Genomic DNA, 107,413 nt, shown 5'->3' on the forward strand with positions numbered 1-107,413 from the left:
TTAATACCAAAGCATTTGTATTTGTAATTGTTTTCTGGGAGAAATTGAGCATTATCTGACAGAATTGCAGGGGTGCCAATACTTTTGGCCAGCACTGTATATATATGTATATATATATATATATATATATATATATATATATATATATATATATATATATATATATATATATATATATAGATATAGATATGTTTTTTTTTAAGAGCAAGAGAGAGAGGGGAACAGAGAGACACAGAAAGAAAGAAAAGATAACTTCACAAAGACTGAGCCATACCAAAGACTCAAGCTGGCTGCTTACTCTTCTATTCACACTTGCAGCTGCACAGTGCTGTGCAGGTGAACCCCAACCTGAAACATTTGCACCTTCCAACTTAAGCTGTTTGATTAAAAAAAAAAAAAAAAAAAAAAATTCCCTCCAAAATAAGTGCCTGTATTTTAATTCTCTTACCTCTGTAGCATAAAACATATATCATTTTTTCAGGTTATTATTATTTTTCTTCATAAAATTATTTTTCTAGTAATAACAATTATTATTATTTAACGTCTTTTAATGTATTCTTTTTAGCATTTATGTAATTATTGTTTTTACCATTAAATTATTAGTATTGTCATTATTATTAATGTTCTTGAAAACAGAGCTTTAAAACAAAATGGTGGCTATCTTGAAAAATGTCGGCAATCTTCAATTTTTGTATGTCTAGCATAGTTTTTGTGTCCCTTAAAGAGTAGTTGTGCCAAATTTTACATTTGCATCACTGTTTGAGTTTGAGTTGGAATAATGAGCATTCAACTGAAATGGCAGCCATCTTGAATAAAATGGCCCCCATCATGAAAAATGGTCACCAATTTGTATTTTGGGGTGTCTAAATTGATTTTTCATGAGTGTTAGAGAGTGTATGTGCAAAAACTCATGCTCGCATCACCAATAGAAATATATTAAAATAACAAGTGTTCAACAAAATGGCGGCCATCTATAAAAATGGCCGCCATCTTGAATTTTGGCATGTCTAACATTTTGTTTCAAAAGAGTGTTCCTTAGAGAGTATCTGTACCAAATTTCATGCTTGCATCACCATTTGAACTTTTGAAATAAGAATCGTCTGATAGAAATGGCGTCCATCTGAAAAAATGGCCGCCATCTTGAATTTTGGCGTGTCTAACATTTTAGTTCAAAAGAGTGTCCCTTAGAGAGTATCTGTACCAAATTTCATGCTTGCATCATCATGTGAACGATTTTTTCACTTATCTGCTCCACTAAAGGAAAGACCAAACGATTGGTAACACCAATATGAAGCCAATCAGTTATTATTTTAAAAGACCAACAAAACTGGATCATATGGACTCTGAATTGAGGCAAGAGAAAGAAATGAAGCAACGGGGAGAAATTGCCAGTGAGGGAGAGTTCGTGTTAGGCTGTATTCAGACCAGAAAAGTCCTTTGGTCCACTTGTTTGGTCCGGACCAAAAGTGGACTTTATTTTTTTTTGTTTGGTGTGGTTTGTATTCAGATTGTACTTTTTGCAAGTGGACTACATTCTGTAAACCCATTCACGTGTGTGATGATCGGTGCTCTCATTGGACAGCACTGACAAAGGGCGGCACACAGAATACAGACCTGGAAATGGAGGTAAACATGTGTGTTTGTGCTCTTATTAGAGCTGCAAAATCATTTTCAGTTTCAAGAGCAGCTCCTTCAAAGCAGCTTAACAACACCGTTTACAATTTAGGAACAGCGCAGACGAATGCGTGCAGCAAGGAGACGCTATGCTCTGTGTGTCCTGACCCACAACATGCTAGCAACAGTGTGGCTAAACAGAAGACAGAGGATCAGGTATGAACCAAAGACGGTTAGGTTACGGTGGCTTTATAGGCCCAAAAGGCGCATGTATCCTGTAGTTAGTTTGGATGGACCTTGGTTTGTATTCAGACCTGCACCAGAGAACCACGAACCGCACCAGAGTTCGTTTGAAAGCGACCGAGACCACCTCAAAAAGTGGGTCCCAGTCCGGTTGTTTGGTCCGCACCAGGGTTCGTTTGTGTCTATTCACATCTGCATGAAAAGTCTGCACCAGCGTGGGAAACGAACCCTGGTCCATTTAAAGTGGACCAAACAGTCCAGGTCTGAATATGCCCTTAAATTCAGATGTTGTGTCTCAAGACGCCGAAGAGGCAACGCTGCTGCCGTTCTCAATCGCAAGAGATACACATTTAATGCTGACTGTCCGAAAGCTTTCCCATGGCTCCTTTACGAGAGCACATTAATGTATTGTAAGTATTGCATGGCCCATAAAAAAAACAGCTGGGAAGTCTGTTTTTTTCATCCTAATCTTAAACGAGATACTGTAGTGAAACACAGTAAATCAAACAGTCATGTCGCATTCCAAGAAGCATAATTAAGCATCCTTTGTACCTTCTGTAAAAACTTCATTAATGTTGTATTGATGGATTACCAGTCTACGTCATTATGAAGAGGCGCACGCATCACGACAGCATAAGCAGCATTTAGCTCCATTCATTCAGACGAGTTAGTGTTATTTAAACACTAAATTCAAACTGTTAGAAGCATCAAAATGTGTGTTTTTTTCTGTGACAGCTGTCAGAAACAATACTACACAATAGAGGCAACTTCTGTCAAGGTACGACTGTTACAGCGCAACCAGTGTTTTGGTGCTACTAGCGACCATGCTAACTAGTGACTTTTAGCCAACGGCAGCCGTGATTAATGGCCGAGAGTCACCAGTTACCAGGGTCACACTTTACACTGATACACCAGTGACGTCTGCGTGTGTGTAATTAAATGTTTATTCTTTATCCGACCTCAGTTAACCAGGTTTGACTGCAAGGAAGCAATAATATCTGCTGATACTCAAACTACAGATTTGACTTGTTTATTTAATGAAAAAGTTGGTTTGAGGCTGAAGTTATATCCAAACATGGATTCAATATGGACAGTAAATAATGAGTGAACCTATAAATTATGATTAACAGAAACAGAATTTATGACTAAAGTTAAATTAGGGAATATTATGAAACCATGTTTACATCCTGGTCTGTCACAGGCTGATAAGTATCCACGGGTAATGCAGTCATGAGCATCAAGTGAGAGTTGTGTTTCCTCTCTGGGTACACTCTAGGTTTCTCCTCTAAAAACGTCTGTCCACCTCATATCTGTCCACTTGCTGGTCTCTTCTGTCCACTCACTGCTATGTCACAAACCTGGGAGCATTTTGCCATTCGTCAAAGTGATGGTATTAAGTTAAAAATGTGTTTTTTGGTGGTTAACTCCTCCATGTCAGTTGACAAACCATTATACTCTGCAGTGCTTCTGCATCAAGGTTGCGAGCGCATCCGCCGTTGTTGATATACAAATAATCCCTCTATTTCATAACACAGTTTAAATAAGATTAAGTCTGTTAGAGAAAAGTATTGGGTTAGGATTAACCATTAATAACAGGCAATTGTTATGTTATTATGTTGTTTATCTTCTTGTTTTTATACCATTCCTCAGTTGCACATGAATTCACTTTATTTCACTAAACCTATGTTTATATCACTTTCGAATGTATGTTTTTTATTTAAATAGATTTAATTATTCTGCTTACAAAGGCCCACTCCTTGACCACATATCTTTGTATTAAAGAAAAGCATACTACTTGGTAACTTTTCTTCGTGCTACTAAAAATATTTGTGTGCTACTAGATTTTTCAACTTGGTAGCACCCGTGCTACTTGGGAAAATGCTAAGCGTCAAGCCCTGGCTCTAAAGCCGCATTTCCACCAAGCAGACCGGTTCGGTTCATCTCGGTACGGCGCACATTTTGCGGCGTTTCCACTGACTCATCCCGGGACGGATCCCTAAAATCCGAGACAAGCCGTCCAGTTTTTTGGGACCCTTTCGTATGGGTGCCAGACTGAACCGATCCGCTCTCGGAAGGTGAAGCTACAACATTGCAGACCGTTGTTTGGTCAAAAGAATCATCACTTACCCCGACAGCGGCTGCATTTCTCCTGGTGGCACACAGACTCTCTGAAACGAAGCTTGATTGTTCTTTGTATCAAAGAGCTACATGCTAATCACAGAGAGAACGAAATGCTGCATGTCTTCCATCTGTGCTTTTTGTTTACTGTGTCCCGTTTTTCTTCTTTGTTGGATTTAATAGCGGGGTAAGCTGCCACAGCGTCACGCTATTGTTTAACAGCTGCGGCTTCCAGCATCCGGCTTACACGCCACCCACCACGAGGGGGCACAGTTTGCTATGGAAACGCAAACGGGATCACACTTAACTGTACCAAACCATGCCAAACCGTACAAAACCGACCCGGACTGCTTGGTGGACATGGTCCAAGTCCTGGGGAAGGACCCAGGTTGAGCCTCCATCAGCTGAGGCTTTAAGAGGCAAACTGCTGATTCACTCCAAATCGTTTCCCCCAGGACCCTGAGACGGTTTCAGATTCAACGATGAAAATTATGACTATAAATGTTCGCCAATTTCTGTTTTTTTTTTTCCCATGATGAAGTTGAGATAACGAAGGCATCAAAAATTTGCATTTACAAAACTCAGACAAAAATCTGTCTGTTTTTGCATCAACAGAATTTCCTTTTTCAGTCAGTGCTTGAGTCGTTGAACAACAGGACTCAAGCAAGATTCAGGGCTGAGACTCAAGCACTACACTACAGCTGCAGAGTGAAAACTGTTATTCTCATTTAGAAATGAGAAAACCAACAGCAGAGGCTCTCTGAGTCACTGACGCTCTGTGGAGTAAAGATGTTTCTGAGCTCTGTGTTGAGACAGCATGCTCCCCCTGTGAGATGATAGTGAAACATTGACATGAAGGAAATGAAGTTGTTGCACTTTCAAACAGCAGAACCTTTTTATCCTCTGAGGCATAAAGAGAGGTGACAGCAGGGCAGCAAGCGTCGCTGTGATCTGCTGTTTTCCCTCTGAGCAGCAGCCTCACAGACACAGAGCTCACTGCTGTTCCTCTCTCTGACCTCAGGTTGGAGAAACAGAAGGAGTCCTTTCCAACAGTTTAAGTTTATCTTGATCCAGAACTCCTCAGGAACAAAGCTCAGCATTCAGGTGAGTGGAGCAGAGAGCAGCAGGTGTCTGTGTGTGAATGAGGCACGCCTGGAGAAGACATTCCAGCGAACAGCAAAGCTCATAAATCACATCACAGAGGGCTGTGTTGAACATGTGAGGATCTCCATGTTATTCCCGTGTATCCTCTGTGAGCCTGCAGCCAGCTGAGGAGGCGCCTACAGAATTATTCAGCTGCACTCACAGGCCCTCTTTTATCAATCTTGCATGGGAACATCCGCAGATCTGGGTGTAAAAATCAGTTTACAGCAACGTTCATGTGTGATTTATGAAGCTTGCATATCAGGGCCAATAATGACATACCTGATCAGCTGTTGATAAATGTGAGGCTGAAAACAACCACAATTTAAATAACATGCCCCTAAATATTCAAGGTTCAAGGTCAAGGTCGGACTTTACGACATGGAAGGACGGTAACTTCCTTTAACTGGAGATCAACAACACCATAGCAAAACACCAAAAAAGTGGCGTTATAGCAAGTCAGAAAAAACTCATCTGCAAGGAATCACTGCATCACTGCAGTGATTCAGGAGCCTGGATGTGACAAACTAAGATACAGTAGAGTTTAAACATTTAATTTACACAGCCTTTGTTTATACCTTGATTAATTAATTAATCTGTGATATTTGAATTTTAGAAGCCACAATATTATTAATTGTTTCCGTTCAGGTCCAAAAACCTGTGAAGTTGTCTTTTAAAGATGTGTTTGAGCTCTGAAAGAAGCTGCAGACTCCAGCCTGAACCTGTCACAGACTGAGGAGGGAGTGGAGCTCACACAGTGAATGGTTATGTATCTAAACAAATAAAAGTCAAAAAATACAGGGACCTTTAAATATTTTTATGATAAAGCCCATATTGTGATGAGATCATTTTTTATATAGCGAATATAACAAACACACTACACAAAGCGTACACCAAGAGAAATGCACAAAGAAAACGCAGAAAAAAATCTCAGGGTGATATGACATCAGTGTCCAATGAGCCAGTCCTTACACTGCCATGGTCACAGAGTTTCAGAGATTGCAGAGGTGTGCTTACTGAATACCGTCATGTTTTGAAAAGTGGACAAAAATGTATTTCTAAATAAGTTTACACATGTAGCGCTTTCTGTATCCTGTCCACTAGGTAGGGCCCTAGGTTCGTAAACTTTAATTCCTATTATTAAGTTAGTTAACCCTTATTTTTTACCATTTACCATTTACTAGGTTGGAGTAATCTGCTTCAACTTGAAGTTCAGCAACATCCAGTAACTGGTTATCACAACAAACTGCAGTGATAGTACATAGTTGGGGTGATTATTATTAAATAATATTGCTTGTTGTTATTTGTTTTCTGTGTTTTTAAAATATTTTCTTTCCCTCACAATACATGGTACCATCACTGTGGAAACCCCTCCTGCTTCTCAAATACCTACACCAGCTCCTGCAGCTGCACCTAGACCTCTGTCCATAGCCCTGTACTCTAGTTTCATATTAGCATAGCATTTCAAACATTCATTAGTGATAGTTTATAATACATGCTACAGATGAATTTAAGCTTGGCAGAAGAAACGTGAAATATTTAACATTCTTGGTGTCCAATCTAATTAGACAATCTAAATATTAAAATAAAAACTACGGAAGCGTATTGCATTCACTTTAAGAAAAAAAAACAACTCAGGTTTTCCAGAGTAATTTATTCTTTGGTTTGTTTTTTTGTGGTAATTAATTTTGTTTTTCTGATTAATATTATTTATTGTTGTTTTTTGTTATAATTATTTCTGTTTTTATGAGTAACTTTTTTGTGGTAATTAATTTTGTTTTTCTGATTAATATTTTTTTATTGGTTTGTTTTTTGTTATAATTTTTTTTCTGTTTTTATGAGTAATTTTTTTCCTGAAGTATCGAGTTACTTCGAAATCCCGCGAGAACCTCCAGCCTGCTGTTTTTCGTGGTAATTTTTTCCTCCTGTTTTTAGGAGTAATTTTTTTCCCTGAAGTATCGAGCTTCTTCGAAATCCCTTGAGAACCTCCAACCTGCAGACGACTACCGTGGATGTGTGGTGGCTCCTGTGTCCCGCACAGATCAGAGATGCTGTTTGGCACATATATGCCTTATCCTTAACTTTCTACCGGCTTTCCAGTGTAGAAGCAATGCATTTTTTAATGCCACGTCTTCATCTATTCCTTAAGTATTACATTGAACAATAGGCTTATAGAAAAATATAAGGATAGAGTCGAAAACATAACAAGGGTATCATACCCTGTTTGTGGCTACTACCTTACCTTTATTGATCCGGTACAGACTGGTAGAAAGTTAAGGATAAGGCATATAGCCTATGTGCAGGACACAGGAGCCACCACACATCCACGGGAGTGGTCTGCAGGTTGGAGGTTCTCACAGGATTTCGAAGAAGCTCGATACTTAAAAAAAAAAAAAAACTCCTAAAAACAGGAGGAAAAAATTACCACGAAAAACAGCAGGCTGGAGGTTCTCGCGGGATTTTAAAGTAGCTCGATACTTCAGGTAAAAATTAATCCTAAAAACAGGAGGAAAAAAATTACTCCTAAAAACAGAAAAAATTATAACAAAAAACAAACCAATAAAAAAATATTAATCAGAAAAACAAAATTAATTACCACAAAAAAAATACTCATAAAAGCAGAAATAATTATAACAAAAAACAAACCAATAAAAAAATATTAATCAGAAAAGCAAAATTAATTACCACAAAAAACAAACCGAAAAATAAATTACTCCGAAAAACCTGAGTTATTTTTTTTTCTTCAAGTGAATGCAATACGCTTCCGGAAAAAACATCAGTTTTTCTTTCTAAAAATATTTTGTGCTAATATGATCTAATAATTCTGAGTACGCCCATTTTGGGGTCATACGCACTTTTGATAAATGCGGACCTGGATTAATTCCAATTAAGACAACAGTACTCATTAAACCCACACAATCCCTTTAATAAGACACATACGTCATACGTAATGCAGCTGATTGCTCTTAGATTTTACGTGAATTGCTGTCTGAGGGTTTTGGACTGTTAATATCAAGGGAAACTAAAGCCCAGTTTCATGCCAAGCGGTTCAGTTCAGTTCATCTCATGAACTGAACTTGGACAGGTCCTCAAATTACTGGCCCGTACTTTCCCACTTTTTGATACCCTTCTGTTGGAGTGCCAGACAAACTGATCTGATCCCAGGGGGTGGAGCTAGAAACTCTGCAGACTGTTGATTGGTTAAAAGAATCGTCACTTCAGGCGGCTGACTAATTGCATTTTGCAACTAAGAGCCACAGGCTGATTACTGGATGTCTTCCATTGTTGCTCTTTGTTTACTGTCTCATGTTTTTTCTTCTTCTTCTTTGGATTAATTAACAGGGTAAAGAGTGTGCGCTGCAATGGCGTCATGTTATTAGCTGTAGCTGACACAGCTATCAGCATCTAGCTTACACACAACCTATCAAGGGTACGGTTGGCTGTGGAAACACAAACATACCAGACTGCTTGGTGGAAATGGGGCTTTAATCAGCGGGACCACTAGTCAGACGGCTTGTTAGTCAGAAGGCCCATCAGTCAGAAGGCCTGATGGTCAGAGGGACCATTAGTCATGGACAGTTAGTCAGAAGACCTGTTGGTCAGGAGTCCCACATGTCACAAGGCCTGTTAGGCAGGAGGCATATTAGTCAGACAGCCCATCAGTCAGAAGGCTGGTTAGTCAGAGGGACCACTAGTCTGATCGCCTGTTAGTCAGAAGGCCTGTTAGTCACAGCCCATACTGATCCATACTGGACTGGATGGTGGAAATGAGGCTAAAGACTGCACACTAATGTGTGCTGGATGTCCTCTGATATTTATGAACATGGTAATGAAATGGTTTCTATTTTCAGCATGATGCTGAGCAGCACTCAGAGTCCATGCCACTGTGCTGAGGACAGAGCTGGAATAACAACCTGCTGCTCTGGCAGAGGTTTAGCAGCTTAAAGGAAACAGTGAAGTCAGAGGCTGACACACTGCCACCACAGAGACACAGGATCAGTGCAGGAGTCAGCTGTGCCAGCCTGGTTGGCAGCTCTTCAGGCCACAATAGCCAGGACTCTGAGACCAAACCAGTGGAGCCAGGACCATGTCACACAGCCGCCTGCTTCCCACGTCTCATTACTCATTCCACTCAGCAATGTGATCTCCTTTCCTTTCAGTATTTTATGACAGGAACAAACGACTCGTTAGCACGCTTGTACTTAATGGCTGCTTCACAAAAATAAATCAAAGGAGAGTTTTCTGATGAAGTCAGATTGGATGGAGAATGACAGTCTGTTTAACAGTGATGAGTAAATTGTGACACAACAGGATGGTGACCCAAAATGCAGGACTCAGGAGTCAGTCGGATAGTTCAAAACAGTTCTATCAGGTTGGTACAGAGGCAAGCAAAACACAGGTAGGTATCCAAAACGTAGGGAAGAGACGGGGTCAGAAAGGCCGTAGACGATCATAAAACCCGAGGGCTACGAGGTCATTCCAGATGGGCTGTGGTCAAACTTTAAAAAACAAAAACACCTGGTAGAAATGTTTCTCACATCTGTATGCCGTGTCAATCTAGAGACATCAATGAGCTGCCTTTTGTTCAAGTCCTCTTTTTTCTGAAAAATTTCTTTTTCGTTAGTTATAAGACGTTTAAAACAGGGTTTGACCTCAAGTTTAACAATGATTGACAGCTGCCGCTCTTGTGTAGTTTTTTGGGGAATAGTAAAATACGTCAGGAGGGAGAGCCAAGAGGAGATTGGACTCTCAAAAAAAGGGGGATTAAGTAAATTTGTTATCCACTCAGGTTCTCTTAAGGCTGTGTCATGCTTTCCACACAAACCATGGACTGTATAAAACATGGACGTAGTCTCGCCCACGTCACCCGTCTGTTTCTGAAACGGAAAATGAAGCACATCGGCTATAGGGGCTATATTGGTAGTGGCAAGGGCTTGACGTTTTTTGAACCAGGCTGTGAAAATCTTGCACATTTGAATTTTCAAGACACAGAAGAAGAAGTAATTTCTTTTTTAACCTTACAAATTAGTTTTTTGAAAAAAAAAAAAAATTCTTATTGGAAATCTTCCCGGGCTACCGAAAAATTGAAGAATCACCCATGTGTGAAAGTGGCATCATTCGTCCGTCATTCGGGGCTTCAATGGCTTCAAAACTGGACAGTGGTAAAAGGCAGAGCCAGGCTGTCCATTCTGTATACAGTCTATGGTCTAACCATGACACATTAGAGGGCTGGGCCTCAAACACCAAGGTCTGCCCATGGTGCTGACCCTGACAGGCCCCAATAGGGTTGGCCAATCAGAGTGAAGAGGGTATGTGAAGAAGAAAGTCTTAAGCCCTGTTCCCATCAAGTGGTCTGGTATGGATCAGTTTGGTACGGGTTGGATCAGTAAAGCCTGATCCTGTTAGTGTTTTCACAGCCAACCCTGCCCCCTCTTGGGGGTGGGGTGTGGGTGTGGCCATGGGCGTGTAAGCCGGACACCGATAGCTGAGCCAGTTACGTAACATTGTGACCCAATAGCAGCCTGACACGGTGTACTCTACTAATAAATCCAATGAAGAAGAAAAGCATGTCACAGTAAACAAAGAGCAACGATGGAAGACATCCAGCAATTCTTTGTGATTTCCATGTGGCTCTTTGTTACAAAGAACAATCAAGCTTTGTTTCAGAGAAGGTTGTTAGCTGCCAGGAGAAATACAGCAGCCACTGTCACACAGGAAGTGATGGTTCTTTCAACCAATCAACGGTCTGCAGTGTTTTCTAACTCCACCTTCTGGGATTGGATCGGTTCAGTCTGGCACCCCAACAGAAGGGTACCAAAAAGTGGGACGGTTCATCTCAGTTATTAGGGGACCTATCTTAGGGATTAGTTGGAGGAAATACCACAAAATGAGCGCCAAGATGACCTAATTGAACCACATGGTGGAAACTGGGCTTTAAAATGACAGCAGCTAAACTAAAGTTTTTCAGACAGAAGCTAAAATAAGGGTTTTTTAAAACACCAGAGAGGAAAATAAATGGAATTTTTTTTTTTTTGTAAATCGTGAAAAGATCCGACAAAGTTATTATAAAAAAGGAAACAGCTCACCACCCCTCTTTGGTTTAAGGCTTAAGCTTTAAGCTGATGCCATGAAAGACTAAGCCTTTCTAAGGCCGTATTCAGACCAGAAAAGTCCTTTGGTCCACTTGTTTGATGGACTTTATTTTTTTCGTTTGGTGCGGTTCGTATTCAGATTGTACTTTTTGCAAGTGGACTATATTCTGTAAACACATCCACGTGTGTGACGATCAGTGCTCTCATTGGACAGCACTGACAAAGGGCGGCACACAGAGTACAGACCCTGAAATGGAGGTAAACGTGTGTTTGTGCTCTTATTAGAGCTGCAAAATCATTTTCAGTTTCAAGAGCAGCTCCTTCAAAGCAGGCTGAACAACACAGTTTACAATTTTGGAACAGTGAAGACAAATGCACGCAGCAAGGAGATGCTATGCTCTGTGTGTCCTGACCCACAACATGCTAGCAACAGCGTGGCTAAACAGAAGACAGAGGATCAGGTATGAACCACAGATGGTTAGGTTACGGTGGCTTTATAGGCCCAAAAGGCGCATCTATCCTGTAGTTAGTTTGGATGGACCTTGGTTTGTATTCAGACCTGCACTGGAGAACCATGAACTGCACCAGAGTTCGTTTGGAAGCGGACCAAGACCACCTCAAAAAGTGGGTCTGGGTTCGGTTGTTTGGTCTGCACCAGGATTCGTTTGTGTCTATTCACACCTGCATGAAAAGTCCGCACCAGAGCGGGAAACGAACCCTGGTCCGTTTAAAGTGGCCCAAACAGTCCAGGTCTGAATAGGCCCTTAGATAGTAATTGACCCAAACCAGTGACCACATGAGTGTGAGGACACACATGAACACGATGTAATTCAGCGGGCTGTAGGTCAGCTCCTGCTGTCTGCCCTGCAGGCCGGCGTGTGGTAAATGTGAAGCAGGCGGGGGGCTAATGTGTCAGCTCCCGTCCTGTCTCTCACCTGTAAAGACCTGACAAGGAGCTGCAGATGACGAGCAGCAGTCCACTCCACATGAATCCTCACAGCAGCTTCATATCAAAGAGCACACTGTGTGCTCACCTGAATGTTGGAGGAGGGAACCTGCTCTACACAGGGCTGCAGCCACACACTTCATGTGTGAGTGTGTGTGTGTCTCTGTGTGAGCAGCATGAAGGGGTAAAGATTAGACATCCATGTGAGTAATCTGTTTTTTATTCTGAATAAAAACCACAGCCCTCGTCTTTCCAGCCCAAATATTCTTTTTATAGCTTTAATGCTAAATCCTGGTGATGTCCTACATACTGTTGCTGAAACAGGCTCATGGGTGGAGGCTGACTAAATTTGGGACAGAAAACAGCTGACGTCTCTGACTGGCTCTTAACACCCATCATGTTTGTCTGGCTCCCAGTCCGCCACTGCACCATGGTTAGTTCATGTCCTCTAGTCTGATGGGTAATGGGTAAGGAGGGGGTGTTCTGTACTGTACTGTACACACACACATTTGGGAGTCTTCACTGTTTTTAATCCTCTTTGAGTTTTACTCCAAAGCACCGTCACAGTCATCAGAGACTGAGACGGTGCACGCTGGCAGAATGTGGTTCTGGTTTGAGGAGTGGTGTCTCAGTTTGATTAACCCCCAAACATGAACAAATGTCTTCTTCACCAGTTATCAAATCTGACATAAAAGGGAAATCAGAATTTGTAAACTGATTATTTTGCACAGCAATGAGGTGCCTTTATGATATTGTACAGGTTTAAAGAAAATATGAAATGTGCAGATTGCAAATTTTCAAACCTCCACTTATTCACACATTGTAGAAAACGCTGAATCTATCTGATTGGCCTATTGCTCGGCTCTCCCATTTGGCTTTCTTCTGCTCTTCTGTCCTTTTTTCAGTCTGACAGTTAGGCTCCAGTGTCCACCATCACTACAAAATTAATCACAGAAATTGTTTTCAGCAGAGAAAAAAACACAGATCTCTGTGTTTTATCTCTTCACACTACTAAACATTGTCAGCCGGCGTGGTGTTGTCATAGAGAACTAGACGTTCCGTAAATCAATCTGGTCCTGGTCAACCTGATCAGGAAGCTGAGAAGTAGCAATTTCAAATAACCTGTAACCAGTAATACTGACCCTGATAATCTCATTTCAAAGTGTGGATCACGATCAGGCAGATATCTAGAAGGGAGACTTTTTCAAGATCACTTTCAAACTCCTCACAGCCCCTTTGACATTAATAGAATAGAATAGAATAGAAAATACTTTATTTATCCCCGAGGGGAAATTCAGGAGTCACAGCAGCAATCAAGAAAACAAAAGTAAGAAAGTGTATAAAAAGTGCAAAAAGGTCCATAAGTAAATAGATGACGACATCCCGTTCACCACTCTCCAGCCCAGCCAGTCTCCACCTCCACAGGGTCCAGGACTGAGCCTCCCCAGCAGTCTGTTCAGTCTCTGTCTCCTGGATCCTGTCTGCTCACAGCAGGTGAAGCTCCTCCAATGTGGCGCCGGTGTCCGATGTCAGCTCTGTCAGCCACGTCCGTGAACAGCACGACGCCGCTCTACCCTCCGGCAGCCCCTCTGCTGCTGGGCTAGCACGGCTAGCTCGTCCATCCCACCGGAGATAGAGCCCACGTTCCCAACAACGATGGATGGAAGGACAGGTCCACGTCGTCACCTCCCAGCTCACACCTGAGAACCAGCACATCGTCCTCACCTCCTCCTCATCTTGAGGGAAATCAACAAGCCTTACACTAGTTAGCATTGACATGCTACAGGCTGCTAACAGCTAATTTCACATGTAAACAATGCAGCCATGGTTACATGTAGGATCTCCAGACAAACACAGGAGAAAAGTAGTAAAAATATCACTGAAGCCACAAAAAGTTTGGTGTCCATGACCAACAATGAACCATACAAAGTGATGATCCACTCCAAATACAAAGATGACGAAAAAAAGACGAAAAAATTACAAGAAACTGACAAAGAAGAGAGAGCTGCTGCAACAGGCAGCTACTTGGGTAGCGCCTAGCAACATCAATAGACATGGATCAGACTGTCACTCCTGTCAATGAAGAGGAAGAAAATCTGTATTCTATCCATATGATGGTTCTCAGGTTTATAAATATGAGCCTGTTAGGAAAGATGGAGACCGGCAACAGGTCAGGAGTAGGAGGGATAACAGCTGTAGGGGAGCAGTGGAGTTGTGGTGTGAGGAGAACCTGAGGAGAACCGAGCAGGTGTCCCAGTGAGTGAGCGCTGTTAGCTAGTGATATGTAGCCTAATGCTGTGTGAAATCAGATACACTGACTTAAAAAATAAGTCGTAAGTGTAAGAGCTGATCGTAAATCAACATGCTTTGAGCTGTCATTATAAAGCCCATAGAGAGAAAGACAGAGAGGTCTATCAGTGGTCTATCCACTGATCTAGAGTCAGAAAACCAAAACTTAGCTAACCAACCAAGGCTGAGCTCAGCTCACATTTCCATGCGGTTGAATCTCAGGCTGAATCTCTGACAATCCTTGTTTACGTCTGTCACCAGGAGCCGTGCCAAGAGCTGCTGCTGCTGCTGAAGCTGGAGTTGTCTGACGAGACAGCAGCTGCGTCAGTCTCACCCAGCTGTGGTATCCCATCCTGAACTCACCCATTGACTGTATAAAATAGACTATCATATCACCAATCACGAAACCTTACTGTCAAAAAATGGGCGCCTGCGTTTTCTGTGACCGATACGGCAATAAAGTCCCGTCTTGTCAGCTGCACAAAACGAATCCAAGAATGAAAGCCAACTCACCGAGTCCGAAAAGTGGACTGGATGTCCTGTTAAGCCAGTATTACTGCATCCATCCATCCAAACACATCTGAATTATCTTAAAGGATGGTCAAACTAAATAACACTTTGGAAAAACACAGTAAACATGGGCTGAAACGCCTGATCTCACTCATGACGACCTGTTATTCACATTGGTTTAAAGCAGAGTGAGGGGACATGAGTCCTCATTGTTGAGTTATATGATGAGCTATATGATGCCATGTTAAAAAAAAGGGTGTTTTAAACACCAAAAACCAAAAACAGCCACTTCTTCTTAATTTGTGCCTTTTTTTGTTGAATAACGTAAAATCAGGGATTGACTAATTCTTCTGCTGTTATCAGATCATGTTTAGTGTAAGTTTACAAAAGGATTTAACCTGCAATATGCCCGTCGCTCCACAAACCAACTTCTCTTTTGCTGGTCAGCCCTCTCCAGTGACCTTGGTGATTAAGGCCCACCCCTCCGTCATGTCACAAACCAGTTAGCAGGTCTTTGTGTGATGACATCATAAATTTAACCATTCTCCTGAAGATCTGGTGAAGACCTGCTGTTATTTTTAAAACAGAGTGTTTTGATGAGTTTGTGGACAGGTTCAGGGATTTCTCCAACATATGACTATGGAGAGGTTTGAAAATCTGCACACGCTCAGTCTGACCATCCAGCATGGTTACGGACTTACCTCTGATTAAATGAAGCGTGCTAACCAACAGACAAATCCTATGAAGGACTCTCTTTTCCTTTTTCCTCTTCTGTGGATGGACCTTTAACAGAGTCTGACTCAAATCCAAGATGACACACGCTTTCATGTTTACAACTGTGGACAACAAAAAACACTTAGTGACTCAGGAATCTATTATGATACACAGAAATTTAATGCAGTCTTCATGTTTTTCCTTTAGGTAAAAGAAAAATCTTGTACCTTTTTTTTCCTACCAAACTTTTTTCTCTAAAGTCGGACTTAACAAACGTGTCTGAGCAGCTCACCTCTGTTCTCTCTGCTTATTATCAAGTTTTAAAGACCTGTTAGTACCTCAAATCTAATGATGACCTGAAATGTAATGACAACCTTTTTCATTTATTTTAATTACATTTCAAGTCATTATTACGTATTGGACTCTAACAAGCCCTGCCTACATTATTAATCATTTTGGTAAATAAATGAAGTTCATACCACTGTGGTAAACTCTAAACAAGCGATCGTATCTGCAGAATATTATCCTGATTTAAGTCAGGGACTCTTGCTCCATAGCCTGTAGATTTTTCTTGATATAATCCAAATCTCTGGTCATCATATATCAGATGTAAGCATCACTGAAACATGTATGTGAGTTGGTATTCACGCACAGAGCTGCGTGTATCAGTCTGAATGTGGGTGTAGGTGTTATGGTTTAGTTTTGAGTTTGTGTTGCCTTTGTCTGGAGTTTGGATTTTCTTGTGTATCTTGTTTCTTGGTTATTCTTTGTGTTTTCTGTGTTTCCTGTTTTTGTCTATAGTTCATATTCCCTGTAGTTCTGATTTGGTTCTTGTCATATGTGGGTCTTATGATTATTCTTAGTGTTTCTGTGTCTCAGATTAATCTAGTCACTGTCTGTAGTATCCCTGTGCCTTTGGTTTGCTTCTCCTGACTGACCAGCAGCCGCCACTGGTTTGATGGTGTGCTACTGGCACTCACAGCTTTGTAGCTTTAGAACAGAATGGACGGTCATGGCTCCATATCTGATGACCAACTTTTGTGTTGATGCTTGAATTTTTTCATTTTCCTTGTACCTTTTGGATTTTTTGTGTTTTTTAGAACTGTCATTTCAACCACCAGCTCCACCAGCAGAAAGCTTTAACATCAGCCTGCAACAGACAACAACCGTACATCAAAATTGAACTTGCTGTCCAACTCTTTTCTATAATTTTGGAGCTGATGCTGCTTACTTGTAACCTTGCAGAGCTGATGGACCTGCCTGATTCAGTTTCTGAAATTCTGCAGATCCATCTTGCCTGGCTCCATGAACCAACGATTTCACTCAGCTAAATTCTAACTGGCCCAATCAGGGAAGAGAGACGGGAGCTGTGGGAGCAGACAGCAGACTTTCATACTTGTTAATGTTCCTTTGATTCTTAAGTGAACTTTACAAAAACGGCGGCAGTCATCTAACACCATTATCACAGCTGTTTCTCGTGTACTTTTTCATCTACTGTTACTCATCAGCAGCGCACATAAGCTACATCATACTGTGGCTTGATGCGGATTGGTCTGTAGTGAGTGTGTCTATCAGAACAGTCGTCCAATCACCTGCTGCTGATTTTTTCTGAAGGTCCTGCCTCTAAAAACAAATCTGAAGAGCTGCTACCCAGATGGACTGTTGAAATATTTCCATGGTGGATATATGAAACTGTCTGTCTGGCGTGTCAGGTTAGCTCACTTGTGTCCTGTTCCAAATCCCTCCTCTGCCTCTCGTTCATCACCCCTGTCCACTGGAGCTGCGCAAATTTTCCTCAATCCGATTGACTTCCTGACCGAGCTCTCACGGAGCATGATTGGCTGTCAATAATGCCAGTTCTGAGACAAACATCACTGGTATCTCATGCCCCCACCAACTACGGCATTCTGAAAACGTGGAAGCCATCAAGGTTCCTAAACAAATGTCTCACAGACCGAGGCCGACCAATTTCAGCTACATATTTGCAAAACAGTCAGATTATTGTACCTGTCGCCTTTTCAGGGAGGTTATTTATTGTACGTCATATAGTACAAATATGGCCATTATAGTTCATCTGGAAACCCTGTCCTGGACAGAGAAGCCTCCTTTTTTCCCATAATGTGTGTTATTTTACTTAAAATTGTTTCCTGCTGCCACATTTACCAACACCTGACCAGGTGTACTCCGTAATTGGCCCTGATACGTTTCATGAGTCACACATGAATGTTGCTGTGAGCTGGTTTCTATACCCAAATCTGCACCATTTCCCACGCAAGCTTGATAAATGAGGGCCTCTGTCCTGGCCATTACTGCTCCATTCATGCATCACGCTCTCAGCTCTGGTGATGACTGCCTCAAGCCGCCAGCCATTAAAAGAATATTTACACACTCGCTGCTTGTGCCCATCAGCTAATAATGATGTTCTCGCAGCAGGAGACAGCGAGTCATAAATAAAGGCCACTGCAGAAAGCTCAGCAGCTCTTCAGCTTCCATCCACAGAGCGGGGAAAGTGGATCAGAGGTAGGTCAACGCCTCGAGCCTTCGCTGTTCTCTTTCTTCTTTAACATCCTGATATCTGCTCTCCTTCTCCTCTCTTATCTGTTTTCCTTTCAGCTTTCCTGAGCTCTGTGTTCTCAGCACTAAATCCTGAATCTGGATGTGACAGCTCCTCCGGCTGTATGTGAGAATGTGACAGAGGATGAGCTGACAAGTTTTGATTAATGGCTTCAACGCAGCATCTCCTCATCTGACAGTACAGCTCACAGCTTTCAGTTCAGACAGGCTACAGCCACAGGAGGCAACATTAGCTCAACACAGTTTGGTTATAAGGACAGTTTTCATTTATTGCTGGAGGATCAAAATGTTTTAATGTTAATGTTTTGCAGAAAGTGATTCATGGGATCCTGTTTGTTTTTCTTCCTCATAGCGTCACATTTTTGTTTCAGCACATGTTCAGTTTTAAACGTTGGCTGTATCTAAATGTTCACAGACAGCATCAGGGAAGCGAGGTCTTCATGTTACCAGGGTAACCCCCAGAGCAGAGTGTTTTGGTGCGCTGTGAGACAGAGTACAGTTTATGGAGAGCCCAAAAACATGATGAAAATTGGAGGCTCTGCAGTACAAAAAACAATCCCATGATGCATCTTTGGAGAACATTACAGCAGCTTCAAATAGACCTGCACTGCTACTTTTTGCCTGAGCTGCATAGTTTCCCTTCATGTTATCCTGCACTGATGGTAACAGCTGTGGTCCAGTCGTTTCAGCGAGCAATGGATAAAAGCTGACACTGGATGGAGGAACACACTGTCCTCCTTCAAACAGACTGCAAACACACACGAAAAGTGACTGCTGTGTGTTTGTGCCATCGGCTGTATGACAACAAAAGACGGCAAACTTGACAGGCAAAGACAGACATACTGATCCCAGGAGATGGAGCTAGAAACACAGTCTGTTGATTGGTCAAGAGAATCGTCCCTTCCTGTGTGACAGTGGTAATAAAATACACGTAACCCTGCCATGTCTAAATCTCCAGATGACTTCAGAAAGGTAACTTCCTTTTTGTTTGGGAAATGGTGTCAGCAGATGCGTGAAACTGCTGTCAAAACATGACTGCGTCACATTTTTCTTCTTGGCTGGATCTATTAGCAGGGTGCACTGTGTGCGCTGCTGTTCCATAATGCTATTACAGAGCTGACACAGCTATTAGCATCCGGCTTACACGCCGCCTACCAAGAAGGGCACAGTTGGCTGTGGAAACACAAACAGGATCAGGCTTTACTGATCCAACCCGTACCAAACTGTACTGATCCATACTGGACTGTTTGGGGGAACAGGGCTTTGGTCACAAGGACTACCTTTCAGACAGCCCATTGGTCAGAAGGCCCACTAGTAAGAAGGCCCATTGGTCAAAATGCTTGTTGATCAGAAGGCCCATTTGTTAAAAAAGTTGTAAGTAAGAGGCCTGTTAGTCAGAAGGCCCACTAGTCATAAGGCCCATTAGCCAAAATGCTTGTTAATCAGAAGGCTTGTTTGTCAGGAAGGTTGTTAGTCAGAAGGCTTGTTTGTCAGGAAGGTTGTTAGTCAGAAGGCTTGTTTGTCAGGAAAGTTGTTAGTCAGAAGGCTTGTTAGTTTGAGGCCAGCTAATCAGAAATCCCGTTAGTCAGAAAGGTAATTAGTTAAAATGACTTTAATCAGAAGGCCCATTGGTCATTAAAGGATAATTTCGGTTTATACAGCTTTTACATGTTTATAGTAGTGCTGTCAGGCGATTAAAAAAATAATCTAATTAATTACAGGATTTGTAATTAATTAATCTAATTAATCGCATTTTAATCTCATATCTGCTTAAGGTCCCAAAATAAAGAATTTGAATTCCAGGACATTAAAATTACATTAAAAGACATTAAAAAACATTTAAAAATAAGTTGGGAATGTATACAACAGGGACCGTCGGAAATTTGAAAATCTGACGAGAACACCTCTTTTTCCAAGTAAGACACATGGTTTGTAAATGCCAGACATTTAAAAATAAGTGCGTCTTTGAACGCCCTGCGGGTTTGGGATCCAGATTAATCTGCGTTAATTTTTATAACGTGTTAATTTGCATTGTAATTAATTAATCCAATTAACACGTTAAAATGACAGCCCTAGTTTTTAGAATGAAGTAGAACAAAATACTCACCCAGAAGGCTTTCCTGATCCAAGCAGTGCTTCGGGAGATATTTAGATCCAAAATCGTGCAGCGGACGTCTGTATAATGGGATCCATCGGGGCATAGACAGCGCCGCTCCTAAAACTGCATTAAATGTTCAAAAACTCATGTTTTTCACCAATATTCCATCATGGTCCGCTCCGGGTTAGTCCTCTGCTGCATTCTGTGTCACTCCAGACAGCGCTGTGTGGCTGTACTGACCTCTGAACTGACAATAACTATGTTTATGTTTGCCCCCCGCGCATGCTGCGCATACTCTCTGGAGAGCTGACTCCACTTCCTCCTTTCTTTGAGCTCTTCATCTGTTAACTCTGGCTCAAAACTGTTATGACACCCATCATATTCAAAGTCCTCCTCCACAACATCTTCATCTGATAGATATTTGTCCATTTAACACAAAACTGGAAGAAGAAAGTCGTCATGTAGCCTGCCGTCTTCCCCTGAAACAATGAGCCGCACTGCGCATGCGCGGAGGGGCAAGCGTAAACAATGTCTTCGTCAATTCAGAGGTCATTACAGCCACACAGCGCTGTCTGGAGTGATACAGACTGCAGCAGAGGACTAACCCGGAGCGGACCATGATGGAATATTGGTGAAAAACACAAGTTTTTGGATGATTAATGCAGTTTTAGGAGCGGCGCTGTCTATGCCTCATTGGATCCATTATACGGACGTCCGCTGCACAATTTTGGATCTAAATATCTCCTGAAGCACTGCTTGGATCAGGAAAGCCTTCTGGGTGAGTATTTTGTTCTACTCCATTTTATAAACATGTAAAAGCTGAATAAACCAAACTTATCCTTTAAGCTAGTAAGACAGAGGGCCTGTTAATCATAGGGCCCATCAGTCAAAATGCTCGCTAGTCAGTAGGCCCATTGGTCAGAGGGTCTGTTAGTCAGAAGGCCCATTGGTTAAAATGCTCGTTATTCAGAAGGCCCACTACTCAGAAAAGTCATTAGTCAGAAGGGGAACAGGTCTTCTGATTTTCTAACTAACTGGCCTTCTGAGCAACAGGATGTCACAAACATGCAGAGTCTACATGTAGTATGTCTTCGGTTCCCAAGGCACTGGGTTCCGTTTCCCCACGTGTTGACTTGCATGTCGTAGAGACTCTCAGGTTGTTTAGAGTCCTCGTAGGGTTCTGTGTGATTTTAAACAGGTACTGGATTCACCCACTTGTAGAGTGGTATAGGATCTACCTCTCTGCTACAAACCCACTGATGGACCATTTGTGTAGTTTGTGCCATTTGCACCACCTAATTCCCTCGGAACGTGTGTCTTTGCAGTTAATTTTCATATAATTTACAAGCCTGAGTGATTTTTCTCAGGTTTGGTTGCAAAGGGATAAAGAGATGAACTACAGCTTCTGTCCTCAAATGTAAACAAACGTAACAGTTCTCAGGGGAAACCAGGGATGACTTGGATTGCTTCAAAAATAGTCAGGCTGTATTTTATTCAAAACAATCCATGAGCACTTTTGTTACAGGATCAATCAAGAAGTGAATTAATGTTATTTTATATAGTGCCCAACCAGAAAGACACTTTCCTAACAGGACAGGTGTAGACCAGCTAACGTTGTATCATGAACAGAGAGCCGACATGAGGACAAAATCTGAGTCAAACAAACTTTTCTTTTCTTCTAAATACTCTAAATATCATCTCTGAGCGTCTACAACCACAGCCCACAAACCACAGTCATTTCTTCATACTTGTCTTCATCAGCTCATCAAGTTTAACTGAACTGGAGCTTTTGCACACACCACATGTAGAGGAGGACTGGCTTACAGAGGAGGGATGATTCTTCAAGACTGAAAACAATGATATTCAAATTTTTATGAAGCAGGAAAAATATCCTCAGCAGCTCTTCCTCCCGTTCCCAGAGGGCCGGCCGGTGGCTCACATGTTCCCAGCCTGGAAACTGCAGCACAGACCTGTGGCTGTTCCGCCTCCTACCATTGTTCATCCTCTCTGCTCTGTGCCAGATAATGACCTTCAGCATACGGCTCCATGATGATAGCTATTATAGATGAGTCATAGGTGAGTGGCTGTTTATGTTTGCCATCTCTTTTCTCTCCTCTGCTCCCTCCATCCTCTCTGTGATGTCTGCGCTCACACATAAACATCTGCAAATGATCACAGTCTTACAGCGTTTGTGGGAGACGTTTGAATAAACAATATTTACTCAATTAACACATTTTTCGCTGTTAATTCCTCACTCTGCTCTCCATGGTGCAGACTTCATACCATACACTGAGGAAGTGTTTTGCTCTTATCAAAGATGAACTGGAGTCTTCTATTTACTAAAAACATAAGGAATGTGAATTGCTTTATAAGCCACACAGTGTGGCACTGCTTGTTATGAAGAAAACATTGATCCTGTATGTGTGGATGTAAAATTATCAATAAAGCTACAACACCGCGTTCTGTGGGAAAAATATAAACCTGGTTTCTTTAAAGAGGGGGTGTTGTACATTTTTCAGGCCTTATTTTGTCCCTCTGGTACCCCCACTTGTTTTACATGTTTTACAGATCAGAAACTTCTCTATTTTTCTCTCTGGTGTTTTAGAAAACTCTTATTTCAGCTTCTGTCTGAAATGCTTTGTTTGGCTGCTGTCTCTTTAAGACTCCCCACTCCACAAACCGCCTTCTCTCTGATTGGCCAGCCCTCTGGAGGCCTGTGGAGAGTGGAGTCATGGGCAGACCTTGGTGTTTGAGGGCCTGCCCTTCTAATATGTCATAACCCAGTTAAGAGATCCATGTGATGACCTCATTACTTACCAAGTGTTGTGGAGATCTTGTGCTATTTTCTACGTCCTGTGTTAGACATGGTCTCCATTTTGGTCTTACAATTGTATCTGGTTCCTTTTTTTTAATTCCTTAAATGTCTGGGTTTCTCTCAGCTTGTTCTGGAGACCATTAATATTTATGATAAAGCACTCGGCCACTGGCATTATTACGATGTATCTACCTGTCAAGATGTTGAGCATGCACTCCTCATGCACCAAGACACTAGAGACCCAGACCGCTCCTTCTCTCTGATAAAAACAGAAAACAAACTCTGACTGTGCTGTACTATGAGAAAAAATCTCTCAGAACATTCCAAAGTGTAAATCCAGCTCTATTCTTCTACAAAACCCCACTGAAGAATACCTCTGTGTTTCTTTTTAATTAAAGAAGCTGTGAAAAGTTTTTAAATGATCTTGAAAAAGTCTCCCTTCTATTTATATATGCCTGATATTAATCTACACTTCAAAATAAGATTATCAGCGCCAATAAAGGTTATTTATAAATGCTGCTTCTCAGCTTCCTGATCAGGTCGAGCAGGACTGGATTGATTAACGGCATGTCCAAGTCTCCATGACAACACCACACTAGCTGACAAAGTTTAGTAGAGAGAGGAGAGCTCTGTGTTTTTCTCTGCTGAAAATAATTTCTGTGATTAACTTTGTAGTGATGGTGGACACTGGAGCCTAACTGTCAGACAGAAACAGGACAGAAGAGCAGAAGAAAGATAAACAGGAGAGAGATCCAGGTGTGAATACACCAAGGGCGTAGGTTTGGTCTCAACATTGGTAGGGACAATATAACAGCATAACCTGCATGTACACTTTTTGCTGGGGACTGGACATTAATAAGACCAAACAGATTGGGTGAACGGGGGTCAGGGCTACATTTCTCACAAATATGAACCTAATGGATAGACAGGCTAAATGATCGATGCAAAATAAATGTGTATTGGTTCACCTGATACACCATTCGAAACCTTTATTTTCAAAAACTACTATAGAAACATTTTGAAAACTTCCAGAATAAATGTCAGGATTTTATTAGCAAATTTAAATTGCAATATTTGAACATAACTTAAAATCATAGTAACATACACAATACAAACTTGTTACTGAATGCAAAAAATAAACATTTGTCTTAAGACCACTCAACATTGTCTGTCTTATAAATAAATTAAATATAACTGAAAAAACGTCTTAGTCATAGAATAACAAAAATAAATAAAAATGGAGCCTTCCTTCAGGTAAAACACTACTGCTTTTGTCCACAAGCACAGCCAAACTCATACAGCACCGCTCCTAAAACTGCATTAATCATCCAAAAACTCGTGTTTTTCACCAATATTCCATCATAGTCCGCTCTGGGTTAGATTTCAATGATCTGCTGAAGTCCGTGTCCCTCCAGACAGCGCTGTGACCTCTGAACTGACGAAGACTTTTGTCCCTCAAAGAAAGGAGTCAGCTCTCTAGAAAGCACTGCGCATGCGCAGTATGCTAAATCTGATGCAGGTCGGACTTTCAGTATCAAATTTAGTGGTGTGTTCCCCACCTCCACAACATTGACGTCTTTTTACATTACTTACAGTGGCTGCTGCTGGCCGAAAAAAGCTTCTAATATCCCTCCTCTTCGAAGGAGGCGGCATGTTGTCGAGTCAACACGTATTTCTGTCGGGGCTGAGTGAGTGAGTGTGCGTGTGCGTGTGTGTGTCATTAGCCAATCTAACGTGCGTTTGAGGAAAAAAAAATTGGACCGGCACATTCAGTGAGTGAAAAGGGGTAAATTTAAGTCTGAACATTATGAAAACAATTTACTTAATAACGGAAAGGTCAATTCTGTCCTTACAACATATGGGAAGACAATCTAAATTCCCCATATAACTGAAGTCGTTATATAATGCAAAAAGGTTGCTTAAAAGTTAGTGGGGACAATTTGTGCCTCCTGAAAAGTTGGGCCAATGGTTTTATGTTTCCCTTGCCCGGACGTGGGTCACCGGGGCCCCCTCCTGGAGCCAGGCCTGGGGGTGGGGCTCGATGGCGAGCGCCTGGTGGCCGGGCCTGTTCCCATGGGGCCCGGCCGGGCACAGCCCGAAGAGGCAACGTGGGACCCCCTTCCCGTGGACTCACCACCCGCAGGAGGGGCCATAGGGGTCGGGTGCAGTGTGAGTTGGGCGGCAGCCGAAGGCAGGGACCTTGGCGGTCTGATCCTCGGCTGCAGAAGCTAGCTCTAGGGACGTGGAACGTCACCTCTCTGGCGGGGAAGGAGCCTGAGCTGGTGCGGGAGGTTGAGAAGTTCCGGCTAGACATAGTCGGCCTCACCTCAACGCACAGCAAGGGCTCTGGATCCAGCCTTCTCGAGAGGGGTTGGACTCTCTTCTACTCTGGAGTTGCCGATGGTGAGAGGCGGCGGGCTGGGGTGGCGATACTCGTTGCCCCCAGGCTCGGTGCCTGTACGTTGGAGTTCACCCCGGTGGACGAGAGGGTAGCCTCCCTCCGCCTTCGGGTGGGGGGACGGATCCTGACTGTTGTTTGTGGCTATGGTCCAAATAGCAGTTCAGAGTATCCACCCTTTCTGGAGTCCTTGGAGGGAGTGCTTGAGAGTGCTCCGTCTGGGGATTCCCTTGTCCTACTGGGGGACTTCAACGCTCACGTTGGCAATGACAGTGAGACCTGGAGGGGCGTGATTGGAAGGAACAGCCCCCCCGATCTGAACCCGAGTGGTGTTTTGTTGTTGGATTTCTGTGCTCGTCACAGGTTGTCCATAACGAACACCATGTTCAAGCATAAGGGTGTCCATATGTGCACCTGGCACCAGGACACCCTAGGTCGCAGTTCGATGATCGACTTTGTAGTCGTGTCATCGGACTTGCGGCCGCATGTCTTGGACACTCGGGTAAAGAGAGGGGCGGAGCTGTCAACCGATCACCACCTGGTGGTGAGTTGGCTCCGATGGTGGGGGAAGATGCCGGTCAGACCTGGTAGACCCAAACGTATCGTGAGGGTCTGCTGGGAACGTCTGGCGGAATCTCCCGTCAGAGAGAGCTTTAACTCCCACCTCCGGGAGAGCTTCAACTGTGTTCCGGGGGATGTAGGGGACATTGAGTCTGAATGGACTTTGTTCCGTGCCTCCATTGTTGAGGCGGCTGATCGGAGCTGTGGCCGTAAGGTGGTTGGTGCCTGTCGGGGCGGCAACACCCGAACCCGCTGGTGGACACCAGTGGTGAGGGATGCCGTCCAGCTGAAGAAGGAGTCCTATCGCGCCTTTTTGGCGTGTGGGACTCCTGAGGCAGCAGACAGGTATCGACAGGCCAAGCGGAATGCAGCTTCGGCGGTCACCGAGGCAAAAACCCGGACATGGGAGTAGTTCGGTGAGGCCATGGAGAACGACTTCCGGACAGCTTCGAAGAGGTTCTGGACCACCATCCGGCATCTCAGGAGGGGGAAGCAGTGCACTGTAAACACTGTGCTCAGTGGAGACGGTGCGCTGCTGACCTCGACTCGGGATGTTGTGGATCGGTGGAAGGAATACTTCGAAGACCTCCTCAATCCCACCGGCACGTCTTCCTTGGAGGAAGCAGGGTCTGGGAATGATGGGGTGGGCTCGTCCATCTCTGGGGTTGAAGTCGCCGAGGTGGTTAAAAAGCTCCTCGGTGGCAGGGCCCCGGGGGTGGATGAGATCCGCCCAGAGTTCCTTAAGGCCCTGGATGTTGTGGGTCTGTCGTGGCTGACATGACTTTGCAACATCGCGTAGACATCGGGGGTAGTGCCTCTGGATTGGCAGACCGGGGTGGTGGTCCCCCTTTTTAAGAAGGGGGACCGGAGGGTGTGTTCCAACTACAGGGGGATCACACTCCTCAGCCTCCCTGGTAAGGTCTATTCGGGGGTACTGGAGAGGAGGGTCCGTAAGATCGTAGAACCTCGGATTCAGGAGGAGCAATGTGGTTTTCGTCCTGGCCGTGGAACTGTGGACCAGCTCTATACCCTCAGCAGGGTTCTTGAGGGTGCATGGGAGTTTGCCCAACCTGTCCACATGTGTTTTGTGGACTTGGAGAAGGCATTCGACCGTGTCCCTCGGGGAGTCCTGTGGGGGGTTCTCCGGGAGTATGGGGTGTCGGGCTGCTTGTTACGAGCCGTCCGTTCCCTGTACGACCGGTGCCAGAGCTTGGTCCGCATTGCTGGCAGTAAGTCGGACTCATTTCCAGTGAGGGTTGGACTCCGCCAGGGCTGCCCTTTGTCACCGATTCTGTTCATAACTTTTATGGACAGAATTTCTAGGCGCAGCCAGGGTGTCGAGGGGGTCCGGTTTGGTGACCTCAGGATTGGATCACTGCTTTTTGCACATGATGTGGTCCTGTTGGCTTCATCAAGCCGTGACCTTCAACTCTCTCTGGAGCGGTTCGCAGCCCAGTGTGAAGCGGCTGGGATGAGAATCAGCACCTCCAAATCTGAGTCCATGGTCCTCAGCCGGAAAAGGGTGGAGTGCCCTCTCCGGGTCGGGGATGAGATCCTGCCCCAAGTGGAGGAGTTTAAGTATCTCGGGGTCTTGTTCACGAGTGAGGGAAGGATGGAGCGAGAGATCGGCAGGCGGATCGGTGCGGCGTCCGCAGTAATGCGGACTCTGCACAGGTCTGTCGTGGCGAAGAGGGAGCTGAGCCGGAAGGCGAAGCTCTCTGTTTACCGGTCGATCTTCGTTCCCACCCTCACCTATGGTCATGAGCTTTGGGTAGTGACCGAAAGAACAAGATCGCGGGTACAAGCGGCCGAAATGAGCTTCCTCCGTAGGGTGGCCGGGCTCTCCCTTAGAGATAGGGTGAGAAGCTCGGCTATCCGGGAGGAGCTCGGAGTAGAGCCGCTACTCCTCCGCGTTGAGAGGAGCCAGATGAGGTGGCTCGGGCATCTGATGAGGATGCCTCCCGGACGCCTCCCTGGTGAGGTGTTCAGGCCACGTCCCACCGGGAGTAGACCCCGGGGCAGACCCAGGACACGCTGGAGAGACTACATCTCTCGGCTGGCCTGGGAACGTCTTGGGATCCCCCCGGAAGAGCTGGCTGAAGTGGCTAAGGAGAGGGAAGTCTGGGCTTCCCTGCTTAGGCTGCTGCCCCCGCGACCCGATCCCGGATAAGCGGAAGAAGATGGATGGATGGATGGATGGAAAAGTTGGTAGTGTTATGTCCCTACCGTCCCTATGCAAACCTACGACCTTGGAATACACCCTAAGACTGTGAGGTACTTTTTATGTTTTTTACAAGAGAAATATATTTTTGTACAATGGGCTATCTCTCCTTATCTTTTAAAGTGTGACATTAGTAATAGAAAAATTTTCATTTCAAAGAGAAAACGGATGCTTTAAATAAATGTTTATACAACTTGTCATCTTTGAGTATCTTTGGGTATTTTTGCAGGGTATCTAAGAGGTCAGGTAGGGTGTCTCTTTTTGGGTTTCCATAATATGGTCACCCTAAATTCAGGTATTTCTGTAACATAAGAATATACAGAGGTTTGAAAACCTGCCAGTATTGTTACTTTCTGTCCATGTTTTCCAAATACGCACCAGAGCCACAGAATAAAGACTAAAAAAAGCACAGCACTCCCTCTTTAATCCCATCCTACAATATCCCTCTTTAATCCCACTTGTTTAAATTTATTGTAAATCTTTGAAGACAGATATATGATTGGTAGCATCTCTTTAGCCATCCTGGCAGCAGCTGTACATGGCAGCACGAGCAGCCTACCAGGTCCATTTCCTTGAAGCTTTCAGCACAAACTGCTCCTTGAGCTGCTGAGAGCTGCGGGCTGGCAGTGCAGCGAGCAGGCTTCTTAATGTACGTTTGAAATCATTAAATCTCTTATAATCCAGATTGGGTTTAATGAGCTGGTCTTAAAACTACGATATGAAGCAGAGACATTAGTGCAATAAGTGGAGTTGAACTCTCAGCTCCTGGAGGTTTGACACATGAGAAAAGAAAACTCTTTAAAGTCAGAGAGATCAAGTGAGGATAAAGACAGGATCACACGATTAAAGCGTTTCTCGATACAGACATTTATTCAGTGATGAAAGAGAGAGCCACAGAAAATGTCATTAATCCAAGAACTGCCAATACGGCCGGAATTATAATTCAGAGCAGCTTGGAGTAATACCATGTGAGCAGGAAGTGAGAGGCTGCTCAGCGACAGCTTCAGCGATGTCACCAATACTTCGTCGTCCTCTAATGACATTTAATTCCTGCATTCATCCCTTTTCTTTCATCGTCTGCTTCTGCCTGCTGTGCATCTCAACAATGTGTAAGGACAGACACTGTGAATAATAGACAAACACACACACTCACACACATATGGTCCACTTTTATCAAAAGGCTTCCAGGATCCGGTCCAGAAGCTATTTGCTGACAGCCATTTTTAATCCCTCGATTAAAAAGGAGAAGAAGCTTATCTCCTAAAAACAGACATCCCACTGAATCGATCCTTCCATCAGCTGTAAAATATTAAAATAGAAAACACAGACCCTGCCTCTCTGCCTCTCTGCAATCCAGTGTTTGGAGGAATCAGTGTTCAGCTGTTGTGAAAGAGCGGGGAACAGTTGGTTTGTTGCTCTTTTTCTTTCCTCCTGTGAGCCACGAGCTTTAAGGTGCAGAGATGGAAAACATAGAAGTGTTCAGAGTGATGAGCTTTTTAACAGGCTGAGCCACAGAGGCCTTGAACTTTGTGCAGATGATCAAACTATGAGTGTGATTCACACATTTTGAACAGTGAACTGGCCTCAACACACAAGTGATTCTATAATTAGGGAAACATTTCAGGTTTACAAAAAGGGGGAAAAAGTGCTTTGTTAGCTTCATATTCTATTTGTTTACAAAGTATAAACCTGGAATGTACTAAATTCATTAATTAGCAAGTTTAATATTTATACTTAAGTGATAAAAAATTGATTGGTATTCTTTCGACTGTGTTATGGACAAAAGTTGTGACAATTTTTCAAAATAAATCCATATTATACTGAATTTAGAGTTATTCAACATTTCTATGTCAGACTATGCTCCCTAAATGTCCCTCATCATTTTATCACAGATTAGACAAAGTTTAAAAGAATTATGGTTCAAAAATCCCTGTAACACAGCTGACAGGACAAGAAGAGAGATGTTAACACTGTCGACATTTCCTCCATGTTTTGTCCCTTGTGCTAACTGCAGACCTTGAACATGGCACCACCTGACCTCCATCAGCTCATATTTCTGCTCCTTTTCTTCACAGTTTGGTCTTTATAACATCTATAGTAAGAACAGCAGAAAATGTTGCTAACACAGTTGATGATCAGTTAATGCGCCCCATGTACAGACAATCATTCTGATGAAATATTGATGAGGAGGAGCTGAAACATGACACACTTTCTTCAAGGTTCACACCAAAAAGGATGGGACCTCAGCTGATTTAAGTCATGTGACTTTGGAGTAAACCATTGCTGATTTTTAGTTTTTTTTTCAATGGGTAACACAGTTGACACAGAGTTTTCAGACACACACTAAGTGAATTATTTTATCTAAATTAATTATTGAACAATTTTCAAAACACTTTTGTCATGTTTTCATGATTATTTTGAACAAATAATACTGAAAATAATAAACACAAACATGCATTCTTGTGTTAATTTTGAGGAGCAAACTTGACAATTGAAAAATCGGACACCACAAAAACTATAAATTCCAACCTGATTTTTCATTTTTTGCTAAATAACTGATGGAGAGTGAAATATCAGCCAAATAACCCACTGTAAAATTGGGCATTGTTTTAAATTAGTAAAACTGATAAGTATTCTACATGGACGTAAAATGTACCCCTAATTTTAGAATCACTCACACATCATGCAATGTCATCTTTTACAGAAAACGTGAGGGCAGTCTAGGTGTTCCAGATTTTGAATGGACTTATGTTGTTTCTGGACTTTAAAAGACGTAATGTCCCCCTGGCACACGGGTCAGACCCAAGCTGGACAGTCGTTCTCCTGGATTTGGTGTGTTGTCAGACTGGCCTGACCTGAACAATCTGCTGCTGGGCCGAGGTCTCCTTGGAGTGGGTAAGGTAACAGTCAGAAGATTTGTGTGTTCACATACAAACTCATGTATATATGTAAAATTGATGCATACTAGTCGATAGTTGTGCATAAATAAAATATTTGTAAACTTGTTTGACTGTTGTGTATTTTCTCTTTAAGAACACAATTTACTGAGCTATATGAATCTGACAACGGACACCTAACTGTCAACACAACACTGTCATGAGCTAACAGGCATTATGCATCAAGTTGAAAATATCGAGTCTTCACACTACCCATGCGTAGTACATAAACACAAAAAAAGGATTGAAAATTGGTACCGTTGAGTACCGGTACCGATTGTCAGGTACCAGACATCAGCACCACATTCATTCAAATGTGAAGGGTACCCACCCCTAATAAAATATCACTGTTTTAATTCAAATAAAAGACAACCTTGGATGTAGGCTGCCCCCTTTTTCCGAGGCAAGGAGTTCAGCCCCAATGCTTTCACAGACACTCAAACATGAGTGCACACACAGAGACAAGCACAGTCCGTGCAGCGGACAGAGTCAGGAAAAAAAATGTTGCTACCACCTCAAGAACCATGGGGAAAACAAACATTTTAAAGTTTCCATTTTGCACGTTACCTGCCGCCGTAGGGAGGTGATGGAGACAGAGAGTGGACAGAGAAGGTGGTGCAGCTGTTTAATGCCTGTTCCTTGTATATAAAACGAGCCCAAATGAGATTTCCCAAGAAAAGACGTATCTCTTATTCAAAACATTACAATAATACCCAGCTTTCTTTAGTCACCCACTTACATTGGGTTGCCAGCTCTGACTAGCGATGGGTACTGGATAAGGTACTTTTATGGGTACTAACCGAATTCTGTCTGTAGTACCAAATACTGATTCACATAAATACAAAATGCACCATGTTTTAGTACCTAAACGCATCCTTGTGACCGTGAGGGAGTGGAATAGGTTGCAATATTCCATGCTGGACAAGACCACAGCATTGCAAGTTTATATATGGAAGAATAAATATGTTCAATGTAAAAACGTGAGATTTTATCATAAAACAAGTTAATATTTACTACCAAATGAACACACAAAAGTACCGAAAACTGGTACCGTTGAGTACTGATACCGATTACTAGGTACCAAGCATTGGTACCACATTGTTTCAAATGTGAAAGGTACCCATCCCTAGTGTACACACAAATCTTTTGACAGTGACCTTACCCCATATCCTTAGAGTGGGTGGGGCCTGACCCTGAGGCTGTTGCTGCCTCAGAGGATGTGATTTCTGACCTCAGCATCTGTGTGAGAGCATCAGCTTCCACTCACTAATGTCTGAGCTCAGCTCTTGGAGGAACATCACAGGTGGCGGACACACTGGACTGAGCTGAGACGCCAAGGGTAGTTAGCACGCCCCCTGCTGCAGAGCACCCTGTCTCACTGAGTGTTTAAAAATGTTGCCATAGATGAAAGTGTAATCAGCTTCACCTCATGTCCACAGGGGGTGCCAAACACAACACTTACACAAAGTCTTTCACAGGAGAGTTATCTTGAAGCCAATTTAAGGATTCTTTATTTCATTTTATATTTATAATTTCTTTCCTTTTACAGAGACATTGGTCTGTGCTACTGATATACGAGCAAACTATCATCCACCAGTGGAGACACATGCTGTATGTCAGACAGTTATTCATTCAAAGATACATAAATAATGTTTCTGAGCACCATCATATCAGGCTAAATGTCAACAAACATAAAATGACCCGTCGTCTGGATGTTCTGAGGCTTTTCTGGTATTTTCCTCCTTTTGAATTTCAAAAGTTTCACTTCAGCTTGGAAATATGTTATCAGTACGCTTTGGTTTAGAAATGACAGGTTTTCACTGAGGGTATTACTACTCTAAGCCCCTCTGAAGGGGGCTTCTTTGACATCTAAGCTACATGCTCTTAGCTTGGCTTAGCTTAAATAATCTGTACCATTTCCTGAATGTCATCGTGATAATCAGTCTATGAATCCAAAGAACGTCTCAAAGTGGTCCTTCAGTCACAGGTCCCTCTCCTGCTGTAGTTTCCTGTCTCTGATGTGCTGGAGGAGAATCTTCCCTCTGTGCACCACCGTCTGGATGAGAGGCCTGAGACCGCTGGCTCCTCCTTGGCTGTCCCAGAACTCACGGTCGGTGTGGAGGGAGTGAAGAAGAAGAGTCTCCAGGCAGCCTGAACGCAGCACTGACAACGCTGGCTCTGGAAACCTGGTGACAGATACAATACTGTTGATGTTTGATGATGTACAGACCATTCAACAAGATGTTTTCAGTGTTAAGAAAGACTACTAGTGAGGAAATTAAAAGCCCTGTTTCCACCAAGCGGTTCAGGATCAAACAGGATCAGGCTTTACTAATGGAAAAGGGATGGAACGGTTTATGAAAAAAATCCAAACCGTTCTGTTTTCCACACTTTCCACACAAGGCAAGTGTACTCTGTTTGGTTCGTGTTTTTCTTTTTTTTTGCATTTTACTACTCAGTTTGAAGCGAGTATGTAGCTCCAATAATACGCATGTGCAACTCAAGGCGAAGGATAGCAGGACACTTTGTGGGGAAGCATGTGTGTTGTTAACATGACGAGCAGAGAAAACAGAGTTAGTGGGTTAGCTATAGTTGTTGAGTTGTTCTGCAGTCACGGAGCACTTTAGATTCGGTGTGAGCTCTGATGACTGTGGTAAGAAAGTGGAGGATAAAACCTCGACTGAGTTTTGCCAACTTAGAGACTTCGTTGCCACATGTAATGACTTTTCAGACCTCTTTGGGAATTTTTTAAAAAAATGACAGCTCTGGCGACTTTTCAGTTAATCCAGTTTGGAGAATCTGGGGTTAAAGCATGTTTTGATCTCTTCAATGCAGGGCCGGCCCTTGGCATAGGCAACCTAGGCAGCCGCCTAGGGCGCCATCTGCTGGTGGGGGCGCGAATAAACATCAGTTCAGTGTTCATTTGCTGGCGTGAAATAAAAGACGAGGAGGGATGTCTGACCGATGCCGACTTGGCCCTTTTATTGCTGGACTTGTAATTACTTGTTGAATGTTTACCATCCGTTTACAGTATTCTTGAGAACTTACCAGTATGAAGTTTTGTTTAGACCTATTTCAAGTGTGTGATATTGCAAGCTCGTGGTTGTCTTTACTTTTATTCACTTCATCGCTTCAACAGGACGAGTGCAGGGGGGACTTCACAGTAATAAAACCAGTTGAACTTAGCGATTTTAAACATCGTCATTTAGTCAAAAATAAATACATTACCTCGTCGCTATCTATCCTGCAAACAGCCACTGAAGACAGAAGAATACTTTTGAGTGAAGTCCTGGCTTCTGTGATTCACCTACAAAACAAATGCACGCGACCGGCAGATCTGTACCTTTACGGCAGTATGCACGTGCTAGCGCTCATGGGTAGTTGAGTTCTCTTGAGTTTTAAATTCTAACGTTAGAGAAAGTGTTTTTTTGTAGTTTTAGATTGTCTTGGTTGTATTGTTTTGTTGATTATTTTAATGACAAGAAGTGGGATGTCACCATGTTGTAATAGAGACAGAGGTTTTTGGAATTGCACTTTTTCCCCCCAGGGACTCTTGCACTAAACTTGGAAGTGTTATTTATATTTATTTATTTTTATTATGGTTCTAAATGTTCTAATGATGGATGTCGGAGGGCAGGGGGTGGCGCGTTTTTGTCTTTCGCCTAGGGCATCTGCTGAGCTAGGGCCGGCTCTACTTCAATGGTCAGCGTGTGTGAGTCTCTCCCCTAAAAAAACAGACAGACAGTCCTCCTCACCCACAGCAGATGGAATCACGCGTGTGTGTCTTATTATGGTCACTTCTGCTGTTCCCCAGCCCAGATAAAGGAGGAGGGTTGATATTTAGACATTAAAAAAACAAGTATGGACAGAAGAAACTTAATTAGTAGTTGTAAGCATATTTATGATGATGTATTCTTCCTGCTTTCTGTCTCTCCCACGTTATTTCTCTCTCCTACAGAGTCCATGACAACATGCAAATGGATTATTCTGCAAATTAAACAGCAGCATCATTTCGTGACTTTTAGTGATTTCTGGGACAGCCAATAGAGACTTTCCTGACTGAGGAGTTGACCTGTTGAAACTAGCAATGTTTCACTGAGCTTTAATGATGTTTGAAATGGGAAACAGCCTCATTCTTTCAGGTTTTACATGACTACACGTGACAGAATTCATTAAGAATAATCTGTTAACAGTGGATTATTAGGGTATATTGTAATCTGGGGTATTAAAAACAACAACAATGTGTACTGAACTCAACCAGAAACTGTGACCAGGTTTTTGTGAACCATTCCATCCCTAAATCCAGCCCGTACCAAACTGTACTGATCCAAACCGGACCACTTGGTGGAAACGAAGCTACCTTGGAGAGAGGAAGAGGAGATGATGAAAGTGTAGTTAACGTGATAAAAATGAGACTTTGAATGTCTGAACAGTGGATGTCTGAAAAGCCTCATGAAACCTGTCATCCTGTTGGCAGAGAACACGCACAGGTGTTCATCAAACAGCTTCATGACTCAGACGTGCTGTTTTCACAGATTTTATCCGTTACTCTTCTTAGCGTGTCTGTTTCAGTTCAGGTAAACAGTGTTTGAAGAATTTTCCTTTAAATAATCTTTTTTTTCTCTCTGAAAGGAAGTAATTGAGATGAATCACTCACCATCTCTGAGCGATAAACAGGTTTTTCTTTTATTTGTTTATTAACATCATGGAGAGATGTTAAAAATACATCTAAACACTATTTTTATTCAGTTTCCAGTCGGCTCTTCAGATAAATAAAGTCTTAGTAATCCTAAGTGACAGGAATAGGTAGTTCCATCAGACCTGCTTCATTCAGCATATTGAGTGGCAGGCTAATTGAATGCACTCTAATCTAATCAGACAGACAGAGTAACAAAGCCTTAACAAGCTTTCAGTGGACGTTTCTCTGCTGCTGATGTGAAAGCTGTTCACCAGGGAAATATGTTGTTAGATGTGTTTTATTCAGACTGAAATATTTCCTGGCAACACTGTTTGTGCCTGCTGTGAGCCCAAAATCTTCCTGACTCTGTCAGCTGTAATTTATGGAGCCTGAGAGCCAGAGCGGAGAGGAAAACTACAATTTACATCTTCCTTCAGCAGCAGCAGCAGAACGCTGTACTCACTCATCAACGCCCTCAACCAGCCTGAAGTTCAGGTTATCACTGGACTGCTCCGGACGGCCGGCGTTGTCTATGAACACCAGAGAGGACGGATCGGCCTTCCTTACCTAGACAAACACACACACAGACACAGGTTACGTAAAGAGGGGGTATTCTGCTTTTTTCATATTCTAAACGTGAATATCAAGTTTTAAAGCTGGATGTTCAGACTGAGCGTGTGCACATTTTCAAACCTGAATCTGTCAACTGATCAAAACACTTCCTCTGAAATAACACCAGATCTTCATAAGACTTCCCAAAATGATGAGGTCATTACATGGGCCAAAAGACCTCCAGAGGGCCAGCCAATCAGAGGGAAGGGGGTTTGGGGAGCAGGGAGCCTTAAAGGCTTTGCTCACTCTGCACGTAAAAGTGACCTGAATCTGATTTTTTTTGCTCAAATGTGACTCATATCTGATTTGTTTCTGACAGTCTGAACAGTACAGGTCACACTGAATCTGATGTTTGTGAACCAGATTCAGGCCACTTTCGCATGTGGCACTGAATCAGATATGTATCGGATTTTTTGACTGCAACTTCGGTCTGAACAACCAGGTTGCATTTAATGCAACTTTGACGTAATTTTGGAGCAACATAAGACACAGTTCTGTGCCCTCCCCACCCCACCCCGCCAAAAAATGGTGGCGGGAGTCACACCCATTGAACACAAATATGGAATTAAGTGGTGATAGATATTAAAGCTTTAGACAACGTCCACAGGTAAGTGAGTTTCTGGGTAACCGGATATATTTTATACCTTTAGGCCTGTCATCCACATGAAAACACAATTTTAACTCAGCTGGCGTGGGTTTTATGTTTGAAAAAAAAAACTGCCAATGGATTTGGCCTTTAGCGAATGAAAGTATTTTTAAAAACAAATGAGGGAAAAGGATATTTGTGTGTACAAGGCCTAAGACCTAATTAGCAGCCTAAGTATCATGACTGAGAAGCGACACTCACAGCCATGTAGGGGAGGAGCGAAGAAAAAGATGCTATAAGGAGGATCTGTTTTAAATGCTCTCCCTCTCCACCCAGAGTCTCACACACACTGACGTAAATTATTTTTAGCGAGGTGTGTGTTTGTTTTGGAAATAAATGGAGGTCTGATCAAAACAGATTCTCTTTGCACAAGACGACTTTTTACTGTATACAATGCGCCGAGGTAAGGTATTTATCAGTCCAGTTACGTAGCAATACGGTTTGAAAAGTGACATCAGGCAAATGCTGTAGAAGCTGGCTGTATGTAGCTGGCTGTATGTAGTGCTATCGGCAGCCCGGTGCCCCAATGTATCTGTGGGCCAACATGACAACAAGTAAACACTGTCAGTTTGTTTGTTGTTTAGTAGCTCTTGATGTTTTGCACAGCTGACAGAATAACTGCTGACTGTGGGTTGGAATGAACATTAGCACAAACAGATTAGCTCGTGTTAGCCTTTAGCTCATGCTCTATCTCTCTCCTGTTTATCTTTCTTCTGCTCTTCTGTCCTTTTTCTGTCTGACAGTTAGGCTCCAGTGTCCACCATCACTACAAAATTAATCACAGAAATCATTTTCAGCAGAGAAAAACACGGATCTCTCTTCTCACTTTTAAACTTTGTCAGCTGGTGTGGTGTTGTCATAGAGACCTAGATGTGCTGTAAATCAATCCGGTCCTGCATGACCCACTTAGGAAGCTAGGACGCAGCATTTTGAAATAACCTGTAACCTGTAATATTGGCACTGATAGTCCCATTTTAAAATGTGTATAGCTGTAAATCGTCTTGTCAGTCCTTTCTGTGTCTGGATGGGGTAAGGCTCCGCGTGTTGAGTCAAATTAAGCCACAGGCTCCACTCCTGGCGGTGCTACAGGGGTACCAGAGGGACAGAATTAAGCCTGAAAAAGCAAAATCCCCTCTTTAGAGAGTATGACATGACAGGATGTGATGTCAAACAGAGCATCAGTGCTACTGTGAATTTATCGTAGGCACCTGGTCAAAGGGTAAACAACAGTAATGTGGTTTTTATGATAAAACAAAAGAAAAGAACTCAGGTTTGGTCTCAGCAGGTGCTGTCTGAAACTTTAACTGATCTGCAGAGTGAAAAATAAACAGCTCTTCACACAAACGCCTGCTCTATTTTTACACACTGTGGAGAACAATACAAATCACATGTAGCATAAGGAGCAAACAGCTGCCAGCTGAGAGCTCATTTTCTATGATAAACACACAGATCAAGCCTGCTGGGAGTCTAATCTAGGTTTCTTAAACGTCATTTAAATATAGACTCTTTCTCCTGAGCTGCAAAAAAAGTCGTAAACATGCCAGGAGAGGTGTGTTTATGTTTTTCATCTACTCAGAGAAGATGACGAAGGCTTTGGCAAGGTTTCCAACAGGCAGATTAAATTTACTTACAGCCACTCAAATATGAAAACTTCAGATTTTCCTGTTTTATAAAAGTATTAAACCGCCAACTTGTCTCACCTCTGTCTGCCCTTTGTATCTGAAACCTGCAGCGCCTGAAGTTTTAATTAAATATCATGAGTATCCCATGAAATGTTCAAGTTGTGTTATTTCAGTATCATAATGAAATAAGCTGAATTGATGAATACTTAAAAAAAAATTAGACACTCAGAGAAAAACTGGAGGTACCAGGACAGAAAAGCCGTCACTGAGTGAGTTAACGTTGAGTTTTTGAGTTTGTACATGCAAACATCATAAAATGGATTTAAATAGTTCATCTTTGAACCCATGGAAAAACTTGGTTATTCACATAAATCCAGTCTTGTCTATTGAAACTTGCATGCGATGCAAGAGAACAAGAAAAAATTCTGCGAAAGATTTGCGTACAGATTATTATTATTATATTTTTACTTGTTACAAGCAATTCAGAGCTCATTTTGTCTTTAAATAATTTTAAAAAAAGGCATGTTTCTGGACTAGTCAGGTGAATGTGACTCATATTAAGTCTAAAAAGACATTTCTACTGAAAATAAGACAAAAACACTTAATAAGATTTCATTTTGCTCCAGTGTTCTGCTTTGTTTTATCTTATCTTGTGCTTCAGGTTGCCTACCACTTGAACAGCTGGACACGGACTACGCATGAAAACTAGCCTTTTGGCTAACTATGCATTGTCCCTGTACATAAATAAAAACAAAACATACAAAAACAAACAAGTAGGAAAACAACAACAAAAAAAACAGGATTAGCCCTGATCCTGAGTCTGAAAACCCTTTTTTGTGCAACTTGAAGAACTTGGCAAAGGAAAGGGCAAACTGAGGCATGCAAACACCTCACCAAGGTTTTTCAGAGCTGCCATCTACCCACACAGGCCAACTGAAGCAACAACTTCCAGTCTGAAAATATGATGCCTGAGGAACTGTTAAAACTGTTTATGATGGAGTGTCTGCTTAAGGCCGGCTGCAGAAACACCAGAAAACTACAAACACACCAAATCATAGTGACAATGAAAGTTCTGACATCAAATAAGACTTTTCTCAGTGTGAAAACACACTGTAACACCTCTGTTTCTTCATCAAGCCATCAGTCAGAGCCTGGATTGAACGTACCAAGATGTGAACCAGCTGCAGGTCTTTGGTGTTGGCACACTTGTCATGCAGCAGGTTCTCCACACAGAGCTCAGAGGGATCAGGTGTGAAACCACAGCAGTACCTGTCCAGCCGGTCATTCACCTGTAACAACAGAAACACACAAACCTCATCATTGCTGTAAAACATAATCAATACAACCAGGTCTACAGCTGGGCTCATCTGGGTCCATGAGGGACTGGGGTGGAGCACTCATCAGGAAAGAGCAGGCTGCAGAAAGGGACGCCTGAGAACTGGAGCAGGGTGATTCTGGCTGAAATCAAAACCACGATTAACCAAGTCTTCTACCTGGATTCTGGTTAGTGCAGACTTATCCCACTCAGCTCAGTTTATTCTGTAAATATATGTATAGTTTTAAAACAAACAACTGATATGACCATGCACAGATGAACAATTAAAGGTTAGTTATTGAAACAAGGGAATTGAAAACACAAATCTGCTAAAAAGGACATATTTTGTGGAAAAGAAAAACAAATTTTCCTAATAAAGGAGAAAAACTTGTATTTCTTGCAAACAAAATAAAAAAAATTAATCCTGTGGTGCTAATGTAGAAAGTAACTTTTACCTTGTGAAAAAGGTACTTCACTACTTTCGGTCAACATCATTTATATTGTAGCAACAAGTAAAACTGAATTGTATGAAATTGTGACATCTGAACGTCAGTCTGTAACTATGTAACAATGTCACCACTACATTGCTACATGTCGTACCTCTGCACCCGCCCATTTATCAAGAATGGCATCAAATGAAATAGACAGTGCCACACACTGAGATCTCTGCTACCTGGGCCAATGGATCATTGCTCATACTCAAGGTATGTTTTAATAAGCTTCAGCTTACTGAAGGATCGGCAGATGCAACCGTCAGAGGCAAGGTCAGGAATACTCAAAGGGCTACTGTCAAATTTAGGAACACCAAATCGAGATTCTTCTGTATGAGGGAATTCAACTTCTCCAGAGCCTTGTAACCCTTCAGTAGAGGGCCTGCTAGGTATATTTCTTGAACGATATCTCTCTCATGATCTGTTATATTGTAAAGTAATATTAGTAGTAATAGTAACTGAATTGTAATTTTCTTGCGTCTAATCACGTCTGCACGTCCATCAGCGGGCATGTTCAGTACAGTACAGGACAGTACAGTACAGTTTAGCTAGTAGCAGCTTTAGCTAACCTCGATATATACAAGCCTCCTCTTCATACACTGACAGAACTTACCGACTGTCTTTCAACCATTTTGAAAAACTTTTTTTTATCTGCTACTGAATCTTTTTCCTTCTCCCTCTTCAGTTTTCTGTTCTGTGCCCCCAAGAGCTTTCTCCTCTGTCTGTCCTTCTTTGACTGCTTACCAAAAGAAAATGCTCATGTTAATTATCCTGCCCCCCACACATGCGTGTGCACGAACGGGACAGATGAGAGAGGTTAAAGGAGCAGAGGGGCGCCAATCAGTGACTTGCCGATGTGCCTCTGTTATGGATCCTATTGTTTACACCAACAGCTGCCAAATACAGAAGATGCCGAATAATCCCCCCCATTGCTTGCCCCTCTAGCGAGGCGCCCCTATGCACATATAGTGCATACCCACTTTTTGTGCCACTGTCATGAGGCTACTTCTTCTTCCGTTGGTTTTCTGGCAGACTTTGTGACACCAGGCTGCCTGTCATGTAACAAAACAACCAGTAGTGTATTTTAGGAGGGATGGGGTATTAGCCAGCGGAAACCTCTGATCTAAGAAAATGAGACAATGCTGCAGTGCTAAAATCTGCTGTTTCTTGAGTGTCCACTTGAGGCTGGCTCCAGAAGTACCAAAAGTCACACACACACACACACACACACACACACACACACACACACACACACACACACACACACACACACACACACGCAAACCAAGCCAAAAAAGCAGTTTGAACAGAAGAAACAAACGTATTTACAGCCTGGTTCAAAAATGAAAAAATATGAAGATCCAGAGTTCGCTCAATCAGAGGCACAGCTCAGCTCATGTGACAGAAGAGTGCCCTATAGATGTTAGTGTGGAGAGTCAAAACCGACTCTACTTCCAGTATGGCCATGCCAGCAGTTAGAAACTCTTAATATTGATGTTGATTATTTTGGGGTTTATCTCCTCTCTCTACTGAATAACACAACATGAAGTTTCATTCAACCACTTGTTTTGTTCTCCTCTGAAGCATTATTGTACATGAATGCTCTGTGCAGTGCTCTGATTTTTGCATGTTTTGCACAGTAGCACTTTTGCACTTTTAGCTCTTTTGCACAGTTTGCTTTTTTTTTGCACAGTTAGCTCCCCTACTATTTATTCATCTGTTTTAACTGGTTGTATTTATTTGCTATTATGTATTCACTACTGTATTCACTCGTACTGTAGTGGCATTATGTGGTTGCCCCTGGCACTTTGTTAGGTATTCTGTGTTATGTGTGTATGATGTGCTGTCCGATGTGACTGCAGCATGGGTGTTTGGCCCAAAATGAATTTCTCACTTTGTGAGACAATAAAGTTAATCTTGAATCTTGAATGAATGCTCCTGCTCAGAGTCTGCAGATGTTGGACAGGGTGTACCATGCAGCTCTGAGATTCATCACAAACTCTGGGTTTCTGACTCATCACTAAAGTCACTTTATACCCTTAAGTCAGTTAGACTTCTTTAACATCATGTCGTTCACTACGTCTTGGACCTTGGTGCATGTTCATTTACACAGCCATTGTTGGTAAACCCACGGCTATCTTTCCTCATTGATTACCCTGAAAGATGGATTACTGGATGGAAAACTTTGTGTCTGTGCATGTTTTTAAATCTGCAGTGATGACACTGGAATACAGACTTTCTGAAAGTCACTGTGTTGACTGATGACTTTCTAACTTATCTGTACCGTACTGAGTCTGTGTGGCTGCCGCTGTATCTGTGTGATGCTGCTTTTCTTGTTGTCAGGTCTCCCTTGAAAAAGAAATCTGATCTTGACGGGACTAACATGGTCAAATAAAGGTTAAATAAATAGAAAATATTAATCTGCAGTCATGTTGAAACAAGCAGACGCTGCTGGTTGATTGCCTCCCTTCATAATCAGGTTTTGGCACTGAACCTGACCTTCAGAGGAACTGATCAGGTAAACACACTCTACATTTGCTTCCTCTACATGACTACTATCACAAAAATGTTAAGAGAATTATAAAAACAAACATATAAAGATTCCAGATGAATGAAACAGACAGATTTTCTAACCGTGGTATAAAATTCAGTCTGTTTGTGCAGCCATCGATATGGAATAATCAGTCAGAGGTGAAACAGCTCAGGACACGCCTGTGGAAGGGGAATTCCAGCCAAGAAGACGTCTGTTCAGATTAGTCCAACCACAGATTTATCAGTCTGACATTTGCCTCGTCATGTCAACATGCTGCCATCTATTTAACCCTGAACTGACTGAATGAGGATGAGAAGGCGGACCTTTCAAAGATGCTACGTCACATCTCCACCTTTAGTGATGACGTGTCCAGAGGTCTGGATCAAAAAGGACAACATGACACATTTCCTTTAAAATGACACATCAGTGGAGCAAACCTGACTGGGAATGACCAGCGGTGCACGTTCACATGTTAAAAACTCTCATTTTCTAAATCTTTGGCGCCTTCACAGAAACAGTTGGAGGGTGAGTGAATGAACGTGCAGAGTTCAGTCAGCTCTTCTTTTCTGCAACAATAAGAGAGCTTCTCTGCAGAGTGAGTTTACTCTGTGCAGTTAAAGTGTGAAGTGAGAAGCAAACACACACACACACACACACAAACACACACACACACACACACACACACACACACACACACACACACACACACACACACACACACACACACACACACACACACACACACACACACACACACACACACTCTCTGTGAGATCTGCCCTCAGGTCCACTGCGGGGTTTGTTATGTGTTTGCAGAAACCTCCGTGTGTGTGTATGCAGAATGTGTGCTTTCTGTGTCTCTTTACAAGTCTGTGCCACTCACACAACCTCTGTGCCCCCGGGGTCAGCAGTGTGTGTGTGTGTGTGTGTGTGTGTGTGTGTGTGTGTGTGTGTGTGTGTGTGTGAGCTGGAGAAGCTGTTTGTGTGCTTTGTTGTGCTGTAAAGCTGTACCTCCTCTGTTTCCTTTCACTTGTGGTGCTTTTAGGAGACTTCTCACCCCGCTGCCACATTTCCATCCCACACTGGAGAGCATGGATTTTGAGTTTGGTCCAGCAGCCTTGTGGAGACTGAGCCAATATTGACTTACAGTGGCACTGAGCAGCAGCAGGCCTGGAGGAAAGACGAGCTGTGGAGCTCTGCTGCGGTCAGAGTCAACACAGAATTAAAGTGGAACAAAGTGTGAAGTGTGTGTGTTGAGGCTGATGCAGCACACACAGTTTGACTCCATGTCTCTGATAATGATGAGACGTTGAGGACAGCAGTAAACATTTCCCTCTGATCTGATTCTTCACTTATCTGCATAAACACGTTTGGCTTCATTAGCATTTCCTGCTTGTTTCCTCCTTGATGAGCTCGCTTCAGCTTCACTGATCTTCTCAGTCTCCTCCAGTCTCTCCAGCAGTGTGGGCAGTGTGTTTTATTCAAATGCAATTTGACTTTGTGTGGGAGCTGCACTTTTCTTCACTTCCAGCCTCTGGCTCTTTTAATGCCAAATTTGAAACAAAGTTCTTTAACATGTTTCTAAATCCATCACGGCACAGACCTGGATCGACCTTAATGAGAGACTGAGCGTCTGCTTTCTGGCCTTTTCCCTCTTAAATCATAGAATGACGTCATGTGTTTTACAGTTCACTCAGTGGACCTTGATGCATTGAGTGGGATGGGTTTGCATATGAGGAGGATCTGCTGAAATATCATCACATCCTTCATAAAATAACAGACATGAAGCTCATGGTGATGGACTCCTGTAAAACACCCACAGTCTTTCAACAGTTTAAGCCACGGCAGTTTTAAAGGTACAGTAGCATTTAGCGCCATTTTGGTAGAAACAGAAGGTAGTCTACAGTCTACAGTCCCTTATGGAGGGGCCCCAGGCACAAATTCATTGGCGGCGCTCCAGCGGGTGTCCATCAACCTTATGTATTAAATAATCTGACACTGAAAAAACATGGGAAAGAACGTTACATTTTAAATCATACACATTTTTGTTAGAGGTACCCTACCATCTTCTGATGGTGGCACCAGAAATTACCTGTAATAAATTAAAAAATTAATTAATGTCATCTTAAAGAGACTATTTCTAGGTGATCTTGAAAAGCCTCATTTCTAGAGGTCTGCCTGGTCATAATCCACACTTTAAAATGAGATTATCAGCACCAATGCAGGTTATTCCTAAATGCTACTTCATAGCTTTCTGATCAGGTCAGACAGGACCACATTGATTTACAGCACGTCAAAGCCCCTATGACAACACCACGCTGACTGACAAAGTTCAGTAGAGAGGAGAGAGATCTGTGTTTTTCTCTGCTGAAAACTATTTCTGTGATTAATTTTGTAGTGATGGTGGACACTGGAGCCTAAGTGTCAGACAGAAAAGGGACAGAAGAGCAGAAGAAAGATAAACAGGAGAGAGATAGAGCACGAGCTAAAGGCTAAAACATGAGCTAAAGGCTAACACAGGAGCTAAACTGTTTGTGCTAATGTTGATTCCAACCCACAGTCAGCAGTTATTCTGCAGTGGTCTGTTCAAACTTGAGAGTCTCTCAATAAAATGAAGAGTGAGGTTACGTTAGCTCTGATTGGTAGATGACTGGCAGGACAAAACCAGGATAACGTTATACATTACAGACACGTCTCAGAGCACTGGACTGCCACCTGAGCTAAATATAGCCATCTGCTACAACATTTGCTTCTTGTCACATTTCAAACAGCTACATAACTGTACTGATAAATACCTTATATCGGAGCACTGTATCAAGTATAAAGTTGTCTTTAACAAAGGAAATTTGTTTCAATCGGATCCCTCCCTAAAAGTAATTTACAACAGAGCGCGTGAGACTCTGGGCCAGAAGGTGGTGGTAAAGTCCAATTAAAACAGATTCTCCTCATGGCATCTTTAATGCAAATATTCTTCTTGTAGCTTTCTGTCAAACTCTCAAAGCCACGCAATTTGAGCATCGTGCGAATGGGGTCACAAATTATGACTGCTCTTAGATTTTTTTGCAGAACTGGCAAGGCTTTTTCCAAAATTTGTTTACACTTGTGACTACAGCCATATGGGATCTAACACTCATTCATACGATGCTAATTAATCAAAATTACTACAATTATTTAACACTGGTACTTTTACCTGTAACTGTACAAACTTTTAGTACTCTTTCCACCTCTGGATGCAACAGAGCTTTGATTGCGTATGACTTGCTGTTAGAAATTGTCAAAACCTGAGGACTGCTGCAGTGGTTTGCAGGAAGCTGGTAGAGGCCAATATGTGATGGCTGAGGCCTTGGATAGGTCCATCTGGATGCTTCCGTAGGCAACGATGAATCCCAAGAGGTGGACTGACAGAGCATGAAACTCACATTTCTCTGACGTGAAGGGCATGTTCCTCCAGAGAGTGTTTGAATAATCGGGTTTACGAAGACAAACCCAGTAAACATGTCAAGACAGACTTGCTGGTCAGTGCCTGGAAAACCGCAGGGGCATTAGAAGACACTCACAATATCCGGTGGGCGTACGAATTCTGACCTGGGCTCATACACACATTCAGTCACCAAACAAACCTGACCAGTAGTCCTTACATACAGACATGTCTCAGAGCACCAGGCTGCCAGCTGTGCTAAATATAGACAGCTACATACTACAACTACATACAAACTGACAGTGTTTACTGTCACGTTGGCCTACGGATACATCAGAGCACCAGGCTGCCGATAGCACTACATAGAGCTAGCTACTACAACGTTTCTACATAACTGTACTGATAAATACCTTTCCTCAGCACGTTGTAGCCAGTAAAAAGTTGTCTTGAACAAAGAAAATGTGTTTCAATCTGATCTCCATTGGATTCCAAAACAAACACACATCTTGTCAAAAGTCATTCATAACACTGTATGTGAAACTCCGGGCGAGAAGGTGGTGAGGGAGTTCAATTAAAACAGATCTGCCTCAGAGCATTTTAAAGCATACCTGCCAGGATTAGACTTTGGCAAACCAGGAGATCCCCGCCATGCATCAACATTTACATCCGTATAATATGCAAATGCTTGTAGCTGCCATATGGGATTGCCAGGTCTAGACATTCTCTAAACTCCAACAGTAGCTAAGAATGAGCCATGAAGCCAAGCTAACAGTAAATGTTGTTTGTATTTAAACTACTGCGCCAAAGGAGTTAAACTACTGTGTTAAAGGTGTTGCTGTATACTGATCATAGCTCGATGTAGCAGCCTCAGTGTAAGAATGTGACGTGATGTAAACGTGCTTTAGGTTATCAGAGGACTGATCAAAGCGCTTTATAAAAACAGGCCCTTACAACTCATGAAATACATGAAATCTAAAGACAGACTGCAGAGAAAATGGTAAGTTGGAGGATTATGAGTTTGGAAACAGGCTGATGTGATGGGTGGAGATGGTGTGTGCAGGGCTTCAGACTCTGGATTGTTTGGCCATGATCACATTTTAAACTGATCTGATCCGAGTCAGTCTCACACACACACACACGCACACACACACACACACACACACACACACACACACACACACACACACACACACACACACACACACACACACACACACACACACACTGAATACGCTGAGCTGCGGTCGATTTTCCCTCACAGAGGTGGGAGAAGCTGTCGGGTAGCAGTGTGAAGCAGAGCGCCTTTCATTCTGAAAACCAGCACCAGAATCATAACCTGATCCTCTACAGCACCCTCCTCTCCAGGGTGTCCTCCTGTGACTCCATGTGTGTGTGTGTGTGAATGTTTGTGTGTGAATGAGTGAGTGTGCGTCCTTCACACTGCTCTTCCTGTGCCTTTGGTGTCTGGTTCCCTGCTATCAGAGCCCAGGGAGGTGTTAAGGAAGCAGGTAGGAACAAGTGTTCAGAGGCGTGCTCATCGGCTCTCAGCGGATCAATAGGAGGCTATTAGAGCTTGGCCCTGTTACAGAGATTGACTTCTGGCAGCGAGGGGGAGAGAGCTGCCTCATGGGTTATTCATATTCTGCCCCACACACACACTCACACACACACAAACACACTGTAGATGGGTGTTAGATACACATTCAATCTCAGCGTGTGGACAGAACAAAGCAGGACAAAATGACTACTGGAGGTGGTAAAATCAGCGACGTGGTACAGCTTCTGTGGTGTAAGTGCGGGCTGTCAGAGTGAACCCTGGAGAGGTGAAATGTTCAACACGGCCCCAGCTGAGAGGGCGAGCCTGGCTCAAACAAATCCACATCAAAGCAGCTTCACTCGTACATGAGTACCACACATTTAGACACATACAGTGGTGCGCACAGGAGGGGGGGCAGGGGGTTGGTCACCCCTTATCATGGCCCAAACATTAAAAAACATGCCTTAAAGTGCCATCCTTAAAGCCAAAACACATGCTGAAGTGTCCTTACAAAGGACACTTTAGTGTTTGTCACCCAAAGCCTGGGTGTGAAAACATGCATACAGTGCCTCTGTGGGGGCCAAAGTGGGCTAAAATGCTCTCTTGGGAACCAAAACCAGTGCTACAATAGCTTTAGGGAGTGTGATGGTGTGCTCTTTTGGGAGCCAAAACAAGCACTACAGTGCCCTCTAGGGATCCAAAATGCACGTAAAGGGCCCTGAGAGACAAAACACACTCTAAAATGCCCTCTTGGGTCTCACAACATGCATAATATGCCCTCTTAGGGGCCAAAACGACTGCTACAGTTAGGGATGGGTACCTTTCACATCTGAAAGGATAGGGTACTGATACCCAGTACCTGGCAATCAGTGACATTAATTTATTCATTGGCCATTAATGCGCAAGCGTTCCGTGTATGACCCTTGGCCCACCCTGAAGGTTGGAAAATCAGGAATTGATACAGCACTAACGTAACATTATAGTTGTCAAGCAGAAATGTGTACTGATTAGAGGTGCACCGATCACAATTTTCTTTTCGATCACCAATCACCAATCTTTAAAAAGCCTGACCTGCTGATACTGACTTGGGCCGATACCGTTTTTTTTTTTTTTATAACTGAGAGCATATACCTTCAATGTTTCAATCTTATTTTATTGAAAATCATTGAACAATACCTGTGAAACAATAAAATCTTTATGTTTTAACTTAAACAAGCAATAAAGTGTCCTGAGTTTTAGGTCTCAGAGCAAAAAGCAACAACGGCTGGCTGTCAGACCTTCCTGGAGGTATTTAGGATCAGTTTCATATGTAAGGATGGGCCGATCACTGATCTCTGATCACCGATCACCCAAAATTTAGAAAATCAGCACTGATCGATTGATCGGCCGACCAAACGATTGGTACATGTCTAGTACAGATGGTCTTATGGACGGAAATTCAGCTCCAAAGCGAGACCGTGCCGTGCTCAGACACAATTGCCTACCCCAGTGCTGTTCCCCCGCTGGACAGCACAGCCAGCGGTCACACTACTCAAGTATGAACCATTAGCAGCTATAACACACGCCCCCCCTATGTCACCATGAAGCATCTGTTTACGTGACATCAGCACAATGTGACAGAGAGCACAACTTCAGTGACTTTTGACTGATGTTAAGTTGTTTTGGCCCGACACAGCCCTCTAACACCCCGCTACTGTTTAAAATGATGGTCGGGAGGTGCGCTCACAGCAATCATACATCATGAATCATACACGCTGTCTGCAGCTGTCCGCACTGTTTTCCAGTGTGACCACATACTCAAATACCACTTGCTGGCTAAGCATACAGGGGCTGCAGAGAGATACACTGTGTGATATATTTCTTTTTAAATGTGAAGTGTCCAGGGAATTATGTTTTTTTTAATTTTTTAACCAAAAGTACTTGTTTGACAATGTGTCTGTTGTTGTGATGGATAAGTTCTACCAGTTTGTGTTGAGCTGCCTAAAAAAAACAAGCTATTTTGTTTAAAAACTTGAAAATTTTCCTTTCAAGGTGCATTTGTAAAATATTTTTTAAAAAGTGCAATCAATTTGAGATTAATCGCCAGTTAACTATGAATAATCATACGATTAATCGCGATTAAATAATTTAACTGACTGGCAGGCCTAATTCTGATAAAAGCACAAGATATTCTCCAGCTCTCTCAGATGATGATAAGGATCTCCTAACTTGTTCATTTCACATTGGACGGACGTCAAACATTGAAGTTCGACCATAGCTTTGCCCCAATAATCCTACGGAAGCTGGGAGCCTTAAAGAGACAGCAGCTAAAACTAAGTGTTTCAGACAGAGACTGAAATAAGAGTTTTCCTCAACACCAGGGAGAGAAAAACTGTCTTTTCTCTATTATTTCCTCCTATTTTTGAACTGTAAATCATGCAGAGCAACAATACCCCTTTTAAATTTGTACGAAGTTATTGCCAAACGTGCTACAGATGGGAACACTAGCTGGATTTACTGCTGAGTCAAAGCTTCAACTAAATGAATCAGGAATGATTTTATGAGAAATAAAACTTGCTTCAGAAAAATCTCCTGACTTGATGTGAGGATGTTCTCCTGTTAGGAGAGGTGTGTTTTTGTTGATTTCAGATGGGCTAAATATGCAGTATATTGATAAGAGCCATGATTCAGTCTCAAACACAAAGTGATATCGCTCTGATCTGTAGACTACTTGTCCAGCTACCCACACACTAAATCATCAGCTTTAAACAAGCTGCTGTGTGAAGATGAATAGGCAGCGAGCGTGGACGACTGGCAAGCTTCCCAGAAAGAGATCTCTGCAGTCAGCAGAGAGCCCGCTAATTGGGGCTAATATCTGTGTTTACTTTCAGACTCCAGAGACACCAGCTTTCAGAGGGATAAATGCTTCTCTTAATATGTGTTTTTAAGTCTGATGGTGATGATTGAGAGGTCTGTACCACCACAGGTCAGAACTCCATCTCTGTTTATCTCTTCCTATCTCTATCTTTATCTGGTTTGAAAATCTCGTGAACCCATATTTTATCCACAATACAACCACAGACATTAGATCCACACAGAATTTGATTTCAACAATATCTCTAAAAGTTGGGTGGGGGGCAACAGAAGGATGAAAAGTAAGTGTTTCTACCAACAAACAGCTGGAGGAGCATTTAGTTGGTTTGCTGACCTGTTGCAAATTTTCCTGAATATAATAAAGAGTATCTCAGAGAGGCTGAGTCTCTCAGAATAAAGATGGGCAGAGGTTCACCCGCCTGTTTAAACGAGGTCAGAAAATTATGGGTTTCAGAAAAATTTCCCTCTGTGAAAAAGGAGAAAAAGTCATATGCCTGTCATCTTCAGGTCATCAGGCAGAACTGCATTGAAAACAGGCCTGACTCTATACAGATCACCACATTGAAAGTACAGTCGGCAGGATTTCCCATAAGAAAATAGAATGTCAACTTTTACAGGAATAATCTGGCTCAACTGTCTCCTCTGGCCCTCTATACATGTTTGTCTGAGTCTGTGTTTGCCTCAACCCCCTCTTCTGCCTGGTTGTTGATGTTTTGGTTGTGTTGTGCGATGGGGAGAGAGTAGATGTGGTTACATCAGCCAATCACAGGGCCCACTGTGCAAGTGTGCGTGTTGATGATTGTGAGTAGAAGCTAATCAGAGCAGCTACGATAGTAGCACAGGGGAAGAAAAACAACCAAACTCCAAACAGATAAAGCTTTTTCTTAAACGAGGGTGAAGCTTGGCTCGATTTTCACTCGCTTTCAGGAACTTGGAGAGCAGCACGGGTTGAAGAGTGGCACGAGTTAGCTTTCTGATAACCAGGTTTGTGTCAAATACCCGTGATTAGCTTGTGCTAACATGCAAAGCCAGGTGCACGGCTCTCGAGTCTCTTTCATAGGAACACAAAGTTACAGGTGATTGCTGGGCTAGTGAGTGTGTTTATGTAGTCACGGTTGGAGGCAGTGGGTGTGTGCTGCTGCTGGCACTGAGCCAAGGAGGAGAAGCCCAGTTTGAATGCTGTGTTTAATAAAAAGTAACAAAAAGTCCTGCTGATCCTACCTTTAATATAAAGACGGACAACTGGAGTCCAGGCGCTGAACTGAATGGCCTGCAGTCTAGACCTTTCACCTACTGAAAACATTTGGCAAAGAAGACCCAGGACTGTTGATCAGCTACAATCTTACATTAGACAAGAATGGGACAACCATAGACAGTATTAAACATGGGCTAGCCTCCATGACGTCACCTGTCGGTTCCTGAAACTGTGAAAGGAGGCCAATCCGTGGATGAAGCCACATTTGCCATGACGCCAGCTGTGAGTTTTTCTTCAAACGGCTACAGGGTGCCCGCCAGTCACGTGACCTGAGGTGTTTCTCTGATTGGATGATTGAAACAACCCTAATAACTTCTCAACCACCGAGTAAAGAAAATTCCACTCACCGTACAGTGTTGCAGACCCAAGCTGTTTTTTGAACCAGGCTGTAAATATGTTATATATATGTCACAACTGTTTGAGCTGCTGCCATCAAAACTAAAACTACCTCATTATTTCTAAAATAGAGAAAATTTTGTAGTCGATATCTGCTATGTTGTCTCTGTTTCAGTAAGAGTGTAAAGTCTTCTCTTAATAATCTCTATCTCTCTTTCTGCCTGACTGTTTAGAGAAGAAAAACAACTGTGGCACCATCATTAAAGGCTGACACCTTATCAACCAACTCCACTCAAAATGTAAATCTGAAGATGCACACACACACAAACACACACACACATAGAGGGAGAGAGGGAGACACTTCAGCCACGTGCATGTGAATCCAGAATGAAGCTGTATTGGATTTTTAATTGAAGTAACATCACCACATCCATACCCACAGACACTGACTCATCAATACCCACACACACACACACACACACACACACACACACACACACACACACACACACACACACACACACACACACACATATGCACTACCTCTCTATAGGTGTTGCTCATTAAGTTGAAACCATCATGTAGAAATAAGGCTGACAGATCTGGTGAGCTGACCTCTTCACCCTTTCATCAGTCAGACATTAATGATCTGATATCTAATTACACACAGAGACTCTGACAAAAGGAAATCTCCACAACACTCTGTTACTGCAGAGGGCTGCAGAAAGCTTCAATATCCTGTACAGTTCCTCTATAAAAGGATTATCATGTGCACACATCTTGAGCGCAGAAGCACCTTTAAGCTCCATTCATTCAGATGAGTTAGCATTTTTTAAACACCAAATTCAACCTGTAAGGGGCATAAAAATGTACAGTTTTTCTGTGGTCAGTTTTTAGACACAATACTTTACAACAGAGGAAACTTCTGTCAAGTTTTGACCGTTGCAGAGCAACCAGTGTTTTGGAGCTAATAGCGACCATGCTAACTGGTGACTTAGCCTATGGTATTAGTGATTAACGGCTGAGAGTCACTAGTTAATAGGGTCACACTTTACACTAAAACACCAAACCAACCTCGGTTAACCAGGTTTGACGACAAACAAGCAACATTAACTGCTGATATTCAAAATACAGATTTGACTTTGCTTATTTAATGAAACAGTTGGTTTGGGGCTGAAGTTATATCCAAACATAGACGCAATATAAAGAGGATATTATAAGTGAAGCTATAAATTATGATGATCAAAAAAAAATTTTATGACCAAAGTAAAATTAAGTAATGTTATGAATTGATAAACTAGTCTATTAACCCTGAAATACTCAACCATTAATTTTCTGATCTGGTGCAGTTCTCTGGACGTAGTTTTCTGGTTCTTTTATTATGAACCGGGCCTCAGACTCGGCAGTCTGTGTGATCTTTTTGGTTTTGGAGGGTTTCTGATTTATTAACACATGTTTATGTCCTGGTCTGTCACAGTCTGGTAAGTGTCCATGGATAATGCAGTCATGAAAATAGTGCGACAGTTGTGTGTTTAAATTCCTCTTTGGGTACACGCCAAGTGGCAACCTCTGGTCTAAGAATATGAGACAATGCTGAAGTGCTAAAATCTGCTCTTTCTCCAGTGTCCAGTGAGGCTGGCTCCAGAAGTGCAGGAAGTCACATACACACTAAGCCAATAAAAAAAAAAATGCTTTCAAAGCAGAAATTAACCTTTTTACAGCCTGGCTCAAAAAACGTCTCATTTTACTATCTGCACCCACTGAACAGGGGGTGGATTTCTTTTCTAACTCGGCTGTTCAGAGGATAATGAGATCCCGAGATCACCCAATCAGAGGCACAGCTCAGGGTCACGTGACCCACAGGCGCCCTATAGCTGTGCTTGAAGCCCTTGCCACTACCAATATGGCCGATGTGCTTCATTCTAAGCACAACAAAAACATAGGAAGCGCACTGAGAAATAGCTCTGCCCCAAACGTCTGTCCCATAGTAAAGTGAAACTGAGGGATCAGAGTGCTGTCCCTTTTTATTGTCCTAAGTCAATCCAGGGAATGTAGAGAGATCCTCGGTGTATAAAAATCCCACTGCATAGTACAGGCTTCAGATTTATCCATAAAACTCTGCAGGAGCGTCACTATCAAATGTGCAAATGTAGAATCCTGTAGAATAATCCACACTACAGGAACTGAGGAACATTTCTGCACAAGACGTCATCAGTGCAGTGAGCAGGAGTCTCATTCAAGCACCAGAAACATTCAGTTTGAGCCATTCAGCACATTCTTCTGCTCTCTGAGGACCACAGTGAAACAGAGCTGTAACTTTATTCCTAGCTTAAAATAAAAACCAGTCCACTCAGGGAATAATCTCTCCTTCAGTGACCGTCTCGTCTGCACATGAAAAGCAGTTTTTGTGCAGACGTTTATAGATAATCAATATTTTGTACCTTATACATATTTAACACTCAAGCCACTTCAGCTTTTTTTAACACACTGCCTTTAAAACAGAGTCCTCAGCTTGCTGCTTGAGAGGAAGCAGATTCTTTAATAGCTGTAGTGTGTTGACAGGATGGTATTTACTACTTTACAGTCTAATTAAAAGCCCATACTGTGGAACTGAACTGTGGCTGATCTCTTGAGTAATCCTCACAGGAACTTTCTGCAGAGTGGGAGGACGGCTACAAGCAGCTCCAGACTTCTGACGTGTGAGATCGGATGGTTTCTTATCTCAATTACTCTTAAAGCTGAATCTTTGATCACACACTCGGCCAGCGAGGACATCTGGTGTGTGTTTGTGTGTTTGTGAGAAAGAGAGCAAAGATGAGTCATTTCCATTCAGGCTGTTTTGTCTTCTCTTGCCTTTCACTGAGCAAATCAAAGACGGGGTTTAAACAACTCTGTGCCTCGTGTGCTTTGATGCTCAATGGAAAAGTAATACAAAAGTGTTTCTCTCCATCCTGCAGAGCACAGATTCAAACCCTGAGAGGAGACTCGCTGAGCTTTGAAAGGTGAAAGAAACAACAAAAAGGAAAGAGATGAGGTGGTTAAGTCTGTCTGAGTGGGCTATGACTCAGCAAAACCAGGTTTCAAGTATGGGAAAGAGCCACCTGATCCAGGCGCAGACCTGAACGGTTACTGAAGCTGTTGAACAGGGGAAACCAAAACCCATTCAAACTGAGTGTTTCCTAGCAGCGCAGCCTCCTGCACATCTTCTGCACTCCTGAAATGTATACCATTATGTGGGTGAGAACACAAGCTACCTGGTGTTATGACACAGACACTAACACTTGGAGGAACCCCCATAATCCTTGACCCTCTTGTGAGTGATCAGCTAAAGCTGTTATCATTCTGATATGATATTTTATCCCCTTTTACTGATTTGTCCAAAACTATCGACACAGTCCATTGAGATGTTTTAAGCTCAGGACTCTCAGAGGAAGCTGTTGCTTGGGTCTTTATCTAAGCAGTCGATGGCAGCTCATTAGATCTGATGGTTTATGCTCGGATATTATATATGTTCACATGGGTGTGCCGCAGGGCTCTGTTTGAGGTCCACTTTCATTTACCATATATGTAAATAATCTTGCTCAAAATGTGTCAAAAGGGGCATTGCGTTTATATGCTGACGACACCATTGTGTAATGATGTGCTGCATCTCTTGCACGAGCTGTTTAAAATGTGCAAAGTGCCTTTGTGGTCCTTCAAAATATGCATGAACTGAAACTTTTCCTAAATGCAGATAAGACCAAGACCCGTTTTTTAACCAGTTCATAGACCAGAGGCCTCATGGACAAGACTTACATCAATTACCTACTGAAAGTTGGTGTATGCTCAAATCTAGAAAACATACGCACAAAAATATTCAGATGTATGAATCTGTGCACAAGCCTGAATCAAAGCACATTTTCTTTGTTAATCTCAATCAGTGTGGAATTGAACGCACATGTTGGAGTCCCTCCTTGTCCACGTCATTTCACTCTCAATACATCTAAACTTTGTCGTAAAAAAGAGCGTACGCCATGTTTTTGTGTTGCTTACTGTTGATGAAAAGGAGCTCTTTGTTTACTGTGTTGTGTTTTAGCAGGGTACACTGTGTTGTGCTGCTATGACGTCACGCTATGGTGTAGCTGATGCGACTATCAGCATCTGACTGATACGCCACCTACCAAGAAGGGCATGGTTGGCAAACAGGATTAGGTTTTACTGATCCGACCTGTACAAAACTGCACTGATCCAGATCAGACCACTTGATGGAAACGGGGCTCAACATGCTCCCAGTCCACAGAGGAGCTCATAATGTCCAGGTTACTTTAATATTTCCCTCTGATGTGCTCTTTAGTGTTTATTACACTCAGGTTTGTAAATGATTCCTCTAGGCTGAAGTAAAAAATTATTCATTTAAAGCTGAAGGTTTCTTCTTTAGTTATCTAATGAGGCACTTAAAGAGAGATATGTTCAGTGACACCTTCATGTAATGTGCTGTTTCTGTTGGTGTGAGTGTGATATTCCTGTTTACTGTTCAAGCTTTGCTATAACTGTAATTAAAGCAGCCGGATGTCTCTGGCTCTTACCTCTTCTTAAGCAGGAACCGTCTCTCTAACACTCCTGACTCGTTGAACCTCTCTCAGGCTGTAAAACACTCTAATTAATCCAATCGTTCTCATTACGAGGTAATCCAGATGATTAAGAGATCATGCAGTCATAAGAAGTGGGTCATCTCTTTTGTCTGAAAACCCTTCACAGGAGAACACACACTCACCTGCAGTAAGAAGTCAAAGAGAGCCAGTCTGCCCCACTCTGAGTGGTGAACTCCCACACAGGGAGGAGTCCTCAGGTCTGTGTCTCTTCCACAGTGGGCCTGCAGCAGCTTCTGGTACTGGACCCAGCCCAGAGGGATGGAGTTCTGGTCGTTGTTTCCATCAGAGAGGTGCTGAATGTCAGGATCCCACCACACCACAGGTCTGGGGACGCCCCTGATGTATCTGTACGGTAAGATCTCACTGTGGAAAGTCCTCAGCACTGCAGGAAGACTCCTGTTGAGTCCCAGAACTCGGTCCAGGTGGAAGGCAAACACCTCAAACCAGTCGTCAGTGCGTTTGATCAATGAGCAGAGCCCGCGCTGACAGCGCTCACTGTGGGATTCTGGGTGTCTGTGGACCGGTTCATGGTGAGGCAGACTCGTGGCCTGTGACGACTGCAGGGAGAAAGGTGAACGAAAAAATAATTCAAAGTAGTTAATTTATAATCAGAGTTTTTTTAAAAGAAACAACACTCAGTACCCAGTACCCAGACAGTTCATCAACAAACTGAACACTTCAGTGTTAAACTCATCATATGAAAAAACATTATTTTGGATAGGGCAGGGTACCGCTCAGAAATTGTCAATACTGGTACCAATTCTAGTACTTTCACTCTGAGACCAGTTCCTGAAGAATACTTTTTTGGTACCCGTTTCATAATGTCAGTTTTAACAAAAAGAGAGTTACAGGACACATTTCAGGACAAATCTTCAGTCTTCTTTTTCAGCTGTAGATTTTTTTCACTCTGTACATCTTAAATGTGTTTATAACTGTAAATGAACTTTATCCTGATTTTTTTTGTCAAAAAGGTTGGGATCACCAGAATGACCAAAGAGACGACTGTGAGCATGATTCATTTGCATGTAGACATCTTCTCAGGCTGCAGCATACATCACAGATTATATGCACTATCCCAGGGTTGTGCTGGTGTGTAAAGTGTACCACGCTACGCTGCTCACCTATTTGAAGAATCTCAAAGCAGAGAAGTGAATCGTGCCTGAGCACGGCACGTTTGCAGTCAGGCAGGGAAAACTAACTGGACTTTAGGGCTGAAGTGTGCTTGGGCATGGTCTGTATGGCCAGTGTGGCCACGCTCTGAGAGGGACCGCTGCGTTAAGGCTGATTTATGCTTGAGGCATCTGCCTGGTCGGTGGGACTTGGTGCTGATAAATCACGTCATTTTCACACCTAAGCTCCCTCACACGGTCCTGCTCATTTCCGCACTGCACACACTAGAAAATTTCTATCCTGCCGCACAGAGATGCGTGGACAAGATGGCTGAAGAACGGGATCTTCTAGTGTTTGAAGTGCAGAATTACAGGCATCTGTATGACTTTTCACACAAAGATCACCAAGATAACCGAGTGGTAAATAACTAATGATGTGATATTGCAGTCACTCTCAGCACAAAAGAGAATTCGGTTAAACGAATCTGTAAAAATCTCTGGTTAAGATATTTCATGTCATAAACAGTGCAAACTTCTTTGACCCTCATTTGATAGATGCCCGTTTGTGATACACTGCCACCTGCAGTTTGGGAATGGACACCAACGGACACCGCACGGGGTGTTAAAAAGCACAAAAGTCTCATGCATTCTCTTGTGCGGCTCTCACGCGTCTCACTTAGTGAGGACTTCTCTGTCTGAAGGTTTTGGATAGGGGAGAGGCTCAGTGCTGCATTCAGCACAGCTCGCTAAGAAGCGGAGGGTTTCTGGAGATACCTATAGGCTCTAATTTCGTAGACCAAGTGCAAGCGCAGGTGCACCTGCCCTGCACTGGCCTTCACCGCGTGGACAGGGTGTGACCAGCGCACTTTGCAAGTTTGCAAGTTTCCTGTGCTCCATCTTTTTAGATCACGTTAAAAATAAAGACTAAAACAGAAAAATATGGGAAATCAAGGGTAAATCCTGAGTGACATACATTTATTTTGTCTCTTTTTTCTTCGTCTTTTCTCTCCCTCTTTTCTTTGAATTAAATGAAATGAGAGAACCAGATATATACTCAGTATCAGATGTTAAGGCTGTTTATTGTTTAATTGTAAGATGTGCATCAAACTTCCAGCTGCTGTCAGGTTAACTTTCCATTATGACAAACAGCTTTGATCTGACATCAGATGTGACTGGAAAATTAATATAGATATAAAAGTAAATGCTGGTTAAGACGGTTACATTAAATAGTGATTGCTGTGATTGTTTATTGCATTAAAATGTGCCGGACATTGTCAGTTAATGATCACGTGATTAACCTCTTGAGTACTGAAACTTGGCACCAAAAGACGAGGCATGTTTTGAGACTTGTACTATCAAAGCGTTGCAGTCAGTGCCATAAAAGAACCAAGGTTCGGTACCCAGCCATACTTTTGGAATATTTATGTCTTTTGGCTCAAAATCACTGATGAAAACTCTGACCATACTATAAAGAAAAATGCTCTAAAAATGTTTCAAAACAGTTTGGAAACTGAACACTAAAGATAGTTTTGATGCCAAAAAACAGAGACTCTTAGTGGAACATCTCCGAGCTAACAGCACTGATTTGAAACAGGGTAGTGACATGCCTGGGTATAAAAACTGTGCTCTGTTTAAAAAAAGAGTTAAGTAGATTTTATGGACTTCAAGGAGAGACACTTCTTGGGACCAAAATAACACCACAGGCTTTAGATAACCTCCAGGACAGAACACAAGTGGGGAGGTGAGACAAACTTCTTGGACACCATACCCACCACCCTAACTAGGGTTTTCATCCCTCTTCCTCAACTCCTGATTCCAGTTTACACCACCCTAACCAGGGTTTTTCATCTGTCTCCTCTGACCCAAGATCCCAAACCAACCTCACATAGAGGTGGGGACCACTGATAGCTTGACGTTCGCCTGGGAAAAAAATGATGGTACCCCTAGAAAAGACTGAAAGTGATGTGACCAAAGGGACATGTCAATCCAAGGTGTGTCCACTAATTAGCATCACAGGTGTCTACAATCTTGCAGTCAGTCAGTGGGCTCAGTCCAGGCCTGTTTCATGAGTTTATTTTTTTTAAATAATTCTGTTGAAGTGTGGTTGAAAAGCAATGTCTGACTTCCATAGATTAAATTTCATAGATTTTTGTTTATTACTTTTGTCAGATTCAAGTTATTTCTCTGACTACTGTGAATGTTTCTTTCATTAAACAAAGGCTACCAACAATTTTGTCCACATGTGTGTACTCACAAATATGAAGCAACAGGTGAAAAATAAAACTAAATTTCTGGAAAAAAACAGGACTTTTTTCACAAATAATATTCAATAATACAAATGATGCTCTAGTACTGGTGCTCTTTAGTATTTGGAGCAGAGTTATTGGTGGAATAAAACTTAAAAGAAGATCAAACAATTTCTGCTCTTCTTCTTTTACGTTAAGAAAAAATCTGAAGATCACTTTCTTATCATCTGGATGCAAAAGGAAACAAAAAACACAATTCACCCTATCAACTAAATCAACCTCAGATATATCATCCTCTTCAAATCACAACCTAAGACTGCCAAAGAAAAAGGAGTCATGCTATGAAAAGCTGGAAGGGACAAGCTTGGTATTTTGTGTGATCTAAATAAAACTTATTCGACCTGACAGGACGGGACAACTATCCACACACCAGCAGGTCATGACTGACTTGTTTTGACACTTTAAATCATAAACAGCTGCTCTGAGAGGAGCTGAGAGATGACTCATGTGCCTGAGAGACAAACATGATCTTCATGGGTGAGGTTAATCTGACCGTGTACCTGCTGCTGTGCAGGGGGATCCAGAGCCACCTGAAGGACCTGCCCGTGTGCAGGAACCCGGGCTTTACTGACCACCTGTCCCCTCGCCAGGAGCTCCATCTTCCTGACGTCATCCTCGCTGAACCAGGGAAGAGGCCAGGGACCTGGACTAATCCTGATCCTGGTTTGGTCTTTGTCTGAGAAGTCCTCAAAGCTGTGACACCAGCGGCTGTCGTCGAGCTTCATGGCTGCCTCTGGTTTGGACAAAGCTTTTCTCCGGTCCAGTCGCCCAGGACTCCTCTTCGCTTCAGAGGGATCCACTGGGAGATTATGGTGTTTCTTCAGATCCCCGGAGGGCTTTTTCACAGCCTGCTGCTCCTTATTGACTTTGTCAGATTTCCCAGAGAGCTGTCTGTGTTTTTTTAAAGCCTGCTGATGTTCAGATAGCTCAGCACTTGTATGTCTGCCATGAGCTTGCCTGTCTTCATTTGTATTTGCGTGTCTTTCCTCCCGCCTGTCTGCCAGTCTGTCTGCCTGTCTGTCTGCCAGTCTGTCTGCCAGTCTGTCTGCCTGCCTGTCTGCCAGTCTGTCTGCCTGTCTGTCTGCCTGCCTGTCTGCCAGTCTGTCTGCCTCTCGTCCATCACTTCTTGAAGCCTCCACAGCAGCAGATATAGGTGCTGCTTTAGATTTACTGTGTTTCAGATGAACCCTTGTCTGCACGGTGTGGAGAAGTGGCTTCAGGCCTGTGTTATTGACGGTAAACTCTGGGATATGGTGACGCTGAAGGCCGGTTGGGTTCTGGCTGGCGCCTGCGCCTGCTTTTCTTCTCAAGCCCATGTCTTTGCTTTTGTGTTTGCTCTTGTGTGCGTCTGCATGACGTCTGTCTTTGACACCGTTTTGGTCATCACCGGCGGCGTCTCTGAAATGCTCCGGTGCAGCTGAAGGCTTAGACGTTTCCTCTGGACCGCTGAGGCTCCAGGACTGGCTGTGGATGTGAGTGAGAGGTGGCTTGACAGCTTCAACTGGAGGGAGTGCCCTCATCCTGAGGCTGGATCTGAACTCCCCAGCAGAGCTCAGGACTCGAGATGTCCGCCGGTCGATGTCGGTGATCGGCAGAGAAAGAGGAAGAGTCATCGTCATCACAGCGATTGTGAGGAACAGAAGGAAGAGTGGAGACAGGCAGAGCAGCCATTTTTGACCACAGTAGACTTTTGACCACACTCGCCAGGCCTGCAAGAAAAAACAGGAGACAAAAAAAGAAAAACAGAAGCACGAGTTAGAGGCAGACCGACAGAACCATGATTACACGGAGAGGCTCTGTAATTTACAAAGATAGCATTTAGCAGAGCAGAATGGAGTGAGCCGGTTTCTGCAGGGTTAACTCCAGGCTGCGCTGCACTCTTTTGGCGCCTGGCATGAGAAATGTGTTCATGATTCACACTCTGCTGGGGGAAGGGAGCAGAGAAAACACACTGCGCTCTGGAACATCACACTCTTCTCTTCTGCCGTATCACAATAATGATGTGTGACCTCCTCAGTGTTTATTTCCTGAAATGGAAATGAAAGAGAAAAGCAGGGATCTGGTGACAAAGAGGGAGCAGAGCAGAGACATCCTGTTTATTCTGCACAGATCTGAATGCATAAGCAGCAGAATATGAAGCTCATGTCAGCCGGCCCTGTTTCCAGTAGCTTACGGAATTGGACTTATCCAGCTGAGACCAATGTGACTTTGGCATGCCCATAATTCAGTGCTGCTTTCTGCACGCAATGCAAAGCAGAAGGAGGGTTATATATCACAAAATGTTCTGACACTGCTTCAGTACGGCTTACAGTGAGCCCATCTCAGGCTCTGTGGACGTCTTTCTGCAGCTGGGAGTCAAAGTGCTGCTTTCTATTTACTGCTGAGTGAGTCTGTTTCTTACCGGACACATCATCTCCTGTTTAACGCCTTCAAACAGAAACAGACACTCAATCAACTGACATCATAATGTCTCCAAAAGAGTCACTGAAACCTGATGATTGTCCACAGAAACACTGTCAGTGTTTCAGTGGACAATCAGCACACACAGACCTGGTCAGTCACTTTAACTTGATAATGATGGTTAGACAGTCAGTTTAACTTGTTATTATAATTTCTAGAGCCTGAGTGCAAAAATAAAGGCAAATGCCTTTATTAAAACCCTAATGATTATTAGTAGGGCCCAAGCCTGCCAACCACATATGCGGCGAAGGCCCTCTTAAAACCCTTCAGATTATCCTTCTCCTTTTTCGTGCACGAACAAAACATGCAACAAAATTTTGTCAAAGCGAAACATTTATGAATCCAGTGTTTTTGTTCCGATACCTGCTCCCGTGGGCCCCCTAGTGACTTAAAACTGCAGCGCCTCCCACTACTTCCCCTTTCAAACCTTTCAGATCTAGACTTACAAAAAAGTCTCTCAGGACTATCAGGGATGGGTACCAAATTAGGTACTTTTACTGGTACCAACTGAATTTCATCTGTAGTTTCCAAGTACCAATTCATGTAAAATCAAGTGCTACCATGTTTAGGGACCTAACACATCCTTTTGACTGTGAGGGAGTAGAAGAGTAGGTGATTTGCCATGCTGGACATGAACACAGCATTACAAGTTTACATATTGAGAAATAAACACGCTAAACTGAAAAACTTGGAGATTTAATCCTAAACAAATAAATATTTATTACCACATAAACACATAAAGGCACCAAAAATTTGTATCGTTGAGTACAGATACCGATTGCCTGGTACCTGCCATGGGTATTGTATCATTTCAAATGTGTAAGGTACCCATCCCTACCAACCATACTTAGTTCCAGAGAGCTCGGAAATTTCAGCTAAATGTTGGAGTATCATTATTTACAGAATATGTACTTTAATGAACTAGTTCTTGGTTTTTCATCAGATCAAAAGCTGAAGTAAAACGCCCCCTACTGTCCAATTCAAGTCATCTGTTTAACTCTTTGATTAAAAACTTCTCTCTTTTTTCACTTTTTTTTTCAATTGTGCTCAGAAATGTTTTTTGGCTTTAAAAGCATTACTGATCAGGTTATGTCCTGTAGGTATAGGGTGTGCCCATGGTACCCTGTCAAACTCTGATAACTCCCCATGAACCAGGAAGTCCTTGCAGCTCCTTTATACAAAGTCCTATCTACTTATAATATAACATGCATGATCAAGATCCACCGCTCAACACATCCATAAGCTCAAATCTGTGCTTCCTCAATAGCACCATCCTCTGAGAATGCATGGCAGTATATTTCACAAACATTGTCAACTGTTCTCAAAACTCAACACATATTATCACAGCTGTACTAATACGTATTTTGGTGATAGGAATGGCGCCACCTATTCACACGCTCACAGCCATATATAGTGGTAAAAAGAAGTACTGCAAGGTACTTTACTGTTAAAACAGCCCATGTTCACTTCTGGTTGGGTCCTGACCTCATCTATGTACATGGCTTTTGCTGAGGCACAATATGGTTTTAAATCATTTTGGTTCACAGAGTAAGATGAGCCTGAACTTGTCAAAAACATATTCTTAGTTGTATCATTAAAATGATGTTTAAAGAATGCTAACTCATCTGAATGAATGGAGCTAACACTGCTTCCCTTGCCCAAATGTATGTGCATATCTCTGATAATGCCAACTGTAAATCAGTCTTTTTCAAGAACTAAAACCATGTGTAAAAGTGGTTTATAAAAGTATCTCATCAAACCAAATATGAGCTAAAAATAAAGGATGCATCATGCAACATGAATTTTTTCCAATAAGCACAAAATTTTCCAGCTGTGTCATCAAAAACGTCCTTTGTTTTCTCAATTTGGAATGTTTCCATTCACGAAAATTAACAAGTCCACTTCTGTAGACTGTTGATGACTCAAAGCTCTTTAACATCACGTCACACTCATTCACTGGTGGCAGAGGCTGCTGTGTAAAGTGACTGTCCAGCCACTTGGATCAGTTTGAGTCCTAGAGTCTTGCCTGGCGTCAAACCACCAACCATCCAGGTGAAAGACTTTCAATAACTGTGACTACAGCCACCAAAGAGAGTTTCTTCTTCGGTGGTGTGCCTTGGTTAATGGAGGGGGTGTGATGTCAGTTATTTAAGCAGTGAACCAAGCACCAACCTCAGTCAATGATAGGCATCAAAACTCAGTGTTTGAAACAGATGGGTGACATCACAGAGACTATTATATAGTCTGTGGTCAACACACATCAAGGCAGCGATTTGGCTTCACTTTTCTACAATAGATGGCAAAAGAGGTGTGTCATCCATACCAATACACAGTCAGCGGTATTTTTCCAGGAGAAACTTTCACTTTTGAATCATGTGAAAAGTTATTTTATTTGATGATCTTCTCTCCTTGCATGTCAAAGCCAGATTATTTTCTCATAGACTTTAACTAACACATGAGGTCACCCCCTGCTGGCAATAAGGAGTCATAATATGTTTAAGGCCTAATTTCTCAAACTCCAGGACAGTATCTACTGCATGGTCTGTTGTTTACCACACTTTGAAGACATTTAGAGAAACAATCACTACTCAAATCACAGATAACACTGCCGACATTTATGGTGGACAACACCTCAGGTTCAATGAGGTAGGAACATGTACATGTATTTATAGCAGAGCTGCTTTGTAGAGGACAAGAGCATCTGAAACATGAGCACCCTGTGCACTATGTGAACATCTCACTTCATTTTTACCTCCAGGTAGAGCTTGAGGTAAGAGGCTGCTCTTTTTATTCCTCTGCATGATGACCCAGATACCTGCTTTCTCTGCTCCTTCCCTCCCTTCCTCCCTCTTTTAGCTCAGCGCAGGGCGAAGGAATGTTTCAGACCCTTGAGACATCCTCACCATCTGAGAGCCGTTAACAACATTCCCAGATCCCTCCACCTGAAAGGATCCCATTATTCCTCAGCTGGACTGGAATGCCCTGAACCAGGCTGGTGCTGGAGGGGCCTGACATATTATACACACACACACACATACACACACACACCATATAAACAGTGAGATCCCAGTGTGATATGTTTTGGTTTAAATACAAACAGTGATATCTAGCCTTAATGAATATTTTCAATTAGAGCAGCAGATAACAGGGAAAAAATGTTCACATGGTGATGAAAGCATGAAATTTGGTACAAATACCCTTTGAAGGGGAGTTTCTAAGTGATTTGAAAGTTTCTCACTTCCAGATGATCGTAATCCACACTTTAAAATGAGATTATCAGCGCCAATACAAGTTATTTCGAAATGCGTCATAGCTCATACTTCTTAGCTTTCCCATCTGGTCAAGCAGGACCAGACTGATTTGCTTGTTGTCACGTTTCAAACTGTAGCCTACATAACTGTCGTGACACACATCTTACCCTGATGCGGTGTACTAGTAAAAAGTTGACTTGGACAAAGAAAATCTGTTCCAAAACAAACACACACCCAATCAAAAGTCACATCTTAAGACAGTGTGTGTGAGACTCCAGGCCTGAAGGTGGCGAGGCAGTCCAACTAAAACAGAACAGCAGGAAATAAAGATGGAAACCTTTTTTCCCAGAAGACCACCATTTCTATTGAAAATTCATTAAAACCAAAGGAAATTCATCAGTCCTCTGGAAAAAGACAATGATATATAAATAATGGCAATATTTTTTAAAGAAGGATGCCTTTGCTGCTTTATGATGTATAACATGAAACACAGAAACACATTTATTTTGGACCATACCTAGGTTTTGTTGGATGTAGTTTGATAACCACACCTGAATTGACAGGTTGACACTTTGAGAGATTCCAGAAGTACAAACAAAAGTTGCAGAACACTTTTTTTTGTACTTCTGGAATCTCTCAAAGTGTTGGTTTGACTTTAGATACTTTTTCTGGAGCACTGTCCAATCAAACCCCACACTTTGCCTCTTTACTGATCTTTCTCCAGACATCTTTACTCGTCTTAATATTGGGTCTCTGTTAACAAAATAGTGTTTTATTTAAGTTAACAGGTCAAAAATCATTATTGCTCATAAATGTTTGGAAAGTATTGTAACATTATGTTTGTTATGATTCAGCACTATATAAATAAAGATTGATTTACTGATTGAAATGGCCGCCATCTTGAATTTTCATGTCAGACTTTTTTTTTCTTACATTTTTCTGGTTGTGTGTGTGTGTGTGTGTGTGTGTGTGTGTGTGTGTGTGTGTGTGTGTGTGTGTGTGTGTGTGTGTGTGTGTGTGTGTGTGTGTGTGTGTGCATGTGTGTGTGTGTGTGTGTGTGTGTGTGTGTGTGTGTGTGTGTGTGCGTGTGTGTGCATGTGCGTGTGTGTGTGTGTGTGTGTGTGTGTGTGTGTGTGTGTGGGGGGGGGGGGGGGGGGGGGGGGTATTGCTAAGAACCCAAGAACCTCACGATTCTATTCACTTTCAATTCTTTAGGTTGGGATTTGATTTGATTTGATTTGATTTGATTTGATTCGATTTGATTCGATTCAATTCGATTCAATTCGTTATTGATTCGATTACATTCTATTCTATTATTGATTTTCATGCCCCATGTAAACATGTGGTATGTCACCTCACCTTTTGGAGCAATAAAACAACCCAAATGTCAGACTTTAAAGCTGAAGGATCAGGCTTTATGCTGCTGCTGCTGCTTTGGCTGCCATTTTTTTGTTGTTTGGTCTCTTGTGGCCCTCGTCCACACAATGCAAATAACATGCACACTCCCCCCATTTGCCAGGAGATTTATCGATTCAGAGGATTTGCTGAATCGATATTGAATTGGGCGAGGCGATATTTGGAGGCATCAATTTATCAATAATTTTACCCACCCCAAGGTCCTTAGAGAGTAGTCATGCTTGCATAACTTCTTAAAATCTGCAATTATCTGCTGCACCAAATGCAACCAGGAGCGTTACTTCAGGGCTGAAATAAAAATTGTGTTACAACACACTGAATATTAACCAGTACACAATCCACGTGGTTCAACATCGATGCTGAGTGGAGACAGCTACCTTGACCTCCAACAGTTACATTTTACAGTATAGATATCATAGATATCCCTGACTCTGTCTGCAAACAGATCAAACACGTGATCTTCCAGAGACCTGCTGAAATGATAAAATCACAACATAAGAATCTCCTAACTGGTTTGTGACACAATAGAGGGCCGGGGCCTCAAACACCAGGGTCTGCTCATAGCTCTGCCCCTGACAGATCTCCAGGGTCAGAGGGTTTGTGGAGCAGAGAGCCTTTAGGAGACAGAGGCTAAAACAGGCTGAAATAAGGGGTGTCTGCAACACCAGACAGAATAAACACTAAAAAAGGAATAACAACCCCACTTTAAAGTATTCTTTTCTTTTTGCAAGAATCACTAGTTGTTTTTTTGCAAGGGTTTAAATTCAGTGGTGAAAACGCCACAAATGCAGTATGTAATCTCATTATGCATGCAGTAATCTGAGCGAGCAGAGCTGCTATGATGAGGCACTACACTGATGGACAAACCAAATGTTGTCTGAGCGTAGGGGGATGCATGGTGCTGCAAACAGATGTGGTGAAAAAAAGAAGTGCACACTCAAAAAAATATTCAAGTCAATAAATAAATAAAAATGAAACATAATGATTTGTCTAGATTATCCCATTCCAGTCTCCTACATGTATGATCCAGAACAAAGCAGGTGGTTCTTAAAAACAGTTTACTGTGGTCCTCTGGGCCTGCGTCATGTCTGGCTCCAACCTTTACTATCTCCACTCTGCACCACATTATATGAAGAGGGGTGGAATGTAGCGGGGGGAGGGGGGTTCATGTCTGCCTTTGCAAACCACATACAGCTCTTTAATTACAAAAACCCACCAAGAAGAAATGTATCTGTGAAATGCTGCAGCAGGAATTGTGCAGGACAAGTCAAACCCATCAGTGTTCAACCACACCCTCATCATCCTGTCGTGTGTGTCTCTACTTCACCACACGTCTCACTCTTTGTTCACACACGCTCAGCAGGGTGTCACTAATTAGCGTCCGAGCGTGTGTGACTTTGTGTAGCTCCATGTGAATGTGTCAACACCAGAGTGGGTTGTTGATACTCCGATGCCTTCAACACCTTCTGGTGAAAACTCACACAGTGAGGCCACAGCAAAGGTCACCCTGGGAGATAACAGCTGGACACACACACATACACATATTCACAGAGTTTGAAAGGATGGAGGTTTCTTAGGTTTGAGGATAAATGGCTTGTTCTCACTCCTCACTTGTCCAACACTGCAGCTCGTTTGAGGAGTTCACTTAATATTTGACATCGAGGTACTCCCTTTTATTATGTTTACATATGAAGAGTTTTACTGTTGCATAAGAAAGAATGAACATGTACCGTCTGTTCAGACAAAGAGTGGAGCGATAGTTAATCAACACCATATGTAAGACTTCAGGAAAAGCAGACTGCACAGAAACACTGCATTAGGAGTTTTGGACATGGAATGAAAAACATATGTTTGAATTATTACAGCCCTCAAACATCACAGAAACATTGTGCTGTTATGTTGAGAACTGTGCTGGTAAAGTCTTTCAGTGAGAAGATACCAAGCAGGAGGAGTTTGTTTATCATTTCTTATGACATGTTAAGACCTCATGTCTGATACTAGAGCAGGATTGACAAAAAGGTATGACAATAGATCACTGCCCTGCACAGACGGGGGAGCATAGTTTGAAGTTGAAGGTTAAAGAACAGGGGCTAAACTATTAAAACTATTTTGGTGTGTGTGCGACTTCCAGTACTTCCAGAGCCAGCCTCAAGCGAACACACTAGAAACGGCAGATTTTAGCTTGTCAGCATTGTCTCATATTATTAAACTGGAGGTTGCTGCTTGGCTAAAACCCCCCAAAAAACCATGCTAACAATCAGGGCTTGACATTAACGCCCGCCAGCCCACCAAATGCGGGTGAATTCCAGCTGTGGCGGGTAACACCGTCACTCGTACTAGCCACTTTGGCGGCTTGAATTATTAAATTGTAGTTTTCTGAAATTGCATCTGAAATACTAAACCCATTGAACCCATGAGCACTGCCTGCACACAGTGCTAGCCCATTGGCTTCGCCAAGTCTTCTGTTGACAGGCGCCCATACGCACAGTGGTATGTGTCCAAGCCTCCATCTTGGACACTGTGACAGCTCCCAGTGTTTGGCTCCTGATAACGTCATTTAAAAGTTCACTCGCGTCTTTTTTGCTACAATGTTAACGGATTCCAAGGTTTAAGTCACAAACTAGCGCTTAAACTTCCATAACTTTTTTAAAGTGAGGATGTTTATTGGATGGAGCTCATTCAACCTCACCCTGCTCGATCTTACCAGCAACACTCACCTAGAGCAGGAGAGGGGAGCGTGGGCATGTAGGAATGCTGGAAGAGAAACTGGTCACAGATATAAGGGGGCAAAGGAACAATATTTAAAGCTCCTCATATACAAACATTACTTGAAGGTTGATGTAAAAAGTTTACTCTGGAACTATTTCAAACAAACCAAATCATTCTAAATAAATGAAACTGATGGTCCAGTGTGACTTATATACATTCTTTTTGTTTTCGTAATGCATATTTTGACTGAAACGACTTGCTAGATAAGCTAGATTTTTAAGTTAAATTTTAACTTTTCTTAAAAAAATAAAAAATTATATATATACACATAAAAAAAAAATTATAAAAAAATTATAATTGTAAAAATAAAAAATTATATATATATATATATATATATATATATATATATATATATATATATATATATATATATATATATATATATATATATATATATATTTACAAGCCTTTATACATATTGTTAATTTGTAATGTAACAACAGAGTGATTCTTGATTTTACGGTTTTATAAATTTATGCAGAGGAAAATAAATAATTAAATAAAAATTAATCTAAAACAAAATAAACCAACAAGGAAAAAAGGAACAGAAAAAGAATTAAAAGAAAAAAAAAATACACATACACACACACACAAACACACACACACATATATGCATATATCCCCATATACACACACACACACACATACAAATTCATGTACTGATACAGGTATATATACATATGTATATGCATGCATACACAAATATAAATAACAAAGAAAATCATGTAGTAGGTGAAAAACTGTTTGACATGGGGTGGTTCTTCACATCAAACGTAATAAATACAGGTTTGCATTACTCAGATAGGGGCAGATTAAACAAACAGAGGGGTTTTAGGGGAGATATAAATTATCCATTTACTTTAAAGATCCTGACATTTATTTCATTGGAGTTTTAAAGAAAATGTGATGCGTTCCATTGTATATATTTCATAAACCACATCATACCAGTCTTTCACTGATGGAGTAACTGGCTGGAGCCAATTCTTTGTTATTGCCTTTCTGGCAGCAATGCTCAAAATTCTAAATAAATAATTAGTCTTCTGGCTTGTAGATAGATGAAGGTTACCAACAAAGAGTTGGTCCCATTCAAAGATAACATTTGATCCAAAAATGTCATTTAATTCTTTGTGAATCTTACACCAGAAGCTGCTTATTTTTGGACAAGCCGAGGACAGGTGGTATTGATTTGCTTCCTGTGAACCACAGTTCCTCCAACAGGCTGAAGAAAAGTAAATAATGTGAATTTTGCACAGGTATGATAAAATCTCTAATAAGACTCTTCCAGCCAAACTCCGAGATTTTAACTATTCAATTAATCTTCAACCCTCACAACTTTCATTAAATGCAATGACTTTTATTACTTTGTTTCATTAGTCTGCATATTTTCATATTTAAGGAGCACAACAGTTTAAGAGCTGGATACCTGATTTATGTAGTCTTTTTTTGAGTGTGCTCAGGGGTCATTTACATTCAAAAAGATTTTAAATATATTTCAAGTAAACTTTACCATGTCATCATCCTCTTTAATCATATTAAACATAATTATCCAACTACAAAATTGTGGCTAGTGAAAATGCTGAGTGGCTAGTAAGTCTCGGAAACCACTAGCCACTGTGGCTGGTGAGCAAAAAAGTTAATGTCAAGCCCTGCTAATAATGTTTTGTTTTCATGTTTCCATCCAACACTTGATGATGAAAATACTTTAGGACCTTTCTGAACCAGAAGATGACGGCAGCCCACCTCTGTGCCTATCATTCCTCAACATCCAGAGCTCCCTGCCTCCCTAATACTGCTTTTCAACAACCTTCTTCAGTCTGTCAGAAGTTAAACTGGAGATCCAAGAAAGATGAATGAAAGTTCTTTAAAGCCAAGAAAACTCAAAAGTTATATCTTTAACTAGCTAGTAAACTGGTGAGTAAACCTGTTACTGGTCCAAGGTAACGTTGAAGAACTTTTAACTTAAAGGTTTCGCAGCAGTGGTAGTCTATTTATCAAAAGAGGAGTGTATGACTGTCTTCAGCTTTTTACAGAAACTCCAGACACTGAGGTTTAACACTGACTGAATAATGAGGCATTGAGATGAGGACTGAGGGGAGTTGTTGGTACACATCACAGTTTGAATGAGAAAGATTTAATAGAGCCATCAAAGCTGTGATAATGTTTGAAATTTATCAGGTCACAGGGTCTCTGTCTGCACTCACTCCAATTAGCCAGAAAACACACACATGAATACACAAACCACACACAAAAACACACATACATACACACAGTCTCTACATGAGCAGAGAGTTTCTCCCCTAATGGATCAAAGAGGATTCACTGCCTCACTGAATAATCAGTTAACACAGTTTGTCTTAATTCAATCTGAGAGACACGTCATCCCCTGAGAGCGGGAAACCATGCATGTGTTAATGGGCATCAGCCATTCACTAATAGGGCTGCACAGAGGATACTGACAGTGTGTGTCTAAGTGTGTGTGTGTGACAAACAGTCCACAGTAGCAGCCACATTTTGGACTTTGATTCTGGATTTGTTGAAGCATTTCATAGAGCTCTGCATCAGAAATAACCTTCAACACATCCCTTATATTGAGAGCGAACACTCAACAGAGCTGGTGACCTTTAGTGTGAGGGAGGAGGAGACCTGGAGAGTCCTGAGTGAAGACGTGACGACATGATACGGCTCTAAAACTGCATTAACCAAGCTAAAGGCTGCACCCTTCCCCTGCCTTCTAATGAGTCTGACCAGAGTCACCTTGAGCTCAGCATGTTTTACTGCACCACACACACACACACACACACACACACACACACACACACACACACACACACACACACACACACACACACACACACACACACACGCACACGTGTATGGCTGTGAGGAGCCACATGATGTGATAGACTGTTTGGGAATGCATTACACAGAGGTGTTAGCAGAGAACAGAGGAGTGTTATAATGAATTCTAATGAACCATTATCTTATCTATCGTCAGGTTGCAGTGACAGTATAAAGATCTAAGACCAACATGGCCAAAATACGGTCAGTGGGCCACATCCAGACCCTTTTGGCATCCCTGTCTGGCCAGCGTGAGGTCAATCATAAATAGAATATAGACAAAAAAGCAATAAAGCCCTGCTGCTTTTATGATTATGATTATTATATTCTTAACATTTTCCCTATCGTTTTCTTACATTCGCCCAAAGCTACCAGACCTTATGTTGACTTGCCCACCACAGCTAAGTTAGCTCAGCAGATGATGACAGTTTCTCAAACAAACTGATTCAGGATTTTCTGCTTGAAGTTTTACTAAAGAACTGAACACACAAAGAACAGTTCAATAGTCTTCTAGAGTCTTATTTAATACATTCAGCTAGGGCTGCACAATATGGCCAAAATCCAATAACTCCATATTTGTAGGCTATGTCTCGATAAACAATATACATCTCGATATTCTGATTTTTCCTCTAAATCAATATATTAATGTTAAATCCAACCTTTTGATGCATAAAATGACATCAGTTTAATGATTCAAGCAGACCTCCCAGTTGGATTTTTAAAATTTAAATGCAAAAAGGGGAAAATCTCAACCAGGTAAAGTTTAGCAAACGTTTTATTGTAAACCAAACTTTTTGTAGTTGCATATTTTTAGTTCCAGTAAAACACTTCTTTCAGATTTATTCAACTTGCGGATTATATTATATTATATTATAGTATATTATATTATATTATATTATATTATATTATATTATATTATATTATATTATAATATACTTTGAAAATATCATGAACTACAGTTGGAGATAATATTACTTTCATTTCCATAAATCAGCTACCTGGATAATGTTGGCCATGCTGAAAGGACTGTAGTGACTTCTTTCTTTGAGCATGGGGTCTGGTTGCATTGTACTGGATTCGGGTTTGTTTTCTGATAATATCCCAGCTTACAGTATTTTGGTATTCAGCTGTAAAATAGCATCAAACTCCTTTGTTGTCATGTTTCGAGCAGTGCACAGCTGAGTGCCGTGACTGAACGGTACTTAGAGAGGGGGGACAGAGTGCCCAGAAAAGTGAAAGTGAAACTCAATTATGGGTCACGGTCGTTTCTTGTTGTGCAGAGTTGCAGCTTAGCTAGCCCAAATGAGCAACTACACTCCAGAAAACAAGCCCGGGGAACCCACAACTTGCGACTGATGACATGTGTAAGCGACTTTCCTCATGCCAAGGAGAAATTTTCTGGGAGGGCAGGGGAGCATGGTGCTCGCTGTGAGAGGAGCACCAGCTGAGAAGCAGAGAGTAAAATGAGGGAATCACAGACGAGAACCTCATTCCGATGTCTGAAAATATTTAGGTTACTGTTTTTACTCGATGATTGCAATATAGCCATTTTGTATATCTTATGTGCAAAAACCTGCGATACATCGAGTATATTCGATATATCCCCCAGCCCTACGTTCAACATCTCCTAAAGCACCAAAAACTATTAAAAAAAACTAGCTTGATGCTAAAATATAGAGGACATTGTATTGTTATGCTAGCAGTTAGCATTCATCGGCATATCTTACGCTAGATTTTCAACTTTCATCACAGAAACATATCACGGTAACTCTTTGTAAACTGGTGGGGGTGAGTACATACTGCACACACTCATCTCTGAACAACGATCCTAAACACGGCATATTACCTCTGATACTGAGTCTAGCTAGCTGCCGCTGTCAGTGCTGAGCTAGCTGCAGAGCAAACGATGATGTCAGTGCTCGCAACGCCACTGAGAACACCAACAAGATCCCACTGGCTGCCAGTTTTAGTCAGGTTTGCTCCACGGGCTGAGATATGAGCAACATGGCAGGACTGCTGGTTCACCACTTTTTTCAAAACTAAAATATAAGGCTAAAATGGGTCTTCGCTCCAAAATCTTGTTTAATCACATTTATATTTATGTTTTAACATTGTGGGCTCTAATTTTGAGGCGCAGCGCAGTGCTTAATTTCGTGCGGCGCACCGCCGTGCGCTGCCAATTTGACAATTGGTAGACTGTCTGCGCAGAGATGGGTGTGACGGCACGCCAGGGGGAGGTGTCGGCATATTCGTGTTGGTGCAGTGACAATTTCCTGCCAAAAACAGTGCAGAAAGTGCACTGAAAGCTCGCCAGCTCCAACCTGGTCTATCCTCGGTGCAAGGCGGAGTGCACCCTCCACAGCTGTAATTTGGTGACAGGCGCACATGTGCTCACGTCAACAAAGCCTCAGAGGCAGATTTCCAGAGTGTCAGGCACATTTTAATGCAGTAAACAATCACAGTAATCACTATTTAATGTAACTGTCTGAACCAGCATATACATTTGTATCTTTATTAACTGTCCCGTCACATCTGATGTCAGATTAAAGCCGTTTGTCATAATGGAAAGTTAACCTGACGGCAGCTGGAAGTTTGATGCACATCTTACAATTAAACAATAAACAGCCTTAACATCTGATACTGAGTATATATCTGGCTTCTCTCATTTCATTTAATTCAAAGAAAAGATGGAGAGAAAAGACAAAGTAAAAAGAGACAAAATAAATGTGTGTCACTCAGGATTTACCCGTGATTTCCCATATTTCTCTGTTTTAGTCTGCCCTCATTTGTTTGTCTCAAAAGAAAGTGGCTTTCAACACCTCTTTTCACTAACACATTTTATACTCATGTTTTCAGTGTTTACAGGACAGATGTCTCATTTGCTTTAAGCATTTACTTGCATAAGGGTTATAACAGGAAATATAAGGTTTAAAAACGGACTCACTTGAGCTGAATAAATGTAGGTTAACAGATTTTCAGCTGGTTTTATTGTTTGTATAAACTGTACAATATCTGTGAATTGTGTCGTTAACTACAACAAATATATTCTCATTGCAGAAACACTTTTTTTGGTCCAGCTCAGGCTCTGTGAACACCCACAGTCTTTTCCACCACAGTGAGAACAAACCAAGCTACAATCTTATTTCCACGAGGAGGAGTCATCCTCTATCTGTTCAATGTGACCGTTAAAGTTTTGACAAGCACAAACAACTTTGATGCAAATTGCTTCTCCCTCCTTAGACCCCCCGTGCCTCCCTGAGAGCCACGCAGCTTGAAAACCTCTGCTTGATACGTTTCAGGAAATATGCCTAAACGCTACCTAATTATCAGTGCAAGGAAGTTAAATACAGGGCACAGAGGCTGCAGACAGACAGAAATAGTGCTTCTGTTTTCCAAATCCTGTTTCTGCCTCAGCCCTGCACTTAGGGCTTTATTATGATTTACCCACTGCATTCCTCAAGAGGTGACCACTGTCCTCTGTGTGCCAGCAACCAAATAACCCAAACTCCAAGCAGCACAAGTGAAGTGAATATGAAGTCCTGTGACTGCAAATGTTTTTCTGTAGGCTGCACTCTGATGTATCTGTTTTAATACAGTAACCTGAGAGCTGTAAAGGAGACACAGCCCATTTCTTTTCCTGTACGCTGAAACGTGAGCAGACCTCTGTCCTGCTCTGTCAGCAACTTCCATCTATTGACTTCATATCATCACACAGTGGTGAAACATTACACCGGAGAAGTTTTTGCTATATCTAAAGAGAAAAAGAAGCTATTTTTAAAATAACACGAGAACATCATCATCATCATCATGTTGCTGCGAGCAGACAGGATCCAGGAGACAGAGACTGAACAGACTTCTGAAGAAGCTCAGTCCTGGACCCTGTGGAGGTGGAGACTGGCTGAACTGGACAATGATGGACAAGCTGTCAGCATCAATTTTCTTATGGACCTTTTTTTGACCTCTTACTTGTTACAATGACAATTAAGTTATTTTCTATTCTATTCTATTCTATTCTATTCTATTCTACTCTGTCATAATCATCATCATTGTTATCATCATCATCATCACCATGTCACTTCAGAGACGAGAACCAGGTTATACCAGGACCTGGGTTTGGTTTGTCAAAATTCCATCTACAAACACCTCACATGCTAAACGAAACATCAACGGTGCTGAGAGGATTTTATAAGTGATGTTTCATAATTACCTGTTCATAATTCACTATTTAACTATTCAAAATAAGATCATCAGCATAGAGATGAGATCTAAAAGCTTTTTTTTTTTTCATTTTCAGTCAGATGCTGAAATAAGGGCTTTCTTAAAAAAAAAAACAAAAAAAAAAAACACTTCTATTTTAAGGTATAAATCACTTTGAGATTTTGAGATACTATGGGGATACCAGGGGAACAATTCAAAGTAGGGCTGAGCAATTAATCGAAAAAATAGTTGAAACTAACAATTAGAGCTTCGACAGAGGTTAAAGTGCCTTGATGTTTTTATCATTTATTCTCCCCTTGTTGTTCAATCTCTAAATTTGTTTTTTCCACAAAGCATTTCCATGCTGATGTGTGTTTGTGTCAAAATTACAGAATGAACTAAAGTGAGAGCGGGATTATCGTGAATTGACCAAAATCGATGTATAAAATTCAATGAATCATGATTTCAAATTTCGCCATAATCACCCAGACCTTTTTAGTAGCCGTTCTTTAAACGTTAGATGAATCACTTTGGACCATTGTTTCCAAACTGTGGGCCGTGAAGGTATTGCTGTGATTTCAAACATTAGTTTTGAGTAAAAGATATAGTTTTTATCCCGTAGCATTTAATTTTCCTGAAGCTTCATTTGGCTCAGCAGCAGCTTTGAAGTGGAAATGTATAACACCTTTGTCTGTATTTACAGTTACCATCTGCTGCTGAGAAAATCAAATGAAGCTACAGGAAAATGAACAGGAACAGTCTGACACCTTCAGGAACTGGACTACAGTAAGACACAGAACTAGAAGGAGGATCAAAACAATAAGGATGAGTAAACGGCTGCAGTGGGAGCAGTAGTTACAAACAGCTCAGTTGATTGGGACTTGGCTTTGGACCTGGAGAGATGTTAGTTTAAAACAAATCAAACTTTATTTGTACAGCACTTCTCATTCATTAAAAACGTGGCACAAAGTGCTTTACGTGTCCAAAAGCATGTTTTGAAAAAGTGTGCTACAGAGAGGTCAGGTCAGGAAACACACTCACAGGAAGCCATCTGCACTGGGTGCTGCTCACAGCCCAAACGCCAGGATGCCTCAACTCAGGCACTGCCGGTGAGAGGGGCCTACAGCGGCCCCCATCTGCCCAAGCTGATGTTCAGACAGAGACTTGGGCTGTTTTCCAAACCACCTACTACACTAGCAGTGCCTTCTATTTTGGCTGAAATTCAGTATGTAGTAGTCAGTATGCAAAAACTTGTAAAATCTGCAGTATACCAAAAATTCCTGGATGTCCTACAGGAAAATTTCTCAGTATACAACAGACCAGTCTGCCTGGCATACTGTTTCCCACAATGCACGGCGCTAACTGTAACGTTAGACCTTCCACGAGATAGAAGAAACACCAGTAAATCTTTTCACTTCCAGTCGTAAAAGAGGTGTTTACTTCTACAAATTCATTAGACCATATAAACCACTAATTCACTTTTTAAACCATACGTGAATTATATAGAAGTGGTTTTTACATCAGCTGTAAAAAACAAAAATGAAAAATGTAAAAAAAAAAAAAAAAATGGCAAAAAACCCAACATCATCTGTAGCTCCGCCTTCAGAGACTGGAAACCAGGGTAGTATACTACAAAACAGACCCAACAGAACAGTCATACTACATATATGTAGTAATGTAGTATGTATGTATGTAGTATGAAGTAGATGGTTTGGAAAACAGCCAAAGACATACCATCCAGAGCCAATCACAGCCCCCAGAGGGCAGAGGGCGCCAGCTGAGGAAACGCTGAAGAAATTGATTAAAAACACAAAACTACAGAGGCTAAGAATATCAATAGTTAAGACATAGGTTAAATTATAAATGAAGGCAAAGAGATGCCAAGGTTTAAAAACCAGAACATTTATTTATTTATTTATTTTTATTTTTATATTTATTTATTCATTTATTTATTTTTCGGGGGGGGGGGGGGGGGGGGGGGGGGCCTTATACACAAGTATTGTTAATGTCATACATGGACATGATGAAAAAAACATGTTGTCTGAAGTAACAGTCTGCGTATTCAGGAGCCCAAAATAAGACATCCGTAGATGACAATGAAAGACGTCTACTCGCTCAGTTGGCCTTTACCGGTGACAACCGATGCTGAAGTTCATTATATGAAAGAAATGAATGTATCTTGAGTTACCGCAGTCCCCCTCCCATGGCTTGGTTTTCTTTATTAATCTATTGTCCACATGAATGACATCACCACTGTGCTTTTTTTAGAACAATTTCTTGCCTCCATTCAGTGCAGTTCATGACAGATAAGGCACAAAGTCCCCTTACCTGGAGTGAGCCAGCTGGAGCAAGTCCTCCAAAAAAATTTTTTTTAATAAGAAGCCCACTCCTGTCTCAATAAATGCATAAAAGTTCTAGAAACACAGGAGCAATATGAGGAGGAACACAGTATCTTTTTATTTTATTGAACAAGGCCTCCAGTTTACCTCCTGTCATTAATATTTACAAACAGGCTCTGATTTTTTTCCAACAAGTCTCATCTTCCCTGAACTTTTGTGGTGATGTATTTAAACTTTGTTCTGCTCCTCAGTTACTCTTTGGGACCACTTTGAGTTATCTCAAAACATGTCATCCTGTGAAAAAAGCTAATTCACTTTCCACCGGCCTTTCGCTGTTTCCCATTTTCCAAAAGCTGCCTCATAATAAAAAATGTATCACAGGCATCCACAAAACATCTCTCTCAGTGCTGGACCAATCTCACCTTGAAATGAAAAAGCTTTGCCGAGAAGCTTTGTTGTGAGTGAACGGACTGGATGTTATTTCTTCTCTGGCCAAAGAATAAAGGATTCAGTGCTTTACGCTCCTCATTTCAGAGCGAGGAGTGGAGCCCAGGCATCAGCTCACAGCTCTGAGAGTAATTACTTTAGAGCAGAAGAAATGCTGGTTCCATATGGCTGCAGAGGAAGTGCACATGTGTCTGAATCTGTTCCCCATTGCACATTCCTTTCTCTCAGAGGAAGGTGCAGCAGGAGTGGGACACACTGGACAGAAATGGAAGTCAAACCAGGGCTGACATTTTAAAATCGGCTGCTGACAAACAAGAAATTAGGTCTAGACAAAATGCTTAAAAGCTTGCACTGTTGCTATAGTAACTTCCATTCAAGGCAGAGTGTGAATACTGCTCTTTGGTCTTTGGTCCATTAGTCTCTCTCATGTTGTTGTACTTGGCTGTACCCAGAAAGAAGAGAAGGTGGGGAATTCTGTCTGCCTGTTAAACTCCTTCAGAGTCGGACAGTGAGCCTGCTCTGTGCAGCCTCTACCTGTCCACTGGATTGGCTGTAGAAGTTAAAGCATTCGTCCTCCCTGCCTTCACAATCAATTTCAGCAATATTTTGTACTTGAAAAAAACACAACAAACTTACATGCCTGTGCTGACCTGATCATCGTTCACTGAAAAATGATTCCTGGGCCCAAAAAGTATTTAAGGTAGGGTCTGCAGGATTAAAAAAAAAAAAAAATTCAGCTTTTACAGCTTTTAAATAATCCTGCTCAATCATCTCCTATTGGTCTCTTTATATGTGTGTCAGTGTCTGTGTCTGCCTGGAACCCTCTCCTCTGTCTGTATGTTGATGTTGAGGTTGTATTGGGATGTTTCTGGGTGGGGAGGAGGCGTGGTTACCTCAGCGAATCAAAGAGCGGCATGAGTTGGCTTTCTGCTGAGTAGGTATGTGTAAAATACCTGTGAATGGCTTGTGCTAACATGCTAAGTCAGGTGCACAGCTCTTGAGTCTCTCTCATGTAGAAATGTGATGCTCTAGGTGGTTGCTGGGCTATTGACTGTGTTTACGTAAATTAAGGGTGAAACTTTGGCTGTTTTCCAAACCACCTGCCAAATACTACACGTGAATGTAGTATGTGGTAGACACCACATACTACCTACTGCTTTTGCTTGTAGTATATGGTATGACTGTTCTGTTAGGTCTGTTTTGTAGTATACTACTCTGGTTTCCAGTCTCAGAAGGTGGAGCTACACATGATGTTTTCTTACCTTTATTATAAATGTACAAAACAGTCTATGGGCAGATCTCGGCCCTTTTCGTTATTTTCTTAATCATATCACAAAGAATCATTACACTTGATTTCTAACCTTACACCAAAAGTTATATTGTTTACTGAAAATAAATCTGAAAGGAGTTTTTATTTTTTACAGCTGATGGAAAAAACACTTCTATATAATCCACATATGGTTTAAAAAGTGAATTAGTGGTTTATATGGGCTAATGAATTTGTAGAAGTAAACACCTCTTTTACGACTGGAAGTGACAAGATTTACGGGTGTTTCTTCGCATTTATTTTACTTTTATCTCACAGGCCGTCTAGTGTTAGTGTTGTTGTATTGTAGTTATAATGCTGACTCATTCCAGTAGATGGCAGTAATTCACCGAAACCTGCCACCCTTATAGATAAACAGTATACCAGGAAGACTGGTCTGTTGCATATTGAGAAATTTTCCTGATCAGTAGGACATCCAGGGATTTTTAGTATACTCCAGATTTTGCAAGCTTCGCATACTGACTACCACATACTGAATATCAGACAAAATAGTAGGCACTGCTAGTGTGGTAGGTGGTTTGGAAAACAGCCTTTGTCATGTAAACAGGGCCTTAAGATCAATCCCTGGACATGAGCCCCATTAAAAATCTGTGGCTGGTTATCAAAAAGTCTACGTTAAAGTGTAAACCAGGGAATTCAGAAGAATCAAAATCAGATATTCAAGAAGAATGGGACAAGATTAGCGCTCAACAGTGTGAAAGGCTGGTGGGAAACAAGACAGCCAGGATTAGAGCTGGCATGGGTGTCCAAAAACATTTTTCCTCCACTATATATGCACCAATAAAGTCATGAAGACCAGTAAAACATCAACATAACATTAACATAAATATGTTAATGATCTTCATGAGAGGACTGCACATCCTTTAATATTTAGACAAAAGTCTTTACAGAGTCCTCAAACTTAACAGTGTTGTTTTTCACATTCATCTTCATCAAGTTTCTTTTCTATTTTTTCATTTTTGCTTTCATTCCTCAGTGCAGCTCCCCATAACTCTGCTCTGTCCTCCTTTGACTCGATTTATTGCTGCACAGCCACCTGCAGATACAAAGATACAACCCTCACCCATGTCATTTTTACGGTGCGATGAGCGACCTGGTACTTTCATTTCAAAAACAAGCCGTGGGGAAATGACTGTGCGCACACACACACACACACACACACACACACACACACACACACACACACACACACACACACACACACACACACACACACACACACACACACACACACACACACACAGAGAGTTTACTCAGCGTGCCTGAGAGGGAGATGGATAGAAACTGTGAAAAGGACAGAAGGAGAGTGACACTGTTCCTCTGCAGCGGGGCTTCCTCTCCACGTCTCAATGCTCTGAGGAGACACAGCCGGTGAAAACCCATCAGGGATCATAAAGCAAACGTCTCTCAGCTCTGAACTGAGGAACACCTCCAGTGTAAAAAGCACCGCAGACTATAAACAGCACGGTGGAACGGCACTTATTCCAGCCTTTATGTGTCGCTCTGTTTATTCCCCGTTAACACTCCACTTCTCTTCCTTCTCCTCACCGCCGTCTATCTTCCTCTTTCACCACCCACTACCTGCTTTACTCGAACAAGCCACACAGCACATCAGGAGTGTTCAAAGATACACAGCCGCCTCCACACAGAGACGGGCAGCAGATGGCTGTTTGGACACTGTCCCTCCTGGAGTTGTACTCACAGCAGTCTGAGTGGGAGGTGAAGAGACTCTGAAAACACTGTCACAGCTCTGAAACCTCTTCTTTAGTTTCTGCCCAGTTCATCTTTACTGCACAGAGACACCTCAGAGCCCCGGACAGCAGCTAATCATTCAGTCTACACTTTTCACACATCAGTGCCAGAGGCTGCAGAACAGCACGTTTGCATCTGTTGGTCGACTGCTGCTCAATGCTTTCGTACACACATCTGTTCTTTCCTGTGTCCTGGTCTCTTTTTAAAATGTGATCAGACAGCTGGCAGCACAATCATCCAGGCTCTGCCTAAGACAGGTTTCTCCAGTCTCAGCCTGACAACAAAAACTCCAACCAAATCCAAAATCTTACCTTACTGGTTGAGGTTAAAAAAAAAAAAAGTATTAATCCTTAATTTTGGTGGATCGGTGATCAGTTATCAGAGATCAGTGATCAGCCCATCCTTACATATGAAACTGATCTTATATACCTCCAGGAAGGTCTGACAGCCAGCCATTGTTACTTTTTTGCTTGCTAAAACTCAGGACACTTTATTGGTTGTTTAAGTGAAAACATAAAGATTTTATTGTTTTACAGATATTGTCTAATGATTTTCAACAAAATAAGAGTGAAACATTGAGGGTATGTGCTGTCAGTTATAAAAAATAAAAAATAAAGATTGGTATAGGCCAAAATCAGGGCGAGAGTGGGCAGTGACATGCAAAAAAGAGGCCACAGGCTGGATTCAAACCCAGGCCACCCACGTGACCTGGTCCACCACGCCATCTTTGCTCCAATCAGAACCAGAATTGACTTCCGTAGTTGCTAGCGTCAGCTACACAGTCCACTCCCCCATCCCCTCACAGGGAGTCTTTACGAGGTGATCAGTGATCAGCTGGCTCTCCTGGGTGCTGTGGGGGACATTGCAACAACTAACCAAAACATAAACCACACTTAATAAAACTGTGACTGGATGTTTTTAGTGAGATCAGAGAAGCTGTGTGTGTGTCACTTGCTCAGAAAATGTATCAAGTCTTGAGGAGAAGCATTTATTTCATGTCTTCACTGAGTTTACATCTAGAAACCTGCTTTATAACTGACCTCCATTAGAGACGCTGCATTTACCATAACCAACCATTTCATTAACAGCTAAACTGTGACATTTCAAAACCAACATTCTGATATTTTGAATTGTGGAGATAAGTATTTAATTCCATATTCATAATAAAAATAAGAGTTAGTATGTGTTTATTTCATGAATTCAAAGTTTTTATCATTGAATTCTATTTAAAAAAAAATATTTCGTTGAAGGTAGTCTAAACGTGTCAGGAATTTAGTTAAAAGTGTATGTGTTTACATTTTCGGAGAGAGTTGGGGGTCATCGTTTGTGGGAACCCATGGTCTGAGAAGGGTCTACATTTGTTCACAGAGTAAGAACAAATTCAAGTAAGAAAATACTGATGAATCACAGATTTGTGTGTCAAACGAATGTTAATCTTATTGACAGAGACTATGATGAAAAATATTCTTCATAGTCTCGAAGCTTTTCATGGACAAAAACTAAATAAAAACTAAATAAAACATCAGACATGACGGCGAAGAATGTGACGGAATATGACGGACACTTTTGTCAACGAATAAAGACGAGACAAAAAAGTGTGGGAGGGACGCAGGCCCGGAGAGGATCTGGGTTGAAAGTATCACAAGAGCTGATAACGCTGCACTTTTTTTTTTTTTTTTCTCATAAAACAGCCGTCCGTCACCTTGACAACACATTTGTGCACGCGCACACGGAGCAGTGCCGGTCAGAGGACCATGAGGACAAGTATGGACCTGTGTTATAACACAGTCTATGGTTCAATCACAAGAACATGGACGGTCAAAAGAGCAAGAGTGGAGCTGAAAAAGTGAGAAATAAGAAAAGAAAAGCACAGTCTGACACCACCACATGTGACAAACTTGGTAACTTTTTCATCAAGATGAGCTGCAGGATGAAAAAGAAAGTCCGGTTGAAGAAGATGAAACAGGTAAGGTACAATGTAGGAGAAAATACATTACCTGAAACCCACCGTCCAAGTTCATGACTTGGGTTTTGTCTATAGCCCCTCAGCAGCAGTTACACAGGAGAACTAAGACCAGTTTGGAGAACTTCACACAGTCTGAGGACGATTCCACAACAGTTGGGTTGTTTACATTATGTTTGACTAAAATTTGCTGATATTTGGTCGACTACAACTAGATTAAGGACGTGGTCACACCTGCACTTTGTACTGTGTTTAAGCACGCTTCAACCCTAGAGTGCAGTTCGTTTGGCCAGTGTGACCACAAGTGTGCCGTGCTTAAGCTCGCTGGGGAGGTGGGCTTCAGCACAATTCACTTCATGCACGAGCACAAGCACTGGGGGCATGTATGATCCATAACGTACGATTGATGCGACCACTCCTCTCGGCAATCATGTTAGACATTAGCAGGGTGTCAGAGGGTACATCAGTCTAAAAGTCTCTAAAGTTGTAGCAGTGTTCTCTGTGTCTCATTGTGCTGACTGATGAGATCACACTTTGTGTAAACAGCTGCTTCACGATGACGTAGGCGGGCCATACATGCGTGTGATACCCACAAAAGTCTTGTTCATATTGGAGTAGTGTGACCGCTGGCCGTACTGTCCAGCTGGGGATCAGTGGTGCGGGGGGCAATCGCGCTTGAGTACGGCACGGTTTGGATGGCCAATGTGACCGTGAGACTTCACTGTTTAAATGAACACTGCTTCAAAGATTTGTAAGCATGGTTTAAGCACAAACTTGTGGACTGTTTGTGAATGAGGCCCAGTGTTCTTTACTGAACCAGTCAGGCACAGTAAGTTTGTCCACAAAGGCAAACAAACTCAACAAGGTCCAAACCAAACAAGACAAGATCCCAGATCCAGTGCTAAGTTCCCAAAACAGACACAAGAGGCACATGTGTGAATGGAAACAGAACAATGGAGCCAAAATACACAAACACCAGGATAACTAAACAAAACAGGAAGTGAACACAAACTGCATGGGAACAAAACACAAGACTACTACCTGAGTGATGTGGAGCTATCTCTGCTAACAATACTCAGCCAAGCTTTTTGGCTTTTTTTAAAGTTGTTTCTTACCTTTGAACAAGTCGCCTGACAAGAACATGAGTCACTCCAGAACATCTCTACTTTAAAGTCAGCATTTCCCCGAGCACAGGACATCTTCCTCTGAGCTGTATCTGATCAGCTGTTCTCATACTTATCAGATCATAAACCAGCATCTGACTACAACACTGCTGCCAGTTGGGATGGAGGAGACGCTTTCTCTCCAGCTCATTAATTACTTAATGTGACTTCAGCGTGGAAAGAAAAACACGTCATGTTTGCCAAGAAGAGGACTGTAGTACAGCGTGAACCAGACAGAGAACAGGCAAAGAAACAAAGCAAACTAGCTTCAATGATCAAACTAATCTACAGCAGTCAGCAATACAGCAACACTGTTTGGGTGACAGTTGTGCTTTTAATGTGAAAACAATAAATCAGTCAAGAGGTAAGAGTTTGGTCCAGTTTAAGACATTTGGATGAGTCTTTCTCGTGTTTCAGCAGTAAGTCTTTAAATTTAAAGTCTGTTTGGTGTTACCATAATAACATGTTGTTTGCCTCTGATAAGCTGGACACAAGCCTGCTATGCCGTACGAACATAAAAGACCATTTTCACAGTTTCAGTTGATTGGATTGAAGTTCTTATTGATCTGTGATTCAAGTATTTTGGGGGAGTAGAAACATGATAAATACAACCATCAACAGCAGATTTCAAAAGCAGCAACACTGTGTCTATATATTATTCTGTCTTTGTTTGAGACACAGAAAGAGTTGATTCTATAGTTGTTCGTTTAAATTAATTGGTTAAGTTGGTTATGACAGGCAATGCTTTGGTTTGAAACAATAATAATAATAATAATAATAATAATAATAATAATAATAATAATAAATTTTATTTGTATTGCCCTTTACATCAAAAGATCTCAAAGGGCTACCAGTTAAAAAGAGAAAAGCAAAAAAAAAAAAAAACTAAGCAGAAAAGGGCAGTTAAAAAGATCTAAAACAGCGACAACTAAGAAGAACCAAAAGCCTTGTTAAAAAGAAAAGTCTTAAGGTTCCTTTTAAAACGGTCTGTGGACTGTGGAGCCCTCAGGGTATCAGGGAGGGCATTCCACAGACGGGGTGCAGCAACACTGAAGGCCCTGTCACCCATGGTCCTCAGTCTGGTCCTGGGTGTCTGGAGGAGGTGATTTGAGTCTGTGGAGTGGAGGGAGCGTGATGAGTGTTGTGGAGTGAGAAGCTCTTTGAGGTGGGGGGGGGGGCATGTCCATGGATGCATTGGTGAGTGAGGAGGGAAACCTTGTATTCGATTCTGCTGGGGACCAGTGTAGTGAACGGAGGATGGGGGTAATATGGTCATGTTTGTGCACTCTCATCAGGATCCTAGCTGCAGAGTTATGGATGTATTGTAGCCTTTGCAGGCTCTTGCTAGGGATCCCGATGAGAAGTGCATTGCAGTAGTCCAGTCTGGAGGAGATGAAGGCATGGACCAGCTTTTCAGCATCTGGAAAGGAGAGAGTGGGGCGGAGTTTGGAGATGTTTCGTAGATGGTAGAAAGAGGTCTTGCAGAGATGGTTAACATGGGATTCGAAGGTGAGCTGGGGGTCCATTTTCACACCAAGATTTGTGACTGTAGATGAGAGGGGGATGTTTGTGCCAGAGAAAGTGATGCTATTTATGGGTGATGATATAGCTTGGTGAGGAGTGCCAACCAGGATGGCTTCAGTTTTGGAGCTGTTGAGTTGGAGGAAGTTGTGCTCCATCCATGCCTTTATCTCCTCCAGGCAGATGGTGAGTTGTGATGGGGATGATGATGAGGGAGGGATTGCGGCTTTGGCATTGACATACAACTGTGTGTCATCGGCATAACAGTGGAAAGAGAAGCCATGACGACTGATAACTTGGCCAAGGGGAATCAGGTAGAGGATAAAGAGGATGGGGCCTAGGACAGACCCTTGGGGAACACCGCAGGTGACTGTGTGGAGGTTTGAGGTGGAGTGGCCCATGGATATGTATTCTGTCCGGTTTGTGAGGTATGATTGGAACCAACTGAGGGCGGTGCCAGAGAGACCAATGGTGAAGTGGAGCCGGTTTAGTAGAATGTTGTGATCAACTGTGTCAAATGCTGCGGAGAGGTCCAGGAGGATGAGGAGGGATGGAGAACCAGCGTCTGATGACAACAGGAGATCGTTTGTGACTCTTACAAGCGCAGTTTCTGTGCTGTGGGCGGAGCGGAAACCGGACTGGAATTTTTCGAAGAGGTTGTTGAGTTGTAGGTGGTTCTGAAGGTGGGTGGCAACTGCTTTCTCAAGGACTTTGGATATGAAAGGAAGATTTGAGATGGGCCTGTAGTTTGAAAGGACTTCCGGGACAATGATAATAAATGAATGATGGCTAAAAAGATAAAATGTAGACAACTGAAACAATGTCTTGGGTCTGTTCCTCTCCGGCTCAGACCAAAATCTAGTCCTATATCTTCAGTAAATCCTGTTTTACTGGATCTCATAAGTCTAACTAAAGGGTTAGGTAAGTCACTATTGAGGAAATAAGTAGGGCTGCACAATTTATCGTTAAAAGATAGTGAACTCGATTCACACATGTACAAGATCTTGTATCCAGATCTTGTACCAGATCTTGTACAGATGATTCTTAAGCATTTTATTTCACAGGCTGCATTGTAAACACAGCAACAGGGATGGGAATCAAAAACCGGTTCCTGTTAAGAATCAATAAAAAAATGGTTTAATCCATCCACTTCATTATCCTTTGTGCTTAAGGATCCCCGTTTCAATTTTTTCCATTACACTGCTGCAGCTATCTTAGCTTAGCAGTCAGATCAAAGTTTCCTAAGAAAACTCAGAATTCAGAATTTTCTGCTTGAATTTTTACTGAAGATCTGAACACACAAAGAAATGTACATTACTCTCTCACACATGAGAGTCCCCTTCAACACATTTAATATATTAAGCAATCTCCAAACGAACCAAAAACCTTATAGAAAAAGTAACGCAAGCTTAGTGCTAACTTATACAGGAAATTGCAGTGATATGCTAGGTTAGCATACATTGGTATAATTTTCTGCCTCAGAATAGAATTTCAGCTTTCATCACAGAAACATATAACAGTTACTCAAAAGATATATATATATATATATACACACACACACACACACACACACACACACACACATATATATATATATTAGGGATGCACGATAACTTTTTTCTTGAACAGATACCGATAACCGATAACTTCCAGCATCTACAGGCCGATACCTATACCGATAACCGATAACACATGCTCTCTAACATTTATATATTAACCTAAGATCATGACGTGAATTCTATAAACAAAACCAAAGTACTATTATAATTGCAGCTACTGTGTACAGTATAGTGCTTGTATATAACTTGAGTTTGTATCCTATATATTTATTTTCTACTTGTGTGCTGGTTCTATTCTTTGGTGCAACTGCTGCTGGAATCTGAATTTCCTGGTGTAACCTTCCCGAGGGATTAATTAAGTTCCTGTCTGTTTGTCTGTCTGTCTGTCTGTCTGTCTGTCTATCTATCTATCTATCTATCTATCTATCTATCTATCTATCTATCTATCTATCTATCTATCTATCTATCTACCTTAAATGACTCTGGCTTCTGGTTTGATTCAAATGAATATCTTTTCACTACAGTAAATGAGGTTCACTTATTTTTTTCTGCAACTTAAACGTAAAAAATTACTAATAGTGACACCAAAATTTCACAAAACCTCTCAAATTTGGATAAAAAGTTTTTATGCTCTCATGAGGTGATTTTTCAGAGAAGTTAATCACAAAATATGCAATGGAAACACCTTTATACCATATACTTTACTATACTATACTATACTATACTATACTATACTATACTATACTAAACTAAACTATACTATACTACTTTTAAAAAACATGTCACTTCATCATAACAACGCACCTCCCTCACCCACACGTACGGACTCTGGCGTTCATACTATCACAGCTCTGCTGTTACTTCTGTGTTCAGTGCAGGTGTTTGTGTTTGTGACCGTCAGTATGAAGGCATCATGACGGCTGTGAGCGGGTCAGAGTCAGAGAGCAGCAGGAGGGGGGGGCGGAGGTGTGTGTGAGATCTCACTCAGTGTGAGAGTATGTGAGCTGGACATGATGATTTTCATTCAGTGTTTTGTTCGTGCCTATAAAGATGGCACATGTTCTGACCTGACACTGTATTCAAAACAAATTCAAAACTAAATTACCTTAGCTCGTGGGTCATGTCTGGCAAATTTATTGGATTTTTCAAAAGTGTGTAAGTCCCAGTGGATTCGTTGCGGTAGGCTTTACGTTATTAGTGTCTTTAGCATCCCGGGTGTCCTCGTGCTTTCTAAACTCCGTCGAAGCGACGGTTACGTTTCAGCTGACTGATTAGGTTTAAAGAATTGAAGCTGCTCCCTTTTCCTCCTCATGGAACTTTCCTGGAATAACTGACTTCTTCAGAAACTTTAAAGAAGTCCCACACAGTCGACTCCATGTTTTCTGTTTTGAAGCGTCAACATGATGTGCTGTGTTGTGATGCATTTAAGGTGTGACGGAAAATCACGGTTCCCACGTTTGCTAGTCCTTCTTTCGGCCTTTTAAATTTATATTTGCATTTTTTATGTGTAACGTGAAAAAATACTGTGGATGCCAATTCAAGTCTGTAACTACAACAATATGACCAAGTTAATGAGTCTTTTCCCACATGAGGGGGAACTCTTACATTTCTCAGTCAGGTAATGTTTTAATTTCCTTTTTTTTGCCAACGCCTCTTGAACGCATCACTCACTGCAGGCCATTCATGTCTTACAGTGAGAGCGGGACAAAGATACACGTTATCGGGGCTGGCCGCCGTAATATCGGACCGACAGGAATGACGTCATAATTTCCCGTTATCGGCCCGATAACTATCGGTCGTGCATCCCTAATATATATATATATACACACACACACACACACACATACTGGCAACTCCAAATGTCAAAACACTAACAGGCAAGACAGGAGAAAAGGTACATGCAGACTTACAGTGGGCTTCACAACTATGGCAAGGTTTCTAACAGCTCAAAGCATTGCTATGAACACTTCGAGACACTAGATGGCCTTCTTCAGTCAATAACGTGCAACAAAACAGTACATTATGCACATCACATGTGATTTTTGCTTATTTTAACTATTTATGTCCAGACATATCCAGATCCAGAGACCAATTTTTTATTAATTTACTTATAAACCTAATGAATTTTTGCTGACACAGAAAACCTGTAAAGACTCTTTTTGTATGGGCAAAATTCACAGGAGGAATTGATCAGGGAATCAATACAGGATCGGCAAGAGCAGTGGTATCAACAAAATCTTATCAATCCCCCTCCCTATGAATGAACATCTGAAAGTTCTTTTTTTTTACTTAAAGATCATCACTGTCATGAACCTTTTGTAGAAAAAATGCCAGAGAATCATGATCTCAATTATAAGCAAAAAAAAATATGATGTACATTTTTGTCAGAACCGTGCTGCCCTAGTATTAAGATCCTTGACTGAAGCTCAAAGGAATACAGAAACTACCAGGACAAGTCCCAATATGATGACGCATTGTGTCCAAAAGAAGCTGATTCATCTAGGGATGATATATGCTATAAGTGTTCCATTTGATATTGATTTAAACTAAATCCTAGAGAAAATGGATGGTTTTATAATTATTAGTCAGGATTGCCTTTAGTAGCTGTCATAAACATTGTTTTTATTAATAACAGCCTTCAACATTCTAGCAGCATGTCAACAGCTGAATAATGCTACATATCTTATAAGCAGTGAAACTCTTTTGGTTTCCTGTTTATCCATGTGATGTTCCCACACCCTCCCAGTGTTTCCCCAGTGGAGACTGCATGAAGGTTATGGCTCTGAGCTAAATCTGCTTTAGTTCTGTCTGGTCATTTTGTAAGACTCTGCAGATTTCAGGAGACACAGGCTGAGACTTCATGGGTCATTCATAATGCAACAAGGCTAGAAGAGCTGTGCCCTGGGTCACTGTAAATCTGAACATAGGTGTGTTTGAGTGTGTGTGTGCAAAGGACTGAGTGTGAGTAAAAGTGCTGTGTTAGGACTGTCTTGTGCCAGTGTGCTGCCACAGGCAAAATGATAATTATAGCCCGAGACCTGGTTTCATAATGAGCCTGATATTTCCTATGATTTAAAATGGCTCGGTTTATTTCACTGGACTGAGTGCAGGTGGGATTTTCACCATCATTTTGATGATAAACAACACGTCAGGCATCGGAATGTTATTCTGTGAAAAAACTTTGACGGCAAAATCGATAAATTGATAAATAAATCAACAGGCTGGGTTGCTTGTTGTAGCATGAGAAGATTCAGCTGGTTGTGAAAAAGACTTTAACTAATCCATCTCTACAAGACCAACAGTAGTCAGGCAGGGGGACTAGGGCCCTTGAACTCCATGAAGTAAAATGCCATGCTTGATAGAATTCAACAATTTGAACTGTGGATAAGCCACGCCCCCTCCACTCACTCAGATAAACAGTGAACATTCAGTAACAGAAGCTATGGCAGGTGTCACAGAATGAGATATTTCACAGGATGCTGTAGATGATTGTTGGAGACAGAAAGATCACAGATCATCTTTCAGACACCAAAAGTCTCTAAAGTCCACATTGGAGGGAAATATGAATCATTTTATTGTTGAAGGTTGATAAAAAGCTTCAGCTACAGACTAAATTTACAGCTCCCAGAGCAAACCTGATTTACAGCATCTGGTTAGCATCAGCATCTCAGACAACAAGACAGAGGATCAGCATTGGTCAGGACAAAAATATAACCTCCTTTTTACCATCTTTACCAAGAGTGTGTCTCTGTTAGTTTGGAGCTACAGGATTTACACTGAATCATTCAGCACAACGTTTGACAACCTTTGTTATCTCAGCTAATACAGATAAGCTAATGAAGCTAAGCTCCAGAAGCTAATGATAGCTTTAGTACAGTTCTTTTGACAACAAATAACAATGATGTACCATCATCAAGGAACAAAAAACAGAACAAAACAGGCCAATGAACTCCCAACAAACAAAGAGAAATGACGAACAACACAGCAAGGAGCTAACACTAGGCTAACTTTAGCTAACGTTAGAGAAAATCCCAAAGCATTTGTCAGACTGCAGTGGTGGTTCTAGTGTTAAAGATAACTTTATATTTCTTTACAGCAAAGTCACAATCTGCTGCCTCAGATACGATGTCAGCTGACCTTAGAGCAGATGGAGACATCCTTCTTCATTTGATTCACACAGAGCTGATGTTGGGCTACTGCACAACTTTATCATAAGACACTTTTCTCTGTTCAGATGTGTGCCCTCATAAAATCAAGCAAAACTGACTTTATGCAATAAATTTCAGAGAATGTATGGGCAGAGAATGTCAGAGTGTGTGGGAACGGCTATATGCTCTGTGATTGGCTCATCGCCTTTGAGGGCGGGACTCAGACAGGTCAATTATCCATCCACCAGTGAGAAAGAAGCCACAGTAAAGTCACCATTCAGATTAGGCCTGGGTGATATAGCGATTATATCGCTTGATTTGAATTTTTCTTCTTGGACAATTAAAATGATGAAATTCAAATTTTTCTTCCTGCTATTGTGCACCTTCTGTACCGCATCAAGCACTGACTCTGTGTGTGTGCAGTGTGATTCAACAGTTCACTAACAAAACAACAGAAACTAGAATATCATGAGCACCTTGACAGACACATGTTGCTTATCAACAGCCCGAGGAGTTTAACATGAACTAGACCTCTCATCAGTAAGCGGTCAAACCCCTGTCCTTAAATACTCTGTTTTCTATCTGTCACTTTTCAGGTGTTTAAGATCTTTGAAACATTTATGAACCCTTTTAGCTTCACCTGCACATCATTAATGATATGATTGACAGGCGTAAAACCTGCTGCGCTTCAAAGCTCATACTCTGATCATTTTTAGATTTAGATGATGAAGAAACATACATCAGTTGTTCTCAATACATCCCCACTATACCGAGGAAAATTCCATTTTTTGGAGGTGTGGACGGATCATGATTTGTGAACATAGACTGCGGGGAGGGAGACGGGACGGTGATGAGTGATCAACCAGAGCTGCCCGCTGCCCGCTGCTCAGACAGACAAGACTGAGAAGGTGTTTGACTTTTACCTTGGAGAAGCTGGGTCCTGTACCCTCTCTTTCTAACTCCCTCTGTTCCACCAACTGAACCCTCTGTTAGCATAAATCCATCCGCTGATGAGCAGATTAACAGAACATACCTGCAACGAGGAACTCTCTGACAAGCAGGGGCGGGTCCAGACTTTTAGACTGGGGTGCCCCGACCGGGGCACTGACTTATGCAGGGAGGCATGAATTTTGTGAGACCACACTACATTTATTTTGCTTATTTGTTTGTATTAAAATCACAGGATAATCAGGCTACAGCTTCAACAAAAATCACCCAGCCCTAATTAAGGGTTTTTTTTTTCTTAGAGTTGTTTTTTTTTTTACTATATTCTGTCCTTCTGGTGCCTCTGTGGCAGCTGGACATGATTCACAGCTCCAAATAATCCTCATTTACCACACACTAGTGTTTTAGAAAAACCTTTTCTTTTTTTTATCTGGAGCCACAAAAAAACACACAGCGACTTCATTTCTTTACGAGTTGATAAGCTTTGAAGAAAGTGAGTCATCAACTAAGAATCCTGAGTGTTTTTGAGAGGATACAAACTCAATCTCATCATCCTAAGATGAAATGACGGACACAAAGAGACGTGGTAAAGTCTAAATAAATCCAATCAGTGAAAGCTCCTGTTTTTCTTTCTCTCTCCACATACAGACAGGAAAACCCAGCAGAGAGCACAATGAGCTGCAGCCGCCCCGGTGTCAAACACATAAAGACCAGCTATGTGAGTCTGGAGAGTTTTGTATGCCTAGCACTGAATTCCATCGTGACCCCTATCACTGTTAGACCTCAGGTTGTGTTTAAACCAGTGCATAAAGAAGAAAAGACGCTGTGAGTCTGCAGCACTGCCAGATGACTCTGACACTTCTCCATTTGTCACTTTCACAAATCAAAAGTTCAACCACAATTTGGTTCTTTGTTTTACACTTCCTGTTGAACGTTCAGCAGGAATCAGGATCACTCAGAGGGCTTTCAGTGTGACAGATCCAAAAAACACACGAAGCTGAGCATGAGAATAAAGACAAAGAGGATGAAAGTGTGAGAGTGAACAAGGAGAAACAAGGAGATGTGATAGAAAAGAGTGAGAGTAAGAAGAAAAGAGGCAGAGAAAAAAGGGAAAAAAGGAAAGGGAAGAATGGGCAGAGTTTCCCTTCATGTGGCAGTTCAGACCCGGAGCCTGTCTGCTCTACATATGGAACCAATTAGAAATGTGAGCCAGCAGACGGCCTGAAAGACTGACGGGCCATCAGCAGATAGGAACACACTGTTTTTACTTTCAGAGTTAACCTCTGTACAGAAAAAGACACGCACACACACACACAGCTCAACGCACAAACCTACACACATCATGATCTGATCCCATCTCTACATGAGCTGTTTGGACGGAGCCTGTATGCTCCTCCTGTCCACGTTTTCCTCTGGCCCTTTAATAGACTTTGACAGACAGGGGCTGATGTTTGTTATTTTTAAAGAAATGTCACAAAAGTTTACAAAATCTGAACATTAGCCCAAATTTTTTGGAAACCCCTTACTCTTTTTTTTTACTCTTTTGTTTTTCATTTCATTCATTTGCATGAATATCTTTATAATAATGATGAATGAAATAACTTATGTTGCTTTCAATGATTTAAACAGTGTATCACTGTGTTTTAGATTTAAACGCAATAGTTAGGAGCAGTTTGAGAATGATCTTGAAAAAGTCTCCCTTTTAGATACATGCCTGATCCTATTCCACACTTTATGAGATTATCAGCGACAATGTAGGTTATTTCTGTTAACATCACGTTTCATTCCAAAAATGCAAAAAACACAGTAAAATTAATCTGTTTACACAGAAACGCTGAGGGACTGAAAACGCTGTAGTAAGCATCCTAGGCCTGTAGATGGCGCTGTAACTGTCTTGTCCAGAAGCAACTTTTGGTAGCTCTCCACTGAAGTAGTGTTGGGCTGATCATCTGGTGTATTGGTAAAAGCTAAGAGCAGAAGTGGAGCAACAGATGCTCATTTTGTTAAAGAAAGTCGGCAGATTCAGCAGATTGAGCAGCGCAAGCACAACACAGTAGACCGTAACGACCGTAACAATGGTACTGTTGGACTGTTGTTGGATATGCATGCTCAAAGCGAAACCTGACACAAGCTTTTCCACTGAAAATTCAGACTTGCTGTTCACACGGCAAAGGTGGCTGCAGCATTTGAGAAAAATATCGACTCTGAAGGCTGTTTTAGGTGCTGTGTCTGTGTTAACAAGAGCCAAAATGAAATAATACTTTTGCGTTCCATCCAAATACCGTTGTTGTGTAAACAGCCTCTAAATGCCACTTCATAGCTTTTCGAACGAGTTGAGCAGGACTGGATTGATCTACAGCAAAGTCCCAACAGCAACACCACACTGGCTGACAAAGTTTAGTAAAGAGAAGAGAGATCTGTGTTTTTTTCTGCTGTAAACAATTTCTGTGATTAATTTTGTAGTGATGGTGGACACTGGAGCCTAACTGTCAGACAGAAAAAGGACAGAAGAGCTGAAGAAAGAGAAACAGGAGAGAGATAGAGCACAAGCTAAAGGCTAAAAGGGCTAATCTGTTTGTGCTAATGTTGATTCCAACCCACAGTCAGCAGTTATTCTGCAGTGGTCTGTTCAAACTTGAGAGTCTATCAATAAAATGAAGAGTGAGGTTATGTTAGCTCTGCTTGGTAGATGACTGGTAGGACAAAACCAGGATTTACTAATGTTACATATTACAGACATCTCTTAGAGCACCAGGCTGCCAGCTGTGTCAAATATAAATGGCTACTGAACTACGGTAAAACCTTACAAAGTTTGCTTGTTCTCACGTTTCAAAGTGTTGCTCTACCTAACTGTTGATAAATACCTTACTTTGTAGTGTTTCTAGTAACATCTCTAGTAAAAAGTTGTCTTGAACAAAGAAAAGTAGAGTTAAAAAGAAGATCTGGTCTCCATTCATTTCCAAAACAAAAATATGCCTTGTTCAGAGTCATGTCTTCATGACAGTGTGCGTGAGACTCCAGGTCAAAGGTGGCGCCGCAGTCCAATTAAAACAGATTCTTTGCACAGTATCTTTAAATTGAGTTTAAACATAATCAGTACCAGGAGTTAACGTAACGCGTGTGAGAAACTTGAAATGGCTACTCCAGCTCGGCCACTTCCACATGCGCTTCTTTCTTATGATAAACTGAAAAAGTATCCGCCCATCCTATAAATTCAGCGCTTTATTTCAAGGCTTTGTGTGGAAAATACAGTGATCTTGAAATAGTCTCAGATTTATACATTTGCCTTTATATCAGCGTGGCCCTTATATATTTGATAATCCATGCTTTCAAATGAGATTATTAGCAAAATGTGTTATTTCTAAATGCTGTTTGTCATTGTTCATTCATGTTGTCAGAACCATAAACTGCATAAAACATGGATTTGGTCTCTGCAACATCACCCTTCTGTTTCTGGTAGCGTGAAATAAAGCCAATCTGCAGTCGCAGTCACATTGAATATGACGCCTTCAGCTTCCTTTCTAACACCTATAAGGCACTAGTGTTTTAGACCCAAGCTGTTTTTTGAACCAGGCTGTAAATATGGTCTTAATGCTGTAAAAGTCTGTTTTTATAGCTGGATGAGTACGTGACTTCTGGTCTTTCTGCAGCCAGATTCAAGTGGATTCTTGATGAACAGCAACTTTTAGCACTCCCATATAGGCTTCATTTTTCTATACCATATGTTTCCCCTTGGTCTGAACGGGACCTGATGCACATTTGTTGTGGTGTAAAACCGCAGCAATGTGGCGCCAACTGCTGGTGAGGAGGACTTAGTTAACATAAGATCTGCTGCTGGTATCCGCAGCCTTCACAGGTACTAATATCTTGAAATAAGGCCGGTATTTGCCAGATATTGATACCTCGTATTGGCACTCGCCTGTCCCTGCGAAAGAACTTTTTGTAAAGCAACTTTGAGTGTCCAGAAAGACGCCACTCCTCTTCATTTGTCCTCTCACTGTTCTATGTACGAAGTGCCGCCCCAACGTTCACAGACACAAAAACACATGCGTGCGTTTACACACACAGACAAGCTCAATCCGTATAGTGGACAACGAGCTGGAAAAACACCACAAAAAGCATTTCCAGTGCTTTCTATGTGAAGATGCAACACCCGCTCTCCTGCGCTAGCCCCTTATCCTACTGCTGACATCGTCACCACTCCACAAGGCTGTAAAACCAGGGAAAACACTGATTATCATCTTTATTTTGAAAAAGAAAAAAGAAAAAAATGTTTGGGCGCTGATAATCTCATTTTATGATCAGGCACTTATTTAGGAGTGACACCTTTTGTAAGATTAAGTCCTCACAGGGTCATAAAGTTGTCGCTCCCTTTTGGGGAGCTGGAGTTGATCCCAGCTGGTTTTAGGCAAGAGGCCGGTACACTGAACAGGTCTCCAGGCTATAACAGGGCTCATACACAGGGACAGACAACCACACATACACACACCAAAGGAGAAATTAACAAGACCAATTAACCTGATGAGCTTGTTATTGTGTTATCTACACAGACAGGTTCTTATCCAGTAGAGGTTTCAAACTAGCAACCTTTTTTTCTGTTAGGCACCAGTGCTGTGCCACCAGCTTAAAATGGTAATTAAAATGGAATTATATGAAACTATGTTTTAGAAAGTCACATGACTTAAACTTTAAGTTTCCTTCCACAGGGCTGTCCCTTCTCTCAACATTTAGGTTTTATTTTACCGCATATACCGAGTACAGCAATATTATTTTGTCTCTGAGGAGACTGACCCTCAGTCCAAGCCACTCTAAGGTTTTAGAAACAGTGTTGGAGGTCGTTCTCAGGTATTCGTTTCGTTCCCAGGTATGTTTTATGATGACCTTGCAGAAATGTTGTGTTGGTGCTCCTTGATATGAGACCTGAAATGTGGGCCAATGAGCAGAGAATAAAATGCCAGGGAAGACCGGTTATAACTTGTTGCTTGAAATGCCTGGGACCACGGATGAGTGTGAACTCACATGCACAGCTCCACATTCTGCACTGTCAGCACTCTGCACAGCTCAGACTGCTCCATCTGTTCCCTCTGCAAGATACAGACACTCACCATCCCCGGGCGGGCACACTCCTCTCCGGCCACTTTAAATCCCTCATTTATCACGACCACATCCCGTCCACGGAAGCTTGATGGATATCCACGCGAATACTGGACAGCCGGTGGTCCTGAAGTTGCAGCTGCGCGCGACTCATCAACCTGGAATCTTTGGAAACTAAACTAAACTAAACTAAACTGAAGTTAACTTAACGAAACTGAACTAAACCCCTGAGACTGACTTTAAAAGTCACCCCACAGACACAGGTAACACCTCCGCACGGCTCCTTTCTGTGCTGCAGACTTTACATTCGAGCTCCAGGCTATCGCGAGCCGAGTCTCTCCTCCCACGGGAACGCGCAGTTCCACGCGAGCGTCTGGGAAAGCGGTTTCCAAAGTAAAAGCCTCAGTGTGTTTGCGCAGGGGAAGCAGTTTGCTTGGACTGAAATATGAGAAGAGTCTTCCTTCTAGTCATGGTAACGTTTCTCCACACTGCCAGGAAAACCAAGATAGCTCCCAAAACAGGGACTCAGCATGCCTGCACCACACCACACCACAAGTCTCACCTCTCTGTCGCAAGTTTTAACTCATTCGTATGGAAGCCCTTTTCCGCCAGAAAAGAAATGGAAAAATTAAAATAAAAAAATGTCTGAGATAATAAATAGGTTTAAATGGGCTTCTATGTGTGTCGCACTGAAGCTACAGTTTGAAGGGCCAAAGCTTTCAAGACCTTAACAAATGTTATTATTGAGGATGATTTGGACATGGATTCACTTATCGCGGAATTTTAGTTGTTTGGAAGAAACTCATAGTACTAAAGTCAGCCTCTGGACCCCAGGAAGAAAGCTACACAGCTAAATGTAACTTTTTGTTCAACGTAAAAATATGATTTAAAGGGCTGCCTCAAAATTGTATGTCAGTTAAAAAAATACATTTTGTTGTTCTAACACCGAAAAAAGTTATTTTCATTAAATCAAATGTCTTATGTCACCCCCTGGCTTATTTTGGTTGATTTAGACTCTTTAGTTGACATAACTTATTTAGTTTGTTGTTTGAAATAATTAATCTTTTCAAATCAAACAAACTTTTCTGTTATATTAACCTCTTGTTTTGTTGATTTTTTTTTTTTTTTTTAGGTAATGCAACTTCTTCAGGTTGTTGTTTGACATTATCAATCTATTTCACAGGCATGCAGTTTGTGTCACTGAGCTCAAAAATCAGGTGTCTGTGCCAAGAAGCACAGACACCTGATCCATATCATTCAAGGTAGATGCTGGCTGTTTTCCAAACTGCCTATGACATACTACATATAGGCACTGCATACTGCCTACTGCTTTTGCATGTAGTGTGTAGTATGACTGTTCTGTTGCTATCTTGTGGTGACAGAAAATTGCATCTAATGAAAGCATTCTGGGTATTAGCTTGAAGGATGTTGCTGAACAGAACAGTTAGGGGCTCTCATATCCACTGTGCTCCCCCTCACGTGGTGACAATAACTTTTAGGTCATAATTCACAAAAGCATTCTGGGTAGTGACTTGAAAGCTGTACTTTTACAAAACAGCCTGGAGGAGCTAAGGTGTGTGGGAAAATTAGGAAACAAAGTGCAGCAGCAGCAGCACCCTGCAGTGATCCTCAGCTGTAGTAATTGACCATTGGGACCACAAGCAAGTGTCAATAAAAAAAAGTTTCTGTGAAAAAAAGACAGCTAACTACCAATGAAAACTCTGCTCCAAGAGCAAAAATATGCATATTTTTTTAAGTCAGTCATTACCACAGTGCACTCGCAGAGACGTGATGACATAGGAGTTTTTAATCCCACACCCACCCAAACTCTGTTATTGTCAAGTGGACATGCATTACTGATTCATTTGGACAGAAATTTTCAGGTTAAAATATATTTTGTAGTTGAGACGACGTCAACCTATGATTAAGAGTCATCACAACAACAAACACACTTTTTTTCAACTTATGGCACACCCATTTTGTGGGTTAGCTGTTCAAATGATATTGTATAGGTGCTGATGACCGGCCAGTTCAAAGACAACAGCCTCCTGTCCCCTATGTGAAAAATGGAAAGAAAGAAAAAAACAAACAAACAATGAGATCCTGGCCATTCAGGGATTTCCCCAGCGGCCAGCCCAGCCCAGCTCAGCCCTGGTTGCAATCACTTCAGTCATGCTTATCATGAAAAATGTAAAGTTCCTTCACTCTGATAGCCTTAACCATAACATATCAAAATACAAATATTGGGGGAGGGCGAGATGCAGGGGCCTTGTTATTCAAAGGGGTATTCGACTAATCACGCCTGCTGTCTCTCTATTAAAGGTTAGCCAAAGTCATAATTTAATCTCATTATTTTGACTTATAATGTCATAATTATGAATCAATATCTCATATTTCTGACCTAGTTTCTCAAAATTGTGACAATAACTTTGTTTCTGGCAAGAAAAGAGCTTTCATACTTTTGGGGTTCCATAAAAAACAATTAGGTATTGCTTTATATTAAGGTCCTGTTATAAGCATTAATAAGACCTTTGTAAGTACTCATAAGATGCTTATTAACATCATTATTTGTTTATAATACTTTATAACTGCTTAATAAGCATTTAATAAGGTCATTGTAAGGGTTAGGTGTGAGGCCCCACAGGTTAGGTTTAGGCATGGGGCCCTGAATGGTTAGGTTTAGGGGAAGGGCTGGGGTAGGGCTCATGAGAGACAAAAGCAGAAGACAAAAAACAAAGAGGGTTAAGGTTAGGGTTGGGGTTAGGGTTAGGTTCCATATAGCTTATAGATTAAGTTGTCTTGTGTTAACTATTACAATGACCTCATTAAACACTTATTAAGCAGGTATATAGTCTTATAAACAAATAATAATGTTAATAAGCATCTTGTAAGTACTTACAAAGGATTTATTAATGCTTATTACAGGACCTTAATATAAAACGTTGCCAAAAATAATTCTTTGCTGTAGATCTAAACACATTTTCTGACCTCTGATAGTGTCTGAATGACATTAACTCACCAACGAGAGCTCATACAGAGTTATAAATGCGTGTGATTTATTTTGCACCATGTGACATATACAGAAATTCATGTTGATAAAACAATAATCTAAATAAACAATCTGTGAGACCCAACCTTACCTCACAATGCAAATACAGATTACAAGAAAACTCTGAGTAGAAGATTAAAAACAAAACGGGGTGAGCTGAGGAAACAATGGAGGTCAGACTTAAATTTAAAAAAACGAAAAAAAGAAAGTTAAAAAACACAATGGAGGTAATAAAATATCAAAACACTGAGTGATGTTTGTCAACAAATAACGAGCACGGGATAAAGGTTTAATAAATCAATAAACAGTGAAAAATAAAAACGAATTAAAAACTCCAGATCAAACATTAAAGTCAGACAGCATGTGGGTCATTAAAACAAACTCAGATATAAGTGTAATAAATGTGTGACTCTATGTACAGACTGAAGATGAAATATCACTTTTTTCTTGTTTGGTTTTTAAATTGTTTATGTGACCAGCGTGTGTCAGTGTGTAAACCTGTACAGTAGAAGCCTGTGGTAAAAGTGAGCCTGAACTCAAACCACCACAGCGCTGCCTGTTCAGTCACATCAGATCAGCTCAGCTGGGATGAGAAGCCTCTGGGTGTTACTGCTGGAGCCAGCAGTGCCCTGCTGTCAGCTGCACAGGTTGGAATAAAAGCTTTCACACTCCAGAGACACCAATAGTTCATCTACTCGTTTACTAACAGAGGTGAGGAGATATAAACAGGTCTGATGGGCAGAGGTATCATACAGGAAGGAGCTCACAGTGGCAGTGGTGGTGTCACTGGAAGGTCTTTAGTGCCCCCTTGTGTTTGTCAGTTTTAAGTGTTCCCCATTCACACATTTATTACTGTTGGGTGAATTTATGAAATATCTCTTTTCCCAGTTGTCAACTGTGGCTCCACTAGTTCCTCTGCCCACGGTGCAGACAGCCCTTTCAGTCATCTTCTCTGCAATCAGAGGCATCATCAAGAAAGCAGACCTGTCATCAGCCAGTTTGTGCTATTTGCAATGACTTTAACAAGTCTGGTTGCAGCATGTCCCAGTGTCACCTTGTCTTATGTTGTTCCTTCTGCTGGGGGCACACCTTCTTAGCCCGTCCTTATAACCGCTAACAGTTTTTATCAGTTGCTTTGCATGCATTTCTCAAAACAGTTTGTACAAATAGCAAAACGCCATGGATTACCTGCAAAAGCCAGTCTCTTTCTCAAAGTCCTCTAGTCATCTCTGAAAAGTAAATTCATGAACATGTCAGTGCATCAGAATGATGAGTCCTGGTGTCAGTGTGTATGGATAGGACAGTCAAAGTGCTGAGTCATGTTGTCAGTATAACAATTTACTCTGGAAGGACGTTCTGATGTAAACTATTCCTAAAGTTTTGCGGACAGTGATATAAAATGGAAGTTAAATCTTAGTGTGGAAGATTGATCAAAAGAGACAAAATGTATAAAGTAGAATAGAACTTTATTTGTCATTGCAACAAGTACAACAACATTGCAGATATTTTATATATTTTTATCCATATGTCATCTTTCACTGTTTGTGCTGTCATTTTTGATTGACCCCATCATTGATACAAAAAAGAGAAGAAGGCGCTGCATAGCACAAAGAAAAAACAACAAACAAAAGTAGAAATGTGCACATAGATCAGTCCCTTTTGGGGGGACTGATCTCTGTGCAGGACTCGGGAAGGGGTGATTATCTCAGACTGTATATATATTGATATGGCTTTATTTTAATTTTTTTGTGTGATGTTTGTTTATGAAAACACTTGTTTTGTTGATTCAGCAGGCGATGAGAGCTCTCACTGTAAGGGATACTCCCTCTTGTGGAGGAAATCAATAACTACATTTGAAGATATATTTTTTTTAATCTTTAAAAAGCAAATATGAGTCTTTTTATTATTATGATCATTTATCATTATTGTTATTGTTTTAATTATTATTGTTTCTATCATTATTATAAGACATCAACATAAGCAGAGGTCACAGCATGGTTTCCTCAGAGATAGCTGAGATTACTATGACTTTGTGTCTGGTGTTCACTCTGCTCTAAAACTGCTGTTGTCCATAGAGGGAGCTTTAGAGCATAAAGGAGCTGTAAAATGTTGGATCACTTCACATGAATCACAGCTTTAACAAAACTGTAGCAGGTCAGGTGAGACAAACCAGGACACTGCAGTGAACCTGACTTCATCCAAACTTCTTGTGATCAGAATTTAACAGCAGAGAAAAGACAAATATGAACAGTCACTGAGAAGAGCCTGAAACAGAACACCATCATGTGTCAGTTTCTAAACACTTGGTTTGTGATGAGTTGGGATTAAAACAGAGTTTGACTGATTATTAAATTAAAGTTTTGAGCATAACTTTATTGAAATCAACATTACACTAATCAATCCAGAGTTTGTGTCAGATTGATTTTATTATTCACAATCTAACAAAACAATCTGTCTAATACATAAGACAAAGCTGTGTCAATGTTTTCTTCAGATTCCTGTTCATGGATTTATTATATTTCAAGTGTATATACATTTAGAAGAAATGAGATTTTTGGATGAAGAAATGCTCATAATAACAGACAAAAAAAGATTCATTGATTTCATTCAACAGTTTGACGAATCTGACTCAGACTTTTCTGACAAGTTGTTTATAAAATATGTTGAAGAAAAATGTCTGATTTTTTCAGTAAAGTTGAGTGACCCAGTTTTTCTCAGTCCTGCTCTCTGATAACATTCAGACTGATGTGACAGGATAGAAAGAGTCAAAGGATCAGCTGAAGTTTGTGTTAGTGCAGAGGCTCAACTGTTCCTCAGCAGCTGTTTGTGTTGTGTGTAGAGAAGAAGAGACTCTCAGGGCTCTAATTTCGTAGACCAGGCGCACCTGCCCTGCGCCAGCCTTCGCCGCATGGACAGGGTGTGACCGGCGCGCTTTGCAAGTTTCCTGCAGTGCCAAGAGAGGCGCAGTCAAGGCGCAGAGAAGCGCAGAGGAGCACGGAGGAACGCGTCCACGCCTCCCTCAGCGCAAATGGCAGAGAGGGAGGAGAAAAGCTGTGAGTGGGTTTAACACAGCTGAGTGCTGTTTTCACCAATTAAATAAGTGCCTCTCCTTGCCTTTAAATGCAGCCGAGGCGCAGCGTCTGATTGGTCTGAGTGATCACCAGCACTGCGGAAGGTATGCTGGAAAGACCTGATAGTGGAGACGGTCATAGCCACTGTCCCTGCAGCAGGAGAATGGACAGTGGGGCGCATCGGGGGACACGAAGCACGTCATCATGTGGGCCAGCTCCCAGGACAGATGTAATCTGTTCCTTTGTCATTAATAGGAGAACAAAATGAAGAGACAGTTACACAGCTGGCTTATCCATTCAGAATACTTTTGATCCACCTGCACTCCTGGTTTGTCATCACCAAATAGCAGAACCTTTGGTGATATACTGTATACTCTCCCAGTGTCTCCACCTCATCCTCCTTACAATAATGTACTCCATCTTTTTAGATCACGTTAAAAATAAAGAATAAAACAGAGAAATATGGGAAATCACGGGTAAATCCTGAGTGACACACATTTTTTTCTCTTTTTTCTTCATCTTTTCTCTCCCTCTTTTCTTTGAATTAAATGAAATGAGAGAACCAGATATATACTCAGTATCAGATGTTAAGGCTGTTTATTGTTTCATTGTAAGATGTGCATCAAACTTCCAGCTGCCGTCAGGTTAACTTTCCATTATGACAAACGGCTTTAATCTGACATCAGATGTGACGGGAAAATTAATATAGATACAAATGTATATGCTGGTTCAGACGGTTACATTAAATAGTGATTACTGTGATTGTTTATTGCATCAAAATGTGCCTGACACTCTGGAAACCTGCCTCTGAGGCTTTGATGACATGTGCGCACATGTGCGCCTGTCACCAAATTACAGCTGTGGAGGGTGTGCTCCGCTTTTCACTGAGGATAGACCAGGTTGGAGCTGGCAAGCTTTCTGCGCACTTTTTTGGCACAAAATTGTCACTGCGGCAACATGAATTTGCTGACACCTCCCCCTGGTGCACCCATCTCTGTGCAGACGGTCTACCAAATCGTCAAATTGGCAGCGCACGGCGGTGCGCCAGGCTTGCCCCCCCTGCGCTGCACCACAAAATTAGAGCCCTCAGACATAAGGGATCTGAACTTAATCGCAGGCAGGATGTGATTCCTGGACTTCTTTGCAGGATGGATAACAACTTGGAGAAGTTGTCAGCTCGGCTCGGCTGTAATGGGCAATCCGAATTAGGTCATTTGGCATGCCATAGAGTTGACCAGTTGGGACTTAAAGGCAGACGGAATACCTTCAGTGTGTCTTCTTGACCCAAACAATCTTTATCTCTCTTTGGCTCCTCCATGTCGGCCCTGGTAGGATGGATGACACTACTGGATGGTATGCAGACAGATGCTCTACCCCTCCCATCCCCCACCTTTCTCCTGTGAACTTGTCTCTGGATCAGAACTCTTCGAGGTCGTTGAAGGACGGCACGGACATTCAACGCCTTCTTTGGCTTCAGCTGCAGAGAGTTG

At 41.8% G+C, this 107,413-nt stretch overlaps 1 protein-coding gene across 2 annotated transcripts; it reads right to left on the reverse strand.

Moving 5' to 3' along the window:
- Positions 1 to 32,583: 32,583 nt before the first annotated feature.
- Positions 32,584 to 100,220, reverse strand: gask1a (golgi associated kinase 1A). Of its 2 annotated transcripts, none has more exons than XM_074683985.1 (6): positions 99,815 to 100,220; positions 61,115 to 62,323; positions 57,322 to 57,756; positions 39,997 to 40,119; positions 36,414 to 36,517; positions 32,584 to 33,458 (listed from the first exon to the last, which is right to left on the reverse strand). In XM_074683985.1, the coding sequence occupies exons 1-6, from the start codon at positions 99,815 to 99,817 to the stop codon at positions 33,254 to 33,256; spliced, it is 2,079 nt and encodes a 692-aa protein (XP_074540086.1). In that variant the 5' UTR covers positions 99,818 to 100,220; the 3' UTR covers positions 32,584 to 33,253. The 2 variants fall into 2 exon arrangements, with proteins under 2 accessions (XP_074540086.1, XP_074540085.1); XM_074683984.1 differs by lacking the exon at positions 99,815 to 100,220 and adding an exon at positions 86,489 to 86,550.
- Between the last annotated feature and the right edge of the window lie 7,193 nt (positions 100,221 to 107,413).

The sequence above is a fragment of the Halichoeres trimaculatus genome, unplaced genomic scaffold, assembly GCF_033239565.1.
Source record: "Halichoeres trimaculatus isolate MK-OKI-2021-1 unplaced genomic scaffold, fHalTri1.1 fHalTri1_scaffold_12, whole genome shotgun sequence".
NCBI classification, from domain to species: domain Eukaryota; kingdom Metazoa; phylum Chordata; class Actinopteri; order Labriformes; family Labridae; genus Halichoeres; species Halichoeres trimaculatus.

Coding starts and splice junctions, on each gene's coding strand:
- gask1a (XM_074683984.1), bottom strand. CDS start 86,533: ATGTTCTGGAGTGACTCATGTTCTTGTCAGGCGACTTGTTCAAAG. Junction 36,518..39,996: donor TGCAGCTGGTTCACATCTTG/GTACGTTCAATC, acceptor GTGTTTGTCTAG/GTAAGGAAGGCCGATCCGTC. Junction 33,459..36,413: donor CTGGTTGAGGGCGTTGATGA/GTGAGTACAGCG, acceptor ATCTGTCACCAG/GTTTCCAGAGCCAGCGTTGT.